Source organism: Oncorhynchus tshawytscha, linkage group LG20 (assembly GCF_018296145.1).
Source record: "Oncorhynchus tshawytscha isolate Ot180627B linkage group LG20, Otsh_v2.0, whole genome shotgun sequence".
NCBI classification, from domain to species: domain Eukaryota; kingdom Metazoa; phylum Chordata; class Actinopteri; order Salmoniformes; family Salmonidae; genus Oncorhynchus; species Oncorhynchus tshawytscha.
The window spans coordinates 18,121,738-18,265,916 of record NC_056448.1 but is presented as its reverse complement, the minus strand read 5'-3'; the positions used below and the strand labels follow the sequence as shown (position 1 = coordinate 18,265,916).

Genomic DNA, 144,179 nt, shown 5'->3' with positions numbered 1-144,179 from the left:
TTTATATCCAATCTTCCCCTCTAATCAGGGTCTGATTTAGACTTGGGACACCAGATGGGTGCAATTATCAGGTCGTAAAGAAAACCAGCAGGCTCTGGACCTCGTAGGGTAAGATTTGAATACCCCTGATATATTAAAATATATATATATATACATATATATATATATATATATAGATAGATAGATAGATAGATAGATAGATAGATATAGATAGATAGATAGATAGATAGATAGATAGATAGATAGATAGATAGATAGATAGATAGATAGATAGATAGATAGGTAGTTGAAGTCGGAGGTTTACATACACTTAGGTTGAAGCCATTAAAACTAGTTTTTCAACCACTCGACAAATTTCTTGTTAGCAAACTATACAGTGGGACAAAAAACGTATTTAGTCAGCCACCAATTGTGCAAGTTCTCCTACTTAAAAAGATGAGAGAGGCCTGTAATTTTCATCATAGGTACACTTCAACTATGACAGACAAAATAAGAAAAAAAATCCAGAAAATCACATTGTAGGATTTTTAATGAATTTATTTGCAAATTATGGTGTAAAATAAGTATTTGGTCACCTACAAACAAGCAAGATTTCTGGCTCTCACAGACCTGTAACTTCTTCTTTAAGAGGTTCCTCTGTCCTCCACTCGTTACCTGTATTAATTGCACCTGTTTGAACTTGTTATCAGTATAAAAGACACCTGTCCACAACCTCAAACAGTCACACTCCAAACTGTACTATGCCCAAGACCAAAGAGCTGTCAAAGGACACCAAAAAGAAAATTGTAGACCTGCACCAGGCTGGGAAGACTGAATCTGCAATAGGTAAGCAGCTTGGTTTGAAGAAATCAACTGTGGGAGCAATTATTAGGAAATGGAAGACATACAAGACCACTGATAATCTCCCTCGATCTGGGGCTCCACGCAAGATCTCACCTCGTGGGGTCAAAATGATCACAAGAACGGTGAGCAAAAATCCCAGAAACACACGGGGGGATCTAGTGAATGACCTGCAGAGAGCTGGGACCAAAGTAACAAAGCCTACCATCAGCAAGGGCATTGAAGATGAAACGTGGCTGGGTCTTACAACATGACAATGATCTAGACATACAGACAGACAGACAGACAGACAGACAGACAGACAGACAGACAGACAGACAGACAGACAGACAGACAGACAGACAGACAGACAGACAGACAGACATATAAACTCAGCAAAAAAAGAAACGGCCCTTTCTCAAGACCCTGTCTTTCAAAGATCATTTGTAAAAATCCAAATAACTTTAGATCTTCATTGTAAAGTGTTTAAACACTGTTTCCCATGCTTGTTCAATGAACCATAAACACTGCATGAATATGCACCCGTGGAACGGTCGTTAAGACACTAACAGCTTACAGACAGGAGGCAATTAAGGTCTCAGTTATGAAAACTTAGGACACTAGAAGCCTTTCTACGGACTCTGAAAAACACCAAAAGAAAGATACCCAGGGTCCCTGCTCATCTGCATGAATGTGCCTTAGGCATGCTACAAGGAGGCATGAGTACTGCAGATGTGATCAGGGCAATAAATTGCAAAGTCCGTACAGGCAGGTCCTCACCGGCAACAACGTCGCCTATGGGCACAAACCCACCGTCGCTGGACCAGACAGGACTGGCAAAAAGTGCTCTTCACTGACGAGTAAGGGTTTTGTCTCACCAGGGGTGATGGTCGGATTTGCGTTTATCGTCGAAGGAATGAGCATTACACCAAGGCCTGTACTCTGGAGCGGGATCGATTTGGAGGTGGAGGGTCCGTTATGGTCTGGGGCGGTGTGTCACAGCATCATCGGACTGAGCTTGTTGTCATTGCAGGCAATCTCAACGCTGTGCGTTACAGAGAAGACATCCTCCTCCCTCATGTGGTACCCTTCCTGCAGGCTCATTCTGACATGACCCTCCAGCATGACAATGCCACCAGCCATACAGCTCGTTCTGTCTGTGATTTCCTGCAAGACAGGAATGTCAGTGTTCTGCCATGGCCAGCGAAAAGCCCGGATCTCAATCCCATTGAGCATGTCTGGGACCTGTTGGATCGGAGGGTGAGGGCAAGGGCCATTCCCCCTAGAAATGTCCGGGAACTTGCAGGTGCCTTGGTGGAAGAGTGGGGTAACATCTCACAGCAAGAACTGGCAAATCTGATGCAGTCCACGAGGAGATGCACTGCCGTACTTAATGCAGCTGGTGGCCACACCAGATACTGATTGTTACCTTTGATTTTGACACCCCCTTCATTCAGGGACACATTATTCATTTCTGTTAGTCACATGTCTGTGGAACTTGTTCAGTTTATGTCTCAGTTGTTGAATCTTATGTTCATACAAATATTTATACATGTTAAGTTTGCTGAAAATAATTTATGTAACGGTTTTAAAATCACCATCATATATCCGGCAACACAGTTCTGAAAGACGTGCATCTTTGTAGTGACTTTGTGTGTTGATACCCCACCCAAAGCCTAATTAACAGCTTCACCATGAGCAGAGGGATATTCAGTGTCAGTTTTTGTTTTTACCAATCAGTGCCATTCTTTGTGAGGCATTGGAAAACTTCCCTGGTCTTTGTGGTTGAATCTGTTTGAAATTCCCTACATGACTGAGGAACCGTACAGATAATTGTATGTGTGGGGTACAGAGATGAGGTAGTCATTCATAAAAATCATGTTAACCCCTATTATTGCACACACAGTGAGTCCATGCAACTTATTATGTGATTTGTTAAGCAAATGTTTACTCCTGAACTTATTTAGGCTTGCCATAAATTGGGTTGAATACTTGACACAACTTTTAATTTTTTATTAATTTGTCTAAAAACAAAATTCTACTTTGACATTATGGTGTATTAGGTGTCGATTAATGATAAAATCTCAATGTAATAACTTTCATATTCAGGCTGTCAGAAAACAAAAATGTGGGTGGGAATACTTTTTGAAGGCAATATATGTGACCTTGAGCATGGACTGAAATATCCATGGTGACTGAGTTAGATAAGATTTTTGGAGCTGTGTTTCGTGTAGCTTTTCCATTGGTTATGGTTATGTGCACAGCCAGATAAGCTACCCAACTGATAGTTTATTGATAACTGATACACTTCTCCTCAATTGATCTTTCCATTGTGGACAATAAAGGGAAAGATCACTGCTCAACGTAAAAGGTAAACTTCCCAATTTTTCAACTTCATATTCATCTCCAGCACCACCCCAACATCATGTGAAAACAGACCATTTCTATGGTAAATTTTTGAAAGATAAGTGTTTCCAATGACAACCAATTAGTAGGCAATGCCTACTCACAATTGGTCAAAAATCACATGATGCACACCGCTGATGTCATTGGAAACACAGTTGAAGTCAGAAGTTTACATACACCGTAGCCAAATACATTTCAACTCAGTTTTTCAAATCCCTGTCTTAGGTCAGTTAGGACTTGTTTTACTGTGGATATAGATACTTTTGTGCCTGTTTCCTCTAGCATCTTCACAAGATCCTTTGCTGTTGTTCTGGGATTGATTTGCACTTTTCGCACCAAAGTACGTTCATCTCTAGGAGACAGAACGCGTCTCCTTCCTGAGCGGTATGACGGCTGCGTGGTCCCATGGTGTTAATACTTGTGTATTATTGTTTGTACAGATGAACGTGGTACCTGCAGGCATTTGGAAATTGCTCCCAAGGATAAACCAGACTTGTGGAGGTCTACAATGTTTTTTTCTGAGGTCTTGGCTGATTTCTTTTGATTTTCCCATGATGAGTTTGAAGGTAGGCCTGAAATACATACACAGGTACAACTCCAATTGACTCAAATTATGTCAATTAGCCTATCAGAAGCTTCTAAAGCCATGACATCATTATCTGGAATTTCAAACTGTTTAAAGGCACAGTCAACTTAGTGTATGTAAACTTCTGACCCACTGGAATTATGATACAGTGAATTATAAGTGAAATAATCTGTCTGTAAACAATTGTTGGAAAAATTATGATTTATTTATTTATTTATTTATTTATTTTACCTTTATTTAACCAGGTAGGCAAGTTGAGAACAAGTTCTCATTTACAATTGCGACCTGGCCAAGATAAAGCAAAGCAGTTCGACAGATACAACGACACAGAGTTACACATGGAGTAAAACAAACATACAGTCAATAATACAGTATAAACAAGTCTATATACAATGTGAGCAAATGAGGTGAGAAGGGAGGTAAAGGCAAAAAGGAGACTTGTTTTTAGAGAGGTGGATTTTTAAAAGTAGAAGTTCAAATTGTTTGGGTACAGACCTGGATGGGGCAATCAGTTCATCTTGTCTGAAAATGTTGTAGTTTGGAATACGGTGTCTTCCCTAAGCCAGGAATGGTGGCAAAGTAAATACAATATAGCAAGTAAAACACTGGAATGGTAGTTTTGCAATGGAAGAATGTGCAAAGTAGAAATAAAAATAATGGGGTGCAAAGGAGCAAAATAAATAAATAAATTAAAATTAAATACAGTTGGGAAAGAGGTAGTTGTTTGGGCTAAATTATAGGTGGGCTATGTACAGGTGCAGTAATCTGTGAGCTGCTCTGACAGTTGGTGCTTAAAGCTAGTGAGGGAGATAAATGTTTCCAGTTTCAGAGATTTTTGTAGTTCGTTCCAGTCATTGGCAGCAGAGAACTGGAAGGAGAGGCGGCCAAAGAAAGAATTGGTTTTGGGGGTGACTAGAGAGATATACCTGCTGGAGCGTGTGCTACAGGTGAAAATCTATCGCCTGAAGCTAACTAGCTTCTGAACTAGCTTCTGATTAGCTTCTGGATTAGCTTCTGGCTAGTTTCAGGCTAGCTTCTTGGAGTTTCTGGCCAGCTTCTTGGAGGATTACAGATTTGAGGTAAATAATACTTTTTTATAAATATAAATTGGTGAGGCGGGTTGCAGGAGAGTGTTTTGAAGATGAGTTGATGGAAAATAAAAATAAAATGTATGTGAAAAAAGTTGTAAATATATATATATATATACAGGACACGACAAGACGAGGACAAAAGACGTCTGAACTGCTATGCCACCTTGGAGATGATAACTCTATAGGCTTTGGAAAATTGGTTGTATAATTCGAACTTTGGTTAATACGATATATATGTGCAGACGCATTACTGGGGAGTTAGGTAGAAGCCTGTGTTCCATGATGCACTCCTGTTTACACGCAAATTAAGTTGTATTTATCATGCATGAGGGTTTAAGTTAACCCCGATGCCTCCACCACATCGTGCTCTAATACCCAACTGTTGAACTTTTGGGGACAGTTTTTCCAGCGGACCAGCACCCATTTTCTACCCTTTTCTCTCTTTTGATCTAGAATCACCTCCATGTGAAAGACTTTGTCTTTACCCAACTGTACTTTCTGTAATTCCTTCTCATATGTACAGCGGCGCCGACAGAGATGGCCGCCTCGCTTCGCGTTCCTAGGAAACTATGCAGCTTTTTGTTTTTTTACGTGTTATTTCTTACACTAGTACCCCAGGTCATCTTAGGTTTCATTACATACAGCCGAGAAGAACTACTGAATATAAGATCAGCGTCAACTCACCATCAGTACGACCAAGAATATGTTTTTCGCGATGCGGATCCTGTGTTCTGCCTTACAACCAGTGCCACGGAATGGTTCCCATGCAGCGACCCAAAAAACGACTCAGAAAAAGAGGAAACGAAGCGGTCTTCTGGTCAGACTCCGGAGACGGGCACAGCACCACTCCCTAGCATTCTTCTTGCCAATGTCCAGTCTCTTGACAACAAGGTTGATGAAATCCGAGCAAGGGTAGCATTCCAGAGGGACATGACTGTAACGTTCTCTGCTTCACGGAAACATGGCTAACTGGAGAGACGCAATCCGAAGCGGTGCAGCCAGCGGGTTTCTCCACGCATCGCGCCGACAGAAACGAACATCTTACTGGTAAGAAGAGGGGCGGGGCGTATGCCTTATGGCCAACGTGACATGGTGTGATGAAAGAAACATACAGGAACTCAAAGTCCTTCTGTTCACCTGATTTAGAATTCCTCACAATCAAATGTAGACCGCATTATCTACCAAGAGAATTCTCTTCGATTATAATCACAGCCGTATATATCCCCCCAAGCAGACACATCGATGGCTCTGAACGAACTTTATTTAACTCTCTGCAAACTGGAAACGATTTATCCGGAGGCTGCATTCATTGTAGCTGGGGATTTTAACAAGGCTAATCTGAAAACAAGACTCCCTAAATTTTATCAGAATATCGATTGCGCAACCAGGGGTGGAAAGACCCTGGATCATTGTTACTCTAACTTCCGCAACGCATATAAGGCCCTGCCCCGTCCCCCTTTCGGAAAAGCTGACCACGACTCCATTTTGTTGATCCCTGCCTACAGACAGAAACTAAAACAAGAAGCTGAGGTCTGTCCAACGCTGGTCCGACCAAGCTGACTCCACACTCCAAGACTGCTTCCATCACGTGGACTGGGAGATGTTTCGTATTGCGTCAGACAACAACATTGACGAATACGCTGATTCGGTGTGCGAGTTCATTAGAACGTGCGTTGAAGATGTCGTTCCCATAGCAACGATTAAAACATTCCCTAACCAGAAACCGTGGATTGATGGCAGCATTCGTGTGGAACTGAAGGCGCGAACCACTGCTTTTAATCAGGGCAAGGTGTCTGGTAACATGACTGAATACAAACAGTGCAGCTATTCCCTCCGCAAGGCTATCAAACAAGCTAAGCGCCAGTACAGAGACAAAGTAGAATCTCAATTCAACGGCTCAGACACAAGAGGCATGTGGCAGGGTCTACAGTCAATCACGGACTACAGGAAGAAACCCAGCCCAGTCACGGACCAGGATGTCTTGCTCCCAGGCAGACTAAATAACTTTTTACCCGCTTTGAGGACAATACAGTGCCACTGACACGGCCTGCAACGAAAACATGCGGTCTCTCCTTCACTGCAGCCGAAGTGAGTAAGACATTTAAACGTGTTAACCCTCGCAAGGCTGCAGGCCCAGACGGCATCCCCAGCCGCGCCCTCAGAGCATGCGCAGACCAGCTGGCCGGTGTGTTTACGGACATATTCAACCAATCCCTATACCAGTCTGCTGTTCCCACATGTTTCAAGAGGGCCACCATTGTTCCTGTTCCCAAGAAAGCTAAGGTAACTGAGCTAAACGACTACCGCCCCGTAGCACTCACATCCATCATCATGAAGTGCTTTGAGAGACTAGTCAAGGACCATATCACCTCCACCCTACCTGACACCCTTGACCCACTCAATTTGCTTACCGCCCAAATAGGTCCACAGACGATGCAATCTCAACCACACTGCACACTGCCCTAACCCATCTGGACAAGAGGAATACCTATGTGAGAATGCTGTTCATCGACTACAGCTCGGCATTCAACACCATAGTACCCTCCAAGCTCGTCATCAAAGCTCGAGACCCTGGGTCTCGACCCCGCCCTGTGCAACTGGGTACTGGACTTCCTGACGGGCCGCCCCCAGGTGGTGAGGGTAGGCAACAACATCTCCTCCCCGCTGATCCTCAACACTGGGGCCCCACAAGGGTGCGTTCTGAGCCCTCTCCTGTACTCCCTGTTCACCCACGACTGCGTGGCCACGCACGCCTCCAACTCAATCATCAAGTTTGCGGACGACACAACAGTGGTAGGCTTGATTACCAACAACGACGAGACGGCCTACAGGGAGGAGGTGAGGGCCCTCGGAGTGTGGTGTCAGGAAAATAACCTCACACTCAACGTCAACAAAACTAAGGAGATGATTGTGGACTTCAGGAAACAGCAGAGGGAACACCCCCATCCATCCACATCGATGGAACAGTAGTGGAGAGGGTAGCAAGTTTTAAGTTCCTCGGCATACACATCACAGACAAACTGAATTGGTCCACTCACACAGACAGCATCGTGAGGAAGGCGCAGCAGCGCCTCTTCAACCTCAGGAGGCTGAAGAAATTCGGCTTGTCACCAAAAGCACTCACAAACTTCTACAGATGCACAATCGAGAGCATCCTGGCGGGCTGTATCACCGCCTGGTATGGCAACTGCACCGCCCTCAACCGTAAGGCTCTCCAGAGGGTAGTGAGGTCTGCACAACGCATCACCGGGGGCAAACTACCTGCCCTCCAGGACACCTACACCACCCGATGCTACAGGAAGGCCATAAAGATCATCAAGGACATCAACCACCCGAGCCACTGCCTGTTCACCCCGCTGTCATCCAGAAGGCGAGGTCAGTACAGGTGCATCAAAGCTGGGACTGAGAGACTGAAAAACAGCTTCTATCTCAAGGCCATCAGACTGTTAAACAGCCACCACTAACATTGAGTGGCTACTGCCAACACACTGTCAATGACACTGACTCTACTCCAGCCACTTTAATCATGGGAAATGATGTAAATATATCACTAGCCACTTTAAACAATGCTACCTTATATAATGTTACTTACCCCACATTATTCATCTCATATGCATACGTAGATACTGTACTCTATATCATCGACTGCATCCTTATGTAATACATGTATCACTAGCCACTTTAACTATGCCACTTGGTTTACATACTCATCTCATATGTATATACTGTACTCGATATCATCTACTGTATCTTGCCTATGCTGCTCTGTACCATCACTCATTCATATATCCTTATGTACATATTCTTTATCCCCTTACACTGTGTATAAGACAGTAGTTTTCTTTTTTTGGAATTGTTAGTTAGATTACTTGTTCGTTATTACTGCATTGTCGGAACTAGAAGCACAAGCATTTCGCTACACTCGCATTAACATCTGCTAACCATGTGTATGTGACAAATAAAATTTGATTTGATTTGATAAAAAGATCCCTCTATAAGCTCCCCGTCATAATCTTTTAACTTGTAGACAGGGGGTATGCGCGGTAGACATTCGGTAATTGTGAACACCTCAGCGCTGTAACCGTGCTCATATTTTTTGTTGAAAACACCCCTCAACTTGGATATACTACCAAGTCACCCACCAAGTCCCCCACTACTTTTTCTTACGGCAAAGAGGGAACAAACCATACAGATTTTTCAAGACTTGAAAATAGTTTTCAGAAGAGACCTTGGAGGGCTTCATCCGTATACTCTTATGGTAGCTGCTGTTGTACCCCTTTACTAAATCTTGAACTATATCGATATATCGATATATCTATGCGTGTTGTGAGCTGTAAAATATCACCACATCCGCTCCTTCAGAGTTCTGTTAAAGTGTTCAACAACTGAAGCTTTCCAATCTGGGCCTGTAGCAATATGTACTATATCGTGCTTCCTCATGAGTTTCTGAAAAGTATTATTTAAAAAAGTATTTTCCGCCATCCGTCTTGCACTTTCTTGGGGACTCCTCCTTCCTTCAAGATAGAGTCAAAGGCACGGGTCACCTCTGCCCCGCTCTTATTTTTTAAGACCCTTACAAATGTTATTTTAGAGAAAATATCTATAACCGTTAGCATGTAGCGATCTCCATCATATTTATCTGCAAGGGCCTGCATGTCACATAGATCCGCCTGAAATTGGGACAAGGGATGAGTAGGAAAAAACTCTATTTCTTGGAAATTGTTTCTGTAGAGTATAGGCATCCTGCTCTGCTAATCACTCATTCACTTGAGCAGCGCTTAACTGGCTACCTGTTTCTTCGGCTATAGCTCTCTGTAAACGCTCCTTACCCCCATAAGACCCAGGGTTAGAGGGGGTATAATAAATGGTTTTCAACATCTGCTCTGCCATCCTTCTTGCCTCTCTGAGGTACGATAACGTTAATGAGCCACTTTCAAATAACGACATTTCATTTTAATTTTTGCAAACATTAAGTATTACGTATACAGACAATTTAGGATTCGTTGCAGGATACTTGTCCCCGTTTTCTCAACGATCCAGGCATGTAACACCTTGTATATTTGGTTTAGATTTACAGGCTTGTGTCGCTGAATTTTTAAAACACACACATCTGCTAATTAAGTATATAAACAACAAATATGATACATGTTACAATTAAACGGTGTTTCAAACAAATAAAGTAAAATGTTAGACAAAGTTGTTTCTAGTTCTTCAGAATCATCCACAAGACGGGATACCAGTTGTGTCCATTGTAGACTCTCGCCCGTATATCATACATGATTCGCTCCATTTTTAGCACACGCTCTACATTAGCCCAGGTATTGTGTGTTGTGTAGAACGATACCTTGTTCACTTTATTTTCAATAATTTGATGCATAACATTTGTAAGTTCTCTCAAAAGAAAAAAATGTATTTATTCTCTCTAACATCGTATGCATATAGCTACCCATTGCTTTACATCTAAATTACAAATACGTATTGTCACTCGGTCTCTTGGGGTTTATTGAGCCAGAAAGTCACCACATCAGCCACCACAGCTTCCCTGTATTTGTTGTCGTCCACCAGGGTGTGTCGGATTTCTTTTTCTTTCTTTTTTTACATTTTCTTTTTGCATTTTCCAATTAAGAACATTCAAAACAAAAGTGAAAAGATATTAGACAATGATAGGACAAGGTGACAGTAACAGACGAGCGTAACAAAATATATATATATATATATATATATATATATATATAATTATATATACAAACATACAATAAGAAAAAAATAATAACGAGACATTGGATCACCTGCCGTAGGCTACATATTATACATTGTGAGGATTATATACAGATTCAATCAATGAGATGTGATGGGAGATTCTCCATATAGTCAATAAAAGGTTGCCAAATTCTGTAAAATGTCTTTAACTTATTCCTCAAGCAGTAAGTGATTTTCTCCAAAGGGATACAACTATTAACTTCTGATAGCCACATTACAACTGGCAGGGAGGAATCCCATTTCCATTTCAAGGCAATACATTTCTTGGCAATCGCTAGCAATATTTCTGTTAGCTTTATAGTATGGCTTTGCCTAAGATTGGTGTTAGTAAAGTTACCCAGTAGACAGACCTCCGGGTCTAAAGGGAATGCAACCCCGTGAATTGAGGATATGGTATCGCATACCCCCTGCCAGAAACCGTGTAGTTTTGAACACTGCCAAGTGGAATGGAGGAATGTTCCTTCATCTGAGCCACATCTAAAACATAGGGAGGAGATATCTGGGTTGAACTTGTGCAGTCTAGATGGGGTGATATAGAGCTGATGGAGGAAATTAAACTGGATCAGTCTGTATCTGGAGTTCAATGTGGATGTAACACCATCCCTGCATAGGTCACTCCATAGATCTTCATCAAGATCAATACCCAGATCTTTTTCCCATCTAAGTCGGGGTTTATCTAGCCCAGGCAGTGTTAGTCCTGACATAAGAGCATTGTAAACACGGGAAATGGTCTTGAACAGTGGTTGGTCTGCGTGGCAGAGTTGTTCAATAGGTGACATCTTAGGTAGGATTCCATTGTCCCTTGAGAGTCACCCTAATAAAGTTTCGTAGTTGTAGGTAGCTAAAGAAGTCCCTGTTAGGCAAGTGGTATTTCTGTTTCAGCTGATCAAAAGACATAAGAACTCCCTCCTCGTAACAATGTTCCAGAAGAGTGATCCCCTTATCAGACCATGGTCTAAAGTTACTATTCTGGAAAAACATAGGGATCAATCTATTGTTCCATAAAGGGATTTTAGGGGAAAGGAATCCCTCTCGTCCGAACAGCTCATGCAGTTTGCACCATGCCAGGACAGAATGTATGATTAAAGGGTTGTCTGTGATGGTTTTTATAGATTTTCTGTCCCATTTGTAAAACAATTCTGCCCCAGTGTCATCATTTACCTCAAGCTTTTCAATGTTCAACCATGAGGGAGAGGGACCATTGTCAAACCTCTTGAGCCAGAAACCTAGACTGTGCAGCCCAGTAGTACATTCTAAACTTGGGGAGGTTTAAGCCCCCTTGACTGTAATCAAGGGTCAGTTTATCCAGGCCAACCCTAGGGGTTTTGCCGTGCCAGATAAACCGTCTGGTCAGCTTGTCGAGAGAGAAAAAAAATGCTGCGGCAACAGGGATAGGGAGAGATTGAAACAGATATAGAAATCTGGGCAGGACATTCATTTGAATGACATTGATTCTACCCAGTAGAGTGAGAGGTAAGTCCATCCATTTACAAAGGTCAACCTCCACCTTTTGCAACAAACTGGTCATATTGAGTTTATAGAGGTTGTTCAGATTACCATCCACCATTATGCCCAAATATGTGAAGCCCATAGGCGACCATCTAAAAGGAAACTTGTGCTTGATGGTATGATGGTCAAAGACAGACAACGGTAAGATTTCGCTTTTATCAAAATTGACCTTATATCCAGAGAAAGAACTATAACACTGTAATAGGATCTGCAAGTGAGAGAGGGAGTATTCTGGGTTTGTTAGAAATAAGATAAGGTCGTCCGCATAGAGTGATAATTTATGGGTATGGGGGCCCACCTCAAAGCCATGTATGTCAGGGCACATTCTAATAACCTCAGCCAACGGTTCGATGGCGAGGGCAAAGAGGTGGGGGCTAATTGGGCAACCTTGTCTGTTCCCCCTATAAAGAGGGAAAGAGGAGGAAGTAATCCCATTGGTAGCAATCCTAGCTTTAGGATATTTGTAGAGTGATTTTATCAAATTTACAAACACGGTACCTAAACCGAACTTTTCCAAGATGAGAAAGAGGTATGGCCATTCAACCCTATCAAAGGCCTTTTCAGCGTTGAGGAAGACTGCGACACTAGGTATTTTGTTTTTGTTAGCAAGGTGAATTATATCAAAGAACCTTCTGAGATTATTTGAGGACAATCTATTGATTATGAAGCCAGTCTGATCTGGGTTGACCGACAGGGGAAGACATGACTCCAGTCTCTTAGATAGCATCTTGGTGACCAGTTTACAATCTGTGTTAAGGAGAGAGATTGGTCTATAGGAGGCGCACTTTAGCAGGTTTTCCCCTTTCTTGCGGATTACAGTAATCACTGCTTAAGAGAAGGACTCTGGAAAGCATTGGTCTTCTCTGGCTTTTTTAAGTACCTCCATAAGGTAGGGTACCAACAGCTCCCTAAATTCTTTATAGAACTCTGGATGGAAGCCATCCTCCCCAGGAGATTTATTAGAAGGTAAGGATTTAATGGCCTCCAACAATTCAGAAACTGAGAAGTGTTCACTCAGGTGCTCGCTGTCTTCCCCTGACAGGCATGGGAGGTTGAGAGAGGAGAGAAAGGAGTCGATCTCTGATAGATCATCGCTTGATTCATAGTATTTAGTATTTCTTAAAAGTATTATCGAAAGATATCTCATTAGTAAGAGTTTCTATGACATTAAATTGTCCTCTTACTTTCCTCTGCTTTCAGTTGCCATGCCAATACTTTGTGAGCTTTCTCTCAAAGCTCGTAATAACGCTGTTTTGATTTAGTGATGGCCCTCTCAGCTTGATATGTGTTCAGAATATTATATTTAAGTTTTTTATTTACCAAAAGCCTGTATAGATCTTTAGTCGGGCCTCTTTGGTAGGTTCTCTAGCTCGGAGATTTCAGATTCAAGGGCACTCAGTTCCGCACCGTGTTTTCTCTTCAGCCCTTTAGTATAGGAAATAATCTGTCCCCTCAGATAGGCCTTCAATGTGTCCCAAAGAATGAAGCTGTCAGGAGCAGAGGGTTTGTTTGTCAAAGTAAAAATATTGATCTGCTCTTTGATGAATGCACAAAATTCAGGTTGCTTTAGGAGTGTAGAATTTAGTCTCCATCTGTATGCTCCATTTACCTTGGTAGGAATGGAGATTGATAATACCAGAGGAGAATGGTCACTAAGCAATCTGTGGAGATACTCGACATCTAACACTATGAAACAGTTGTGTCGAAAGTAAAAAGTTATCTATGCGTGTGTGTCTTGTGTGGGTGTGAATAAAAAGAGTAGTCCCTATCCTGTGGGTGCAACTGTCTCCAGATGTCTAGTAAATTGAGATCTTTCATGAATGACATGGTGAGCTTGCCGGCTTTGGTAAGAAGTGAGGGTTTATCAGAAGACCTATCAAGAACTGTATCTAAGCAAAAATGAAAATCTCCTCCAACCAGTAGCCATCCTGGTGGTGCTTGAGCGACCTGAAGGAAGACATTCTGAATAAACATATGGTCATCGGAGTTAGGAGCATAAATATTCAATAGGGTCCAAGACTCTGAAAACATATGACCCTGCACCAAAACAAAAATGCCAGAGGGATCAGAGATGGTGTTGTTGACGCAGAAGGGGATGTGTCTACTTATCAAAATTGCAGTTCCTCTTGCTTTGGAGTTAAAAGAGTATGCAAAAACTTGTCCTACCCATTCCCTCTTCAATTTATTGTGTTCACTGGCTGTAAGATGTGTTTCTTGTAAAAACACAATGTCAGCCTTTAATTTCTTAAGGTATGTATAGACTCTTTTCCTTTCAATCGGGCTGTTAAGGCCTTTTACGTTGAATGTGACATTTTAGTGGATTAAGCATAGGTTGGGTTTCAAATATGTAACTGAATAGAAATCTATCATATGCAGATAATTAGGAAATGTTTCAACTTTGGTTTGAGCACAAAAGTGACCTGTGTGCCTCTTTAGGAAGGAAACAATAAAACATAGAAAGAAGGAAGAAAAAAATAATAAAAATCCCGCCCACCCCGATTGTCAGACTAAAAGAACAATCCCAACAACCAAACATGAATACACTTGTAGAGATACGTTGCTGCTCGCTTTCCATCTTGATCTTACTAGCTAAGCCTTGGCGTAAACTAAAACCTGCGAGCTCTCTAAGTTGAAAACAAACGTTGTGAATAGATATTTATGGCTGAATATTTACTGCCCACGGTAAGGGCTGCTTGAGTCTCTTTTCGAAAGATTAACATAAATGAGGGGGAAAGCAGTGGGCCTAAGCCCACTTATTGCTTCGCCCAGTAGATATGGACTAAACCAAAATATACTCTCCTGTAAATGTAATAGAACTCACCCCGGAAAGATACGGTTAGTTGAAAATGTAAAAATAAATTATAGTGACCGGGAGGATACCAGCAGTTCAGACCGGATAAGAGAAAAACAAACAAACTGCATTTTATCCCCCCAGAGAGACCGTCCTGGCTCAGACGTTGCTCAGTTCTTTGAGAAAAGTGTGCACTTCTCCCGGTGTGTTGAAGAGATGGCTTTGACCTTTGTACTGAACTTTCATCCGCACAGGGTGGATGAGGTAGCCGGTGATGTTCTTCTCCTTCAGTGCTTTGGCGGCAGGTCTGAACTGCTTGCGACATCTGGCGAGATCTGCGCTCATATCTGGGAAAGGCTGACCCTCTTTCCATCGATGGTGATGTCCCCTTTGGCTCTTGCGAGTTGCAGTATCTTCTCTCTGTCTTGGAAACGGAGGGACCTGATCAGGACGGCCCGTGGGTGCTCATCTGGCCGGGGTTTCGGCGCTGATGTTCTGTGGGCGCGTTCGATTTCCATCGGCTTGGTGAAGTTGATTATGCCTAGGACCTCCGGGATCCATCGAGTGAAGAAACGGACTGGGTCACGGCCCTCGCTGTCCTCTTTCAATCCCACCACACGGATATTACTACGTCTACTCTGGTTCTCCATCTGATCTACCTTGTTTTTGAGGTAGGCATTGTCCTTTTGCAGTTGTATCAAGACCTGGTCATGTCTAGCGATGGTATCTTCAACTGTGCTAATGCGCAACTCTGCCTCAGTCGTTCTCAAAAGGAGATCATTCATGGAGGATTTCAGGTCGTCAATGGAAGAATGGAGTTCAGCCGATTTATCAATTTTCATAGAAAGACCTCTGTTACCATCCTGAATTTCCCGGAGGAGAGTAGCCAGCATGTCGGCAGGCTCGCAAGAGGCTGCTGAGGGCAACAGTCTGGAACTGTCGTCTGAGTTATGAGGGCTAATGCTAATCTTGATAGCTGTCGCGTAATCGTTATCTTGGGAATCAACAACGTTTTGGTCATCCTTCTTGCCTCTCGGTCGGAGGTCCATGGCTCTTTGGGAAGGTAAGTACTTAACAATTTATCAGCCGATGTTAGAATATTGTTTCAACGTTGATATTTAGGTAAAAATAGAATAACTTTGAAGAGCTCGGTTTGTCAAAGTCTGCTCAGCTCCGCGGCATGTGTCGGATTTCTTTGAGTATAAACCTGCAGGACCACAGTCTTTCCACCAGCTCCTTAAAATGGTTGAATAAGTAGTATCTTGGGGGCTCGTATAGAGACGGATGACGGCGCTGGCTGGGGTGATTGATCTCACAACCAATGCATTTTTCTCTTATATACTCTCCAATCACCACGTCTAAAAGTGTGGCTACAGAGGCCTTGATGGTGTCCACAAAAATAGTACTGACCACCCCATCAAACACATCCTCAGGCTGTGTACATGTAGGAGGTGTTGGGTGTCTTGCCTGGGGGGAGTAGAATGTTGGGCTGCTCTGATCTAGAACTCCACGCATCCACATGGAAGTCCATTCTTTCTTTGTATTTTCAACCTGTGAAATACTCTTCCTGAGGAGTCAGGGGTACCTTCCCAACGGGTCTCGTAGCCCGTGAACACGCTATACCCCTTTGTGATAACTCTCCCCCCCAGTTCAACCAGGTCCCTACACATCAATCATCATGACAACTTCAAAGGAATAGATGCAATATAGATATAAAATAACACACCCTCTAACACATGACAACAGGAACAGGATGTACTTATATGGCCATAACCACGTGACACCTTCCCGCAAAGATGTCCTGGCCATTAATCTTGGGGTGATGGGGTTCCAAAATGCAATCCTATCACATGCAATTTGACCAAATATACAGTACCTTCAGAAAGTATTCACACCCCTTGCTTTTTTCCACAATTTGTTGTGTTACAAAGTGGGATAAAAATGGATTTGTCGTCAACGATCTACACAAAATACTATTTCATGTCAAGGTGGAAGAGAAATTCTAACATTTGTTTTAAAAAAATGCATTAAAAATAAAAACACTAATGTATCTTGATTACATAAGTATTCAACCCCCTGAGTCAATCCATGTTAGAATCACCTTTCACAGCAATTACAGCTGTGAGTCTTTCTGGGTAAGTCTCTAAGAGCTTTGCACACCTGGATTGTACAATATTTGCACTTTTATTTTTTTTTATTCAGTCAAGCTCTGTCAAGTTGGTTGTTGATCATTGCAAGACAGCCATTTTTAAGTCTTGCCATATATTTTCAAGACTATTTAAGTCAACTGTAACGAGGCCACTCAGGAACATTCAATATCGTATTGGTAAGCAACTCCAGTGTATATTTGTCCTTATTATTGTTCTGCTGAAATACTTATTGACTCAAGACATTTTAGCTTTCCATTTGTAAATGAATTTCACTTTGACATTATGGGGTAGTGCGTGCAGGGCTGTGGTGGTCACAAAATGGTCAGCTGGTGATTGTCAAGCAAATAACTGTTGGTCTAAAGGTAATTGACCGTTAATGAACAAAAAACACATTTAGCATCTCCTGGCTTCCTACAAGCCACTGATGCAGACCTTTGGAAGATCTACATTTAAAAAAGTATAATAAATCAATGTAATATAGCCTACATCTTCACAATAAATCCATGATTTATTTTAGACAGATCTAAAGAAGCATGATATGAAGAAAATGTAGTCTATTTCAGAAGAAAATAATAGCATACTCGAAGTCACCCTTATGTTAGGTCCTTATGTTAAGCTATGCCAAATGGCGGTGGGCTACATTAGTTCATTTAGCAGACAAGATTAGCTTATAATTCCGAGGCATTACTTTATAGTATGAAGAATATAATTGAACAAAAATATAAATATTTTGTCCAAACGATGAGGGAGAGCCCACATGCGGCTATTCTGTGTTGAGTGGTTAACAAAGAAATAGGTACTCGAATATGCTTAATTTAGAGTTATTACTATAACTTTAGTTCTTCAAATGTTGGGCTATATGTTTTGATTTTTAATACATTGTAAAGCTGCATAATGAGACTGATGATTTGAAAAAAAGTCACTTGAAAAGGTATGAGCTCTGCTTTGTTTTTGCACAGGCTGTATACATTCCAATAGTCTCTCATTCACAATTTGACAAGCACTTGATAATGCCTTAAATTTCACGGCAGCATTTATGGCTTTTGCGGCCTGGAGTGCTGCGTTGTGCCCTTCTCCCTGAGTGCTGCACAACGCGAAGCGCCTCTCACTCACATGGCTCTCCGTCACATGATCGGGTCTTTCTCGCAGGCTATAAGTGAAGACAGACACATCGGGGATGCAACTGCGTGCATCCTTATCCAATTCCGAGGTACATATTGAAGATACTACAAAAACTGTCCAAATTCACTTTATCAGCCAACAAGATGAGTAGGCCTAACGAACAGCAAAAACACTAGCCTATGTCAATCTACTATTCCCCCATAGTCCAAAAGTCGACCTATTCTATTCTGTGCAATAAATAAATATTTCAAACATAGTTGTGGGGTGCAATAAATGGCAAATTAATACAACCACAAGCATAAAAATAAAATATATTTAAGCAATGACTGAAAATGTTCATAAACTATTAGGCTATTTCTTCACATTATAAGCGCAGCAATGTGCACATGGCAGTAGGCTATAAGTGCGAATATTCCATTCGTGGGAAAACAACCTATCAAAAGGGACTGCAAATGCAATTATGGTTTTATTATAAAAGGTGCATTTTTATGGTGATAATTATCTTCCCCAAACTTGAAATTCACACGCTGCTTCTGTATGCCAGTTAGGCTCTAAACCTTTGTAAAGCTGATTAATGTGCTTAATTTTAAGAAGTTATTTGGCCACTTTAGTTGTGATACAAACCTGATCAAAACATATAGGCCTATTTATTTATTCATTTTATTTTACCTTTATTTAACTAGGCAAGTCAGTTAAGAACAAATTCTTATTTTCAATGACGGCCTAGGAACAGTGGGTTAACTGCCTGTTCAGGGGCAGAACAACAGATTTGTACCTTGTCAGCTCGGGGGTTTGAACTTGCAACCTTCCGGTTACTAGTCCAACGCTCTAAACACTAGGCTACCCTGCCGCCCCTATGGGCTAGGCTACATGAGGAGTGTGACTATGATTAGAAAAAGTCGCAACAAAAACGTAGTTTCTTATGCTGGGCATCATTCACAAGTGATAGGCTAATATTGTCTCCCATCAGAGTATTCTTGAATAAATCTCGTCTTTACATATACTAAATAATATATGTGTGTAACGTGTTTTGATTTAGAATGGTATCATTCACCGGTCTCGAAACAGGGGCAGCAGAAAAAAATACATGTAATCTATGCACTTAAATAGCGAATGGAGGACGCTTTTCCTGTGGTTCATTTTCATGCACTTTTTCATTCACAGCACTGGCAATGAATATATCAGAAGTTAACACTTCAACACCAGATACAGTGCATTTGGAAAGTTTTCCGACCCCTTTACTTTTTTCCACATTTTGTTAAGAGTACAGCCTTGCTCTAAAATTAAATAAAAAAATCTACACACAATACCCCATAATGACAAAGCGAAAACAGGTTGTTAGTAACAGTTTTATCCCAGTCTATGAAATTCTCCTGCACTTCAACCCACACTCAAAAACACCTGTTTTAAATAACTATTCCCCATGGACTGGTTTCTGACCAACTCCCTGATTTGATTCCAGGCCAGGTTGGCCATAGGAGTGCTACATCGGTGTTACAGAGAGAGGTCTTACCTGGCCTCTTGGCGCAGATGACCTGTTTGATCATGGAGGACATGATATCTCGGAGTTCATCAGAGGTGTGGGACAGACACCAGCCGTCACACTCCTCCTCCTGGCCATCGTTCCTAAAAAACATGTTTCTTATGCTGAGCCAGGAGCAAGGAGCCAGAAGCATTAGACAAACAGACAACAAAATGCAGAGATCTTTTCCACTTCTACTCTATGGGCAATTCCAAACAAAGGCCCAAAGATATTTCTGATGTTTTGGATCTTTCCATAGAAAGTTTATTTGGGGGAAGGATGTTAGGCATATCTTTGAAGTCTGTATCCACAATGATTATTGAGAAATAATTGACCAAAGTTGGGAAATGCATGACATTTTGGCCTTTGACCCATGAACAAAAATATAAACGCAACATGTAAAGTGTTGGCCACATGTTCATGAGCTGAAATAAAAGATCCCAGAAATGTTCCATACCCACAAAATGCTTATTACTCTCAAATTGTGGCCACTAATGTGTTTACATCCCTGTTAGTGAGTATTTCTCCTTTGCCAAGATAATCCATCCAGCTGAGAGGTGTGGCATACAAGAAGCTGATTAAACAGCCTGATCATTACACTGGTGCACCTTGTGCTGGGGACAATAAAAGGCCACTCAAATGCGCAGTTGTCACAACACAATGCCTCAAGTTTGAGGGAGCTTACAATTTTCACGCTGACTGCAGGAATGTCCACCAGAGCTGTTGCCAGAGAATTGAATTTTCAGAATTTGGCAGCATGTCCAACCGGCCTCAAAACCGCAGACCACGTGTAACCATGCTAGCCCAGGTTTCTTCAGCTGCGGAATCGTCTGAGACCAGCTACCCGGACAGCTGATGAAACTGAGGAGTATTTCTGTCTGTAATAAAGCCCTTGTATGGGGAAAAACGCATTCTGAGTGGCTGGGCCTATGCCTTCCCAGGCCCACTCATGGCTGTACCTCTGCCCAGTCATGTGAAATCCATAGATTAGAGCCTATTGAATGTATTTAAATTGACTGATATCCTTATATGAACTGTACCTCAGTAAAACCATTGAAATTGTTGCATGTTGCATTTATATTTTTGTTCACTAGACATAGCCATTATTGGTGTCATTTGAAACATTTTCTTAACATCAAAAATGTTAAGGTGTCTTAAGATGAATGCATTAACTGTAAGTCACTCTGGATAAGAGCTGCTAAATTACTAAAATGTAAATAAATATCTTTGGCCAATCTCTTATGGAATCACCCTTATTCCATGTTGGATCCTACCTCTGCACGTCCAAATCACAGAGCTGATAGAACATCTGCCTGTGGGGGGGGGGCAGGGTCCCATCTCGAAATATGTACGACGACTCCTGGACAAACAGGAGACAGGGTAGACGGCAGTTAGCATGTGAGGTTTTATTACTGTGTCATTATTCTTACAAGTACAGTGTAACATTTAGAGCGTGTTAGTAAGTTGTGGGGAAGTCTTTGGTCTAATACCTTGAGCTGGTACCTGGTTATATTAGCGTTATGTCCCCTCGGGTGGCTAAATCAGTAATATTAGCAGCCTGGGGAACTGTACAAGAAAGAGGGACATTAGCGAGGCAATCATCACTAAGACACACACAGTCTCACACACACACACTTGCTTTGTTGAGTGTGATTGGCAGGGTATAGTTGAACGTGCTCCTCTTGGCCTTCAATGGCATGTAATTTATAGTATATCCTAAAGAAAGTCACAGGGAGGAAACAGATAGGGTCTCAAAAAACAAAGCATGAGAACTGTATTAACAAAGACTGTGGGATTAAATTATATAGAGTCCCTTAAGATTAGTTTGAACCAAACCTCCACCCTGCCCCCACTCCTCACTGTGCTTGGTACTGCAGCGGATCCTGAAGTCCAGCACCTGGTGTTTCTTGGCCTCTGTTGTCTTGCGAAGGTCGTAGCCAAACCTCACCCAGAGGCTCCTCCAGGGGCCTGTCACCTTAGGGGAAACACACGTCAGGTTTGGATGGAATTTGAGTTTATTATGAGGAATTTGCTTTCATTTCATATCCTATTGACTAAATAAGTCACTTTTTGTTTCTCTTCACTTTCTTCTTCTCCCCATCAACCACTTCACAAGAGTTTCAATTTAAGTGAATTCTGGAATTGAACAGGACATGGCATGTAAATTGAGAGATGTCGGGGACCCAATTTGTTTTGGCCAGAATTTCTGCCGGCACCGCCCCGAATCTCATGACACAACCTTAAGTCAAAACCAGTATGTTTCAATTTTAACATCAACAAATAACCTTCAATTCATTCAAATGTAATTTCTTTAATCAAAAGTGAGAGAAGTAATAAATACATTTACTCAAATTGTCTTTTTCAAATGATCTAAAAAAAAAAGTTTGTATAGTCCCATACTCTTAATTATTATCCAACTTGTTGTTTACATGGTGACACCATTGCAATTCCCAATAACCCCGACTTTGAATACCACTGGCGGTCTACATCTCCTCAGCATGTAGTAGGACACGATAGGGAGCAGCAGCTTCAGTTTATCAGGGTGGATGTCCAGGTTGGCCTTGACCGAGTTCCGGGACCAGATGGGCCGGCTCTCAAACATCTACACAGTGTGGTTTGGGAAAAGATAACACAGAGGGGACATCAAATAACACTTTATATGTGTACATTTTCCATGGGCATATACTGTAGGAACATCATCTGTATATAGAGATGTAAAAGAGTATAGGCTAAATCATAGAGATAAAATACAAACTAGCCTATGGGCTCAAGTAAAGGCTTCGGTCTTGAAATAGCATTAGGAGAAAAAAGAAAGGCTCAAACTGAAAACAAAGTTATGTTCCTTTGCATCTGTGATTAACGCATCAGTGTTAAACCTTTTAAGGATCGTACCCTTTTTGTAAATTTTCGACATAAAATGACATACACAAATCTAACTGACTGTAGCTCAGGGCCTGAAGCAAGGATATGCATATTCTTGATATAATTTGAAAGGAAACACTTTGAAGTTTGTGGAAATGTGAACTTAATGTAGGAGAATATGACACATTATTTTCTTTTACCAGATCTACAAACAACAAAAACATGTGTTTTCTATTTTTTGGGTTTGTTCCATTATCTTTGAAATGCAAGAGAAAGGCCATACTTTCAGATTGGAATCTATGTGTAATTTAGATTTTGGCCACCAGATAGCAGCAGTGTGTGTGAAAAGTTTCAGACTGATCCAGGAAATAATTATATTACTGCACGATATTTTGTATCAAGTCTGCCAGGAGTTTGCCCAAATGTGCTGAATTGGTCAATTGATACATTTCGAAGTACATAACTATAGAGAACATACAGAAATGCTATGATAATTTTTTTTTAAAGTAGGTTTACACACTCCCAGGAATGTCACACATGATCGATCATTAGCTTATACACTAACTGTCATACATCTAGATGGCCGGGAGGGGTGGGTATGGAGCCATAGACAGCAGAGGAGTCAAACTGTAGAGCCCAGTTCCTACATTTGAACATAAAAATTTACTTGACAAAACAAACCTACACTAGAATTTATCTCTGGGACCCTCAGGATGACAATTCAGAGCAAGATTACTGAATGTAAGTACATTATTTACCTTCAGAGGTGAATGTATGCAGACTTCACATCGGCTTGTAAAAAAAGTAACAGAGTAACAACCTCAGAAGCCCAATGCAAAGTATATTGACCTTATTAATTTGTTCCTTTGCCTTTATGTTACTGGGGTGAACACACACCCTCTTCCAGTTGAACTTAACAGCCTCCAGGGGCTCCGTGGGGACATTCTTGTCGTCAAAGTTGAGGAAGATGGCGTTGTGAGGCCGACGGGCTCGACTCAAACCAATCAGATTATTCCTGGATACTGTCGGGGGACAATAGCCTTCTCTGCACGGGAGACAAGTTCATAATGATTTAGCTAAAACTCATCAATACAGACAGATATTTGCATGGCACCCCTATGGTTTGACCAATGGCCATATCTATGAGCACCTGCATCTTTATAACAGGCTTCCTGTCTTGCTCCTGTTGTTGAACACGTCGTTGTGTAACGTTATTGGGGGGGAATTCTAATGCATTAATGCTGACACACTACATAACATGTTGGTGTCCTTTGGCATATTTGTTTCTGAGCTTAACACATTACCTGTGATGAGGGTGAAACTGTGTGTAGTGTTGCTCACACGCCTGCCCCAGTGCCCCTGCTTACTTGTGTTGGATTTCAGGTTGGTAACTGTAGTCCACAGCACTGTCCAGGCGAGAGAAGATGTGTGGAGGAATGAAGAGGGGCACAGGCTGCTCAAAGAACTCATTATTCTCTGGTTTACGCAAGAGTATCTTATTGTAGAGGGATGTATGCGAGCCGTCCTTTGCTGAATGCACCGCAAGATACTGGAAGTCAGCCATCCCTGCAACAATAAACAATGTACAACATACATCAACAAATACACAATGAAGAGTTATAACAGCACAGATCAAAGTAGGGAGGCAATGGAAAGGAATCATACAGTGATATAATGGGGTCAAGTGTTTGTGTTTAGGAAGTTGAACTTTTAAATTTGTATGTTGTCCCAATGACATCCAGGATGTCCATGTTGATTGGAGATTCCTTGGGGTTGCCGTTGCGCAAAATCATTTCCACGTGCAGCAGCAGGTTGGTGGATTGGAAACGATTTCCAAAGACAGTGGCAGAACCGGGTCCTTGGAACGAAAGCGAAAGCGCAGCTCCAACCGCCTGCTGGGGTCAGCATAGGTCTGTAGAGAAACATTTCATTTTTAGTTCATCATAGTCAGCAGAACAATACAAATGGTGGTGGTGAGAATGGGAACAACAACATATCATGTGAGCAGGTTTGCATAGCTGCACTAGCACCTCAGTTAGTACAGTAAACGAATACGGTGTGAATTATAACATAGCCAATCAGGACTAGCTAGCTATACAGCCATTAACATTGCAAGCTGAGTAACAGCTATCAAGTGATTGACTAGTCGCGCATGCGTTGATTGTCGTGTGTAGGTTGCTCACCCCTTGTATACCCCCAATAGTTTCCAACATATTGTCCACATTGGAGATAATCCCTGGATATTCCACACAAACGAGTCTATTGTCCTCTGATAAGGAAAGAGTCGCCGAGCTCCCAGGCACCCCACCCACAGTGGTAAGCTTCATCGCTGGCGCGTGCCGGTTATCGCTTTCATTGTTAAATTCAAATCGTCCTGCCCCGATGCTGCCATCTCACCTTTGGAGAAATAAGTTTCACCTTTTGAGCTGAGTATGTTATTTGAATGCCCTCATGCTGGCTAATTAGCAACACAATTCACAGATAGAATTGTGGTTTTCTGGTTTGTATACAATTCAAACATTTCTACCAATTAACTCCTACGGGTGGAAACAATTGGACGTGTTTAAAGTTCCAACCAAATATTGAGAATTGTTAGACAATTGGAGCTGTAGGCCTATCAGTATGTTTGATGTCAGACCATAGTTTATTTTGTTAAAATACAACCCCAGGGGTAATCGAAAAATTGTGTTAAATTTCGTGCTAGAACTCAACCTCGACTAGACCTAAAGTGTGTAAAGCAATTTTAAGCCAAAAGGGGCCAGTAGAGAGCCAGACTAGCTTCACGGATAAACCACATTGAACAATGAGCCCGATATGTAACCGGATGTATAAATGTTAAGCATACGGTTGGCGTTTCCACTCACTGTCAAATATGCTGACGAGAGGAAGTCCAGTTGCCGGGAGTGGGAATAGATGAACCATATGGATTTTTGCCGACATTCTGCTAATTCTCTAATCTGTGAAACATTTTATCTCCGTAGACATTTTTGTTACCAAAACTAGAATCAGTTAAAAAACAGAGTGCACTGCGTTTGGTAGACTTTACACTTTGCCATTCAAATTTTTTTTGTGCATTGTTTAGAAAGAGTGCAAGGGTAAATTCAATTATTGCACATAGTGTATGAATTGTAATACATAATTTATCATACGAATTACAATTTGTAACATATCATACAAAGTGGATGAAGGATTAATACATACTATAAAAATGTAGTGGTCTGATTTACGTACAGAATAATACGAAATGCTCTGAGACCACGTTGTCTGTGACATCCAAGGTTCTAAAATGGTATAGTCCTCAGATTTCCCTTTGATTTATTAGTTTTAAAAAAACAGACTAGGGGAGTATTGGTGTAGTGGTGCCAGGAGAAGTGGGTATACTATAATTTTGTCCAAAATTTCCCAATCAACCTGCCTGGTGAAGGAAAGGCGCCCTGTTTGAAAGATTTTGTGAGAAACATTGACATGCACTCTGGATTACCTAAAATTATAAATCCAATAAGTGGTCTTTCACAGTCAAGCCAATCCAAGCTGTACTGTGCAAGTAGGCTAACAGCAGGCCTACTATTGAAACCGATGAATGAGGCTGTCAACAGAGTCAGAAAATCACAGGTTTCAGATTTTTTCAAAATGTTCAGGTTTTTGCTCTCAAAGTCACACTTTTTTATATAAAACAACCAAATTGGATGTTCTAAGTCCATAACAATGCTTAAAATGCATTACGAGCTCTGTGAAAAATCTAAGAAATGTATATTTTTAAATGCAGTTCAAATCAAAATGTATTTGTTGCATGCTTTGTAAACAACATGTGTAGACTAACAGTGAAATGCTTACTTACAGGCCCTTCCCAAAAATACAGAGAGAGAAAAAAATGTATAATAGGAAAATAATAACCCAAGGAATAAATGCACAATGAGTAACGATAACTTCGCTGTATACACAGGGTACCAGGACCGAGTCGATGTGCAGGGGTACGAGGTAATTGAGGTAGATATGTACATATAGTAGGGATAAAGTGACTAGGCAACAGGATAGATAATAAACAGTAACAGCAGCATACAGTGCCTTCGGTAAGTATTCAGACCCCTTGACTGTTTCAAAATGTTGTTACTTTACAGCCTTAATCTAAAATGGATTAAATGTAATGTTTTTCCTCATCAATCTACACACAATACCCCATAATGACAAAGTGAAAACAGGTATTAGAATTCTTCCCAAATTTACTAAAAATAAAAAACAGAAATACCTTATTAACATAAGTATTCAGACCCTTTGATATGAGACTCGAAATTAAGCTCTTGTTTCCATTGATCATCCTTGAGATGTTTCTATAACTTGATTGGAGTCCACCTGTGGTAAATTCAATTGATTGGACATGATTTGGAAAGGCACACACCTGTCTATATAAGGTCCCACAGTTGACAGTGCATGTCAGAGCATAAACTAAGCCATAAGGTCGAAGGAATTGTCCGTAGAGCTCTGACACAGGATTGTGTCAAGGCACAGATCTGGGGAAGGGTACCAAAACATTTATGCGGCATTGAAGGTCCCCAAGAACACAGTGGCCTCCACTCTTAAATGGAAGAAGTTTGGAACCACCAAGACTCTTCCTAGAGCTGGCTGCATGCCCAAACTTAGCAATCGGGGGAGAAGGGCCTTGGTCAGAGAGGTGACCAAGAACCCAATGGTCACTCTGACAGAGCTCCAGAGTTCCTCTGTGGAGATGGTTGTCCTTCTAGAAGGTTCTCCCATCGCTGCAGCACTCCACCAATCAGGCCTTTATGGTAGAGTGGCCAGACGGAAGCCACTCCTCAGTAAAAGGTACATGACAGCCCGCTTGGAGTTTGCCAAAAGGCACCTAATGGACTCTCAGACCATGAGAAACAAGATTCTCTGGTCTGATGAAACCAAGATTTAACTCTTTGGCCTGAATGCCAATGGTCATGTCTGGAGAACCTGGCACCATCCCTACTGTAAATCATGTTGGTGGCAGCATCATGCTGTGGGGATGTTTTTCAGTGGCAGGGACTTGGAGACTAGTCGGGATTGAGGGAAAGATGAACTGAGCAAAGTAGAGAGATCCTTGCTGAAAACCTGCTCCAGAGTACTCAGGACTTCAGACTGGGGCGAAGGTTCACCTTCTAACAGGACAACAACCCTAAGCACACAGCCAAGACAACACAGGAGTGGCTTTGGGACAAGTCCTTGAGTGGCCCAGCCTGAGCTCGGACTTGTACCCGATCTAACATCTCTGGAGAGACCTGAAAATAGCTGTGCAGCAAAGCTCTCCATCCATCCTGACAGAGCTTGAGAGGATCTGCAGAGAAGAATGGGAGAAACTCTAAATATAGGTGTGCCAAGCTTTAACCTTTATTTATCTAGGCAAGCCAGTTAAGAACAAATTCTTATTTTACAATGATGGCCTACCCCAGCCAAACCCTCCCCTAGCCCGGACGACGCTGGGCCAATTGTGCTTCGGCCTATGGGACTGAGCAAATGTGATATTTCAGTTGTTTATTTTTAATACATTTGATACAAAAAATCACAAACTATTTTTGCTTTGTCATTATACGGTATTGTGTGTAGATTGATGAAGGGAAAAAAACAATTGAATACATTTTAGAATAAATCCTTAACATAACAAAATGTGGAAAAAGTCAAGGGGTCTGACTACTTTTCGAATGCACTGTATAGTGTGCATAGCTGGGCCAGAAAGTTTACAAATAGGCCGATAATTATTTAGGTCACAAGGGTCACCACCTTTGTGGAGTGGATACCTTCCAAACGTTGGGGATAGTACCAGATATAATCATCAGGTTAAAATATGGGTTAAAGATTCAGCAATCAGGGGGGCAGAGAGCCGCAGCAAAAATGGATCAAGCATATCAGCCACAGTGTATTATTCTACATTTATTTCACACCAATCTTAATTAAGGCGTCTAGCACATCAGAGATAGTGAATTGAGAGAAATGAAAATAAAGTTTCACTAGAAGTTGATGGGTTAACCGTTGAGTCCGCTAGAGGCTGGCAGAGGGAAGAGCTGTCGATTGACTGACCAGGGTCAACTACACCACCGTTTCTCTCAAATAAAAAGACTTGCAGAGGTAAAATTATTATTAAAAGTGTCACTTATCCCATTCTTGTGATGCCAGAGTCAGACAGGACTTGCTTAGGCAGGGAAGAAGCAGAATTTAGTGATAGACATTTCTGTTTACATTTTAAATTCCCACTTCTGTGCCTTTAGGGCATTATATAAGCTAATATGGTGTGACTCAAGATAAACAGTATATGTTTTCCATCGGCTTCTTGTTTTTATGTAGCCTTGATGATGGCTGGTGTCCCTCGGATAGGCAGTCTTTTGTTTTGACCTCCTGTTTCAGTTGAACCACTTTTATATTCATTCCAACTCAGTCAAAGTGTATGTTACAAATAACTACATTTCCCACCATCCCTGAAATGGAGAGGATATTGGTGTGACAGCTGTTTGAATAAGAATCCTAGTGCCATGCTTTTCTAAAGGAGAGTCAGATAAGACGTTTGTGCTTCCTGCGTCGGGCCATATTATGAAGTTCTGTGCTTTGTGGGAGATGATGAGGCAGCGGAATAGGGTATACTGGGAGTGACAATCTGTCGTGTGGTGTGGTGGAGCTGGGGTGTCACACACAGTGGGATCTAGAAACTCTCTGTCTCTGGGTGCGTGCTGCCGAGCCCTGTGTCTCACAGATTATGCCTGTGTTGGGTGCTATCTCTGTCAAGGGACAGTTCACTCCTCCCTGTCTTGCCTCTGGTGTTTTCCGACTGTTACAGTGTGGGGCAGCCATGATAGTCTTATCACACACCCACCACGCCCGGCTTGCCCTTCAATGCCTGCTGCATGGCCCCAGATTTCACCCTCTCTCTTTCCACCTCTTTCTCGCTCTCTTTTGAATTTTCACTCTCTTTCTTGTTGATCCGGCTCAGTCATTCTCCCTCCCTTTTCATATTTTCTCTCTCTCCCTCTCTCCTTGTCTCTCTTTCAATGCATCATGTACAGTCAGAAACCCATGTCTTGCAGCTGATTGTGTGGCGGTTGGAGAGACAACGCCATATTTGGATGACAAAGTGCCTACGTGCTGTGGCTATGATGGCTGCTGTCACTATTTTCATTCTGATCCACCACACTCTTCCCCTGCTAACTGTCAATCAACTGGTATCACCACCCTGTCACTCTTATACATGATCAGAGACCTACTTCCTGTGTCCAGGCAAAATTAAGAAAGCTGCTGACAGCTGTCAGTTTCACTTCTCCTTTAGTTCACTGGTCTAATAGCATTGAGATTCAAGGCAAAACATGTAAAGGCCAAACTAAAGGAAGATATGAATGTAATATTAGTAAAGTAGACAACATCCAGCTTCAAGCCTCGTCAATGTTTTTCCTCTTCAGCCTTCCTAGCTGGGTCTTGGAGAAGAGCATGGCTTTACCTCCAATTGGATGCTTTACACAAACAAATAATCCACTCCCTGGATTTAAATACTGATTGTCCTTTATCTTGTCTTCTTCGGTAATCTGTGTGTGTTAGGCTCGGCCTGGTCACACCACTCCCTCTCTATGTCTCCAGCTCTATTTCTTACCATCCAGCTCCTGCCTCTGATGACGTAAACATGGATGAAAGGCACTTTCCTTTAGCTGATTGAGAGTGGGGAAGTTCATATTGTTTGAGACGTAACTTTTTTTTAAAAATGATGGCGTCAATTCATACTTTCTATGGGCTTGTTTATGTCAAGCATTGCTAACTGTATATGATATTAAGATATGGCTGCACATGGATGTAATGGCTTCCATTGATTGAGACCTAGTAAATACTCAGTGTCTGCTAACTTAAGTGTCCTCAGTGGAGGGTTCCCATGAAATAGACCAGCCCATGGGAGACATCCGCTCTTCAGTATGTCTCCCCTAACATTTAGCCTCCGGTTGAAACACACTTTACCAGAGCACAGACCAGGGATATTTTGCATACTCATTTGCAAGTCAAATTCAACTCTGTGCCCCATCTTCTGGCCTCTCTATCTACGTGTCTGTGCGCGTGTGTGTGTGTGTGTGTGTGTGTGTGTGTGTGTGTGTGTGTGTGTGTGTGTGTGTGTGTGTGTGTGTGTGTGTGTGAGCGAGCTTGAGTTTGGTGTGGTTAGGTTTGAGACTGTGTGCAGATGATTGTTTTCCTGCATTACATGTTCTTGGCTGGGTAGAACAGATTTAGAGTTTTTGTTTTCTTTATTTCTGTTAATGTGTTGAGTCGGTTTCTGTTATCTGATTCCTCCATAAGCTCGCTGGCAAGGCAGCGGACATGGGCCTTTAGACTAAATAGTGCTGCACGATTGCTTTGTTGATTTCACCTTTTGTTTCATTATCTGATAGTTTTAACATACATTTTACTTTTTATTATCCTTTTTTATTTTCTGTGGATGCATCAAGTTCAAATGAGGGATAAAATAATTTGTCTTGATTTAGTTTAAGATTTTTGTTGAGCTGGAAGTGTTTAAACATTTTCAGATTTTAGCTTAACTTTGAGTGGACAGTTTAACATTGAAGTTCAAGAGAAACTTCTAGTTTAGTACTTTGCAAGATTAGGATACCACGGTGCCTTAGGTCACAGGAGATGCAAATAAAGAGCGGGAGGCAACAGACAGAGAGAGAATCCCAGTCAAAGGTACCTGGGAAAGAAAAGGAGATAATAATAGAACCATCAAATACTGAATATATAATTACTATTGAGAAGTTACTATATTGTGTTGTTTTAAAACCCTGCATTTTGTTGTACTGAATGATAAAAAGCACACATTCACACGCCTGTATGTGAATGTTAAAAAGGGAAGTGCATCTCAGGTGCGTGTGTGGACCTAGTCCCCAAATATCCCCCTTTTTTACCCCCAGGCTACGGTCTGGGTCACGCCCCTCCTCTGCAGGACACATGTCCTGTTTGTTTAGGCCCGCCTATCCTGCTCCTATCTCTGCCATTGGCTACCTGTGGAGGATTTTGATTTGCTCTGTATCCTCACACCAGGATGCAGCCCTAACTGTTCCTCCTGAGCACAACGGACCCCGTTGCCTAGGTAATATAAATACTCATTTGCATGGCACCACAGATTTGTTTACCAACTGTACCCGACAGTGGACAGGCTGCCTGTTTCATTCCGCACCAAGACACTGATTTCTGTGACAACTCATCAACATAAACTCATACTGCTGTTGTGACCATGTCCATGTGTATGTGTGTTGTATTTCTTACCTTCAGTAAGTATTCTTCATCACCTGAAATATCTTTCTTGGTCATTCTTCTGTGTATGGTTGTGTGGTGGTTAAACTCAGGTTTAAATTAGTTTTTGAGGCATAGCGACCTGAAAACTCTTATAATGGGATAGAGCAGTGGGACTTGAATACATATTAGTAATACTTGGTCAGCTACTTCTATAGTATAAGACATATTTAACTAAGCAATGATCTGATTTGCCTGTAACAGCTTAAATGGCCTAACTGGATCTGCTGTTTGAGGAAGGTGGTGTCCTCATGAGAAGTGCAATGTGTTTGTCAAAGCAAACCCGTCAGAATGGATGGGTGTGGTACGGTATGGGTAGAGGGTGTTTGAGTACTCTATCCTCTGTCTGTCTGTTGTTATACAGTATATCCCAAATCACAACACAGAGGGAATACACTTCTTTGCACTTGAAGACCAACTGTGTGACTGACTAGAGATTCAAATGAATGTGCAGACCTTTGCTTATGGGTGTGAAGAACATGCATCATACATGAGGAAGGCCTACACAGTTTGTACATTAGTGACTGAGATTTTGGAAGAATTGGGGGGGGTTGATCAATAATGAGGAAAAACAAATTAATTTCCTCCCTCTCCTCTCTTTAGTGAGCATGGTGGCATGCATGGGAAGTCCATTACTTTGGCTGTGTGACATTTGAGAACCTGGTGGACTTGAGATTTGCATGTTGTTCCAGGTATAGATTTGAATGAAGCCTTACTCTATCTCTCACTGGTCATACTAGAGATTTCTGCCCCAGGCAACATGAGCTCAGCCTTGCAAAGGACTGCTACAGAGCCAGTTGGAAGACTGTCTACATGCAACCTGCCCTATGGCAAAACGGTTACACATAAAGACTAGGTTTACAGATGTAGGATCTTAATTTGATCCAGTTTGCTATACAGCAGGAAACTAATTCTGCAGCAACAGGAAATGTGAATTCAACTGTCTATTATAATAAATGGCAATTTTTTGTAGAGGCTGATGATACATTTTTCATTAGGGCAAATCAACTGACACTTATAAGTGGAAATTACAAACTTTAGAATCTTTTTTAAACCCTGAATACACTACAGGTTATAATTTCTTGCTATGCAGGGAAATTCTCAGCAACAAAAGAGTGATCAAATTAAGATCCTACATCTGTACCATGAGCCATCTCATCTTACTAAGCTAACACAATGCGTGTTTTTTACCGTTTGCCAGTTTTTTTCTTCTTCAGAATGTTTGTCTATTTGTCACATGAGATTGAATGTGTGATTGTTAACTCACGCTCCGCCCATATTTTTCTTTTCTCCACAGCTCATAATGATGACAAGGTTTATAATAACATCTCACAGTTTATTTGGAGAGCATTTGTTCATTCATACCATTGCTTCATTTTATTTGACATAAGATTAATATATAAATATGAATGGCACACATACTGTTTGTGAACACATAATGCTTTTTCTTAAATACATTCTGCAACAAAATCACGAGACCTATCTCTTCACAATTGACTTCAAAGGCCTCTGTGATAAGTCTACAACCTCATAATGCACCCAAAGGATGCATATCAGTTGAATTCCATTTTATTCCAAAGGACTGTTCCTCTAGTCTGGCTGACACCAGCTTTCAAAGTCCTTTTCCTCATTGTGTAGTCACATGGGTCGTGTCAGTCAGGCTACTGTTTCTCCTTAAGTGATAGCAAATACTTAAGTACCTTCATAATTTGCGTTGTCTTATTTCTACTGGTTAGCTGCCAGCTCTGATTTACTTAAAAATGCATTTTCACAAGAAGGATAATATTCAGTACTATACAATTCTTGTGTCCGTAGGGGCCATTTTTGTATCATGATGCCCACCACGAAGGGACATCAAGTTTGGTCTTTCTTTTTCTTTCTTTGCTATATTGCTTTGCTAAGGGCATAAGGCACGTTTTGCTCCTCCTCTTCTCCATCCATTGTTTTCAACCGCTTCACTTCAGGCCATGTTGGCTCTCATGGTGTCTGCGGAGGTCCACCTTGCGTTGGAAGCCCTTGGCACAGATCTCACAGCCGAAGGGCTTGAAGCCTGTGTGTTTACGACTGTGTGTGATGAGGTTAGAGCTCTGGCTGAACGCCTTGCCACACACCTGGCATTTGTGGGGCTTCTCACCTAAATAGTTACATACAAAAACATGTTTAAACTGTGGCATCAAATCAATCATAATCAAATATCACAGTTCCATTTTGTATTGATGCCCCTACATGTGAGCGATATTTTGCATTCCCCATCTAGTATTAAAACAGATCACATGAGAACACATGATCACATGATAACGCATGAGGTACAGTATATAAACTCAGCAAAAAAATGTCCCTTTTTTAGGACCCTTTCAAAGATAATTTGTAAAAATCCAAATAACTTCACAGATCTTCATTTTAAAGGGTTTAAACACTGTTTCCCATGCTTATTCAATGAACCATAAACAATTAATGAATATGCACCTGTGGAACGGTCGTTAAGACACTAACTTCCTACAGATGGTATGCAGTTACGGTCACAGTTATGAAAACTTAGGACACTACTAAAAGAGGCCTTTCTACTGACTCTGAAAAACACCAAAAGAAAGATGCCCAGGGTTTCTGCTCATCTGCGTGAACGTGTCGTAGGCATGCTGCAAGGAGCCAAGAGGACTGCAGATGTGGCCAGGGCAATAAATTGCAATATCCGTACTGTGAGACGCCTACGACAGCGCTACAGGGAGACAGGACGGACAGCTGATTGTCCTCGCAGTGGCAGCAGACCACGTGTAACAACACATGCACGGGATCGGTACATCCGAACATCACACCTGTGGGACAGGTACAGGATGGCAACAACAACTGCCCGAGTTACACCAGGAACGCAAATCCCTCCCTCCATCAGTGCTCAGACTGTCCGCAATAGGCTGAGAGAGGCTGGACTGAGGGCTTGTAGGCCTGTTGTAAGGCAGGTCCTCACCAGACATCACCGGCAACAACGTCACCTATGTGCACAAACCTACTGTTGCTGGACCAGACAGGACTGGCAAAAAGTGCCCTTCACTGACGAGTCAGGGTTTTGTCTCACCAGGGGTGATGGTCGGATTCACATTTATCGTCGAAGGAATGAGCGTTACACCGAGGCCTGTACTCTGGAGCGGGATCGATTTGGAGGTGGAGGGTCCGTCATGGTCTGGGGCGGTATGTCACAGCATCATCGGACTGAGCTTGTTGTCATTGCAGGCAATCTCAACGCTGTGCGTTACAGGGAAGACATCCTCTTCCCTCATGTGTTACCCTTCTTGCAGGCTCATCTTGACATGACCCTCCAGCATGACAATACCACCAGCCATACTGCTCGTTCTGTGTGTGATTTCTTGCAAGGCAGGAATGTCAGTGTTCTGCCATGGCAAGCGAAGAGCCTGGATCTCAATCCCATTGAGCACGTCTGGGACCTGTTGGATCAGATGGTGAGGGCTATGGCCATTCCCCCCAGAAATGTCCGGGAACTTGCAGGTGCCTTGGTGGAAGAGTGGGTAAGGAGGAGGAATTGCACTGCAGTACTTAATGCAGCTGTTGGCCACACCAGATACTGACTGTTACTTTTGATTTTGACCCCCCCCTTTGTTCAGGGACACATTATTCGATTTCTGTTAGTCACATGTCTGTGGAACTTGTTCAGTTTATGTCTCAGTTGTTGAATCTTGTTATGTTCATACAAATATTTACACATGTTAAGTTTGCTGAAAACAAATGCAGTTGACAGTGAGAGGACGTTTCTTTTTTTGCTGAGTGTTTGTGCTGTAGAGCTGAAGTCAGTATCAATGACTGGGAGGAAAGAATCGTGCCATTGTTCAGATTTGTCGAACATTCATTTGAGACATATTCTGCCTGCACAGAGTTCCTTTCACAGAGGCCTCGGCAAAGTAGGATAACCAGATATGCAAATCAGATGGACATTTGTTTAAGTTTCTTTTTTTGATTTATCAGTAGTTATTACTCTTGGAAACAATTCATGTTACAGCACCTAGAAAGCAGAGAACTATAGAGTGAGCCAATTGCTAAAGTTGTCTTTTATTTTTCTGAGAAATTACAATACACTCATAAGTAATTGGATCCCTAACTTTGGTGCTATGTGGATGCTCTTCTCTCCTCACCTGTGTGGATGTAGGTGTGTTTCTTCATGTCTGACTTCTGGTGGAATCTCTTTCCACAGTACTGACAGGGGTAGGGCCTGGTGTCTGAGTGGATGAGTAGATGGGTGGAGAGGGTGGAGGAGCGCTTGAATGTCTTCCCACACATCTTGCATTCAAAACTTCTTTCCTTTGTTTAAAGAAACAGGTACAGATGTAGGATCTTAATTTGAGCCAGTTTGTTACAGCAGGAAAATAATCCTGCAGCAACAGGAAATTTGAATTATTATGTGGATCATTTGTAATGGATATTTGTTGTAGGGGTTGATACATTTTCATTATTGCAAATCAAGTTTGACATTTTTAAGTGGAAATTACAGACTTTAGATACCTTTCTTTTTTAAACCCATTTTCCTCCCCAATTTCATGATATCCAATTGGCAGTTACAGTCTTGTCCCATCGCTGCAACTCCCATACGGACTCGGGAGAGGCGAAGGTCGAGAGCCATGCGTGCTTCAAAACATGACCCTGCCAAGCCGCACTGCTCGCTTAACCCGGAACCCAGCGGCACCAGTGTGTAGCAGGAAACACCGTACAATGGGCGACCGTGTTAGCGCTCATGCGCCCGGCCCGCCACAGGAGTCGCTAGAGCTCGATTGGACAAGGACATCCCAGCCGGCCAAACCCTCCCCTAACCCAGAAGATGCTGGGCTAATTGTGCGCCGCCTCATATGTCTCGCGGTTGCGGTCCGCTGCAATACAGCCTTGGATCGAACCTTGGTCTGTAGTGACGCCTCAAGCACGTCGATGCAGTGCCTTAGACTGCTGCGCCACTCGGGAGGCTAGATGCCTTTTTAAACCTTGAATACACTGCAGGTTTGCATTTCCTGCTGTGCAACAAGAGTGATTTTATCACATTTCAAATATTATAATTCTCATGAAAGTACCTTGGGCTATTTTTCCATGGAAGTACACAAAGAACTTAGGCAATTTGGGCACTGTGCCAGATTCAACATATCTGTTTGTCCTTCTTGTTTCCTTAACCATCTCCAACAGTGCATTGTGGGTACCTGTGAGTGGACATTCATGTGTTGCTCCAGACTGACGCCGTGGCCAAAGGTTTTCCTGCAGATGTTGCAGCCAAATGGTCTGGTCCCGCTGTGGGAGCGTCTGACATGAACCTCAAGACCATGAGGGGTTGAGAACACCTGCCGTGGCAGAGGAGGACAGGGGAGTTATCAAACTGCTAGTCACAATGTTGATGTCAATTTAAAGACTGATGCATTTGAAAGACTACATGTGATGTTTTGAATAGGGATATGTGACCACATACACAACTTTCCCTCTGGTGGCTTTGCGAAATCTCTGTGTGCTGTGTGTTGTGGCAGTTTAATTTTGTATAGGCCCATTAGCTATTGTCAGTCTCACAGCGTAAAGAGAAAGCTGTGACTCCACTCCTGCATATGTACCTTGTCACAGGTGATGCAGTGATAAGTGTCAGAGGTGAGGGAGTAGTGTGTGCTGCAGTCTAGAGGTTGCTGTGGCTCAGGGCTGTGGCTGACTTGAGCCCCGTACAGGCTGCTGGCGTGCTGCAGGAGGTAGGGGGGGGGGCCCATCTGACGGAGGTCATAGGACGCAGGTAAAGAGTCCCAGGCATAGGAGGGTTTGTAGAAGGGAGGGAACTCTGCCATGTGAGCCTCTGAGGTTAAACGGAGTAAGATGATTGAGTCAATGAACACTTCCTCTGAAAAACCTTCTAAATAATATGTTGTCCCATTTAGGACCAATATGGTCCTACTCTTTTCTATTCTATTCCCAACACTTTTTGGGGGGGGACATCATGTCATCCCTTCACAACATCCCAGCCCAGTTGGAGGGTCTCCCACCTGATAAGTAGTATGGTCGTGGAGCAGGGGCAACCGGCTGTCCTGTTGGCTTAAGGTAAGAGGGGACTGGGCGTTCAGGCTCCTGCTCATGTTTGATATAACAATAGGGGTCTGGTTCAGGAAGGGAGGGCTGACCCACTGACTGAGGCCTGACTGGAGACTCTGGACTCTGTGGTTCAGAAGAGATCACACCTGTCAAGTCACAATTGCAAATAGGATTAATTGAGTGTCAACATAAAGTCCAAATATTTTGTCTGTAAATGAGTACATACATGTACAGTGTAGATTGAAGGCTTAGAATCCTTCAGAATAATGTCTCTTTTGTATAAACCCACCCTAACCACTTAATTTCAATAACTCCAGGAATGCACTGACAAATCCAAGCATCAAAAACAGTCCAAGCATATTGCTTTTGAGATACTTTTTCTAGTCCACTAGGTGTTGCATCTGTCCTCAAATGTAATGAATTTTCTATGATGTTTAACGTAACATTATAAAAGTCCCACTGTATGCTGCAACGCATCATTATGGATTCACTTTTCTCAACTCAAATATTTATACATTATTATTTATTTTTAGCAATAGCTTTCATTTAATCAGATAATAAAAAAATAATAGTCTATGATGGTCAGGGGAGTGAAAAAATAACCAGGAAATCTAAACATGGCATTGTCACTGTGTCAATTGATTAATTATAAACTACAATTGATGAAATAACTGGCAAATCATTATACACGTTTCGTTATACAATTGTGAAAGTCTTGATGTGTCGCCATGATAATCTTGACATTCTTACTTGTAAATTCAGGTTCCCTCGGTTCGACTTCGTCTTCATGAGAGCGGTGCACATTGTAAGATGCGCACCTCTTGTTTTTCACCAAAAAGGATCGTGGCATGACAACGCTGTTGAAAAAAAATATTACGATAAATGCTTATAGACAACTTAAAATGTTTTAGGCTAGGCCTAACATTTTATAATATACAGTTTATTAGTCTGTGAACTTTCAAGATTTTTAATTTGGCTGGTATAACATATTTGATGGAGCGTTTCTGAGCGAGGGAAACACATGTAATTACCATTACATAATTCTTAGACACATTGTGTCATATGTGTTAATTCAGTTAAGGTAGGTTGTTTAACTGTATGTTATAACACATGTTTTAAATGTAAATATTTGAAACATAAAATAGCCAAATACTTTCACACTTGTCCAGTCATTAATTTCCATAATATGCTGTGAAGTCCAATGATCTATCAGTAGGTCTTTTTCAGTTTTCGTTTTAACTATGTATGTATCTTGAAATATAATGCTGTAAAATACAGAACTTAAAAAAGTTTCGTTCCAAAAGCATATGATAGGCTAATTACGTTTAAAGCATCACTGACTTGGATACGCTAATTGTAAAATGCATTAATTCCATTATAGCCTACATGAATCCATTTTCATTCTTCGAATTATCAATATTTCTAAGAATAGTCTACAGGGAATATTCGTTATAATATTATGCACCTGCTGTAGCCTACTTACCGTTTGTTTATAAGAAGTAGGGAGGATAGTGCTCTTATTAAATAGGCTAGGTTAATTATTTCCCCAGTCTTAAAACATCATCCAATCTGTCGAAGAATAAATATTTCCTAAAATCCTTTCGCAAAAGTCCGAATCCAAACCACTGTAAGACATCACACTTGCTGCTCTCTTCCTTTTGCTCCCCTCCCTGATTTTCAATCAGATAATGTTGTGCAGGAATCTGACTGTGGTTTCAACCAATGAGAGAGCCAACTCGCAGGTGGAAATTTGCGTAGAAAAACATTGGCCCTGGACACAGTCCCTCGAACTGTTACAAACGATTTCAAGTTTCAAACAGTTCACAAATAAATTGAAATAATGTTAGAACATCATGTCTTCCTCATGATTGTATTTTGTTTGGCCACATATAGGGCTAATGGTTTTCAAATTGGAATGAAAAAATGTAATTTGACCAATTAGTGACAGAATATTTTACTAACTTTAACATGGATTAGAGAAACAAAAATAAACAAAATCCAAATGTTTCACTCCTTAGCCTACAATTTGCAATATTTGATTTACAGGATTTACAGTAGTAGTTTCATTCTCACTGTTGTGTAAATGAAATTGCCAATACATCTTGGGTGGCTAAGATTTAAATAAGCAAAACTGGGCCCCAGCACCTCCATAGATACACACACCAAACCAGTCTCCTGCGATTATTCATGTTTACACAGTCTTGTTTGCACTGTACTGTATTTTGTGTATAGCTGTTCATCAGTTAGCCTACCGACATAGATTTGTTTCTATCCAAACTGTCATAACTTTTGTCAGTTGGTCTACTCTATCCAAACTGTCATAAAGAAGGCTATTTCTCTTGAGGGCAGGGATACTCTTAACGAAAATACTATTTTGAAAAATATATATAATACAATGAAGTATAGATATATAAATATATATAGTGTTACAATAACAGTATGTATAAAGCAATTAACGTCACTTTTGTAAGCTACACTAATTATATCTTGCCAAGACAAGAATTCATTTTCAGTGCATGAACTCACGATGTCATGAAGTGCAGAGGCATACTTGCGACATCATGTGGCTGTTTTACGTCAATATATTATTCTCATACGGGCGTCTCGACTACTGGAGAGCAGGGGTATTCAACCTGGGGCCTGCGGAGATACTGCAAGGGGTCCCCTAAAATATTAATATTATTTTAAATATATTGTATAAAAGTAAAAAATATTTTCAATGTTTTTCTGAATATCACTAGCAACAACAGAATAAACGCATTGTGAATTAGATACATGTTGTATAACATGAGAATATCTTCTCTCTAATGATGTCAGCTTTATTTCTCAACTCCTAATATTGAGCAAATTAAACTCATTGCAGCCAATTACACTCATTGGAGTATCTGCTTTCTTAACTTGGACATATTTTTGCCAACACATGGCTAACCTTTGTTTAACCAGCTTAATAGAAAATATTGTTGGAGTTACCTTTCTAGCTAATAGGATATGTTAGAGTTTATACTTCCTATTCCAATTATGTTGGGAGCAGGGGCGTAGTGCGAAATTCATTGGTGGGTGGGCCTGCAGATATGTGGGTGCCCACACCTTTGCCGTGGGGCAAAGTGACAAATGTACAGTTGTATAGCTCATCTCATGCTATTTGTTACAGGGAACGCAACACCCTGCTACAACTCAACTCCCCATGGAGCGAAAGAGGTATGGGATTGTAGGTGCGAGTAAGGATGACAAAAGGCAGAGGATTTACCGTTTATTCCTTCACCCGGTAAATTTGGGGAAAAGGGGCTGGATGGAACCAAAGCAAAGAAAGTAAATGTCAAAGCCCCCTCTCCTACCTTACCTGCCTACCCACTACTTATCTAACCTACCCTCTCCTACCTTACCTGCCTACCCACTACTTATCTAACCTACCCTCTCCTACCTTACCTGCCTACCCACTACTTATCTAACCTACCCTCTCCTACCTTACCTGCCTACCCACTACTTATCTAACCTACCCTCTCCTACCTTACCTGCCTACCCACTACTTATCTAACCTACCCTCTCCTACCTTACCTGCCTACCCACTACTTACCTAACTTTTAGCACCACCTGGTGCGCCAACCAAAATACAGGGGGTAGTCCGCCCAGGTCTTACCTAGTGTGCATAAACAGACTCAATACTACGGGTTATGTATGCCCGCAGGCTTCTTGACTAAGCACTCCCTAGGTGCCTTACCCATCCCCCCTGGGAACAAATGAAACAGAATAATACAAACAATGTCAATTATCCCCAACAAAATGCATCCTATTGACACACAGGACATACTAATCAGCTCTATCTCAGCAACAACCAACATAGGACATACCAAATCCCCTCTGTATCTGAGAAACACCCACCACAGGATATAACCCCCCAGCTCTATCCGCTCTCTCCTAACAAAGGAACACTGGCTTTTCTAGCTTCTGAAGGAGTCTGTAATTACAGACAGCTGTATACTTTGACGATAGGGCGGGGTCAGCTCCAATTAGCATTGGGGCCAACCAATCAGCTGCTTGGAGGAATTTCAGGAAGCCATCCTGAAACACATACATACAAACAAAACCACAACACAGAAACTGGGAACGTAACACACCCACCACAATACATGCAAACATACAGTTTGCAATAACATAACACATCCCCAGTTACTAAACCCGTGATAGAGCGTCGGCAACCACATTCGCTGAGCCCTTAACTTACTTTATCTGTACATTGTATCCTTGTACAATCAGAGCCCACCGCATAAGGCGGCGGTTCTGATTGTGCATTTGCTTCAAAAACACCAAAGGATTATGGTCTGTGAAGACCAGTATAGGCAAGGCACTTGAGCCCACATATACGTCAAAGAACTGTAAGGCTAGCAATAAAGCCAGCATCTCTTGTTCAATGGTGGAGTACCTTGACTGACACGAGTTGAACTTACAGGAGAAGAAACTGACGGGCCGATCCACTCCCTCTTCATCTTCCTGCAAGAGAACCGCACCCACCCCCACTATGCTAGCGTCTACCTCCAATTTAAAAGGTTTGTCAAAGTTGGGGGCGGCAAGCACTGGGGCACTACAAAGTAGCTTTTTAGCGGACTCAAAAGCACAGTTACAGTCCTGGGACCACTTAAATGGTACCTTGGGACTAAGCAGAGACGTAAGGGGAACTACTACCGTCAAGAAGTTCTTACCGAAAGTACGATAGTACCCTACCGTCCCCATGAATCTGTGCAAAAGGAATCTGTGCAACTGGCGGCGAGTCGTGGGAGCTGGAAAAGCAACAATTGCTTCCATTTGCCAGTTACTGGGTGCACTTGACCTCGTCCCACTTGTTTCCCTAAGTAAGTCACTGTAGCCTTCCCAAACTCACACTTGGCCACACTTTTCAAAGTGGCGAGATGATCAGACCAAGTAGACGAATGAATTATCACATTGTCAAGGTAAGCAGTACAATTTGGCACATTCAAGAACACAATGTTAACTCGGCGCTGAAAAGTAGCAGGTGCATTACACATTCCAAAGGGCATCACAGTGTATTGTAAGAAGTTATCAGGCGTAACGAAAGCCGAGATGTCAGAAGCTCGAGAGGTCAGACACCTGCCAATAACCTTTTAGCAAATCTAACTTACCAACGTAAGCAGCAGAGTCAATTCTATCAGTGCAGTCATCTAAGCGAGGTAGAGGAAAATAATCAGACTTTGTAACTGCATTTACACGACGATAGTCCGTACATAAGCGGGACGTACCGTCAGGCTTAGGAACGAGAATACACGAGGAACTCCAGGAGCTGTTACTGGGTTTTGCCATGTAATTCTATACTAAATAAGCTACCTCACTTTTCATTACCTCCCTTTTCTTAGTGTTAACCCGCTACGGATGCTGGCGTATAGGAGCAGCGTTCCCCACATCCACGTCATGTTCCAAGATGGCCTTGCGACTTGGAACGTCCTGAAACACATTGAGAACTATTTATCAATAGGATAAGATCATTAGTTTGATCGTTATCCAAATGATCCATTTGAGAGGTTAACTTTTTCAGCATCGCCGAATTACATAAGCGTTCACACTGCTGTAACGTATGGCGTAACTCCAACCTGTCCTACTTATCATCCTCCTCTAGGTCCCATCCAGGCTTCAGCACCACCGCAGCCACACTGGAGATGGCGGGCTGGGCCAGCTTACCTGAGCAGCTGTCTGGAGTATCACGCACATATGCTTTCAGCATGTTAACATGACACACACGGAAAGAACGCCTATGATCGGGGGTCTTTATCACATAATTGGTGTCACCGAGTTTCTTTTCCACAAGATACGGCCCAGAAAAACGTGCCGACAGAGATGAGCCAGGGATTGGCAACAAAACTAAAACGTGATAATTTGGAATTTTTGTCTGCCTTGTCATGACCACTATTTCCAGTGGATTCCTAGGCATAATGCATCAAACTAACGGAGGTATTTGGATATAAAAAATATTTATCGCTGCTTTATCCGGGGTTACAGCACCCTGGCCTCCCTGTCTGCACTCACCTCAAACACCTGGTTTGTTTTAGTACACCACTGCTCCTATCCTGGTTCATCCTGTGTTTTACTTGCTATATTGTATTTACTTCGCCAGCATGGCCTTTTTTTTGCCTTTACCCCACTTATCTCACCTCACTTGCTCACATTGTATATAGACTTATTTTTCTACTGTATTATTGACTGTATGTTTGTTTTACTCCATGTGTAATTCTGTGTTGTTGTATGTGTCGAACTGCTTTGCTTTATCTTGGCCAGTTCGCAATTGTAAATGAGAACTGGTTCTCAACTTGCCTACCTGGTTAAATAAAAAAATCCTGACCCTTCCCATCAGTTTGTGGTGGAGGCCGATGCTTCGGATGTCGGAGTGGGGGCTGTTCTGTTCTGCCCAGGAATGGAGGGACTGGCTAGGAGGGGCGGAACATCCGTTCATTGTGTGGACCAATCACAAAAACCTAGAGTATCTCCGCTCCACCAAGTGCCTCAACTCCAGGCAAGCGAGATGGGCCCTGCTGTTTACCCAGTTCAACTTTTCCGTCTCATTCCGACCGGGGTCCAAGAACGTCAAGCCGGATGCCCTGTCTTGCCGCTATAACCCCACGGTTACCACCCCGGAGCCTGAGACCATCCTTCCCACCTCGTGCCTGGCGACGGCACTCAGCTGGGGTATAGGGAAACGTGTCCGGGAGGCACAGCGGTCCCAGCCAAACCCTGGGGGGTCCGAGATAACCAGATGTTTGTACCTGACGCTGTTGGCACCGCGGTCCTGGAGTGGGCCATTCCTCCCTGGTCCCATATATCCCTGGATTTCGTCATGGGTCTCCCCCATTTAAGGGTAACACTGACATCCTGACTGTGGTCGACTGGTTTTCCAAAGCCACCCACTTCATTCCTCTCCCCAAACTAACCTCGGCCAAGGAGATGGCCCAGCTCATGGTGCTGCAGGTCCTGCGGATCCACAGACTCCCGGCGGACATGGTCTCCGACTGGGGTCCACAGTTCTCATCCCAGTTCTGGAAGGCGTGCTGCACGCTCATTGGGTCATTGGCTAGCCTGTGCTCCAGATTCCACCTCCAGGCCAGCGGCCAGTCGGAGAAAGCCAACCAGGACTTAGAGACGACTCTTCGCTGCCTAGTCTCCGCCAACACCCTTCCTTGCTCTGCCACGGGTCTCTCGCCCTCCGAGTGTTCCTTAGGATTTCAGCCTCCGCTCTTCCCCGAGCAAGAGGAGCAGGTCAGCAATCCCTCTGCCCAGATGTTCATCCCCGCTGTTGTCGTAAGTGGAAGAGAGCCCGGTCTGTTGAAGACCACTTCCAGGTATTGGCGACAAGCGGTTCCCCACCAGACCCCTGAGCCACGCTATCGGCTCGGGCAGAGGGTACGGCTCTCCACCTGGGACCTGCCCCTCCAGGTGGAGTCCCGGAAATGTTCCTCCCGTTTCATAGGCCCATTCCCCATCTCTGGACTTATTAGCCCCACTGCTGTTCGTCTTTTGTTACCCCGTACCCTCCGTATTCATCCTACTTTCTATGTGTCTAGGATTAAGCTTGTGTCTCACAGCCCTTTTGTCTTCTGTTTCCAGGCCCATCCCTCCTCCCTGTGTCATCGATGGCCATCCGGCATACACGGTGAGATGCCTCCTGAGTGTTCGACCATGGGGCAGGGCTTTCCAGTTGGCTGTCGAAACGTTGGTATTACATTTTTGCATCAGCTCCTGGAGTGTGCGGCTCTCTCTTATTTTCAAGTTTCTACTCCGCTAGCCAGCACCTCGTCTTAATAGGTGTGAGTTTCTTTTTCTTCTAGAGCAGGGCTTTCCAGTACCTGGTTGACTGGGAGGGTTATGGCCCGGAAGAGAGGTGCTGGGTCCCCGCTAGAGACATCCTGGACCCAGCCCTCATCACCGAATTCCACCGCCAGCACCCTGGTCAACCAGGTATGCGCCCAGGTAGAACGCCAGGCGTACCTGGGGAGGGGGGTAATTTCACACCCTGATCTGTTTCAGCTGTCTTGGATTGTCTCCACCCCACTCCAAGTGACGCCCATCTTCCACATTATCTCCTATGTATTTATGCCTGTGTTCTCTGTTTGTTGCCAGTTCATCTTGTTTGTCAAGTCAACCAGCGTTTTTATGTCTCAGCTCCTGCTTTTCCCTTTCTTTTTCTCGCCCTTCTGGTTTTGACCCTTGCCTGTCCTGACTCTGAGCCTGAATGCCTGACAACTCTGCCTGCCCCTGAACATGAGCCTGCCTGCCGACCTATACCTTTGCCCCACCTCTGGATTATTAACCTGTGCCTACCCTGAACCTGAGCCTGCCTGCGCTCCAGTACCGTTGCCCCATATCTGGTTTACTCACCCCTGTCTGCCTTGATCTGTCTATTGCCTGCTCCTGTTGGATTATTAAACCATTGTTAATTCGACGTTGTCTGCATCTGGGTCTTACCTTCATACCTGATAGATTTGTGTGTATTGTTGTGAATTGTTAGATACTACTGCACTGTTGGAGCTAGGAACACAAGCATTTCGCTACACCTGCAATAACATCTGTTAAATATGTGTATGTGACCAATAACATTTTATTTGGATTTAATATAGATGTTACCATTTTAGTAATCAACTTTGCTAGCTAGTAAAAGTAACTTTTTGTTTTGTCTTTCTGATGGGTGGAGCGGAAAGCCAGTGACAGCACTGGGGTCTGCAGCTGCCATTTTCCGGTGGTTAAGAGAAATGGCCTTGTACTTACCAGAAAGAGTACAGTAGCTCATCCACCATGGCAGAAGAGGAAGAACCAGAACATTGATTGGGAAACAAGAACAAACAATGAGGCATGAGGATTGGGTGTTGAGGGACCACTTGTCACATTGTCCAAGGTGGGTTTGTGTTATGATAAACAATGCATTTTCTGTGCAGGTAAAGATGTAGATATGGCATTGAAAAAGACCCATCACTTGTTCACTTGTTTTTAACAATGTCAGGTACATGCAGGGATGACTGGGGCCTTCAGCAAGTAAGACACGGGGTAAGAAATAATTTGTGACTCGTTTCAGGAAGCTAGACTTATATCACACGTCACCACTTTACAGGAGAGGCATTTTAACGGAAACATTTATTTTGTGTCAGCGTGGTTTTTTTTGGCAGGAATGCATTCTGGAACATGTGAACTTTCATGTGCCTTAATAACAAACGTGTATGCCATCTGTAAATACGAATGATATTGTTAAATTATGAGCCTAGTTAGTTTAGCCACGGAAAAAGACAGGAATCTTCCCGCTAGCCATGATTGGCATGTCACACGCTTCTGTCTATAATAAGCTGCTCAGCATGTGTAGGTAATCCTTTCTAACGCGGATAAAAATAAAAAAAACATCACCACTTTCTTGAGGATCGAGTTTTGAAATCAGTGGAATGCCCGGTGGAAGCAGAGTATGATAGCTAAGGAGGTAGTCAAAAAGAGAACACAGAAGGGTGTTGTATAAAACGCCTGTCTCCGGATACCATCTTCAAACTAAGGGCAACCATGGCATCCGTGATAGAGGGGGAGAAGCGTTCATTCATGTACAGTTACTTGCGAAAATATTCACCCCCCTCCCTTGGCATTTTTCCTATTTTGTTGCCTTACAACCTGGAATTAAAATAGATTTTTTGGGGGTTTGTATCATTTGATTTACACAACATGCCAGCCACTTTGAAGATGCAAAATATTTTTATTGTGAAACATACAAAAAGTAAGACAAAAAAATTGTAAGATTCCTTGCACCGTAGGGACACTTTACCTTCACCACTGCTGTGGTGCTGCTCCGGTGAGGCACCCAGGATCCCAGACCCTATGACCCAAAGCCCTGACTCCTGCACATACTTCCCTGTAGCCATTTTGAATACCTTGATGCCCTCCTCTTCGTTATCTGTGCCCCACTTTACAGACAACACCCCATCCAACGACTGTGATCTGAGGAACCTTTTAAGCAGTGAACGAGTAACGCGCTTGCCCCTAACCACTCCTCCATAATTGGTGCTGTCAACCTCCCTCTCCTCATGGTGTGCCAGTTGGGTTTGGTACGCTGTCCAACTTGTGCCTACCCTATCGCCTCCTGCTGCTCCACTGACAGCGCCATGCCAGCCAGGATGCCTGTATGCCCCAGATGCCCTTGTTTTTTAACAATGTCCGATACCCTCCCTGTCATCCCTGTCTGTATCGGTTGTTCTGGCTCAGGTTCAAGGAGACTTGCCATTCCACTGAACCTGCCACAGAGAAGGTGCTTTAGCCACTGAAGATCCTCCTCTGTTGGCTCTCAGGACAGAGGGTTGAAGTCTTCGGCTGGGTACAGGTACTCCACTGACTGCACCTGGTTGGGCACGGCTGGCTTCCTCCACTCACATTCCACATCCGTATGGCCGAAATTGTGAACTGCCAAAATAGGCTGCATGGCTACACTTATGAGCTCCACGGAGGCATTTCCATGTGGTAGAGAGAATCCCCTGGTTACCTAAAAAGACCTGCCAAGAGGAAGGATGTTAAGTGACACATCTTTCAATTCATGACTCTGAACACCTTGAAATGCATTGTTGAAAGAAATGCTATATTGATGACTGACATTACTGCTATAGAGGACACGTGCAGTTTTTCAATAAACTTAATTGATAACTTGGGATTTTATCACTTGACATATCATATAGTGGGAAGGATCCTATAAATCAAAGCTGTGTGAATGGATTTACCAGTCCAAATAAATAAATACTGTGCTTTTGAAGATTTCTCTCTGGTCATGAAACTACAATACAGACTAGATGTCTAAACAAAGTCAATTCTGAATGTCATTAGATTTTTAGATTCATTCTCATCAATGACAACATTCTAGAACTGTTATCACTCAAGTCTGGTATTCGGGGTAATCTGGTTATTGATTATATAATTGATCTCTTGTAGAATGTTGACAGCTGTATAGAACGCTTTGTATTGCTAAGATGCTCAAACTTAACTTAATAGCTACACTCACCGACACAGAAAAACGTTATCCCTCACGATGGCCCTGATCAAACTGGTAAATTGCCACTAAACTATAGCTGTACTTATCCAGAATCCAAGACTTATAGTGGTCTTCTCCCCTTTTTAAAGCTCTTATGCTCCTCCTTTAAAAAAATTCCGGAAGGTCTGAAATAGACACCAAAGTCGACATACTTTACAAACAATTACCTAGGCTAAGTAATCCCAAATTATTTTTTGATCTGTTACTCTGCTAACTAGCTAGCTATTGTGTAGTTAGTGACTATCTAAGACAGAGAAAGGAGATGGAAGATGTTCAACACTTTATTCACTTCATTTCAACACAGCACATGGATTCATTATGTATTCGGCACAGCTCTCTGATCGCACTGGTGAACGGTAGCTGACAGTGCTGGCTAGAGATGACATGCAGGAGCATCCTGCAGAAATGTGTGGTCTTGCAGAGGTCTTCTCTGTTGCTAATTAGCATTTAACATTTTTTAGTGTAAATTGGGGCTAATATATTAATAAAACTCACCTTGTCTGAGAGAGAATAACACTGTTATCATGACATCACACCAAGGTAAGCCTACACCAAACACATACTTAATTTGAAGTGTCGTAAAATTCACTATGTGAAAAATGAATGGTGGAAAGATGATTGGAACCATTTCCGTGTTTGACCGCTAGGTTTTATGGGTATTATGACATGTCCACTGTGGAGCTCTTATAGAGCTGTTCTGATCTCTGAACCTCTTCTAAACAGATTTAGTGTCACCAGTGAATTGTGCGATGATGATGTGATATGTTTATTTATATACACTCAAATTTAGGCAAATTGTAAATTATTTTATTCAAACTTTTTAGTTTTGGTTTGGGTAGCAACACGCATCACATACGGAAGCACATGCCTCCCAGGCAGTAGTTTGGTTAGACCCGATTCAGTGATTTAAGATTCCACATAACTATGATTGCATTTAGATCTCATGATATACAGTGGGGCAAAAAAGTATTTAGCCAGCCACCAATTGTGCAAGTTCTCCCACTTAAAAAGATGAGAGAGGCCTGTAATTTTCATCATAGGTACACTTCAACTATAACAGACAAAATGAAAAAAAAAATCCAGAAAATCACATTGTAGGATTTTTTATGAATTCATTTGCAAATTATGGTGGAAAATAAGTATTTGGTCACCTACAAACAAGCAAGATTTCTGGTTCTCACAGACCTGTAACGTCTTCTTTAAGAGGCTCCTCTGTCCTCCACTCGTTACCTGTATTAATGGCACCTGTTTGAACTTGTTATCAGTATAAAAGGACCTGTCCACAACCTCAAACAGTCACACTCCAAACTTCACTATGGCATAGGCCAAAGAGCTGTCAAAGAACACCAGAAACAATATTGTAGACCTGCACCAGGCTGGGAAGACTGAATTGGCAATGGGTAATATGAGGTGATGGTAGCGGATAAATGGCACAACAATGGGCCTCGGGATCTTGTCACGTTATCTCTGTGGATTCAAATTGCCATAGAAAGAAATGTAATTGGGTTTTCTAGCTTATTCCTGCTCATACCATAACCCAAATGGCAGCATGGGGCACTCTGTTCACAATGTTGACATCAGCAAACCATTCGCCTACACGATGCCATACACTTGGTCTGTGGTTGTGAGGCCGGTTGGAAGTACTGCCAAATTCACTGAAACGGTGTGGCTTATAGTAGAGAAATGAACATTCACTTATCTGGCAACAGCTCTGGTGGACCTTCCTACAGTCTACATGCCAATTGCACACTCTGTCAAAACTTGAGACATCTGGGGCATTGTGTTGTGTGACAAAAACTGAACATTTTATAGTAGCCTTTTATTGTCCCCAGCACAAGGTGCATGTGTGTAATGATGATGCTGTTTAATCAGCTCCTTGATATGCCACACCTGTCAGGTGGATGGATTATCTTGGCAAATGATAAATGCTCACGAACAGGGAAGTAAACAAATTTGTACACAACATTTTGAAGAAATAAGCTTTTTATGCATATGGAACATTTTATTTATTTAAGCTCATGAAACACTTTGCATGTTGTGTGCGAGGCGGCCATCTCCATCTCTGACGGCGCCGGAAGTAATCCCATCCCATTTTGTTGATCCCTGCCTACAGACAGAAACTAAAACAAGAAGCTCCCACGCTGAGGTCTGTCCAACGCTGGTCCGACCAAGCTGACTCCACACTCCAAGACTGCTTCCATCACGTGGACTGGGAGATGTTTCGTATTGCGTCAGACAACAACATTGACGAATACGCTGATACGGTGTGCGAGTTCATTAGAACGTGCGTTGAAGATGTCGTTCCCATAGCAACGATTAAAACATTCCCTAACCAGAAACCGTGGATTGATGGCAGCATTCGTGTGAAACTGAAGGCACGAACCACTGCTTTTAATCAGGGCAAGGTGTCTGGTAACATGACTGAATACAAACAGTGCAGCTATTCCCTCCGCAAGGCTATCAAACAAGCTAAGCGCCAGTACAGAGACAAAGTAGAATCTCAATTCAACGGCTCAGACACGAGGTATGTGGCAGGGTCTACAGTCAATCACGGACTACAGGAAGAAACCCAGCCCAGTCACGGACCAGGATGTCTTGCTCCCAGGCAGACTAAATAACTTTTTGCCCGCTTTGAGGACAATACAGTGCCACTGACACGGCCTGCAACGGAAACATGCGGTCTCTCCTTCACTGCAGCCGAAGTGAGTAAGACATTTAAACGTGTTAACCCTCGCAAGGCTGCAGGCCCAGACGGCATCCCCAGCCGCGCCCTCAGAGCATGCGCAGACCAGCTGGCCGGTGTGTTTACGGACATATTCAATCAATCCCTATACCAGTCTGCTGTTCCCACATGCTTCAAGAGGGCCACCATTGTTCCTGTTCCCAAGAAAGCTAAGGTAACTGAGCTAAACGACTACCGCCCCGTAGCACTCACATCCGTCATCATGAAGTGCTTTGAGAGACTAGTCAAGGACCATATCACCTCCACCCTACCTGACACCCTTGACCCACTCCAATTTGCTTACCGCCCAAATAGGTCCACAGACGATGCAATCTCAACCACACTGCACACTGCCCAAACCCATCTGGACAGGAGGAATACCTATGTGAGAATGCTGTTCATCGACTACAGCTCGGCATTCAACACCATAGTACCCTCCAAGCTCGTCATCAAGCTCGAGACCCTGGGTCTCGACCCCGCCCTGTGCAACTGGGTACTGGACTTCCTGACGGGCCGCCCCCAGGTGGTGAGGGTAGGCAACAACATCTCCTCCCCGCTGATCCTCAACACTGGGGCCCCACAAGGGTGCGTTCTGAGCCCTCTCCTGTACTCCCTGTTCACCCACGACTGCGCGGCCATGCACGCCTCCAACTCAATCATCAAGTTTGCGGACGACACAACAGTGGTAGGCTTGATTACCAACAACGACGAGACGGCCTACAGGGAGGAGGTGAGGGCCCTCGGAGTGTGGTGTCAGGAAAATAACCTCACACTCAACGTCAACAAAACTAAGGAGATGATTGTGGACTTCAGGAAACAGCAGAGGGAACACCCCCCCCCATCCACATCGATGGAACAGTAGTGGAGAGGGTAGCAAGTTTTAAGTTCCTCGGCATACACATCACAGACAAACTGAATTGGTCCACTCACACAGACAGCATCGTGAGGAAGGCGCAGCAGCGCCTCTTCAACCTCAGGAGGCTAAAGAAATTTGGCTTGTCACCAAAAGCACTCACAAACTTCTACAGATGCACAATCGAGAGCATCCTGGCGGGCTGTATCACCGCCTGGTATGGCAACTGCACCGCCCTCAACCGTAAGGCTCTCCAGAGGGTAGTGAGGTCTGCACAACGCATCACCGGGGGCAAACTACCTGCCCTCCAGGACACCTACACCACCCGATGCTACAGGAAGGCCATAAAGATCATCAAGGACATCAACCACCCGAGCCACTGTCTGTTCACCCCGCTGCCATCCAGAAGGCGAGGTCAGTACAGGTGCATCAAAGCTGGGACCGAGAGACTGAAAAACAGCTTCTATCTCAAGGCCATCAGACTGTTAAACAGCCACCACTAACATTGAGTGGCTACTGCCAACACACTGTCAATGACACTGACTCTACTCCAGCCACTTTAATCATGGGAATTGATGGGAAATGATGTAAATATATCACTAGCCACTTTAAACAATGCTACCTTATATAATGTTACTTACCCTACATTGTTAATCTCATATGCATACGTTGATACTGTACTCTATATCATCGACTGCATCCTTATGTAATACATGTATCACTAGCCACTTTAACTATGCCACTTGGTTTACATACTTATCTCATATGTATATACTGTACTCGATATCATCTACTGTATCTTGCCTATGCTGCTCTGTACCATCACTCATTCATATATCCTTATGTACATATTCTTTATCCCCTTACACTGTGTATGACAGTAGTTTTTTTAAAAATTGTTAGTTAGATTACTTGCTCGTTATTACTGCATTGTCGGAACTAGAAGCACAAGCATTTCGCTACACTCGCATTAACATCTGCTAACCATGTGTATGTGACAAATAAAATTTGATTTGATTTTGATATTTTTGTTCAGTGTAAATAGAACAGCAAACAACTATTTTTGTGTCATACCCAAGGTATATTGTCTGACATACCACTGCTTTCAGCCAATCAGCATCCAGGACCCAAACTACATGGTTTATAATCGCTTTTATCCCAGGTTGGAGACTCAATTATAGAACAGTTTCAAATATGTAGTCAGAAAATTGATTAATAGTAGTTGTTCTCTATGATTTAATAGAGAACAACTGCTAATTTATCTATGTTATGGACTAGAACTATTTTTACTGTACCATTTAGAAAGTAAGTACTGGCAGCTACCTTTTGGACTGCTTGGATGTGTGAACTGTTAACACACCAACCACCGTGATTGAACTGAGATTGATGAGTCTTTCTGTCTGCGCACGTCTCGGTCAAATAAATTATCAACATTTTATTTGGATGGGCAAGGAGGTACGGTAGGGCGGGCCAGGCACCCTAAAGCCCGCTCTTAACTCCGACACTGGAGGCATGTGCTTCCAGGGATGATGCATGATACTACCAAACTGAAACCAAAAGAGTTTGAATTAAGTCAATACAATTTGCCTCACTTTTTGAATGAAGTTACTGAGTATAAACAACACATCATCATCCCACAATTCACTGCTGTCAATTATAAATTAGTCCTGTCAAGCTTATTCCCCGTGATACCATAATGTGCAGTGCATTAATTTTGCATTAACACACACTAATTCTACAGTGCGGATGGATTGATAATTTTCGTTTGTAGGATTGGTTGACCGCTGTTGGCTATTGAGTGTAAAAAAAAATATTTGCTTGCATTTGAGTCTGCTTTATTGCTCTGTGTATAGACTATTGAATTGGTTACAGAGCAGTAGATAAAGTGAACTCATAGGTTTAAGAGGCTTGATGACTAGTAGCCTACAATTCTGAGTTAGTTGCAGGATGGTTTGACTGACACAATGTCTGAAGAATGTTGGAAGGAAGGATTGTGAGATTAGGCCTTCATCAAGAGATATAGGCCCAGCCTACATGATGTCTTATGTGCCTTTTATTTCTATTGCCATGCTCAGTTAGGACATGTCCTGAGAGCACCAATTATCCTGGGTGGTTGATTGTAAAGGTGACCAAGTCCCAAGGGGAAGTGTACGCTATCACAGTATATTACTGCTTAATGCAGGGTTCTACTTAATTGAAGCATAGGGTAATTGTGGATGTGTAACCTTATTTTTTAAATTAAGATTCCATGCTTAAACCAGAATTATTGATTGGTTAATAATGGTATGGTCCTATTGATTGAGTGTTCCAGCTATGCTATTAACCCCAGGTCATTCCCTTTCTGATGAGACAGGGGTAACGTTGCCACACTCAGGGTATGTTTCAGGCATGATTGTAGCCTGTTTGATTTATTGACTGGTGAACTTGTTTTTTAGTTTATCTTGAGTGTACTTTCATAGTCCTGTTTGTTGTTTTTGTTTTAAGTGTGTAGTTTGTCGCCTTTAATTCTTCACTAATAAAAGCCTTCACATTGGGCATTTCACTGGATCCATCCATTTGTATGCCTCCACTGAAACCTCCACCGCCTAGAGCGCCTCTGTCACAGAGTCAATGTTTTTATTGACAATATCTTGATCATCTCGGGATATTTTCTGGTCCCAGAAGAGGGCAGTGCAAGCATATTGAATGGTTTGATTTGGTTTATCAAGGGGCATTTTGGGGCAGCAGCGCCTTATGTGCAAGCCAATAATGTACTATTGGGTTTTGGTATCTTCTGTATTATTTTAAGCTTCTTTTTAAATATACAAATTCATAAACAATATTAACAACATTATGCTGCCATTGTTTGTTCACTAATACATGTAGCCCTTGCCTACTGTGCACTTTTCATGACAACATTTAGTTAATCAAATGTAATGTCCATAGAAAGCTACTAATAGGCTAGAAAGAAGGGAGGCATGGTTTTATAGGGAGGCAACATCTGATGGAACAGTTCAACAATGCCTCCCATAAAACCATGTCTCCCCTCCAGCAAAACCTGGGATCTCCTACATTGGACTTATGTTCACAAATCTGTATCTAAACTAATAGCTGTGGTCAAGGAAATCATATTGATAACTTATTTACCACTCAAAGCAGTTTAAGAGATGCTTGGTTTGTATAATGTAATGACACCATCAGCTAACATTTAGAAAATATTTCTGTGTTGCACATTTCAATTTGTGAGCACAAGAATCGGCTATGATTCATTGATTGGATATGGATATGTTTTTAAAAAGAAAGTTTGCCCTGCCCACTATTATTATGGTCTTTCCGGCATCCTTGGGATAGCACCATACCCTAACCATAACTTTAACCATTTTACATTTCTACTTCAATGGGAGTCGGAACTAGGAAACTCGTACATTTCCGAATTGCTAACTGCTTGTAATTATACACGTGTGGCGTTCAATCAGTTATCAAGTCTGGAATTTCCGAGTTTCGACTAGCTAGTGAACCCGGCATTACAGAGGGGATTCTTTTAATCTAGCCCGGGAGTGTTTTGCAACGGGTGAACGTTGATTGTATTTATTTTGAAACCGGGCTGCCTCCCGGGCGTGAACCAGGTGCCCCGTTCAAATCCCATGGCGAAATTGACTCAAATAAAAGTGGCGTAGTTAAGAACCTGGAGTAGCCTAATTAGTAGGATTCTGTGTTTTCACATGCATGTGATTGCTTTTTATAAAAACGCGTTATCTGCCTTCCTAACGAAAATTAAGTTGAAAATTTAAAGATGTATTTTATGGAAAAGAGATGTTTCAGGACGATGCCGCATGCTGCCTTTTTGACGGAGATATGCAGATTAGGCTACTGTTAGATTTGAGATCGGTGCTCCTCCTTCACCGCTTTGCCTGTACACGTCACGGGCCATTGAACGGGGCCACGAAGGATTGGGTTTTGATGTTGTATATGGAATAATGGGGGCATATTGTATAAAAATACTTCTTCGTTTTTAGAATATTGGTTCCGAAATAATATCCTATTGGTGAGCCAACTTGTAAATGCAGAGGGTATTTTACTTCATTATAAGGCATTCTTATCACTTTACAAGATCCTTGCAACACCTGAAGATTTTGCAATTGTTTTAGATACCATTCCCTCAGGTGCAACCCTGTTGACTCATCAGTCGGAAAAATTTGTTTTTCTTTAAGTCCATTCAACAACAATCGAGATATACAAGCCTTGTTTCAACAGGGTGTTGTATCTATCTATACCATATGTTATGCCTTATTGGAATGGTTTTATTGATAATATATGTTGGGAAAAGGTGTGGATGTTGCCACACACATACCTACTTTTTTAAACAACTGAAGGAGGTTTCCTTTAAAATTATTCATAAATATTATCCTGCCAACCACTAAAAACACATAAATTGAAATTGTACCTTTTGTAATGACCACACAGAAACAGTTGCATCTTTTTTTAGCATTGTATTAATGTAAGGAATCTGTGGCATGACATCAGTAGATTTATAATTTAATACATTTATGAAGATTTTACACTATTATGGAGAGATGTACTGATTGTTTCAATTTATTTATATCATAAGTAGGTGGCAGAGTAGCCTAGTGGTTAGAGCGTTGGACTAGTAACCGGAAGGTTGCAAGTTCAAACCCCTGAGCTGACAAGCTACAAATGTCGTTCTGCCCCTGAACAGGCAGTTAAGTTAACCCAGAACCCTAGGCCGTCATTGAAAATAAGAATTTGTACTTAACTGACTTGCCTAGTTAAATAAAAAGGTAAAATTATATAGTAAAGAATCTTATGTAATTCATTTCATTATTCTTTTGGCCAAATTTCATATTCACTTATGTACATTTAGAAACAAAACACCAAATTTTGTTATCTTGCAAAAATAAATTGAACTATATTTTAAGACAATTAAATACTCTGCCAACAAAAATCTGTTAGAATTATAAATGTGTGTATGTCCCTTAAGGTCCTTGTGTATTGGGATATTGTACCCCCTAGCAGATGTCCTTTGCATATTCTTTATACATACGTGTGTTCCCCATGTAGTTTTTGTATTGATTTGTTGTTAATAAAAAAATAAAAGGATTGGGAACTATTTGAAAATGGGAAGATTTTTAAATGACACTGTGTTTTAGCATAATCGAATCCGGCCATTGTTAGAAAGTTGCCATTATATTCAGCGCATGCGCTCACTACCTGACTCATGCCCGTCACGCGAAAACCGCAGTACAGATAAATTCATCCCTCCACCTATGAGAAAAACAATGCCAAGTTTCTCGTGGATTGAGGACATGAGTGCGGTTCACTGAAATATGATTGAAGCAGAATGGAAGTATTTAAATGAGCCTAGCTGTAGCATTATTTAGGTAAATAGACTAGTCAGTGTCTGAATGGCTCGCTAATAAGGGATTACTTTGCGTGCGAGTCAGCGGAGGTTGATTAAAGAGGGATGGGCTGTGATGTGTCCAAGATGGCGGCGCCCTGTGGAGTGTAGAGACTCTAACAGGTAAACAGGTCCATTTTATTGATATATAGAAATATATACTGGTGAATTTCAAACGGGGAAAAATCGTGTTCGTGTAAGGTGTGTGCATTATTAGGAATTTCTGATGCTCTTTCATGACTGTCGAATATCTATTTTTTTTCTATAGGTAGTTGTCGGTAATGACTTGTTTTTCTGAATGACAGCTACCGTTAGCTATATGACGTATTATATTTCTACAGACACTGACAATAATGGTTTGAGTCATCGCTACTTTCATGAACATGCATATGTTGAAATCGTTTTCAGCTTACGAATAATAATTCCTGTAAAACAATCGGCTAAAACAACAAAAACCCTGGCCATTGTTCCCCTGAGTTGTTTACGACATTCAGTGGTCATTCCAGATAGCTGGCGACACAGCCAGCTAGCTAGCATTTGACTGTCATAGTGAGCTTAGTTACAGTGAATGATGTTACTAACCATTTTGTATTCAGCTGCAACTTCTTGAAATGTTGCAGCTGCTTTCTGCGTCACCTCCTGAGCAAATATTGAGGCGTAACGTAGCTACATCTCACGTCAAGCTAGCTGGCTAGCTAGCTAGGCTAAAGCTAACCCTAACCCATTCATAGACGCTAGCTAACTACCTTCAGCGCCCATTGAAGATACTTTAAGAGCCCGATGTTCGTTCTGAACGTCAAAACGCATTGAATTGGTACAGTTTTGGAAACATAAGGAACCTATTCTTCATCATCAGCTATACTTTTTTTTTTATCTCGTAACTGTGCTAATTGGCTATCTGCGTCTTCGAACACCTGTGTGTTAACGAGGACGGATGCCGACTTGTCCCTGAAAAATACTGTGTTAAAACGGTGTACGGCACAGTGGTTTGCTGAGGGGAGGATTGCTCATATTAGTGGCTGGAATGGAATTGTATCAACCAAATGGAAACCATGTTAATGTATTGCATACCGTTCCATTATTCCGGCCATTACTATGAGCCCGTATTCCCCAATTAAGGTGTCGCCAACCTTGGCTGTACAGTAAGTGTATATTTTGTATTTGTGAAATTATTTTTATGTGATATGGAAGTAGAGTGCTTTGTTTTTAGGACAGTACCGCAATTGACAGTCGATTCACGTTTAGCTGTCAGCCAATTCACCTCTAAACAGAACATGTAAGGTCCTTGGACTATAAAGAGTAATGTTAGGCTCCTTTAGTCCATTATTAGGCTAAAGCTACTGCAATCCTAATTTTACTAAACATCTTCTGTTGTTACCATACCACAATTCTGACTTCGATACCAGGTTTAGCACTAGGATACTTGATACCACAGCAAAAAAAAGAAGGCATATTAGCCGAAGTCACACAATATTAGTTCAATATCATTACATTCTATTTTTTTTTATTTCAACATTTCAGAGGCATGTATGCGTTAATGAATCAATTCAACAACCCATTTGACTTTAGTAAAAACAATAACTACACAACACCCAATGGTAATAATTTATTTGAATGGTAAATCTTTCAAGTAGTGTGTGCATGTATTGAGTTATTGAGCTTGTTTGGGCTTATTTCATGGGGCTACAGATGTTAATCTGTTTCCCTTCCCTTTGGGTCTTTTATTGTACTGATCAACAACCTTTGCATAGATTTATATAAAAGTGTATGCTGTCTCTTTAACCAGTAATGACGTCATTCACGAGGTAAGAGGGGGTGGCCCATCTGAGACCTATTCTCTTTTCACTCTCTCTCTCACACACACACACACAGTCTTCTACAGCTAAACTTGTGGGGGGACACACTTCCGTCTCATTTAAAATCCTATTTTCCCTAACCATAAACCTAAGCCGTACTCTTACTCTAGCTCCTAAACCTAAAACTATCCCTAGCTCCTAACCCCAAAACCTAACCCTAATTCTAACCCTTTAGAAATAGCATTTGACCTTGTGGGGACACACAAAATGTCCCCAGTTGATACAATTTTAGTTTGTTTACTTTTCTTGTGAGGACTTCTGGTCCCCACAAGAATAGTTAAACACGTCCACACACGCAGCAATCATATTGCATACTCCTCTCTTCTCGCCTCCTTAAAACCCATTGGAGGAGGTCAGAGGAGAGGGACCTCTGACTTTCTCAAACAATGGGTTTTGAGGAGGGGAGAGGAGTTGAATGCAATTGAGATTCTCTGTCAGTTCGCTGAGACAATAGATCATCTTTGGAAGAGACGTGAGCGAGCAACTGCAAATTAATATGGTTTTGGTGGCATTTTGTGTTATGGTATCACAAAGTACTAGGATGGTGAATAGATTTTTTTTTTTTAGCTTCAGCTGTGAGCTAGCAAGGAAAGTTACCAGTAGCTTCCAGCTTTGTAGGCTGGATTCTTGCATTGTAAAGTGACATTCTAGTACCAAACAGTTTTTCATGTTCTAGTATTGAAAAAGTACCGAAATGTCAGCATACTGTGCAATACTAACTACAGTAGATGACCATACTATAGCTTATTAACTGTAAATAAAAAGGCTTAGCTAGCTACCATAACATAATCATTATTTATTTTCTTTGTGTATTTGGGATTGACAGTGCCTTCAGAAATTATTCATAACCCTTGACTTATTCCACATTTTGTTGTTACAGCCTCAATTTCAAAATGGATAAATACATTTTTTTTCACCCATCTACTCACAAAATACCCTATAATGAAAAAATGAAAACATTTTAATAGAAATTCTAGTGAATTTATTGAAAGAAATGTAATTTACATAAGTATTAACACCACTGAGTCAATACTTTGTAGAAGCACCTTTGGTGCCTGGCTTGTGCAATATTTTCCCATTATTCTTGAGAAAATTCTTCTAACTCTGTCAAATCGATTGTTGCCCATTGCTAGACAACCATTTTCAGGTCTTGCCATAGATTTAAGTAGATTTAAGTCAAAACTGTAACTCGACCACTCAGGAACATTCACTGCCTTTTTGGTAAGCAACTCTGGTGTAGATTCGACCTTGTTTTAAGTTATTTTTCTGCTGTAAGGGGAATTAATCTCCCAGTGTCTGGTGCAAAGCAGGCTGAACCATTGTTTTTGCTTGTGCTTAGCACCATTACGTGTCTATTTTTTTATCCTGAAAACTCCTCTGTCCTTAATGATTACAAGCATACCCATAACATGATGCAGCCACTGCTGTGCTTGAAAATATGGAGAGTGGTACGGTAATGTGTGTCATTGGATTTGCCCCAAACATAATACTTTGTATTCAGGACAAAAAGGGAATTGCTTTGCCAGATTTTTTTTTACAGTATTACTTTAGTGCCTTGTTGCAAACAGGATGCATGTTTTGGAATCATTTTATTCTATGTAGGCTTTCTTTTCACTCTGTCAATTAGGTTAGTATTGTGGAGTAACTACAATGTTGATTCATGCTCAGTTTTCTCCAATCAAATTTGTTATTTGTCACATGCGCCAAATACAATGCCAGCTGATGAACAGTGACTCACAGTGCTGGATTTTATTTGTTAATTTGTTTTCCATTTGTTTCAGTTGACATCACTGTACTCATGCCTTATGCCACCACAGCTGTCCTTTGACACAGACACACACCGTCTCACGACGGTCTAAACCCAGCTCACGTTCCCTATTAGTGGGTGAACCATTCAACGCTTGGTGAATTCTGCTTCACAATGATCGGAAGAGCCGACATCGAAGGATCAAAAACAGACCTTACAGTGAAATGCCTACAAGCCCTTAACCAACAATGCAGTTTTACAAAAAAAATAAGTGTTAAGTAAAAAAAATAACAGTAGCAAATAATTAAAGAGCAGCAGTAAATAACAATAGCGAGGCTATATACAGGGGGTACCGGTACAGTGTCAATATGGGGGGGCACTGGTTAGTCGAGGGGGGATGAGGCAATGCAAATAGTCTGGGTAGCCATTTGATTAGATGTTCAAGAGTCTTATGGCTTGGGGGTAGAAACTGTCTAGAAGCCTCTTGGACCTAGACTTGGTGCTCCGGTACCGTTTGCCATGCGGTAGACTGAGAGAACAGTCTATGACTAGGGTGGCTGGAGTCTTTGACAATTTTTAGGGCCTTCCTCTGAAACTGCCTGGTTTTGAGGTGCTGGATGGCAGGAAGCGTGGCCCCAGTGATGTACAGGGCCGTATGCACTACCCTCTGTAGTGCATTGCGGTCGGAGGCCGAACAGTTGCCATACCAGGCAGTGATGCAACCAGTTGCTCTTGATGGTGCAACTGTAGAACCTTTTGAGGATCTGAGGACACATGCCAAATCTTTTCAGTCCCCTGAGGGGGAATATGTTGTCGTGCCATCTTCACGACTGTCTTGGTGTGCTTGGACCATGTTAGTTTGTTGGTGATGTGGACACCAAGGAACTTGATGCTCTCAACCTGCTCCACTACAGCCCTGTTGATGAGAATGGGGGTGTGCTAGGACCTCCTTTTCCTGTAGTCCACAATAATCTCCTTTGTCTTTATCATGTTGATGGTGGGGTTGTTGTCCTGGCACCACACAGCCAAGTCTCTGACCTCATCCCTATCGGCTGTCTCGTCGGTGATCAGGGTTGTCATCTGCAAATTTAATGATGGTGTTGGAGTCGTGCCTGACCATTCAGTCATGAGTGAACAGGGAGTACAGGAGGGGATTGATCACGCACCCCTGCGGTGCCCCCGTTTGAGGATCAGTGTGGCGGATGTGTTACTTTCACATCCATTATTAAACTAACTGTAAATCCTTGAGCTGTTTTCTTCCTCTCTAGCAACTGAGTTATGAAGAACGCCTGTATCGTTGTAGTGACTAAGTGTATTTATACACCATCCAAAGTGTAATTGGGGATATACCTGAAAGGGATATTCATTGTCTGTTTTTATTTTACCCATCTACCAATAGGTGCCCTTCGTTGCGAGGCATTAGAAAACCTCCCTGGTCTTTGTGGTTGAATCTGTTTGAAATTCACTGCCTTACATTTAATTGTAAAGGTCCCTCAGGCATGTGTGGGGTACAGAGATGAGGTAGTTAAAAAATCATGTTAAACACTATTGCACCGAGTGAGCCCATGCAACTTGTGACAATTTTACTCCTGAACTTATTTAGGCTTGCCATAACATAGAAGTTGAATACTTATTGACTCAAGACATTACAGCTTTTTTTATTTTTATGAAAAAACATTATTCCACTTTGACATTATGTGCTATGCAGTGTACGCCAGTGACAACATAACTCAGTTTAAACTATTTTAAATTCAGTCTTTAACAAGAAAATGTGGAAAAAGCCAATTGGGTGTAAATAATTTCAGAAAGCACTGCAGCTAGCTACTCTGAAATAAGTTGATACAAATTGTAGTAGGCTAGATAGGGTCTCCCTTTGCGCAAGTAGTCTATTGCACTAATTAGCCTAGCTAACTCATCCTCCCTCCCTCAGATTGTGGAGAGCACAACTAGGAAATGAGAGAATTATTATAAAATTCTAGTCCAGTTGAGTCCATAGAACTTACCCAATGCTGCTTCAAATGAATTGAGCTAACTATAATGCTTCAGTGGTGCCTCTTGCACTGTAGTGACACCTCTTGCCTAAGGCACTGCATCTCGGTGCAAGACGCATCACTACAGTCCCTGATTTGAATCCAGGCTGTATCACATCCGTCCGTGATTGGGAGAATTCTATGGCACATTATTTAAGTGCCAACCACTGGTACCATTAATGCTAATTTGACCACCAGAGGCCTTTTTTGAGAAGCATTTGATAGCGTTCAATAGTGGCTGTACTAGAGAATTTAAAACCTTTTTTTGTAAGAACATAGTATATAGAACTGATTTTAAGAAATTTTGCTTAATATTATGGTGTTCTATTCGAAGAAAAAAAACCTTGGTTTCTGTTAGGATGGAATGGAAAATATGGTGCTGTACAACAAGTTGGTCGAGAGTAGGCTACGGTACTGGGCTATTTAGCTAAAGAATCCCTGTGTCATACCTGCAGCAACGCATTTTGCACTGTGATGCGGTGACTTAGACAGCTGCGCCACTGGGGAGGCCCCATCCACAAAGTATCAAAATACAGAGGTGTTGGTAAAGGTATATTGTCCTGCTAATGGGCCATAATAATATTAATATTTTAATACTGTACATGGTGTCCAGGTCAGGATAACCAAAACATGTATTTATTAAATACTATCAGAAAGATTGTTGGTACTTATTTTGATCCAAAGCTATGAATGAGTCACTCAGCTTGATGTAATTTCCAGCTATATGACTGTGCCATCAACTTGATAAGATATTATGATATTTTGGAGGTTCATTTGTTTTGTTTTTTTAATTTAAAGTGAGTGATCGTAATTTGAATGAAGGGCCAAATAATATATTTCTGTTTTTAGAGGGAGAAACGCTGGGCCAATTGTGCGCCGCCCTATGGGACTCCCAATCACGGTCGGCTGTGATGCGTAATACTTTTTGTTCTATTATTTGTTTAGGCTTTTCTGGTGGATTACACTGAAATTGCAACAAATCATGGCCGGTTGTGATACAGCCAACCTAAGAAATACATTTGACGATATAATTCTCCCCCTACCCTCCTCCTAGGCATGTTTATTGTCCAGCTACCTGCTAATAGCCATAATGGCGCTGTACAACATGACCGTGTGTTTGAAATAGTATTTTTCAGTAAGCAACCATTTGTTTACCTTCAATAGACAACTTTGTTCCAATATTTCTGTAATTCAGTGATATTTATTCCCATAGTAATTCGTTATGGATCCGTAACTAAATAAACATTGACATTTTGAAAGTATTTTTTTTATCAGTATTTTGTTAAAACTTCTCTGGGATATGTGGGACGCTAGCGTCCCACCTGGCCAAAAGCCAGTGAGGAAACTATGCTATTATCTGAGGATAGCACAATAGTAAACAAAGAAGCATATTTAAACTCTGCAGGCACGACACAAAACGCAGAAGAAAAAAATATATATATATAGCCTTACCTTTGACGAGCTTCTTTTGTTGGCACTCCAATATGTCCCATGAACATCACAAATGGTCCTTTTTGTTTGATTAATTCCGTCGATATATCCAAAATGTTCATTTATTTGGCGCGTTTAATCCAGAAAAAACACAGCTTCCAACTTGCGCAACGTGACTACAAAATATCTCAAGTTACCTGTAACTTTGCCAAAACATTTCAAACTACTTTTGTAATACAACTTTAGGTATTTTTTTAACGTAAATAATCGATCAAATTGAAGACGGGATGATCTGTGTTAAATATAGGAGGAAAACAAACTGTAGCTAGCTTTCTGGTCACGTGCCTCTAACAGTACACTTCAAGTTGCCCTCGTTCTGGATGGCCGTACTTCTTCATTACACAAAGGAAAAACCTCAACCAATTTCTAAAGACTGTTGACATCCAGTGGAAGTGGTAGGAACTGCAAGAAGGTCCCTTAGAAATCTGGACCCCCTCCCTCCTCCCTTCCCCACGGGCTAGGTCTGTCTTCTGTGCGCTGCTCATCGGCACATCCCATGTCCCCTGTCCTCATGCCTTGAACCTTGCTCGCTTTAAGTGGATACAGCTCGAGAACTGCAAGGCAATCCTGCTGTGCGCCGCTCAGGAGTCATGACCAATATACAGTTGAAGTCAGAAGTTTACATACACCTTAGCCAAGTACATTTAAACACAGTTTTTCACAATTCCTGACATTTAATCCTAGTAAAAATTCCCTGTTTTAGGTCAGTTACGATCACCACTTATTTTAAGAATGTGAAATGTCAGAATAATAGTAGAGTGATTTATTTCAGCTTTTATTTTTTTCAACATATTCCCAGCGGGTCAGAAGTTTACAAACTCAACTAGTCTTTGGTAGCATCGCCTTTAAATTGTTTAACTTGGGTTAAGTTTCGTTTAGCCTTCCACAAGCTTCCCACAATAAGTTGGGTGAATGTTGGCCCATTCCTCGTGATAGAGCTGGTGTAACTGAGTCAGGTTTGTATGCCTCCTTGCTCGCACACGGTTTTTCAGTTCTGCCAACACATTTTCTATGGGCTTGAGGTCAGGGCTTTGTGATGGCCGCTCCAATAGCTTGACTTTTGTTGTCCTTAAGCCATTTTGCCACAACTTAGGAAGTACGCTTGGGGTCATTGTCCATTTGGAAGACCCATTTGGGACCAAAGAATTTGTTTAATTTGTCTGGGAGCAAGGTGTCGATGTCCGACGGGGCTGGTTTTCTTTTTGTAATGTGATTGACTGTAGACCCTGCCGCATACGTCTCATGTTTGAGCTGCTGAATTGTGACTCTGCTTTGTGACACTGCTTGTTTGATTGCCTTACGGAGGGAATAGCTACACTGTTCATTCGGTCATGTTTCCAGTCGCCTTGCCATGATTAAAAGCGGTGGTTTGCGTTTTGCGTGAATGCTGCCATCAACCTACGGTTTCTGGTTAGGGCAGGTTTTAATAGTCACAGTTGGTACAACACCGATGCACTTGCTAATAAACTCTCTTACCGAGTCAGCGTATACGTCAATGTTATTGTCTGAGGTTACCCGGAACATATCCCAGTCCACGTGATCGAAGCAATCTTGAAGCGTGGAATCCAATTGGTCAGACCAGCGTTGGATAGACCTGAGCACGGGTGTTTCTTGTTTTTAGTTTCTGTCTATAGGCTGGTAGCAACAAAATGTAGTTATGGTCAGATTTGCCGAAGGGAGGGCTTTGTGTGCATCGCGGAATTTTGAGTAGCAATGGTCCACAATTCTACCAGCTCATGTCACGCATTTGATATGCTGATAGAATTTAGGAAGCCTTGTTCTCAGATTAGCTTTGTTAAAATCCCCAGCTACAATAAATGCAGCCTCAGGATATATGGTTTCCAGTTTACATAGAGTCCAGTGAAGTTCTTTAGGGCCGTCAAAGGTGTCTGCTTGGGGGGGGGGATATACATGGCTGTGACGAATCAAAGAGAATTCTCTTGGTAGATAATGCGGCCGGCATTTGATTGTAAGGAATTCTAGGTCAGGTGAACAAAAGGACTTGAGTTCCTGTATGTTATGATTACACCATGAGTCGTTAATCACAAGGCATTCACCCCCGCCCTTCCTTTTACCAGAGAGATGTTTCTTTCTGTTGGCGCAATGCATGAAGAAACCGGGTGGCTGTACTGACTCTGACAACATATCCCTAGTGAGCCATGTTTCTGTGAAACAGAGAATGTTACAATCTCTGTCTCTTTGGAAGGCAACTTGTGCTCTAATTTCGTCCACCTTGTTGTCTAGAGATTGGACATTGGCGAGTAATATGTTCGTTAAAAACGGTGGATGGTGTGCTCGCCTTCTAAGTCTGACCAGTATGCCGCTCCGTCTGCCTCTCCTGCGGCGACCGCGCTGTTTTGGGTCGGCCTCAGGGACAAGGTCCCATGTCCAGGGTGGAGGTCCGAACAAAGGATCTGCTTCGGGGAAAGTCGTATTCCTGGTCGTAATTTTGGTAAATTGATGTCGCTTTTAAATCCAATGGTTCTTCCCGGCTGTATGTAATAGCACTTGAGATTTTCTGGGCTAACAATGTAAGAAATAATACATAAGAAACTATGCATTCATTTTTTTTTTTTTAAGGACCTGAAGCGAGGTGACCATCTCTGTCGCCGCCATCACATATATATTTTTTTATGTAGCTATTTTGTATTGTCATTTATTTGTTTAGTCTATTTAAACGCCACTTTAAATGTGTACTGCAACATTTCCCCACGGTGACAGTGAAGTACTTAGTGCTACAGAGTTCAGACGCTAGCTCGGTAGCTAGCTCAAGCTGGCAAATGTTAGCTACTAGCCATGCTAGCATGTAATTGCATTTCAGACCAAATGTTTGTGGTGAGTTACAATCCACCAATCACGAGGACGTGTGATGTTCCCCATCTGCTCCTTGTGTACGTGTGGCCATGCAGCATGCTCTTCACAGACCTTATGGTTGTGTTGTCTAGTGGGGACCCGTTAGGTCCGGCTATGATGGCTTTTTGCCATGGGCTCACAACGGAGAAAATCATACCTGCTTGCTTTAAATGTGTAGTACCTTGTCTGTTCTCCTTTTTTGTTTTGTCTGCTTTTTGACATGTTCTCTGTGAAGTAGGCTATGGGAGTTTTGTAATTTTTTTTCCACCTTGGACATCTGGAATCTATCTATTTTGGATTTCCCTTACTCTTTCAGCCCGGTGGGGTGCCCACCCCCCTGCAGTGGTAGCTAAATCAACCTGCGCTCCTTTAACCTCTCTGGGATATGTGGGACGGTAACATCCCACCTCGCCAACAGCCAGTGAAAGTGAAGGGCGCCAAATTCAAAACAACAAATATCTCATAATTAAAATTCCTCAAGCACACAAGTATTTTACACCATTTTAAAGATAAAATTCTTGTTTATCCAGCCGCAGTGTCTGATTTCAAAAAGGCTTTACAGCGAAAGCACCACAAACGATTGTTAGGTCACCACCAAGTCACAGAAAAACACAGCCATTTTTCCAGCCAAAGAGAGGAGTCAAAATAAAGCACAAATAGAGAAAATGAATCATTAACCTTTGATCTTCATCAGATGACACTCGTAGGACTTCATGTTACACAGTACATGTATATTTTGTTCGCTAAAGTGCATATTTATATCATCTCATTTTACATTGGCGCATTACATTCAGTAGTTATAAAACATGCGGTGACTGTGCAGAGAGCCACATCAATTTACAGAAATACTCATAAATCTTGATGAAAATACAAGTGTTATACTTCTCCTTAATGCAACCGCTGTCAGATTTCACGTTAAGGAAAAAGCAAACCATGCAATTTGAGTACAGCGTTCAGACAACAAAGCAGCCAAAAAGATATCCGCCATATTGTGTAGTCAACATTAGTCAGAAATAGCATTATAAATATTCACTTACCTTTGATCTTCATCAGAATGCACTCCCAGGAATCCCCAGTTCCACAAATGTTTGATTTGTTTGATAAAGTTCATCGTTTATGTCCAAATAACTTATTTTGTTAGGGCGTTTGTTAAACAAATCCAAATGTGCGTTCAGGTCCAGCCGAACGTTGGACAAAAAGTTATTACAGGTTGTAGAAACTTGTCAAACTAAGTATAGAACCAATCTTTAGGATGTTTATATCATAAATCTTCAATGTTCCAACCGGAGAATTCCATTGTCTGTAGAAAAGCAATGGAACGAGTGCTAACTCTCTTGTGACCACGCCCCACGAGCCTGTGGCACTCTGCCAGACACCTGGCTCATTCCCCTCTCATTCGCCCCCACTTCATAGTAGAAGCCTGAAACAAAGTTCTAAAGACTGTTGACATCTAGTGGAAGCCTTAGGAAGTGCAATATGACCCCATTTACATTGGAATGGCAAAGAGTTGAGAAACTACAAACCTCAGATTTCCCACTTCCTGGTTGGATTTTTCTCAGGTTTTACCTGCCATTTGTGTTCTGTTATACTCACAGACATCATTCAAACAGTTTTAGAAACTTCAGAGTGTTTTCTATCCAATACTACTAATATGCATGTATTCGCATCTGGGACAGAGTAGCAGGCAGTTTACTCTGGGCACCTTATTCATCCAAGTTACTCAATACTGTCCCCCTGTCACCAAGAAGTTAAACGTTTTGCCATGGGATAGGCCCCAGCCATTAATCTGTAAGTCTCTCTTCTCTCTTTGCTTTTAATCTGCGGTTATGTTTTTGTTGTGTTCTAGCTGGTCTCCTGTAGTTGGGCACTAGATTGCTGACCATAACTGTGGTGGTTGGCTAGGCTAAGATGCTGGCTAAGATAACTGCATGTAGATAACACTCTTTGATAACTGGTATGATGGAGTTATGCATTTCCAAAACACTGGTTTACTTTAATGTAGCTGTAAGCTAGGGGTTGATAGCGACAGTCTGACTCATGCACTGCTAACATATCGTTAGTTGGCTAGCAACTTTGCAAGTTGTAACAATACAATCAGAATTTAATTTATTGAAACCAGTAGTCATGAGTGAAGTTATTTCTATTGGAGTTTATATTATAGGGAATAAGCTTCTGACATTTTCCGACATGACTTTGGCGTTCAGATCAGTTTTATGTAGTAACTTGAAAAATAGAGAACTTGAAAAATCCATATGTTACATGTGGTTGTTTGTGCTACCTACCCTTTAACAGCTTCTACACAGCTAAATGTAATTTCCGGTGTTTATATGGAAGTTCATGGGGCTACAAAAAGGCTCTTCCGGAGTGTCCCGGAGCCACTGCTGCTGCTTGAAGTCACTGAGGGTTGTTCCTGTTTGTGCCACTGATTGTGGCCCTGGTCCTGCAAGACGTTAAACATTGAAAACACTCAAATTTAATTCAACACACCCAGCCTAAGACTAAGGAGCTAATTGACCCCTTGGAGACTAGTGGGGGAGTGCCTCAGAACAGTGATGTCTAACAGTTGTGGCTGCCTGTCAACCTTCTCAGCAGGTGCACACACTGACTCAGGAGAGTAGCCTAGTTACAGGATGGAGGGTAAGACATAGGCTTAATGTAATAATGTCACTGGAGTGGGAATACGAGTTAATAATAATGCTTGCCGTTTTGTCCAAAATATTGAGACCAGGGGTGTGGCCCGATTTGAGAATAAAGCTTCAATGAACGTAGTATGCACTACTGATTTTTAGGTTCTTTCTGCTCTGGTTGGTTGTGTTGTGGCTTGCCTTCATTAGACTGTGTAGGCTAGATGTTGAGGGGAGAGCGGTGTTAAGACCTCCCCTGGGGATAATTACCTGTCTATTATGATTATTTATGGCCTCTTTTCCTTTGAAAGGTTGAGTCACTGGGAGGAGAAGTTCTGTGATAACACTCACAGAATATTATGGCAAACCGTTGTGATAGATGGTGGGTGCAGATATCATAGAGATTATTAATATTATGTTTGTGTCTGTTCCAGTGGGCCAAATGTGGTCAGAGCAAATTTCTTTGAATTTGTCACTGCTTTAGAACTAGTGTGGTAGATTTCACATGGCGTTATCAAAACTACCATTGGTAACTACCGGTTTCCTTATTTCTTTCCCTTTGCACAGGAACTGCATTGTGACAAGCCTAATAATACCAATATGTATGTAGCTAGTCTAAAAGCCATTTAGAACATTGCTCATGTCCTACATTTTGTCAGTACACTATGACTTTTTAGATTAGGCTATGTGAGGGTCATAATCATGTGGTATTGGGCTGCAATTGATGCTTTTCTAGAATGTTTTATCTAATAGCCTACATACACTACATGGCCAAGAGGATGTGGACACCCCTTCAAATAAGTGGATTTGGCTATTTCAGCCATACCCGTTGCTGACAGGTGTATAAAATTGAGCACACAGTCATGCAATCTCCATAGTTAGACATTGGCAGTACAATGGCCTAACTGAAGAGCTCAGTGACTTTCAACGCATCACTGTCATAGGATGCCACCCAACAAGTCAGTCAAATTTCTGCCCAGCTAGAGCTGCGCCAGTCAACTGTAAGTGCTGTTGTTATGAAATGGAAATGTCTACGAGCAATAGTGGCTCAGACGCGAATTGTAGGCCACACAAGCTCACAGAACGGGACGCTGAAGCGCGTATCGGTGTAAAAATCTTCAGTCCTCGGTTGCAACACATACTAATGAGTTCCATACTGCCTCTGGAAGCAACGTCGGCACAAGGACTGTTCGTTGGATGCTACATGAAATGGGTTTCCATAGCTGAGCAGCCGCACACAAACTTAAGATCTCCATGTGCAATGCCAAGTGTCGGCTGGAGTGGTGTAAAGCTTGCCGCTATTGGAAATGCATTCTCTGGAGTGATGAATCACACTTCACCAACTGGCAGTCCAACAGACAAATCTGGGTTTGGTGGATGCCAGGAGAACGCTACCTGCCAGAATTCATAGTGCCAATTAAAGTTTGGTGGAGGTGGAATAATGGTCTGGGGCTGTTTTTCATAGTACGGTCTAGGCCCCTTAGTTCCAGTGAAGGTACTAGAGGTTGACCGTTTCTGATTTTTCAACGCCGATACCGATTATTGGAGATTTAAATAAAATAAAAATTATTTGTAATACTGACAATTACAACAATACTGACTGAACACTTATTTTAACTTAATGTAATACATCAAGAAAATCAATTTAGCCTCAAATAAATAATGAAACATGTTCAATTTGGTTTAAATAATGCAAAAACAAAGTGTTGGAGAAGAAAGTAAAAGTGCAATATGTGCCATGTAAGAAAGCTAACGTTTCAGTTCCTTGCTCAGAACATGAGAACATATGAAAGCTGGTGGTTCCTTTTAACATGAGTCTTCAATATTCCCAGGTAAGAAGTTTTAGGTTTGCAGTTATTATAGGACTATTTCCCTCTATACCATTTGTATTTCATTAACCTTTGACTATTGGATGTTCTTATAGGCACTTCAGTATTGCCAGTGTAACAGTATAGCTTCCATCCCTCTTCTCGCTCCTACCTGGGCTCGAACCAGGAACACATCGACAACAGCCACTCTCGACGCAGCGTTACCCATGCAGAGCAAGGGAAACAACCACTCCAAGGCTCAGAGCGAGTGACGTTTGAAACGCTATTAGCGCGCGCTAACTAGCTAGCCATTTCACTTCGGTGACACCAGCCTCATCTCGGGAGTTGATAGGCTTGAAGTCATAAACAGCGCAATGCTTGACGAACAACGAAGAGCTGATGGTAAAACGCAAAGAAAGTGCTGTTTGAATGAATGTTTACGCGCCTGCTTCTGCCTACCACCACTCAGTCAGATGCTTGTATGCTCAGTCAGATTATATGCAATGCAGGACACGCTAGATAATATCTAGTAATATCATCAACCATGTGTAGTTAACTAGTGATTTATGATTGATTGATTTTATAAGAAGTTTAATGCTAGCTAGCAACTTACCTTGGCTTACTGCAATCGCGTAACAAGCAGTCTCCTTGTGGAGTGCAACGAGAGAGGCAGGTCGTTATAGCGTTGGACTAGTTAACTGTAAGGTTGCAAGATTGGATCCCCCGAGCTGACAAGGTGAAAATCTGTCGTTCTGCCTCTAAACGAGACGGTTAACCCACTGTTCCTAGGCCATCATTGAAAATAAGAATGTGTTCTTAATTGACTTGCCTAGTTAAATAAAGATTAAATAAAGGTGTAAAAATATATAATTTTTAAATCGGTGCCCTAAAATACTGATTTCTGATAGGTATGAAAACTTGAAACCAGCCCTAAATAATCGGCCATTCCGATTAATCGGTCGACCTCTAGAAGGGACATCTTAACGCTACAGCATACAATGACGTGCTAGAAAATTCTGTGCTTCTAACTTTGTGGCAACAGTTTGGGGAAGGCCCTTTACTCTTTCAGCATGACAATGCCCCTGTGCACAAAGCGAGGTCCATACAAAAATGGTTTGTCGAGATCGGTGTGAAAGAACTTGACTTGCCTGCACAGAGCCTTGACCTTAACCCCATCAAACACCTTTGGGATGAGTTGGAACGTCGTCTACGAGCCAGGCCTTATCGCTCAACATCAGTGCCGATCTTGCTAATGTGCTTGTGGTTGAATAGAAGCAAGTCCCTGCAGCAATGTTCCAACATCTAGTAGAAAGCCTTCCCAGAAGAGTGGAGGCTGTTTTAGCAGCAAAGGGAGGACCAACTCCATAGTAATGCCCATGATTTTGGAATGAGATGTTTGACTAGCAGCTGTCCACATACACTACATGACCAAAAGTATCACTGAAGTTCTCTAACTTGTCCTGAGTCAGGTTTGACCCTTTACTGTCCTGTTGCTTGCCCTGTCCTGTAGTGGTGCCTGGAGACTGTATTGGCCGGAGGCCCAGGGAGCCCTCCAGGCAGGACGCTGTGAGAGAGACGACTGGGACACCCCCTGCCCTCCAGGCCTTGACGGAGACTGTCTGCCACCACCTCACCCTCCGCTGTCAACATGGCCAGAGAGCAGCCCAACGTTGGGGACCTCCTCCCTCTCCTGGAGTCCTCTGACATACGCCAACTGGAGGAGATCAAAGGCCTTATCAATGAGCACCTCAGCACTGGTGAGAACTCTGCTTTTAATATGGTGTTTTTGGACTTGAACAGTCATCCTTTTATCCTGTACTCTGTAATAGAGGGCTATGGCAAATGCTATTTTGCAGCCATATTGTGGGCCTTAATGTGGATGTTGGAACTATGTTCATTCTCCTCTCTGTGCAGAGCGAGGGTCAATGCTGCTGAATGGATTGGTGGACTACTTCTTGGAGACTAACTCGGCCCAGGCCATGCATATCCTCTCGTCAGTCAGAGAGCCACATGATAAGGTGAGACCTGCCTTACACCCCCATCCCCTTAATGTACTCCCATTTTCCATCTGTTGTTAATTAAATAACTAACTCTCCATAATTGATCAAAACAAATCATTAAACATTAAGTAACAACGAATAGAATGAGTCTTAAAGCCCAATGCTGTTTCTAATTTGCCCACCACAGCACCTGCTGGACAAGATGAACGAGTGTATGACCAAACAGGCCTGCCGGCTGCCCACCCTCACTCTGCTTGGCCACGTAGTCCGCAAGCAGCCGTCCTGGATCCATAAGATCGCCCGCTACCCGCTGCTGCTCTCGCTTCTCAAATGCCTCAAGGTATAAAAATAAATTAAAAATACTGAATGTTTTATTGTAGGTAGGAGGGAAAGATATAGCCACAGAGGTCTCTTTTTAATAGATGTTTTTTGTTCTAGGAATACAAAGGAGCACAGGCGTATTATATCAAGTGTCTTGGACCTCTTTAATTTGTATCATGTTAAATGTTTCTCTTTCCTTGGTGTCCAGACGGATTCAGACGTTGTGGTCCTCATAACTGGAGTCCTGGTGTTGATCACTCTGCTACCCATGATCCCCCAGGCTGGCAAACAACACCTGTATGAGTTCTTTGACATCTTTGGACGCCTGGCTTCCTGGAACCTGAAGAACCCAGGTAATCAAAAAAAGACTGAGGAGCTGTTTTATGAAGTCTTAGCCAGGGGCAGTACTAAGCTATATGGAATTGTTTTAAGAAGATCATACCAGGGATAATTTTGCTGTTTGATTTGAAAGTTATTTGATATAGTTTTTGACCTGACTGCTATTGGACCATACAAACTCATTGAATAACAGATTCACTATATGGAACAACAGATAGTCCCCCCCCCAAAAAAAAAGATTGAAAGGAAGTTTGTTCTGAAGTGTCTATCCTATATCTGAGCGATATAAGACCGATCGGGGAACATTTTTTGTATTTAACACCTTATATTTTTCACTAAACGGTCACCATATATACTGTACTTCCATAAATGTTTTCAACTGGTTCCCGGGGGACCTTCAGACAAGTCATATTTCCATAAAGGGGTCATAAAAGTTTGTAGGTCAAACTGTTCGGAGGCTACCGACGATTTTGTGAGGACTGATTTTCGGGATGTCTCAGAGCGGTGTATGTCAGACTATCTCTGACACCTTTCACCGCAGATGCAGAAATGTTACATTGACAGATGTCGTGGTTTGAGACGCCTCCAATGCCAAAAAAACAACACCTCTAGCTTAAAGCGGTGGATTTTTGTATTATGTGAATTAATTCTCTCACTATGAGAATATTGGAAATGGTAGAGTGTTGGGGTTTCATTCCTTACGTCCTTCCTTGTCAATCATTGGTGAAATTAGCATTATGACATTATCTTTTAATTAAATCTTTCAAAACCTTTATCAATGCAATTGCAGACAGAAGTTGACAAACAGGAACATAGCACAAATGTTGCCGAGTAAGTTCTGCATCCAACAAAAGGTCTCCAGTGGTTTTATTAAACCCTGAGTCACACCCTGGTGATGTCACTGCCTATATCATCTACTCCTGGGACCAAAACCATGCCTAGAAAGCTGTATAAACAGGGCCTTTACTGTTTGCTAAACACTTAGCAGTAAATGTCCCCTTCCCCCAAAGTTAATTTATTGTGGAATGTTTACCTAGTCTTATCTCCTTCACACTCCCGTGCAGAGTTCTGTCTAAGGGCCTCTTTATAATGAGGCAGAAAAAGAAAGAGAGAGAACTAAAACACAAATGTAGAACGATACTAAACTTCTACAATGAATATATCTATTGTTAATCAGTAGTCTAAAACCCTATAAATGTAAGGAGGGAGGGGTCTTTTAACCCCTCCCCTTCTATTAATAAAACATAAGCATAATACATTTTTTCTAATACATCAAACATTTTGGTACAACCCTTTTCATGACCCCTAGGTGAACCTGACAAGAGCCAGGTGTGGTTTTGGATGGACTGTTTTTGTTCACGTTGCTGACCCTGACCTGACATCATGTTCTCTCCTGTTCTTCTTGCCTACACCAGGCCACGTCTCCGAGGTATACCTCATCCACCTGCACGCCAGCGTCTACTCGCTCTTCCACCGCCTCTACGGCATGTACCCCTGCAACTTTGTGTCCTACCTGCGCTCCCACTACAGCATGAAGGAGAACATGGACACCTTTGAGGAAGTGGTGAAGGTGACAGATCACAGCTGTTTCAATTGATCAATCTTCAATTTATTATTTTGATTTGTCTTCAGGCAGAGATTCTACCCGTAGAAATATAATACAAATGTGTATCTAAATGGTTCTGTAATTATTTTTTGTTCTTTCCCATTTTCTTTGCAGCCAATGCTGGAACACGTCCGTATACACCCGGAACTAGTGACTGGAACTAAGGACCATGAGCTTGATCCCACCAGGTCAGTCAATCACAGCTCTCAAGCTTCACTCTTGTTTATATACCATTTTTTTTGTCAACCAAATCAAGAGATTATTTGCTGTATGAACAAATGAGAAATTATGATTACATTGTTTTCTCAATTGGATTGACGGTTCTGTCCCTCTGCAGATGGAAGAGATTTGAGATCCATGACATCGTCATTGAATGCGCCAAAGTGTCTCTGGATCCCAAGGAAGCGTCGTGTGAGGAGGGCTATGCGACCATGCCCGAGAACCTCTACCCCCAGATGCAGCTTTGTTCACAAGACTCAGCCTCTAGCCCCTACACAGACTTCCACAGCAGCTTCGGTGAGATCACCCTCGCCCCTACCTCTCACCTCCCTTTGGTGGATAGGAATGACATACATTTGTTTGGTGTTCTCACTGAGTATTGTTCATGTTCATAATTTGTTTCAATTTTTATTCACTTAGTCGTGTGAATTCTAACTATCAGTCATCTGAAAACATTTGTTTCTAGCGTTGTTTGGCTGCCGGACGGCATAGTTGGTTTAAGACCATAGGAGATTATGGTCTTGTTGATAAGTGGAGAATGAATGGAGATTTATTTAACACATCAATGTAAGAGTGAGTCAGACTGTTTCTCTTCTCCCCACAGGAAGCTCCTCTTTGACCCCCTTCTCTACCCCACGCCAGCCCCAACCACCACCCCTGTCCCTGCCCCCTCTGTCAGGGACTCAGTCCTCCTATCGCAGCCCCCAGACCTCCAGACGTCAGGTAACACACACACACACACACAGCATTTCTGTTGCACATATTTTCACGGCACTGACCCATAGCAAATGTGTCCAGATTACTTCCTAGATAGAAAGTGTTTGTTGGAGGCCAGTGTCAGCCAGACTGAGCAGTCGCTGATTGCTGCTTCTTCTCTATGCATTTCTTGTTGTTTTGCAGAGGGTGTTAACACTTGATATATTGGCTGTGTCAGATGTTCTTAGTCAATCGCTTGTCCCTGAACCCACTGGCCTCCCCCTCTCCCCTCCGAGCCTATGAATCGCCCCCTTGTTTTTGGAGAGGGAGTGCTTTAGCATGGAGAGCTGAGGGAGGAGAGGCTTTGAGTCATCAGAGTGGGCAAGACTGGCGGGCGGTGGTGTCAGGCCTTAGAAAACAGAAAACATGCCCTTACGCCCCCGTCCTGCCATCCCAATATGGTCTGTCACATGGGCTGGTTGCCCTGGTGACGCTGTCTGTCCCTCTCTATTTGTGTGCGGCCCACGCAGGGGGTCCTGGTGTTGTTCAGCACTGAGTCTGTCTGGCTGAGGATTTGTCTGTAGAAACCTGAAATCCTGTAAAAAATAATGTAGCCTAATTTCCAGTTACAATTAATAGTATACCACATCATCAACAATTTGTGGAATTAATTCTTAAAGCCCTGTGCAGTCAAAAACATGATTTTTTTGCGTTTTTATGAGGTTGGAATAATACTGTGAATTTCAATTTTGATAATGCCATTTTAGTGTAAGAACTGTTTGAAAAGACCACCTGAAATGTCAGCCTGTTTTGGTGGGATGGAGTTTTGGCCTGCCTGGTGGCATCACCAAATTAGTTAAACAGACCAATAGAAAGAGTTCTAAACCTCTATGCCAATAACAGCTAGTTTTCAGTTTTCACTCAGACCACTTTGACAGTCCTAGTAAAATTCTTGCATGAGAAAATGCTCTTTGCTAAGAAGCTATTGGGACTGTTATTTTTTACAATTTTAATTGAAAGTAATCCCAGTAAGGTGCTTAATTGTTACCCAGACATGATTTGATATTGGGATAAAAATGGCTGCATTGGAACTTTAACTGGTAACATTGTGAATGTCTTCCTTCAGAACTCTAGCTGTGAACTCAACTCTACCTGTGGGGGAAAAGAACTGTGGAGCCCCTCCTCCCAGTGTGGAATGGCCACACCCCCTTCCTCCAGGGGCATGTCACCTAACCCAGAGCTCTCCCATAGTGCCTCTTACCTCTCAGGCCACCGTGTCCACAGCACATCAGGTGAAAAGGGATAATTAATCTATACAACATACTGAACAAAAATATAAACGCAATAATTTTGACTATTTTAGAGTTACAATTCATATAAGGAAATCAGTCAATTGAAATAAATTCATTAGGCTCTAATCTAATGGGTTTTTGACTGGGCAAGGGCACAGCTGTGGGTGGGCTTGGGAGGGAATAGGCCCAGCCAATAAAAATGAGTTTTTCCCCACAAAAGGGTTTTATTACAGACAGAAATACTCAGTTTCATCTGCTGTCCGAGTGACTGGTCTGACGATCCCGCAGGTGAAGAAGCCAGTTGTGGAGGTCCTGAGCTGGCGTGGTTACATGTGGTCTACAGTTGTGGGGCTTGTCTAAAATTACGTTGGAGGCAGCTTATGGTAGAGAAATGAACCTTCAATTCTCTGGCAACAGCTCTGGTGTACATTCCTACAGTCAGCATGCCAATTGGACATCTGTGGCATTGTCTTGTGACACAACTTCACATTTTAAAGTAGCCGTTTATTGCCCCCAGCACAAGGTGCACCTGTGTAATGATCATACTGTTTAATCAGCTTCTTGATATGCCACACCTTTCAGGTGGATGGATTACCTTGGCAAAGGAGAAATCCTCACTAACAAGAATGTAACCGAATTTTTGCACAACATTTGAGAGAAATAAGCTTTTTGTGCGTTTGGAAAATTTCTGGGATCTTCAATTTCAGCTCATGAAACATGGGACCAACATGTTATGTTTTTGTTCAGTATAGATTTCATAAACAATATGGACTTTTATGATATAACCAACATGCTTTAGAAACCTTTAAAATATGTTAAGCACTATTTGTCTTCAACATCAGATTGTAAACAGAACTTTTTGCACTCCTTACATAGCTTCATGTGTGTCTGCACCATAGAAATAGAATGGTGTCGGAAAGCCATTGTCTTTACACTATACCACTCAGAGGGGGTTATGTGGTGTAGAAGTGTGTCCCCCAAACTACGTCCAGATGTGGCTTGGGGAAGTCAGATTGGAAACCAGATCTTTACACTGTAAAAATATGGTGGTGTTTAACTGTGGGTTGTCTGTGTAATCTTTTTTTAACAAATTGGTCTTTTGACAAATCAGATCAGCTCTTTTGCCAATTGGGCATAAGTCAGAATTGGACTGCCTGTGTATATGTAGCATATGTGTCATGAAACCGGTTTCAAACCGGTGTAGTGTAAAAAGGCCTATTACAATATCTTGTGTTTTTAATATGGATATGATAAACAATATTTATTCATAACGATCATGCTTTAGAAACTGATCCCTACATGTATTGGTGAGGTTTTGCCATGTGATTAATCTTACATGACATTTCCGTTGGTATTTGTTCCTAATGGCTGTTTTCTGTAAGCAGGAGGGAAAGGAACACCTGCCTCAAGTACTCCTGCCACCACCTCCCCGCCCCTCACCCTCTCTGATGAGTTCCCCACCATCCCCCTGACATCCAACACCGCAAGTCCACCACGGAAGGTAGAGTATGACATCCATGCCCACGATGAGCATTATTGGCCTTTGTAGTGTAGTAAGAAGAGAACTTGGTTAAATAAAGGTTGAATACAAATGACAAACTGTTCACTTTCAGCATGGATGCCCTGTAGACGCATCCAAACCTAGCCTGGTGAGGCAAGAACCAATCCGAGATCCTGAGAAGGGTGGAGAGGTCATCAACAACAGAGGTCAGTCATCATCAAAAATGTAGACTTGGATATTACATTTGTATGCTTTGTATCAAGTCGTTGGTTCTTAACCTTTGTCGGTCCATGTTCTCTGGTGGAAGATTGTTTTATGTAAAACTGTATGTTTATTGGCTGTCTTCTGTTTACTAGATGCAAGTGGTGGTGGGACCATTTCCATGACGCTGACAGAACTTTCAGTCTTTATGCAGGAGCAGGAGCTGGAGCTTCAGCTGAGGACAGAGAAGGAGAGGGAAGAGGGTGAGTACACTGTCTGAGAATAGGAGTGTGCTGGTCTAAATGAGACTGACATAAAATGTCAGTTGAATGAGAGTGAACCATATACATTTCATAGCAATGGTCTTAATGCACCAATGACTCAAAAGCCTGTTTCACTACAAGCATCCTTATGTCCCCTGTTTTACCTCTCCAAAAACACACCAGCTGCCATCACAGAGGAGCTCCTGGAGATCACGGAGGACAAGCGAGACTTTGCTGCCCTGAGGGGCTTTGACACCCCGTTCTACCGCACCACTGAGACCCTGACAGGTACCCAGGAGAAGGCCCTGCCCAACCACCCACTGGGTGTCCTCATGCTGCCCCGGGACCCCCACCATGCGGTGTCCACCCCAGACAAGGCACTGGAGAATGCCCAGGGCGCTAATGGTGGTGGGGACAATAGTAGGGGCTCGGCCCTAGAGCAGTCCTGGTCTTTCCAACCCATGTGTCCCTTCAGCCCCATCGAACACCCACTCCACCGGAGCCCCTCTGCCCCGGAGTACGAGATGGCCAAGTTCGGTGGCCTGTTCTCCCCCAGCCCCTCCATCAAGAACCACTCCCTGCCCTATGAGGCCCTGTTTGATCTGGCTCTGCCCCGGGCCGCATCCCTCTTCGTGGGGAGGAGGACATCAGAGGCCCTGGGCAGGGCTGCTCTCGAGAGGCTGTGCCAGCGGCAGGAGGGGCTGGAGGACAGGGAGGAGGAGGGTCAGGGGAGAGTGTCGGCTTCCCCCCTGGAGGTGCTGGATCGTCTCGTTCAGCAGGGAAGCGACGCCCACGACAAGGTGCTCAACAGGTGAGGGGTCCAGCTTTTAGTATCTGTGTGAGGTCACAACTGTCTGACCAACTTTATGCTTATCAGTCTCCATCAAAACCATCTGATTATGGGTCGTCTTAGTACCTCGTCCAAGAACGTGGCTGTCAGTGTGCCGTAAGTGTTGAAGGCAAAGGAAAGCCAGAGTATGTGATGTGAGCTCACTGTGTAGAACTGGGCTGGGTCCTTTCCACTCCATTGCCCTGGCCCACGGGTAAAACTCAGTTGAACAACTACAGGCACTGTCTGCCCCCCCCACACACACACACACACACACACGCACTGTCCTCGCTCCTAAGCCAATAATACAACAACAGAAGGGACCAGTGTCAGCAGAGTTGGAGCTCTGCACAGAACAATCTGGCTCTGCTCATTTCATCCCCTGCCGCCCCCACCTCTTTAGTATCTTCCCCAAAGCTCAATAGCAGGCCATACCCTGCTTGAGGGATATAATTGACTGGGACAGAGGTCCCGTACACAGAAAGGTGTGTCTCCAAGCCCAGATGGATCCAGAAGACTGGGATCAACCATTCAGATTTTTCTATGGGGGTGTCTGAGTCTGATATACTGTCCCAATGCTGACTCTGTTGAACTGACCCAGTTTTTTAAATAGTCATGACTCTCCCGCTCTCTCTTACAGATTACCTTTGCCAAGCAAGTCAGCTGACTGGACGCATTTTGGAGGTAAACAACCACCACCAGAGTACAGCAGCAGCACTGTACTTTCAGCTAGTGCAACAGTGGAACACTAATAACTTTCAGGACATTTAGGCCTCATGATGTGTTTACCCTACATCAGGCATAAACTGAGGCTATTTGACAGTGTTCTCCCACTCATAAGTGCCTTTTGGAGGTAGAATTAGTGATGCACCGATATGACATTTTTGGTCGATACTGATCTAATATTTTCCTAACCAAAAAAAGCGATACCGATATTTTACATTTTAGCAGCATTTTAAGCATTCTAGTACAGTTAAATAGTTAACACACACATGGACGCAGCAGTCTAAGACACTGCATCTCAGTGTAAGAGGTGTCACTACAGTCCCTGGTTCGAATCCAGGCTGTATCACATCGGGCTGTGATTGGGAGTCTCATAGGGTGGTGCACAATTGGCCCAGCGTTGTCCGGGCTAGGCCGTCATTGTAAATAAAAATGTATTCTTAACTGACTTGCCTAGTTAAATTAAAGGTTACAGACACCACACTGACCAAAAAGTTATTTTGTTGGTATTTACGTATTACCAGTAAAACATCATCAAAACCTTTTTCTTTCACTTACTTGCTGTGCTGTTTCGTTGTTAAGTCGTTTCATTCTCAACCAGGATTTCTCTTACTATGGAACGCCGTTTGGGTCTTTTGAGTGTCAATAACACTATTTGACGTGTCAAATAAGCTTGTTGACCAATCAGGACCTGAATATGACTGCACGTCACAATTTAACTCGTTCATTAATTCGATGTAGTTATTACACATTGATTACACTATCACTCGTATGTCACAACGATTCATCGATACGTATGCTGTGATGCCGGTAATGTTGTCTCGCGAACCTACAGTGCTGGTCATTAAAAAATAGAAAGCTAGCTAGCTCATGGATGCAAACAATGTTCTTCCCCAAAAACATGGCAAAAAGACATCTTTCAGTAGCTATAGTTAGCTAGCTAACTATATAGCTCAGTGTCATCTAAAATAAACCCTAATTTATAAGACCGTTCTTATTTGATTAATGGTGGGCGAACTCATCTATGTGACGCTAGCAACAATAGTGGACTTTGCAGTTAGCCTTAAATAAGTGTGACAGTGATGCAAATTTATACAAATAGTAGAATTATGATATAATTGAATAGATCATGCTACACGAGTTTGGAATGTTATATAAAATCAACAAAAGACAATTTGTTCATTTGACATCTGTTGAAATCATACTTAAGTATGCCCCCAATGCAATTCTAATTTTACTGTACAGACTTACCTATGGATGGGGATCAATAACATTGGGTATCAGTCTACTCAATGACGCCCAGAGAACATTAGCGTTGTAGGTCTTATTGCGGGACTCTGAAACCATTGTGAATTGAGCCACATTTATTGTCAACCAATGTGTGCTGAACACTGATAACTCTGAGGAGGACATTGGGAAAAAATATCTTGGGTGTTGAGTAGACTGATACCCCATTTGATCCCAATCCTTAGGTAAAGCTGTACAGTGCAATATGAATGTCACTACACACAATAGGCTGACTGGAGACGTGATTTCACAGTCACAGTCCCGCGATAAGAGCTACAACGCAAATTTTTTACATTTTTCACAGTTGTGTTACCGAGTAGACACCCATTTCATTGCTACACATTCCAATCTTGTTTAACATTATCTAGTCTAAATATGGCATGTTTCCACCAATTGTAACCTTCTGCAGCACTTTCAAAGAGGTACTTTTATTTTTAAGGCAAACCCCAAATTCCACTAGTGCCTAATCCATATTGTGGCTAGCTGCACAACACAATTTGTACCGGTCAAGCCTCACTAGCCAGATGAAGCTAGCTGGCTGCTTATAACGTTAGCTTTGGGAAGCGGGGTTAAGTAGCTGGCTAGCTATTTATTTTCATGAACTGAAGTTCAATTTCAATAGGCGAACAGCAAGTGACAACCTAGCTAACACTTACTCACAAGGATTCCTAAATCGTTGCTAATAATTAAAATGACTGCAGTTTCTACTGGGCATTGTTTTCAGGCAGGCTGTATTGGTGCTAGCTAGGTACCAAGCTAAAGATAGCTACCCCAGAAGTTGCGGTCAAACAAATAATGCTTTATTACCAACACTGTATTGCAAACACATAGTTTGTGGCCGGTGTTGCAGACTTTTTGTACAGCTTTGACAGTGCTACTTATAGTAGGGGTGGCACCTGGCTTGCACGTGCAAATTCAGCCCACACAACATTCTATGATAAAACTGTAATTTGACATGTCAAATTAAAAGCTTATTTAATGCCTCAAATAGTGTTATTTGACCAATCTTTTTTTGATACGCAAAGACCCAAACGGCGTTCCATAGTGTGTATGTCATGAAGCTAATAGCAGTGACGCTATTACTGTATAACTCCAGTAGGGCAACGTGTACTGGTGCCCAACCAGTCGGCGAAAGCCAACATCACCCACGACAGAGAACGGTTGATTGTCAAGGGCCACGAATTCCTTTATCTTGGCTTTAATGGATTTTGAGTTGTCTGAATGAAATGTTCTTACTCTTTCAAATGACTGCTCGACTTGTTGACTGCTCAATCCACACAGCAGACATTGTGGGCACCTGTAGCTTTGACATCGGCTTTGCACATCGGTGTTAAACTAGACATCGGGCCGATACCAATGTTGGCATTTTTAGCTAATATCGTCTGATTCCGATATCATGTATTCCTAGGTAGAATAGTATTAAAACGGTACGGAAGCTGTTGAGAGAATCCTAGCTGCTATGTGACGTCTTCCCTGGACGGGAACAAAAGTCTCTGTCTTAACCATCTCCTGCTGCTGATCACTGTATAACAGCCTTGTGTATGGGCCAAACCTCCCTCTGCCTGCCAAGTTAGAGCATTGGAATTGAATAAGTTTATATAAGTCATGTATTTTTGATTGTGTGTGTGAAACCAACTCCACAAAGAGCTTGTGGTTAACTTATGTAAGTTCCCTCATGACTCTGAGATGCCTTTTGTGTAAAGTTCTCAGATTTTATCTGCCGGTTTTATTTTATATACACCTACTCAGTTCCCTTTTTTTCTTTGTTAGTGTGACTACATACAGTGAACTAGTCATACCACTTTCATACATAACTAAAGGATTATGAATAATCAATGTTCAAGATATTACTTTATGTAGGTGTTGTGTATGTGGGCCTGATGAAATTAGAGCTAATGAACCATAGAAACAAAGCTATATCTAAGTTTTGAACAGTACTACTGTTTGAGCCCAGAATAGCATTAGGAGAGAAATACAATCAATCCATCATAAACTTCACATCTACCCAGTGAAAAAAAACACAACTTGTACAATGTGGAGTTAACAGTTAACTCCCGCAAACAATATGCTCAAAGTTCCTTGTTGACATTGCATGAGAAGAACCAAATTAATTCAGTATTGTCATTTTATGACTGTCATCATTTTCCTGGTTGTTGTTAATCTGCTTTGTGCCTGTCTCCCCCCAGGCTCGGCTCCGCTGGACGAGCTGCACACGTTGCGTAGCCAGCTGCTCCTGCTGCACAGCCAGCTGCTGTACGAACGCTACAAGCGAGAGCAGCACGCCGTCCGCAACCGACGCCTACTGCGACGCGTCATCAACGCCACCGCACTGGAGGAACAGAACAACGCCATGGTAATAAATGCACCAGATCCTCTCCTCCTGGATTTGTCCTGTAGCTTCTCAGAACTAGTCTGAATTGGTTGGGAGGTAGTGGTGTTGGAATCGTGGCTTTCTAAGACGGTTATCTTTGAAAGTATCACAAAGTAGATGTTTTGATAAGTATCACAAAACAGGAGCCTGCTCTTGATCCATTTCACTCACCGACTTTGTTGCTTGTAGTGGCTCAGTAGAGTAGGTTTTCCTCTGTTGCATATGGTGAAAAAAAGTTTCCCAAATGAACTGTTTTATTAAATCCTATGCCGTTGTAGATTTCGTTAAACGGTGAGCGGTCTGTCATCCTCTCTCACTGTATCTGCCTGCAGAAGGACCAGCTGAATCTCCAGAGTGTGGACATCGTGTCTCTGAAGGAGAGTCTGCAGGTGGAGCAGCAGCGCTGCAGACAGCTGTGGGACGACCGAGAGACCGTGGTCACCAGACTACACAGCCAGGTCCGCCAGCTCCAACAGGGCCGGGACGACTACTACACCAAGAACCAGGAACTACAGGTATGCGCATGACTACATTTACACACATGCATGCGCGCGCACACACACACACACACACACACACACACACACAAACGCGTAGAATAATGTATATCAAATCTTCCATACACTGTATTGTACCCCCTCTGATGATCCTTTCCAGAGTCAGTTGAATGAGTATCAGAAGAAGATGAATGAGCTGGAGGCAGATCTGCAGAGGTCCAACAACAAGGTGTGTCACACGGGGCACCTTCTCAACCAGATGACTACCAAGGTGAGGCACCTCATCTAGTTCTACTTGCTCTGCTGCTGTAAAATCAATCAACATGGATAAACTGCTTGCCACTTGTAGTAAATCAGATGCTGTATGTGCAAAGATAAAAGGACTAAGAACATAGTGTATCCATAAATAAACCAAACCGAGGGCTTTGTGGGGTTTGTCTCCATTCTGATTGGTTGTCCCATGTGTCCTTCAGCTGAGCACCAGTGAGCGCAGCCAGCAGCAGATGAGCTTCCTGAACAAGCAGCTGCTGCTCCTGGGGGAGGCCCACAAGCTGGCTGAACAGCGGCAGCAGCACACAGGCTCAGACAATGCCATGGTAAGGGCCACTGAGAACATATAGGAGGAACTTAGGGTGAAAAGAGGAACAGAATCAGTACTACTGCATGGGTAAAAGCTGTATTAATAAAAGTTGCTATCGATGTCTCCGCCATGACAGAACACCTGTCTTCCATATTGTGTTCCATTGCATTCTGGTAAAAGTTGTCAGGGACGTATGTATTTGGAGAGGAACAACAACCTATAGAGCCCCACAGTGGATGTGTCATAGTATGTGTGGTAATAAAACCTAGCAGTCAAACAGGGAAATGGTTCCAATAGTTTTTCCACCTTTAATTTAAATCCGTTGGATTTTTGATAACCGTGTATATCTCTCTAAGACAAGATGACTTATATATATATATATATATATGGCTGTATTTACTCTCGGGTTTGAAAATGCTCTTTAGCGTCAAAGTAGACATCATGCAAGACTACAAATCCCTACAAGCTCCTGCATGTCATCTTTAGCTGACACCTTTGCTAAACAGGTATTGTGTAATTTTAAAACCTACCCAAGACAGTTCACAGAATTGTACATTTTATAGAAATGTTGCCAATTTATTCATTACTACATTTACTTAACATTAGATAGTTAACACAGAGATTCTTACCTTTGCCTCGATTTGGCAGTCTCATCCAGACATGGCATTTGTAGTTCTGTATGATGGCCACATTAGCAGCTAATTAGCATTAAAACATTTTTGGGGGAGTGTAAATGCAGGCAAATATATTGACATAAGTCACCTTGTCGGAGAGAGATTTACACGGTTATCAAAACGCCACGCCAGGGTAAGCCTACATGAAACACAGCCCTTATTTTAAGTGTTTATAAAATCCGCTACGGAAAAATGAATGGTGGACAATTGGAACTATTTCCCCTTTTGACCGCTAGGTTTTATGGGTACTATGACTCTATGCACACCAGATGATACCTCTCATGGAGGCCACTGGCCAAACCCTGGCCAGACTAGTTTAACAGTTCCCACACCAACACCCTCTCTTTTTCACTGTAGGAGGCCCAGATGGTGCAGGTGTCCTGGGGGAAGGAGGTGGAGCGGCTGAGGCAGAGCCTGCTGCAGCAGGGCCAGAAGCTGGAGGCGGCGCAGCAGAGGGTGGGCGAGCTGGAGACTCAGCTCACCAAGAAGGAACACCTCATCGTGGAGCAGAAGAAGTTTCTGGAGGACGTCAAGGGCCGGGCCAAGTATGAGAATTCCGGGTTTAGAGGTGGAAAAGGCCTCTAGACTTATTTAGAAGCTCCTTTAGAATGGTGATTTAGGTTCATTGTGTTGTTTTAAGGTGTCGACCTTTGGATTAACGCAGTTGGTTTGTGGGTTTTTATGCACAACTGTGTGTTTGCACAGCAGCTAGCTCTGTTTTTGTCTCAAGTGTGTAATATGATCATGTCCATCTGTCTCTGTTCAGGGGAGAGCTGCAGGCGTCAGACAGCAGGTACCAGGCCCAGAGGAGAGTGACCCAGCTCCTGCAGACGGAGCTGCTGCAGCTTTACAGTAGACTGGAAATGGAGGGTCATGCCACCCTGACCACACCCTCCGCAGGGGGCAGCAGTACCGATCCTGGCCCTCCTATAGACTCTAGGTGAGATGGCAGTCGAACTGTTGACGTTTATGGAATGCACATGCAGAATGGTGTATGTGCCATTAGAAGCTAAATGTATATTTAAGCAATAAGGCCCAAGGAGGTGTGGTATGTGGCCAATATACCACGACTAAGGGCTGTTTTGCATGCCGCAAGTGCCTGGATACAGCCCTTAGCCTTGGTATATTGGTCATATACCTCAAACCCTGAGGTGCCTTATTGCTATTATAAACTGGTTACCAATGTAATTAGAGCAGTATACATTTCTGATATGCCACCAGTATTCAGGGCTTGAACCACCCAGTTTATAATTGAAAGTAATCCTCTTCCATGTTTTCCTCCCTTGTCTCCATGGTAATGGCAGTATCATGGAGCCAGATGGACCCGTCACATCAGGAACCAATGAGTGGTCAGATAACGGCAGACCACCTCAGTCCCCACGACGCAACGGCAGCACTTTATCTCCAGGGCAACCTATGGCGAACAACCCCCCTAAGAAGCCCCCTGTCAACTCGGTCAACGGCACCCAGGAAGTCCCCAAGCCTCTCCTTGTGGAGCCTTCCTGTACCCATGCCCCCCACTGCCACCCGACGCCACCCCCTCACTGTTGGCTCCTACCCCAGCGCCAAGAGCTTCCTGGGAATGCGGGCGCGAGAGCTGTTTCGGAACAAGAGCGAGAGCCAGTGTGACGAGGAGCTGCCACCCCCCCGCCTGGCCGGCCTTTCACAGGGCCTGAAGACTGAGCTGTGTGTGGAGCCCTCATTTCCCCCACTGGGGAATTCTCTGACGTGTCCTGTCTCTAACCCTGTCCTTAACCTTACCTTTTCCCCTGCCCTTGCCTCTATACTGGGTACCCCTCTCACTGTGCCCGTGAAGGAGCACCTGCCTGAAACCAAGCAGAGAGCTACCAAGCAGGAGAGTACCAGACGGAAGATGGGAGGAGCAAGGGGAGGGGGAGTGGTGGCGGCCAGTTCAGCACGACCTAGACAGCAACTAAGGATCATGGACTACAACGAAACGCATCACAAGCACAGTTAAAATACAAGAACTGAGAGAGGATGGAGAGGAGAGTAGAACGAGTGGTTGGCCGGAGCAAGAGCTCCTAACAGTAAGAGGTTTGAGACTAAGCTCTTTTTTAAATTCAGTGTTATTTATCCCATTCCCTCAAGTGGACAACAGGATTTGAACCAATGATTTGATTTACTCCCTTATCAAATGTAAAGATGGGAAGGAAGGTTTAAATAAGGATGTAATGTTACAATATACCAGCAGAGACCACTATCTTTATCTGCTTAGATTTCACTTATACATTTGGGAGTTTTTCAAACTATTTCATATAGAGACATCATATTTCCAAATCCGTTACTTGACGTTATAAAAAACCACATCAAAACAAATTAGTCTTGTAGGGTGTGTCAGAAAGGATGTTTCTGAAAGCCCGGTTTTGGTTAACTAATGTCCCTCTTGAGCACCTGTACTGATGTTGTGTGAGGAGGGGGGTGGGGTGATCCTCAAGGCTTGGAGAGTAGATGTACCAAGCATGGGATTGTTGTCTGTAATTCCAACTCCTCTGCTGTTCTTGGGGAGGAATCAGGGATTTTGACTGTTGCTACAGTATAGTTTATATACAATGCAAGAGGATTGCTTTTCCATGCTAATTTCATTAGGCCTGCATTCCTGACAGAAATGTCCTTTAGTATGTGGGTCGTTCCACCATGCCAAAAAAACATTGGATTTCACCTCATTTTAAGATTATGTCATAAAGAGCACATGTTAAATTAAAGAGATAAAATAATTACTATAGTAAGTGCCAAATAAAGTAAAAGGGTTGACTATTTCATCTTAAATCAGCCATAAATCCCCTTGTGACAGGAGGAATGGAAGCTTGTTGTGTGCAACAGAGTAGTAATTGAATACAAGCTTCACATTTGTACTTTTTGTTAAAACATTTCTAGCCTGTCTAAGGGTGACAGGGTTGATGTGTTGTGCTTGACCCACTCAATTTTCCACCACAAAAAAAACCTGAAAATGACAGAAAAGAGTAGAACCAATTCAACTGCTTTTACACTGTATTGACTTAAATGTTCAATGTTTCTATTGAAAAAAAAGAAAAGTTTCATATTAAAACGAGAGTTCAGTTCACGTAACAGGGTTGACCTTAAAATGCAGGACAGATGTAAATTAATCACCAATCACATTAAATACACTGCTCAAAAAAATTAAGGGAACACTAACATAACACATCCTAGATCTGAATGAATGAAATATTCTTATTAAATACTTTTTTCTTTACATAGTTGAGTGTGCTGACAACAAAATCACACAAATTATCAATGGAAATCAAATTTATCAACCCATGGAGGTCTGGATTTGGAGTCGCACTCAAAATTCAAGTGGAAAACCACACTACAGACTGATCCAACTATGATGTAATGTCCTTAAAACAAGTCAAAAGGCTCAGTAGTGTGTGTGTGTGTGTGTGTGTGTGTGTGTGTGTGGCCTCCACGTGCCTGTATGACCTCCCTACAACGCCTGGGCATGTTCCTGATGAGGTGGCGGATGGTCTCCTGAGGGATCTCCTCCCAGACCTAGACTAAAGCAGCATTTTAAAAAAACTAACCGCCAGCATTTAAAAGTGACCAAAACATCAGCCAGGAAGCATAGGAACTGAGAAGTGGTCTGTGGTCACCACCTGCAGAACCACTCCTTTATTGGGGGTGTCTTGCAAATTGCCTATAATTTCCACCTGTTGTCTATTCCATTTGCACAACAGCATGTGAAATTTATTGTCAATCAGTGTTGCTTCCTAAGTGGACAGTTTGATTTCACAGAAGTGTGATTGACTTGGAGTTACATTGTGTTTAAGTGTTCCCTTTATTTTTTTGAGCAGTGTAAATAATGATCTTCAGAAATGACTTTGTCAAAGCAACAAAATAACTAGGGCTTTACAATGGTGAAAATTTGGAGAAATGTTGGGATTTAGTGGATTAAAATCTTCCTAGAAGTCACAAGGTGCACGGAGGGACATGTCAAAATGCTGAAAAGACTTTATTCATATAAAAAATGGGATTTATTGAATTCTCCATTTGGTCTATAATAAAGGGCACTTCATTTAATATAACAGGCTTTTGAAATTCAATATCGGTGCAAAAGAATGTCTACTTAAAATATCAAAGGGCACCCTTTGCAGAACAACCCATGTGTTGAAGACAGACAGACTGAGTTTGTTTGTTTGCCGAGTTTGTTTGTATGCAAGTATATGCTGTTTAAGTCCAGTTGCAATAAGAAAAATGTGCAACATTTAGAAATGCTTTTTTATAAGTAGTTTTTTTTAAACAGTTTATTATTTCATGATCACTCCCATCCCCAAGTTGTCCTAGCCTTGCAAGGGGCTTTGCAACCTGTAAGGAGAAGGATTTTGGTGATATATTCCATTTCCATTCCTGTTAGTGTTGATGAACGTTACTGAAACTTTCAAACATTTATTATCAAACTGGAATATTGATATTACAACAGCATTTTGTTAAACAGAGTTCAAAAATACCTGCAAGGTTCTGCAACTTATGTTGCTCACGATATCCACATCTTGAATTTAGGTCACACTCATGCTATGTTCGTTTCAGCAAATCATTTGCAAAACATCTCACTGTATAAAGCAGTGTATTCTGTTCAAGTTCACTTACAGAAAGACACTTTGAACGTGCCAAACATTTTAATCAGATACTAAATACAACCATTTCAGAATGACACGTTCACCTCAAGTGTTTCTATTCTAGTTGATACGTTATGTATCTGGGCAGGGCTGGGTAGGTTCCTTTCTAAATGTAAGCCGCTACTCGTCACCTGTTGAAAATTGTAATCAGTAATGTAATTTTTGGATAACTCCGTAATCTGATTACTTTCACCATAAGAAGAAGACAAAAAGGATCCATTGAACACATTTGTGTCATAGTGGTCTCTGACTTGTGGTCAGATTTGCTCCAGAGGAACAAACTTTAAATTGCGCCTTTTTTCAATGCTGAATTGAATGTCGTTGAGAAACAGAAAGATGTTAATGTTTTTACACAACATCCTTTTTAAGGTAATCCACAAAGTAATCAAGTTTTTTTTTAAAGTATCTGTAATCTGATTACAACATTTTTGCCGGTAACGTAACTGATTACAGTTAATTTTAAAAAGTCACTCCCCAACCCTGTGTCTCAGTATCCCTCGAATGCTGCATAAAAGGTTTACATGTGTCATCTGTTTTCTGAGAACAGAACAAAAACAGAAGTCTCTGCCAATTGATTCTTATTGGTCCTACTGACCTTTGGCAGTCAGATTTGCCTCTATTATAATAATATTATTTTTTTTCAGTAAAAAGTGGAAAATTTTACTTTGATGTGGACATTGAAAGTTGGGTCCTTCCATGTGTTGAAATGGTCATAAATCCTGTTGTCCACTGAACTTCAGCTGTCATTCCCTCTGCCTTGCTATCTAAAGCATGTTCAACAATCCACTTTAATGCCAACAGTATAGTAGTAGGAACTACAACAAACCAAGATGGATGGTACAATCAAGCGTGAACTGAATGGAAAGCTTGAGTTGGGACTCCTTTTGGAGTTGGAGATTTTGAAAAAAGGCAAAAAACAAAGTTATTTAAAGCAGTTGCTTGTGTTTTAACTGTGAATAATAAAATAAAATCATCTTCAATGTTTTGCACTACAGATCCTCTTAATGTTTTTCTTTTTCATTAAATGTTCTATAATCATAAAACTAAGGGACAGATTGCAATTTACTGGGGGGAGGGTCGTTTTTTTTAATGTATTGGGCACAGGAGTTTTTTTTTTTTTTCCTTGTTTACAATCGCTCTTTTGTAGGGTTTACCATATTTCTCCCATCCTAGCCACATTTTTGAATCTGCTTACATGCGCCTCCCCTATATCAAGGTGTTTTGGTACTTCCCTTATGCACTATGCTTTACCATGTGCTAACTTTTTTTACCACAGTAAAGGTCAATATAGTCTACTAGTCCATCCTGCCCTCTTTACACCATTCATAGTGGCAATTGTGGTTGGTGGATTGTTTGTCCATATCTGCAATAGGCTGCCTAGCAGTCATACTACACAACATTCAAAACTGCATAATTTTTAAAATATTAATCGACAAGAACCAATAGGAATAACTGCTAGGCAGCGGAGAGGCCAGGTTCACCATTGTGCATGAAAGAACAGTGAAGACAGACGCACAGCTCAAATCTAGACTAGCCTACAGTACCACAATGCAATGAAGAATTGCATTATTGCTTTCAAGTGAGTACAACATTCTATCCTACTCTAGGCTCCAGTGAAAATGTCATTTGAATAACGGCGCAAAGGCCCTGTGATTTGAATATTTCATTCAATTTGGAACAGTCGTTGGTCTACTCACAACATGTTTATAAGGACTAGAAAGGCACAGTAGCAGACCAGTGACTATTTTTTACTTCTGATACCGAATGTTCTGTCTTGCAGATCACTCTCCCAAGTCGTCCAAAAATAATGTGGCCACATATGCTCCCGGCAGGCCCAGTTAATCAGGAAAGCTTAACACCTGCTCTGCCTCCTCTCCAATCAAAGCGGCTATTCGTAACGCTTCATCAGCCTACATATTTAACACTTCACTTTAATGTATTACCTTTTTTATATGTGGCAAAAACTCAACCAATCACAATGTTTGAATCCGATAAGGCTACTTCAAAAGTCTCCTGTAGCCATGAACCTGTTCATCCAAAATGTAATTCCGGCGTCCTCAAAATGGCTTGACATTAACCAGGTTTCAATCAAACCTTTATGTAACCTACATGTCTGATAAATGTCACATCTTGGGAAAGCATGCAGTTTATTAGGCTACAGATGAAATAAGTTATGAACGTCACAGGGTGGCGAAAGTGCACAGTGATAATGTTGATTCTCCTTTCAATAAATATCAAGGGTCTTATTCTGGTGACATGATGATCAATGCTTGGCTGCCAATTGACATAGTCTCGCACTTTTGTCTTATTTTGTAAATAATTGAATGTAGTAGGCTATACATGTACTACAGTGCATTCAGAAAGTATTCAGACCCTTTGACTTTATAGCATACGTTACATACTTATTCTAAAATGTATTAAATAGTATTTCTCAATCTACACACACTACCCCATTATGACAAAGCAAAAGAGTTGTAGACATTTTGGCAAATGTATAATTTTTAAAAATTACATTTACATAAGTATTCAGACCCTTTACTCAGTGCTTTGTTGAAGCACATTTTGGCAGCAATTACAGCCTCACGTCTTGGGTATGACGCTACAAGCTTGGCACACCTGTATTTGGGGAGTTTCTCCCATTTTCCGCAGATCCTCTTAAGCTCTGTAAGGTTGGATGGGGAGCGTCGCTGCACAGCTATTTTCAGGTCTCTCCAGAGATGTTCGATCGGATTCAAGTCCGGGCTCTGGCTGGGCCGTTTCAAGGACATTCAAAGACTTGTCCCGAAGCCACTCCTGCATTGTCTTGGTTGTGTGTTTAGGGTCTTTGTCCTGTTGGAAGGTGAACCTTCACCCCAGTCTGAGGTCCTGAGCGCTCTGGAGCAGGTTTTCATCAAGAATATCTCCTGTACTCCATCCATCTTTGCCTCAATCCTGACTAGTCTCCCAGTCCCTGCTGCTGAAAAAACATCCCCACAGCATGATTCTGCCACCACCATGCTTCACCATAGGGATGGTGCCAGATTTCCTCCAGACGTGATGCTTGGCATTCAGGCCAAAGAGTTCGATCTTTATTTCATCAGACCAGAGAATCTTGTTTCTCATGGTCTGAGAGTCTTTTGGTGCCTTTTGGCAAACTCCATGTCATGTGCCTTTTACTGAGGAGTGGCTAACGTCTGGCTACTACCATAAAGGCCTGATTGATGGAGTGCTGCAGAGATGGTTGTCCGTCTTGAAGGTTCTCCCATCTCCACAGAGGAACTCTAGAGCTCTTTCAGAGTGACCATCGGGTTCTTGGTCACCTCCCTGACCAAGGCCCCTCTCCCTCGACTGCTCTGTTTGGGCCGGCGGCCAGCTCTAGGAAGAGCCTGGTGGTTCCACACTTCTTCCATTTAAGAATGATATAGGCCACTGTGTTCTTGGGGACCTTCAATGCTGCAGACATTTTTGGTACCCTTCCCCAGATCTGTGTCTTGACACAATCCTGTCTCGGACCTCTACGGCCGATTTCTTGGCTAGATTTTTGCTCTGACATGCACTGTCAACTGTGGGACCTTTTATATGGACAGATGTGTGCCTTTTCAAATTATGTCCAATAAATTGAATTTACCACAAGTTTTAGAAGCATCTCACCTGTTTTTGCTTTGTCATTATGGGGTATGGTGTGTTTGCTAAGGTTGATTAAAAAAACGTATCATATTAGAATAAGGCTGTAACGTAATAAAGTGGAGAAAGTCAAGGGGTTTGAATACTTTCTGAAGGCACTATCTTTACAAAAATATTTATCATACAGTGGACAGCTAAGCCTATAGGCCTATTCATGCAATGCCCTGATACATTTAGAGCTCAAATCTCTGACAGCTGAACCGGACAACTACTGTTTTAGGAACGTAGCCTAAAAACAATTTTAAAAATGTCTGGTCAATTTTAAATCTTCCCAGACATGTTGTCCGGCACTAAATGTTCCTAAAGGAAACCCTGAAATGTGCATATTGTTTTAATGCAGATTTTAGAATATTCGCATTAAAATCTTTTGCCCATTGGTTGGAAACCTATTGACACCCTAAAGATTCTGGCAAGTGTGCTAGTCCAGTGTCACCTTGATTTATGCATGCACATCATTGTTCACCAGCAGCCCCAAACATCTAAAGAATAAGCTACAGACTAGGGTTGAATATTTTCCTGGTATTTTACAAATGTTCCATCCCGAGAATAATCACTTTTCTCCCGGGTATCCCGGTATTTCCTACCCGACCAACAAACCTACTTTTGTTTTTGCCTTAAGTAACCATCTGTTTTATGTAACTTTACCAAACGTAACATATCATACTAAATGGAGTGTCTCGGATTTACGAAATGCTCTGAGACCAGGTTGGGCTACCGCACATTATTCATGACAGAAAAACATAATAGCCCATAGATTTAGCTCTGATTAAAAAAGGTGAAAGCCAGATGGAGATGTGTAAATTAGATGCATTCAGTCCTGGAAATGGAAATACTTTTGTATATTTACTGTATGTGGACACCCCTTCAAATTAATGGATTCGGATATTTCAGCCACACCCATTGCTGACTGGTGTATAAAATCGAGCACACAGCCATGCAATCCCCATAGACAAACATTGGCAGTAGAATTGCCTTACTGAAGAGTAGAGTGACTTTCGATGTGGCACCGTAATAGAATGCTACCTTTCCAACAAGCTAGTAAGTCACATTTCTGCCCTGCAAGAGCTGCCCCCAGTCAACTGTATGTTCTGTTATTGCCAAGTGGAAACATCTAGGAGCAACAACGGCTCAGCTGCAAAGCGGTAGGCCACATAAACTCACAGAATGGGACCACCGAATGCTGATGCGCATAAAAATGGTCTGTCCCTGGTTGCAAGACTCACAACCTAGTTCCCAATGTCAGCACAAGAACTGTTCATCGGGAGCTTCATGAAATGTGTTTCCATGGCTGAGTAGCCGCACACAAGCCTAAGATCTCCATGCAAAATGCAAAGCGTCAGCTGGAGTGGTGTAAAGCTTGTCACCATTGGACTCTGGAGCAGTGGAAATGCATTTTCTGGAGTGATAAATCACACTTCACCATCTGGCAGTCCGATGGACGAATCTGGGTTGGCGGATGCCAGGAGAATGCCTGCCCAGATGCATAGTGCCAACTGTAAATTTTGCTGGAGGAGGAATAATGGTCTGGGGCTGTTTTTCATGGTTTGGGCTAGGCCCCTTAGTTCCAGTGAAGGGAAATCTTAACACTACAGCATACAATGACATTCTAGACTATTCTGTGCTTCCAACTTTGTTGCAACAGTTTGGGGCAGGCCCTTTCCTGATTCAGCATGACAATGCCCCTGTGCACAAAGTGAGGTCCATACAGAAATGTTTTTTTTTTTAGATCAGTGTGGAAGAATGTGACTGACTGGCCTGCACAGAGCCCTGACCTCAACCTCATCGAACGTCTTTGGCATGAATTGGTACGCCAACATTGAGCCGGACCTAGTCGTCCAACATCAGTGGCCGACCTCACTAATGCTCTTGTGGCTAAATGGAAGCAAGTCCCCGCAGCAATGTTCCAACATCTAATGGAAAGCCTTCCCAGAAGATTTGAGGATGTTATAGCAGTAAAAGGGGGACCAACACCATATTAATAACCATGATTTTGGAATGAGATGTTCGACCAGCGCGTGTCCACATACTGTTGGTCATGTAGTGTAAGCCTCCGACTTTATTGTGAAATCCCAGTTATTTCTGTATGTATTTATTTTTACTGACAAATACAATGAATAATTCCAGACTTTGCAGAGGCATTTTGATGAATGGAAAGAGACATCTGTTACAAAAGTTCAATGACATTCTGAGATTTCAAGACAAGCCTTCAATACGGAGTTAGCCTACAAGGTAGGGAGGGATGTGTTTTCTGTTTGTCAAGATGAACTTATTTTGGTGTTGAAAACGCAAACCATGTCGGTATGTTTTGTGTATTGGTGGTGTGATGCATTGGCACAGAAACCTGTTGGTAGAAAATGTGTTGTATATATTTTAGATAATTATAAATATAGCATCAAAATGTTGAAAATCAGATTTCACCTTAGCTGATCATTGTTGGCATCCGGCTCTAATCATCAATGAATGAAACAGGCAGGGAGAGTGAGCTCCTCTGTGGTGGCTGGCAACCCTCAACCGTCTGGCCCGTACCCCTACGTGGCATCAACTGTTCCACAAAAGCAAAGTGTATATCCATGTTTATAAACACAGGGTCGCTATAGTTGTTATTTGTGGTCGTAAACATTATTTGGAGTTAAGTCTATGAGTGGGGAGAGTGTTCAATTTATTTTACAGTACAAGGGGAGGGTCATGTGAAAATATTTATGTTGGACCAGCCCCCCACCCCCAGTAAATATAGATATGTCCCTAACTTCAACCAAGGGTAAAAGTGACCACTAAACCTCATTCTCTATCTTATTCCCCACTAGAGAGCACTGTTGTTCCAAACACTTAGCCTTTTCCTGCAGTGGTTCAATCAACAGGTAAGCCAGGCTGGTAGATGTGATGTATAGTTGATGATTGGAGCTAACAAGTCCTTAGACAATTATTGCCAAGTTCAAAATACTGTCAGTGGTAGCTACAGGATATATTTAAAATGTTTGATTCTGTTATTTAGCTGTTGCATTATTCCTGGTCTAATCTATGGTGATGGTTAGTGGTACAAAAAGACAGCAAAGAACGTAATAGCCATGTATCAAACTAGCTCAATTGTATAGCACTTCAACCTAAATAGTTTAATGGCTGCCTATTTTCAACCTATTATCTATTTCTACATTTCTCTCCTTCCTATTACCCAAAACTTGTTTTTTATTTTGTACATTTCTAGTCCATATTTTAACATATTGGGCAAAGAGATTAACTGAATGGTGACAGTTGTTGTATGCAGATGTTCAGCTGTGTGTGTGTCGTCGACAAAGCTCAGTTTTATGGGTTAATGCTACGGTCCTATGTGTATATCGTTTCGGGAAAGGAAAGGAATCATTGTGGGTATAACTGAGCAAGTACAATTCGTTTATCAAACGTGTGCCTATGTATTTCATGAGTGAATATAAAAAAAATGGTATGATTAATTTACCAGTACTCGGCGGGGTCAGGCAAATTGATGCAGGATAATTGGGCACAGAGGGAATCCTTGGCAATTTGTGATTTCAGACTGTACTCAAGAAATTAGATGTCAGTGCAAATGTGAAATTGCTCCTCAATGTTCTCAAAGATTTCATGAAAATTTAAATATAAATCTTAAGTATTTCCAGCAAAGGGATTTTTCTCTTTTTGCCAACTTGAAATGAGCCCTGTACAAATGATCTGAATGAGGAAAAGGGTTGCAGAGAAATAAACAGCAGGCTATGCAAAGTAAAGATTGGGCTCCAAGGAGAATGTCTATCTCTTGGCAACAGTAAAGTCCTGTGGTTTCATTCCTTTTAAGAGAATTATTTGGAAATGATTTCATAATTTTCAGAAATATACACCTGTAATGCAGTGTACTGTATTTCTGTGACTTTGCTACATTTCCTATAACACACAGTTGATTTTCAAACCTTAATTTTACACAAAATTGCAGATCTTTCTTAAAAGGTTCAAACACAGGTGCTTGAGCAACAGAAAACATTGATGTATAAAATTGCAGGCAGACAATGAATCTTTAAATAACGGGACGACATCTCTCTTTTTACAGCAACTATCTCATGCATTATATTCACATTTTCAAATGAACTGGTGAGTCTGTTAGATTCGTGTGGCCAGTGAAGTTTACAACTTAGCAATACTTAAATTCCTCCTTTTCCTAATGATATCATAATGGCATATTTAATGACCAGGAAAGATGATTTGAAGCAGTCCAGGAGAAGGGTTTCCTTAAGTAAGACTGTTTGAAAAGTCTACAGGCACTTGACAAAGTCCTATCCTTATTATAGTAATGAGTTTGAGATGGTTCATTCCCTCAATTGCACTGGACATCAAACTCCGTTGTACTAATTTGAGCTTTTTTCTTAAATGATTGAAATAATCTACATTCATAGAATGTCATTGAAAGACAGAACATACAGTAAGTATCATGATTAGAGCCGGATCAGAATTTCTAGGGACATTTTGAAGATAAGGAATTTATGCAGGATCAAGTTAAAATCATGAATGTTTTAAGTCTCCCTCCAAAAGTCTAGTTATATTTAAATGTTTGTGTTTATTCCACATGGACAGACACGGGAAGAAAAATGCTAAACAAGACCATTTTTGGTAAGCATACTACATCCTGACACTGTGGAAAACGGCTTCATTTGTCCTCATTAAAAGCTTAAAAGGCCATGAATAAATAATCTTTAAAGAGGATACTTTCTTTTTTTTATTTTAAGCGAGGCCTTATGCAAAACACACTACAATAGACTAAATAAATATGCACTATAAAGTATTTTTTTATTACACATGCCTTTCCTCCACTATCACATTTAGACAGCTGACATGCACCTCTGCATCAGACTCTACATTGGTTGCTGTTTTTGGTGGAAAAAAATGGACCTCTGAGAGGAGAGTTAATGCAATTAAATGAGGGTGGTGAGGCTCTCCCACTTTCTCTCTCTCTCTCGAATCAGTAAGCAAAGCAGATTCAAAACTTAAAAAAGGAGAGAAGAAAAGAGAAGAGGAGCATGCACAGGCCAATCCCTATGGTTTAATTATTTTAATTATCTTTCTTCTTTCAGCTTTCCTAAAAAAAAAAGAGGCCATTAAAGGATGCCCGTTTGGGTTAATGTGATTAAAAAAACAAGATGGAGGGGAAGATGAAAGGCTGCAGATGTCAGAGCTAATCAGGGGAGTTAAAACTGCTATTTGTGAACTGGGACGGTTGTTAAAGTGGGTAGAAAGTGTTTTTTTCCTTCACTTCAAAACACCTATTTCCTCATTCTCTGTTAAAACTTCAGTCAAACAGAGAAGCTCTCTTCACTCTCCCCACAGCACACTGCCAATGTATTGACTGACACAGTGCTTGATATTCTGGTGTGCTCTAGAACACTGAGTCTTGGCAGGAGGGACATGGAAATATTGAGTTTTTCCCATAATGATACTGAGTTTTCATATTTTTTAAAGCAATTATATGGGCAAGTGAGTAATATTAGCTTAGCAATTAGCATCACTGAAATATATTATTTTTATGACAGCAGCATTGTCAAATGGAGTGTACACCCCTTCATTCAAGTTCTCTCCAACTAATGAGTCATTTTTCCAGGCTGTAATGTTGCCTCTGCAGCCAAGTTACATGTTTGGTTCAAGCCCACTACCAAGTTTTGTAGACATACTGTTCATCTAGTAATCAGAACATAAACATCTAGTCAAATGAACTATTTGCTGTTATGCTGCATAATATTATGTCTTACTAAAGATATTCTGTTTTGAGAGCTTGACATTTGTTATTGCCAGAGTGAACACAAAACCAGCACAGGTGTTGAGCCACAGCACGGAGAGGAAAAAAACCCAAAGATCTACTTTCAAACTAAATCAAGCATAAGGAATGTCCTGTGTGTGTGTGTGTAGAGAGATGGATGGGAGCCCATGTAATATTAAAACGCCGTGTCTGGCAATGCCAACAGTGCCACTCCTTTCCACGGCTCCCGCCCTCCCTGCTTCCCGGCCATCGGCTCTTCCCTCAAGGTGACACTTCAAAGCAGGCACACAGACATGGCAGGCCTTGCTGCCGGCATGGAGCCAGCCCCCACCCTTCGCCTTACTCCCTCCTGCCCCCCTCTATCCCCTCCTCTCCTCAAAGACGCAGCGCGTACCCCCGCTGGGCCAGGTCAGCGCCAAGATCCACACCGATTGCCACTCGGGAGCCGCTGTCAAAAACTACCCACAACCTTAATTAATAACAGTCCATTCCTATTGCAAACACTTGGAATCTAGCTGCATTTTATGGGGGATGGTTTGTGGGATGGATACAAACCATAAGAATTTTGATGATTGGATTCTATAGAGTATGCATTATTCTCAGTGTTTCCATGGCCTACAGTATTTTACATGACTGTGCCTTTAGTTGTTCTCTTTGGGGTGTCCTCTGGATGATTGGAACATATTGGGTAGCAGCATCTAAGATTGAATAAAAGAATAAGGACTGCCCTCCTAGGCTTCTCTGTCTGACACAAGGAACTTCAGATTGTCATTGCACACACACACACACACACACACACACACACACGCACACATACGCACACACTCACTCACCACTTTCTGCATCAGCTGGGCTTGGGCCTATAATCACCTCTCAAACCTGGAGGGAGAATTTTATGGAGCACACCATGATCGATATTTGACGATCCGTCCTCCCACATCAACCCCAAATAAAAGGAGAGAGCAGGAGACAAGGCAGTGGAGGGAGGTCGCGGGGAGGTCTGCCGCGGCCTGTTTGATGTTTGTGGAAGTGCTCATCAGTGTGTAGAGTGGGCCTCACCTCTGCTGTGAAGGAAACAGCAGGTCACTCCTGTCTCACCCCGCGCAGTGCACGGCTGATTGTCTCACTGTTGGGGCGTGTGGATTGGTTTTTCCACGACGAGAAGACATGCATCCTTACGGCAAGCTGGGCTCCAGTTTTAATAGGGCCTGGGCTCCAGCACCTTGGTTCTTGCTCAGACCTGCAGGTTGATGAGGGGGAGCTCGTACAGTTTTGGCTGCCTCCCTCCTCGTTGCCTGGAATCTGTATTTTCATTCACTGCATGTGGCGCAGCTACCTAGAAATTCTTATTTCATTTTACCTTTTTTTAGGCTCCATTGAAAGGCTGAATGGAAATGGCGCTCATGTGAATCAATAGTCATAGTTAATAGTGTTATGACCTATAGAGGTTGGCCATGAGAACATGTACGGTAGTTAGGGATGTTGGACATTTAGACACCTTATGTTTAATTGGGTTGTAATACGTGTGGCAATATCAGCTCAGCTAATGGAGAACCTCCACCTGATAAGGACTCGATGTCCCAATTCCACAGCCATTCAGCCTATCAGGCTGCATTCTCGGCTCGTCCACTAGCTAGTGCACTGCAAACAAACTGGGGAGACTGTAGTAGGCCCAAATCATTGCAATTAGTACACTTACTGCACAGCTAGGGCTGGCATGACAGAGACAGATGCACCCCTGCGCTGCAGTGTCTTTTATACTAGGTTCATTTTAGCCAGCCTGAACACTAAGGAAACTATTGACTTAATTAGCTTTTGGCATGGTCTGTTTGGAATGTATGCTGTGTTATAAGAAATAGTATACAGTATTTACAGTATCATTTCACACATGTTCTCTGTCATTATCTCACGTTAGGCGGCCTAACAAATCAGCCATGGCTTTTTAATAAACAGAGCTTTACCCACAGACATCCATCCATCATTGGCACCCATGTTGAACAAGAGACCTAAAGCACAGCCATTGATTCATTGGGCTCAGCCCATATCCGAGGGAATGAGGGGAGGCCGTAGATTTATGATCAAGTGTGGTGACAAAGGGAGGAAGAGAGCATGCATATGTTAATCCTCTGGCTGAACGTTGATCAAAGGCTGGAACAAGCCTGGCCCTGCTGATTGCCTCGGGGCAAATGATGCTCCTCTCCTGCACTGGGATGGAGTGGAGGCAGACGAGGAGTAAACAGAATCAATACATGACGTTTGGGGCCGCAGCACGGGTGAAGGTCAAAGGGGGAGGACGGCGGAGGCATGTGGCGAGGGCTGGAGACCCAGGGTAAGTTGACGGCCAATTTAAGGGAAGCTTCAACTTATGGAAGAGTTGGAGCTTTATTGGTCAGTTCATTGAGAAAAAATATATACAGTACCAGTCAAAAGTTTGGACAAACCTACTCATTCAAGGGTTTTTCTATTTATTATTTTCTACATGGTAGAATGATAGTGAAGACATCAAAACTATGAAATAACACATATGGAATAATGTAGTAACCATGAGTGTTAAACAAAATCAAAATGATTTTTCAAAGTAGCCACCCTTTGTCTTGATGACCTCTTCTTATTGGTGTCCTTTAGTAGTGGCTTCTTTGCAGCAATTCGACCACAAAGGCCTGATTCATGCAGTCTCCTCTGAACAGTTGATGTTGAGATGTGTCTGTTACTTGAACTCTGAAGCACTTGGGCAGCAATTTCTGAGGCTAACTCTAACAAACTTATCCTCTGCAGCAGAGGTAACTCTGGCTCTTCCTTTCCTGTGGCAGTCCTCATATCGCTTGGGTGACTGCACTTTTAAAGTGACTGCACTTTAAAAAAATTTGTCTGTGCCTTTTTGACATATTATGGACTTGGTCTTTTAAAGCTTTGCACAAACCACTTGATCTAATGCAGCACTCCATCACTCTCCTTCTTGGTCAAATAGCCCTTTCACAGCCTGAAGGTGTGTTTTGGGTCATTGTACTGTTGAAAAACAAATGATTGATCTGGTTAAGTCTGCCTTGAATTTATAAATAAATCACAGACAATGTCACAAGCAAAGCACCCCACACCTCCTCCTCCATGCTTCACAGTGGGAACCACACATGCAGATCATCCTTCTGAACCAAAAAAATCGAACATTTGGACTCATCAGACCAAAGGACAGATTTCCACCGGTCTAATGTCCATTGGTCCTGTTTCTTGGCCCAAGCAAACCTCTTCTTATTGGTGTCCTTTAGTAGTGGCTTCTTTGCAGCAATTCGACCACAAAGGCCTGATTCATGCAGTCTCCTCTGAACAGTTGATGTTGAGATGTGTCTGTTACTTGAACTCTGAAGCACTTGGGCAGCAATTTCTGAGGCTAACTCTAACAAACTTATCCTCTGCATCAGAGGTAACTCTGGCTCTTCCTTTCCTGTGGCAGTCCTCTTGGTGGTTTTTGTGACTGGCATTGACTGACCGTGTCTTAAAGTAATGATGGACTGAGGCCATATTATGGACTTGGTCTTTTACCAAGTAGGGCTATTCTGTATACCACCCCTACCTGGTCACAACACAACTGATTGGCTCAAATGCAATAAGAAGGAAAGAAATTTAACAAGGCACGCCTGTTAATTGAAATGCATTCCAAGAATCTAAAATGTATTTTGATTTGTATAACACTTTTTAGGTTACTGCATGATTCCATATGTGATATTTCATAGTTTTGATGTCTTCACTATTATTCGACAATGTAGTAAATAGTAAAAATATAGAAAAACCCTTGAATGAATAGGTGTGTCCAAACTTTTGACTGGTACTGTAGCTATAACGACACAGGATGAGACCCAGATACAGACACGAGGCAGATGGTTCGAGTCTCAGAGATGTATTATATACAAGGGGTAGACAAATGGCAGGACAGGGACAGGGAGAGATCAGTAATCCTAATAAGAGTCAGGCAGGCGTAGAATGGCAGGCAGGCTCGGGGTCAGGGCAGGCAAAACAGGTCGGAACCGGGAAGACTAGAACACAAACTAGAGAGAAGGAAAACCACGCTGGGACGACTTGACAAGACAAACTAGCAACAGACAGATATAAATACACAGGTATAATGGGGAAATAGGAGACACCTGGTGGTGGGTGGAGACAAACACAAGACAGGTGACAGATCAAGTTGTGACAATAACCTCATTATTGTTATTTTATTGTTGCTCTTAAATTTGTTTGACTTTAGTTTATTTTTCTTAAAACTGCATTGTTGGTTAAGGGCTAGAAAGTAAGCATTTCACTGTGGTATTCAGCACATATGACAAATAACATTTGATTTGGCAAACACTGTATGGGGCCCATTTATTCATGGTCTGTTTTTTGTTGCATTCTTCGGTGGACTGACCTTAAGTATTCCCTCCAGACTACTACCTCTGGTCTCCTGGTAAGGAAGGTTTTGTAGTCCACCCCCCAATGTTGTACCTGAAACCACAGTAAAGGCGTGATGGATATAAGATCTGTCAGTAGCACTCGTCTGTCGTCAAGAATAATCATCACCCGTCTGGTGTCTAACTCTCTCTGTTTAGAGAATTAGCTGTCATTTAATTTTACCCATGTTGCTTTTTCTGGTTACATAATGAAATCAGGGCATCGTTCTCACAGAGTTAAATAATTAAGACAAAGACAATTTACCCCTAAGCTTGGCATCTTTGACTTTTTCTACTTTTGAAGAAGATTGCTTTGTTTTTACTGATTTTGTTTAGTCTGGTAATGATGCTATCGCCTCAGGATATGAACTTGATAGGAGGTATCCTTTTATTTCATTTTAAATTGTTTATCTACATAACGACATGGAGCTCCCACAGAATGATTCTCTGATGTCTCTTTGTACCTGGCAATCACAACAGGAAACTCTCAGCGCAATGGCTACATCCTCCCTGTTCTCACCCTATCAGAGCAGAGGTCAGTCTGTCAGACCCCACCTCTCCTCCCTTTCTTATCACACACGGAGGGAGAGACACATTGAAGGAGAGATGGACACACCATTGATTGTTTGGCTTTTTGTCATTATCACATTAAATCAACCTTACAGTACTTACGGAATCTAAGAGATGTTCAGCTCAGAGAATTGACTGATTGAGTAAAGGCATGAAACTTCAGACAGACATGAGTAGTGAGGAGAATTTACAATAGCCTACATTGCATTAAATGTAACTGACTAGCCCTCCTTTCTGACAAGCAGCCTAGTCATTAGTTAATCCCCAAGATGTTGTCAGAAACCTGCTATTTATTGTGGCGCTGCTTGCCGCTAGCCCCTACAGCTGGCCTCTGGTTATTTCATGTACATTTTTCCAAATGAAGTGAATGGGAAATAGAAACAGCCTCTGACTAATTGTGAGTGCTAAAAAATGCATGGGGTGATGGATTGACTTGCTTTGCGCTTGCTACCTCCGTGGTGCGAAAGTTATCTCTCATTATCCACACTGTGATAATGTGCTGTAGCCCCTTCCCCAGCTACTGTATACTGTATGTTGCTGTATCTAATAAAGGTTGCTGCCCACAATACACTGGCACTTGTGCACCATTTGTGCTGGTTTGTTATTGAGGAGAAAGAAAGTAAGGGACTAATTCTCTCTCTCTCTCTCTGGGGTTTGATGCTTGTCTTGATAGTTAAGAATCACTGCATATGAAGTATGAATGTTTTATTCATGGTTCATGGTGAAATGTAATATGTATACAAATGTGTACGCATAAAGCCTCCTACTGTATGTCAAGCTTTCCTAATTATACCACCTCTGAAACAATGTTTTTTGACAGACAACCACCATGCTTTCCACCATGACTTTACTAATGAGCATTGTGCTCTGTCCTCTTGTTGGTATGTTACCTCATCTGTGCAAATGCTAGACCTCTGTCCTCCTCCTATCCCTCTCCTCTGTGTCAGAAGAACAAGCCCTTATTTATTCTGTCATGGAAAACAGCTGTTCGGAGTCAGGGCTCCATTGTGTGGCAAAATAAATGGTAATGAGGACAACACAACGGCTGTCTCTGCGTGCACCGCGGAGGGCCACAACTCCACCAGACAAGTACCGAAAACAAAACGTACGGAAACAGGCGAGGAGGATGAAGGACGGTGTTGTGGCATAGCTGAATGTGCTATGTGATTTCATCCAGCTCTCTGCTGCAGTAGGAGTCTGTGGAGGAGCGATGGAGGGGTGGAGGGAAGAGAAGGGAAGGGGGGATATTTGGCTGGTCTCTCTGGCTCGGACCTTTGGGGAAAGGTCAGTCAAGCAGGTTTGCCCTTCATGCCCATTGAGCAGCCTGACCAGGTCTTCCCAAACTTTCAGGATTAGATACAGTAACCTACTTTCCTCTGTAAACAAGTGAGTTCAGAGCCTAAGCACTCCCATCATGAGTCCAGAAATGGTAGCCACAAAATATAAAATGAATCACGTAGCATGATTTAGTTCGGATTTAGGCTACAAAAGTGGTGTACATGTTGGGAACTCCAGACCAGTCTTGTGGTTATTTTTGAGCAGCGTTGGGTAGGTTACTTTCTAAATGTGATTGGTTACAGTTACTAGTTACCTGTCCACAATTGTAATCAGTAACGTAATTTTTGGTATCCCAAACTCATTAATGTAATTTGATTACTTTCCGTTAGTTTTGGATTACTTTCCCCTTATGAAGACGACAAAAAGAATCCATCAATCTCATTTGTTTTTTTATCATAGTGATCTCTGACTCATGGTCAGACTCGCTCTGGTAGAGTAAACTTAGACTGTATACTGTATGTGTGTCATAATGTATTTTTTACTTGCAAACATCATTTCTGAATTTAAAAGTAATCCAATAAGTGATCATCTAGTTTTTCAAAAGTATCTGTAATCTGACTACAATATTTTTGCTGATAACATAATTGATTATCAGTTACTCCCAACCCTGCTGTTGAGAATAATACCCCCCTACGAGGGGTCGGCTCCTGCTCATCCCAGTAAGAGCTTTTCTCTGTCCTGGCCCCCAAATGGTGAAACAAGTTTCCCCCTAACGTCCGACAGCGGCTTTATTGAGAAAAATGTTTTACTTAGGTGAGAGTGGGGAAAGTCGTGCCGAAGGGTTAGTTGAGCCACCCACCCCTTGTTTCTAGGGAACCATATTTTTTTTCTAGGAAATCATGAGCTCCCAAGTGGCACAGCAGTCTAAGGCACTGTATCTCAGTGCTAAATCAAATCAAATCAAATCAAATCAAATTTCATTTGTCACATACACATGGTTAGCAGATGTTAATGCGAGTGTAGCGAAATGCTTGTGCTAGAGGTGTCACTACAGACCCTGGTTTGATTCCAGGCTGTATCACAACCAGCTGTGATTGGGAGTCCCACAGGGCGGCGCTCAATTGGCCCATTGTCGTCCGGGTTAGGGTTTGACCAGGGTAAGCCTTCATTGTAAATAAGAATTTGTTCTTAACTGACCTGCCTAGTAAAATAAAATAAAATAAATATCATAGGAAGAGGTAGTCATTTCATGGAGTCTGTGAAGCAAGAAACTTAATGGAAAAAGTGGTAAGCAATTTAGGTCCAAAAAACTGATTTTCACAAAGTCAAATTAATTCATAGTATAGGTTTCATGATAGTTGTATCTAAAACAAAAGCAGATAGTTTTAAGACATCCGTTGTGGTCTCTATCAGCTACAATATGAGGTCCTGAACCTAGCTTGAAAGTGCATCCTTGTAGCTGTGTTGGTTAATAAATTCAAAATGGTTGCTTTTGGGTAAATTGTGCAATTTGTCCAGGGGCAAGTTGAGCCAAGGGCTCAACATGCCCCATACAAATGATGATACATTTTGTCCGTTTTATGCATAATCTGCATAGTATTTTTGCAATTTGTCAAGCATTTAAACTCAAGATTGTGCATTTTTATTATTACAGAGCAGACATCATCATGCCCTGTGTATACAAATAGAAGCAGGGGTCTAGACCACCTTGAGATTCTTGACAGAGCAGCCAAGGAAGTGAGAGAAAGGAAAGTCCATTTGAGCAGCAGCAAGGGATGAACAATTTGACCGAATGACACTGAATAGGTGCATTGATTCAACATTTAAAAAAAAAAGAGCTATGAAGAGCAATGTGCAAAAGAGCTATGAAACTTAACCCTAACCCCTAGCCTAGCTAAGATTAGCCACCTAGGTAACATTAGCCACAACAAAGTTGAATTCGTAACATATCATACGTATTACAAATTTGTAACATATTGTTGGGGAGACCAGGGTTGGTTGTCTCAGTAATTATTACTCAAAATCCAGCATCATAATCTAGCATCATAATCAGAGTTAGGGGGTGGTTGGGGATGGTTGTCACATTGATGTTGGGGTTGCTTGTCACAATCTGTCAACCCTCCCCATTGTAACAATGTACCCAGTAAGCTAAATTATGTTGATGTTGAAAAGATGTCTATGTTTCACAAGTTTGGACAGCACAGTACAGCACAGCACAGTACAGTCCAGTAGAGTTTAATTCAGCAGAGTACAGTGCAGTGCAGTGCCCCTGGACAAATAGTATAGTATATTCAAATAAAGTACAGTAGAGCAAAGTAGAGTATGGTACAGTTGAGTTTAATTCAGTAGAGTACAGTATATTCAAGTACAGTAGAGCAAAGTAGAGTACAGTATAGTATAGTCGAGTTGAGTTTAATTCAGTAGAATACAGTAGGATACAATACAGTACATTATACTGTATTCTATACTACTGTGCTGTACACTGTACTGTACTGAGATATACGTTACTTTACTTTACTGCAGTACTGTACACTGCAGTGGTCTACTGTATACTATGCTGTCCAAATGTGTAAAAAATAGACGTCTCTGATTGGTTCAGCTTTGGTTCAGTCCGAACCTGCTTGTCAAATCTGTGAGTCATACGACTCCAACTGAGAGTGAACAACATTCACGCACTCACGCACGCACTCACGCACTCACGCACTCACGCACGCACTCACGCACTCACACACTCACGCACACACACGCACTCACGCACACACACACCAGTTCCTCTTTGAAAAAGCCTTTCTTGTTCAAAAATAACATTTGTTAACACAAATGTTTACAGCTTTACTTTTTCCACTTTCACTTTTATTTTCATCCAAATATCAGATGGTTACTGTTGTTTGTTTTAGAATTCATATAACGATTTGAGTGGAGTAAGAACTACAATGTCAAAGCAAATATTCAACAGCTATATGTAGAATTTTTTTTAAAGTGCTTTTTGAATTATGTTCGATAGAATTACTGTTCAATAATTGAAGGCTTTACATTTTCTAATACTTAGTAAATTGCTTCAATTGTTGCTGAAAAACAAATATCAGACACTGTGACAACCAACCCCATACTGTGAGACAATCATTCCCAGGATGGGGCTGGTTGTCACAAGTGGACAGAGTGTGTTTAATGGCTTTTACCTCCATGTTGGTAGAAGATATGAGGATAAAATGGGTCCTCATTTCAATCCAAGACCTTATTTTTTCTCCTAATATTGAAACTAGTTTTATAAGATATACTGGTGCGGAGAAATACATGAATTAGTCGAAAGTGTGACCACCAACCCCGGTCTCCTCTACAAATTGCAATTCGTAACATATCATACGAATTACAATTTGTAACAAGCATATGAAACGTAACAAATCATACTAAATGGAGGAAGACAGATTTACATTTACATCCCTGAGTCCAGGTTAAATTGGCACATCAAAAGGTGGCTCAACTTACCCTGTCCCTATGCTCAATTTACTCCATTCCTGGGATAAGCTATATTTTCAAAACTTTTATGTTTACATGAATTATGATTATTTCCAGGGACACACTTCCTGAAATATATTTAGATATCTTTTTTAGAAAGAATACTATATTTCCTTGATTTAGTGATGCTGAATGTAAAAAATGTCTCAACATACCTTCTATGACTGTGATCTGTGGTTGTCCCACCTAGCTACCATAAGATGAATGCACTAACTGTAAGTCGCTATGGATGAGAGAGTCTGCTAAATGATTCAAATGTCATGTAAAAATGAGATGTGACCATTTCAGAAGGGAGTGTTGATGCATTTGCCTGCATTTATTGTAAGTGACATTTTAATGTTGTAGGCCCATGCTGTGTCTCGTGTAAAGATGCAACATGTTTCACCTGGTGTTAACACTAGTGGAATCGTTGACGTCAACCACTACTTTTAACAGAGCTCTTTGATGACTCATTGACAGCGGGGAAATGCCAGTGTTGCACAGGGCAGATCATAGTGAACTCACTCTCAGCTCTGGGGCTGCCAACAAGGACAGACAGTGATGATGAAACAGTCCTGGTGTTAATGGATGTGAGAGCCACTCTGACCCTCTTCAAAGAGGAGTATCTTTGTCTCCATTAAAGGGTGGCCTTTCTGTGTGCCGGTGGATCAGTGTTGGCTCTGTGCCACAGGGAATGCTGAGACAAAGGCCCTGAGTACGTCTATCTCTGCTCCGCCACCTCTATGTCCCCAGTCTCCCCACAGCCCAGCTCTGTGACAGGATCCCCACCACCTCTATGTCCCCACAGCGCAGCTCCGTGACAGGATCCCCACCACCTCTGTGTCCCCACAGCGCAGCTCCGCGACAGGACCCCTACCCTCAGGGAGCGCCCACAGAGGACAAGGCTTTTGTAATAAAAAAAAACACACAGATAATGATTAGTGCCGGGGTGACTAATTACCTAATTGTACTGTCAAAGAGGGTAGAGGGACGGGGGCCTTGCTGGAGGGCCGGGAGGGGTGTGTGTGACAGGACTGGGGGGTCCCCCCCTCTCCTTTCTCTCTCTCTCTCTAGAATTGGCTAGAGGTGGGTGGGTGGTGACACAGTCTCTCTCTCTCTCCCTGCGGCCTTTCCCCAACCTGCTGTTCAGGTCCCAATGACATCTGCTCTGCACTCGGCGTGTCTTCCCCCCCTCCCTCCCCCTTCGGAGGCCGGTGTCCCGCACTCACCTCCCTGTGCAGATGTTGCAGTCCCTGGGTCCTGACCGCATGGCGCGGAGAGCGTCAGGCCTGTTTGATGTGTGATGAAACGGAATGGAGCGAGCCGCTCAGGGGCTCAGGGAGATGTGTTGGGTGTGTGTGTGTGTGTGTGTGTGTGTGGGGGGGATCGGTTGGGAACAGTGCGGTATGGACTGGGGTACAGGGAGATGTAGAGAGGATAGTAAAACTGTCTCATTACAATACCAATCCGACCCCAGGCTTAGGGCTCAGGGCTGGGATCCTGGGTCCCCCTGGAGAAGAGGAGAGAGAGGTGAGGAGGAGAGGAGCTGGCCACCACTCTACTCTCTCTGTCCATCTCTCACTGTCTGTCTCTCCACAGTCATTTCTCTTCCATCTCTCTCCACTCTTTCTCCATTCTCTACAACTCTTCTATCGCTGCGTACAGTATCTCCACTGGTTCCCCATGCAGCATGTTAATGATTGTTGAGGAAGCAAGCAAGGAAAATAATGATGTTAATGATGATGATTACCATTTAGCGCGGGCAGTGCCGTTGCACACTAAAAAGTTGGATATAGGAGGAAGTGGGTAAAGCGTTAGCAGGGGATCAGGTGAAACGATGGATAGGTAGGTTAGCAGTTAAAGATCAAAGTGAAAAACAAAGGCAGATTTCAAACGGCCCGGAGAGCTTGGCAACAACCCGCAGCTCCTCTGATAATACTTAGATCTATAAATGTTTCCTTTTTTTATTTATTTATTTCCTTATTTATTTTTAAAATTATTCATCGCCATAATAATTTGGGCCTAACAAGCACTTGAGGGAGACGGTTTCCTTTTGCATCTTTCTCCCCCATTTCTCTATTTCCCACTCCATGTTGCAGGGAGCTTGGGGATTTGGGGGCACTATTAGAGAGAATTTCTTTTATTTGCTGCTAATGAATGATATGCATGCTATTTTCTTTTTTCTTGTGAAGTTTGTGGGGGTAACTGCAAAGGATTTGGGGCAGGAGCTAGAGAATTAGACTCTTTTTCAAGGTTTTGTTTAACCCTCTTCTTGCCTTTCCTGCGAGTGCTCAATGTTGTATATCATCACTTTATTTTATTACTTTATATTCTTTATTTTGACGTGGGTAATATGTTACAGTTTGTCATTATTTTATCTTCATGTTTTTCGATATTATTATTGGAGTTGTAAATAATTCTGAGATATTAAACACACGGGTCTTCAAGAGGAGGACATTATTTGTCACTATATACTACATCACTATATACTGCATCACTATATACTACATCACTATATACTACATCACTATATACTACATCACTATATACTACATCACTATATGCTACATCACTATATACTACATCACTATATACTACATCACTATATACTACATCACTATATACTACATCACTATATACTACATCACTATATACTACATCACTATATACTACATCACTATATGCTACATCACTATATGCTACATCTATATACTACATCACTATATACTACATCACTATATACTACATCACTATATACTACATCACTATATACTACATCACTATATACTACATCACTATATGCTACATCACTATATACTACATCACTATATACTACATCACTATATACTACATCACTATATACTACATCACTATATACTACATCACTATATACTACATCACTATATACTACATTGGAGGTATTTGATTATAGTCTAATGCGATAAATAAGCCATTTGAAGTGACTTGTTAAATAATTGATCTATTTAATTGCTTCCAATTATCTGTACCAGTGTGTAGCAGCCCTAACCAAGCAATACTACCCTACATGCATAGTATCATTCTATAGTGTGATTAGTATGATTATAGTATCATTCTATAGGGTGATTAGTATGATTATAGTATCATTCTATAGTGTGATTAGTATGATTATAGTATCATTCTATAGTGTGATTAGTATGATTATAGTATCATTCTGTAGTGTGATTAGTATGATTATAGTATCATTCTATAGTGTGATTAGTATGATTATAGTATCATTCTATAGTGTGATTAGTATGATTATAGTATCATTCTATAGTGTGATTAGTATGATTATAGTATCATTCTATAGTGTGATTAGTATGATTATAGTATCATTCTGTAGTGTGATTAGTATGATTATAGTATCATTCTATAGTGTGATTAGTATGATTATAGTATCATTCTATAGTGTGATTAGTATGATTATAGTATCATTCTGTAGTGTGATTAGTATGATTATAGTATCATTCTATAGTACATTGAGTGGTCTTAGTCTTACTAATGTTTGAGACATTTAGCCTGACTCTCAATAGACACTCTGCTCTGGAGGAGATAAAATCACAATAATCTCTCACATGGTCATCCCCTGTGTCTACTGTGTCTCTCTCATTACTACCAACAAAAACCACAGCTATAGCAACAACACACACACACACCACCACATAAGGTGCGGTGGACGCATGCAGCAGCAGCAAATTCCAAATGTTAAAACAGCAACAGACATCAGTGGTTGGACGTAAACATGGCCCCGTAATGACCTCCCAGCTGAATAGAGAGTGCTGCTCCCGTGGTGTCCCTCCACTGTGATATGTGTGGATCTGGACCCCGGGCCCTAACTTTGAAGTTTCCTCCCTGCCATCTCTGTGTAAATAGGGTGCTTTAGTGAGAGAGTGAGAGCTGGAGAGGCAGCATTGTCTCCCTTTGGAACACTCTGCAGGAGAGCTGTGTAATGAATGTTTGAGCAGCGTTGATAAAGCTGCATTTTCCCCCTGCTGAGAGTCATACCAGAGGCTCCACACACAGACCCAGGGCTCGGTCAGGAGGAGAAAGCTGGGTCTGCCCGCCCTGATCTGCACCTCCTAGGGTTGTAGGGGTGGAGAGGTTAGAGGGCAGCAGTGTACAAGTCCAAAACTGACATGGTAGTGGACTTCAGAAATGTGTGTGTGTGTGTGTGTGTGTGTGTGTGTGTGTGTGTGTGTGTGTGTGTGTGTGTGTGTAAATACACGACTATTGGGCTGACCACACACATAAATGCTATACTTTAAACTTGCAATCAAGTTAGGAGGTAGACACAAATTCATTTTTTATTCATGTCGATAAATAACCATAAATTATTTGATATGAATTTATTAATATGAACACTAAACTTCAAAGTCCTCTCCATGTTGCATGAGAAAACATTACACGTTTAATCTTGCAGGGAGAGTGTAAACACATGCCTAAAATGTGAATTAAAACATACTAGAGCTCAAGGCATGTCATTTTGTTACATAAAAATATTGCACTTGTTTACTTGGGAACAATATACAAATATATAAGAATTATGTTAGTGCCAAAAGTGTGATTGTACATACTGTCTCTCAGTTCTTTCTATTTTGATGTCTTCCATTGAAAATGAATGTCGTCAAATCACACTGTCTTTGTTTGTACACACCACAGCTTGTTGCTCCCCATACCATAACATCTGTGTGGCGGAGGAGGGAGGGGGTTGATGGCAGCCCTCATGGGGCGGGCCCCTCTGCCTCCCTCAAGTCTGTCAGCCCACCTGACTGCTGCTGTGGCAGGCCTGCCCAAGGCAAGACCACAGGCTAGGAGAGGAGGGCCTCCTGTGGGCCTCCAACAGGCCCTGGCAGCCTCCCCAAGCCCATTAGAGCACCCCCTACCCCTACACCTCCCTGACACCCCCTTCCTCCAGCCCTCTGCCCCGGGATGCCACCGCTCAATCCCACTCCGCACCAGAATAACTCTATTGTTTCCAGTGAGCATATTATCCCGTTAGGAGGGTTTGGGGGGCATAGTCCTCAGGCAGTGTGGTTTGAGATGGGTTCCTGGGTGGCTCTTCTTGGTGTAAAGAGTATTTTTAGGGAACAAATCCCAAGTATGCGGTTTTCCAGTCATTGTGCTAACGTGGTGTGACTGTCACACTTTCCTTATGTGGCACCTGGTTCCCCGCGGTCGCCTGCGAGGCTGGGAGGCATGGAACCTGGTTCTCCCCTCCCCCCCCTCTCTCTGTCCTGGGCAAAGAGGAGAAATCTGGGGATGTTGTTGTATTTTCTCTCACTTCATTTTTCTCTCCCTTTGTTATTCTTTCTGTCATTCGAGGATCAGCTTTAATGAGATGTGCTCGGCACGGGGCTCGGGTAGAATTTTCAAAGGCAAGGTGAGGCGGAAACTATCAGATATGCTGGAAATCATCTGATTCTCCGTCTATTGGAGTCTTATTTTAAAATCTAAATTCAACTACAGGGTGCTGTTGAATCAGAATGGCCCCTGCATGTGAATAAGCCAGGCCCAGAGAACCCTGCTCTGCTCTGGAAGCAGAACTACCAGGAGATCACATCTATCTGCAACCCCAGTTATGGATGCAATTTGTGAACGTGAGGTTCTGAAGCATGCTGCTATAATAGTTTAATTTATAATTAATCATATCTGATTTGCCTGATTGCCGTAAACTTGGGGAATATACATTTGGGGGGGCAGCAGACTTTTTTAAAGCATTAAGTATTTATGATGCTTGATAGACGTATAAACTGCGATTAAACCATCGCCTTGAGTATTGATTATCGCTAATTAAATATGCAGTTTGATAAGGAGGTTAATATCCAACAGCTTCCTCTGGACAGCCCTCCTTTTCACAACTCTCCAATTCATTTTTTTTCTCTGCCTCCTCGTGGCTTTTCTCTGCTTGTGGTTCAGTTTAGCAATTAGCTGTGGAGAGCTTAACGAGACAGTCATTAGTTCTAATTAGGAAGTGGTTAATTGCGATGCATTAAAGGCGAGGACCATCGCGGTGAAAGATGGTTGTTGTCACCCCTAAAGCTGACTGGAAACAGCTGTTAACTTTCCTGAGAGGGTCACGCTCACAACAAATACTCCCCTGGTGCAGCAGAGACACAGAGAGAGAGGGGAAGTACCTGTGATAAAGTGCCACTGCTTTCTGCATTTGTTTCTATAGTGGTTTTCTCTTTCCCTCTTTGTCATGTTAGGGCCTCAGTTTTTTTTTAATGAACTTCTACCTGAAGCTCTCCTGTGGTAGAAACCCTCTCTAGTACAGTCATTGAGCCTCCACAGATGGGAGATGCAGTATCATGAGACTGAAGCTGGAGTCTAGAACATTGGCCATACATCTGCTTAACAGGGGTGGAGGAAAGGTACACATGCAACAGAGACTGAAATCATTCAGTGAGTCTCTCCACGTGGGCTCTGCATCACCTTGTGCTCAGTCTCTAGTGTGCTGTGGTACGGTGGAGCGCGTCAGGCAAGACATTAAAGATGGCAGTTAACAGGGAAACACCGACTTCTCTGGGTAACACAGCCCTAAGAGAATTTGACAAATTGATTTAAAAGGATGAAATAAGTACCCCGACCCACAAACGTTCCCTTCACCTTTTAAAACATATTTATCTCATTGTCTCTCTCCATCTGCCTCTTTGGGAGTGTGCACGTGTTCTGTGTGTTGATGTATTCAGTATTACTCCATGCATTTTTAATGTCGCAACAGCACTTTCATCAACTGCTGCTATCAATCTGTATATTTTTTAGAATTTTTTTGCACTGGCATGTTTGTGTGAGAGTGTGTGTTACTAAATTGCTCTGTCCCACATGTACAAAGTGTGTGTTTCCAAACGGGAGACTGTGGCTGTTCCTTTGTTGCTCTTCGCTGCCCCACATTAGGAATCAGCATTTATTCCCCAGGCATCCCACGGTTTCAGAGGCCCCACTAATTGGCTGTAATCTCCTTTAAAACTTGAAAGCATGCTAGCCTCCAGTCTCACAGTTTACAAGCAATTAATGTGTGGAACACCAATGTCGCTGGTCGCACCTGTTGTCTCGCTATTCCTGGACTTCCTTGTGATCTGATCCCTGCCCATTTCAGGGGCGGTCGACTCTTTCAACGTCATGGAGCTAGTGTAAACAGACAGTCAGTGGGGGCTGGTGGGGGAGAAGTTAGGCGGAGGGATTTGGTCGGAATCTTCAAGTGTCCGTGGGGACTTGGGCTTTTGGAACAGAGGGACTCTTCCTAGGCGCTGATGAAATAATAATGCACACAGAGTTTGGCGGGGCTGAAATTTGCACATGGAAATCGTCTCCCTTCGCGCTCCTTGCGTCTAATGTGCCGCCGATGACAATCCCTGCCTCTCACAGTTTATATGCAAATGACTTCCCTCTCTGCTTCTCCTCCTCAGAGATTCATCAGCCAAAAGAGATAGAAGAGAAATAGAGATACATTGGAAGAGACAGAAGAGAAGGGCTTTTTGTTGTGTTTTGTTTTTGTTTGTCTTGTTTATTTTTAAAAGGATATTTAAGAGATGATAATATATTTAAATTTTTCCCTTTGTTTTTCCTGAAAGGAGATGAAAATATGCAGATTCTCTCTAGATTTTTAGAAATGCGAGACTTTTTCTTTGTGTTTAATTGGAACATATCGCTGGACAAAAACCCCCAAACAGATCTGTTGTGTAAAGTAACTGTTAAATAATGATAATATTATTTTAGGCTACAAACAAGTCTCATCACCACTGTTGTTTTGTCTTTCTTCCTCTTCTGTCCACTTGTACTTTGTCTCACCCTCTCTGGTCTCTACAGTCTTTCTTCTCCTTCCTCTGTCCCTCCATCCACCGCCATCAGCCTCCCACTAGGCCTTCCTGTAGAGTTCTAAAGCCTACTCTCCTCAGTCACAGCTAGTTAGTTAAAGCAAACACGGATGGGCCCCCGAGAGACCGCGGGGCGGAGGAGAGTGCCAACCACGACCATTCTCAGGGCATCCCAAGCAGCACTCCCTTGAGCAACTTTTATTAATTTACTAAACATCCCAGAGCGATGGGCTGGTGTGGAACCACATTTGCCTCCTCCACTCCGACACCAACCACCAGCCACCAGCCACCCCCAACCTTCAACCACCAGCCAGCAGCCACCAACCACCAGCCACCAGCCACCACCAACCTTCAACCACCAGCCAGCAGCCAGCAGCCACCAACCACCAGCCAGCCCAGCCACCAGCCACCAGCCACCAACCACCAGCCACCAGCCACCAGCCATCAGCCACCAGCCACCACCAACCTTCAACCACCAGCCACCAGCCACCAGCCACCAACAACCTTCAACCACCAGCCAGCAGCCACCAACCACCAGCCACCAACCACCAGCCACCAACTTCAACCACCAGCCACCAGCCACCACCAACCTTCAACCACCAGCCACCAGCCACCAACCACCAGCCACCAGCCACCAGCCATCAGCCACCAGCCATCAGCCCAGCCCAGCCACCAGCCACCAGCCACCAACCACCAGCCACCAACCACCAGCCACCAGCCACCAACCACCTTCCACCAGCCACCAACCACCAGCCACCAACCAACAGCCAGCAGCCACCAACCACCAGCCAGTAGCCACCAATACTAGCCACCAGCTACCAGCCACCAGCCCACCTCAGGCCTAATGAGAGATGCTGGTCGCAGACACACTGATGGAGACAACAATGACACCCAAGGATACAAACTGATACACACTCACGCATACTGTCTTTCTTTGTCTCAAAAAACACACACGCACACACACACGCATGCACACACAGACACGCATACACACACACACACACACACACACACACACACACACACACACACACACACACACACACACACACATTAGATGTAGCCTACAATTTAAAATTTGACATAATCTCTGAATTATTACACTCCTTTCTCACATACATCCACATTTACTGAGCAAGTAGACCATTGTACATTCGGTGAAACAAACTCACTTATATCTCGAAAACCTCTGACCATATTCATTATAATTCTGTGGGCATTATGCACCAGGGGTCCGACAGAGACCACGTAGCATTATGAAAATAATAATGATCTCACTTACGGGGATGTTTTCTTTTGCCCTGGCTGCTTTTGGTGGGTGGCAGTGGGAGTCATTAAGGAGGTAACACACCTCTCAGCTGATAAAATTAGCAGGAGCAGAGGACCGTGGGAGTGTGAGGATACAGCATGCTAACAACCAGCACATCAGCACACACACCTGCACAGGGGAGATGCAGCCAGGCCCCTGTCAAACACTGGAGGTGCCCATTCACCCTATAATATGTGTGTGTGTGTGTGTGTGTGTGTGTGTGTGTGTGTGTGTGTGTGTGTGTGTGTGTGTGTGTGTGTGTGTGTGTGTGTGTGTGTGTGTGTGTGTGTGTGTGTGTGTGTGTGTGTGTGTGTGTGTGTGTGTGTGTGTGTGTTGCCATCTACATTTATTTTTTTGGCGTTCTGTGGCCCTCTGACAATATCTCTTCTTCTCGCCTTCCCCATTTCTCTGTTTTTTCTTTGTCTTTCTCCCATTCCTCTTTCTCTATTTCTCACTGTATCACTCCATATATTCATGAATTCCTGTTTGTGATGAAAACTTATGCATGAAAACAGAGGGTGGAAAAAACAGAGTGAATGTTGACGGAGGTTTGTCTCGTCTGGCGCCGCGCTGCACAGAGTGGCAGAGGCAGGGTGGTCCTGAGGGACATGCCAATGCGGGAGACCCTGATTCCATCTCTCTCTCCATATCCTTTCCCCCTCCCTCCCTCCCTCCCTCCCTCCCTCCCTCCCTCCTCCCTCCCTCCCTCCCTCCCTCCCTCCCTCCCTCCCTCCCTCCCTCCCTCCCTCCCTCCCTCCCTCCCTCCCTCCCTCCCTCCCTCTCTTTCTTTCTTTCTTTCTTTCTTTCCACCCACCGACCCACCCGTCCTTCCTCCCCCATCTTTCTCTAACTCTCTCATTCCCCCACCTTATCCCCCTTTCTCCTCTCTCTCCTCTCTCCCTCACAGTGTCAAAGCAAGTTACAGGCAGAAGAGCACTCCTTCTTAAATAATTCACAAGTTGATTAATAAACTCACAAGGGTATAATTAGACAGGGGAAAGACAGTGGCTAGTGTAACCAGTACAGTGCTTAGGGGAATTGGAGAGGGAGCGGGGTTACTGAGGAAATGGAGAATATCAACCGGTAGCGTGGTATAAAACCGTGGTGGTGTTGGAAGGACTAGGGAGGGGGGCTGGGTGGGGCACCTTTCTGAGGCTAGGCAGTGTGTGAAGCAGCCTCTCCAGGAGCATGGAGCCATGGCTTGTTTGATGTGGAAATTGGACAGTTTGAATCCGTCTCCTTTAATTTTTCACAACTTACAGGGCCCCCTGGGTAATCCACCACTACTCTTATAGGAAATAAATGATTTTTTTTGTCCTCTCATCTTCTCATCTTTTTTCTATTAGATGTATTATCTCCATCCTTTTCAGATATTCTCCTCACTGTACCTGCTCTGTCTACTCTCACCGAGCAGAGTAGCAGTTTCACCCCCATTCGTGTCATGCAGCCATCAGCATAAAAATGCACTTACATTGCCTCTGAGGCATCTTTTGTATTCTGAAAGGGATGTGCTTCCACTGCTAGACCCGTCTTCAAAACAAACAAACAAACAAACAAACAAACAAGCAGAACAATGAAACTACAGATCTCACTTTTCAGCCCAGACATCATTTTGGTTGCTGCTGATCTCTGTCTGCTTCACTTTCACTGTTAAAACTAAATAAAAAAGAATCTACTGAAATACATCCAGACAGATACACAGAAACAGTGTCTTTCCTGGGGTTTTCTCCCCTTCTGCAAAGTCACTTCTGACTAACTTATGATACTCATATCGGGGCACATGTTGTTCTTCCTCCCTGTTCTCTCCTTCTTTGGTGTTTCATTGTCAATTTCTCAGATTGCTTCTGCAGACAAAACAGACAACCCTCTCTAGTGTGTGTTTTCAGAGTTAGGATTGTGGTATCCAAACAGGCCTGATACGTCCATCCAGCTCTGGGCTCTGATGTGCTGCGTGTCTGCCTGCATGTCGTCTTGTCAGCTCTAATTTATCCCTCTCTGTTCTATTTTTCTCTCGTCTGTCTCCTCCAGATGTTGCGCCCGGCGTCAAAATGGATCTCTAGATTCTCCACCGACGAAAAATGGGGAACGCAACACATTCCTCTGTTTGTACAAGCTGATAGATACACTTTGAAATTCAATTCCGTTTTCTTTCATGCCACAAGCCACGCGGGTGGAGATGAGCCCAATTTGCTGAGATCCTGTCTGATGCCACAGACGCTATCTTTCTTTTCCAGGTTATTTTCTTCATGCGTGTGGACTCATTGGACTTGATCGTCAAAAAAATATTGCTTTACTCATTTGCTCGTTAATCCAGTACTCTGCCTGTCTGAGTCTACTGCCGTTGATTATTATGCATTCATCACCAATTATGTACAATGTAATTGGCCCTTTCTTTGTTGTCAACCTCCAGCAATACTAATGATGTTCTGGCACCAAAAAGCCCCATTCCTTGTTGTTCTCCTGCCCCGCCACCAGGAGGTGCTAATGAGAGCAGCAGCCCCTGTATGTGTTGATTTATTTATCTGTGTCTGGATTAAAGCTTGTATACCTGATAAAGGGGATGTCAGAACAACTTTGACAGCCACAGAGGCGGCAGAGTGTGCACGATTTGGTCGCCGTGCCGGCAGATACAAGGAGTGTCGCTGGGATCTTTCAAGTCTTGACAGAGAAGAGCCTCTGAACATTCCCTTAATCTTGCCTTCCCTCAGAGAAGCAACGCCAGGCAGGTTTATGAGTGTGTTCAGTTCTCTATTTGACGTGTTCTCTTAATGACACAAACCATTCAGCGACCACGCATGATAGCATTTCATCTAGCATAATGTGTGGTGGCTGCTTTCTTCAAACGCCCCCGTGCCTCTCTCTGCATAAGCCAGCTGGAGATAGCAGCAGACACATACAAGGCTTTTTCTATTGGCACACTGGGATATTGTGTGTTGTGTACGCTGTTGGATTGTGCCTCATTGTTTTTGTGAGCCTACTAAAAGCAAATACAAGGAAAATGTTGTGTCAGATTTTATGGAAAACAGATCAGTGGAGATGTGCTTTGTACCTGGATAGCTGTCTGAGCCTGTTCTGGCCTGTAATAGACATTGACAACATGTACGTACTTATCATCATGACAGTGTTAATAGGGAGCCCTGAACCATTAACCATCATTACCATGCTAATACTTCAACACTAACTGTATAGTCCTACCTCTCCCACTGTATACCTGGAGGATATATGAACCTGTTAGTGAGGGATATAGTATTGATGCCCTTCTCGTTGGTTATTCTCTACCATATCTCTCTCTCCTCAACATTGATGCTCTCTCATCCCATCACATCGTTTTCCCTTACTCTATCATTCTCTGTGGTTGAGAATGGAACAGGGGCTGCTGAAGCTGTGTAGAGTAGGGGTAGTTGAGATGTAGTGCTGCTGAGGCTGCTGGTGCTGAGAAGACTTGGTGGAGGTGTAGAGCTGCTGGGCAGGAGAGGGCGCTGGGGTTAATTACTCCATTACTGGGTGGCTCAGGCAGTAGCTGTTTAAACAGGCCCTAGTCAGCAGGGGATTAGGCCTCATTACTCCAGCTAAAGCTAGGCCTGCGACCCTTCCCCACCGCCTAGCCACCGCCTCTTACCATGGGTTTGTTAGGCGTGCCAGAGAATATTCATACAGAAGAGGTAGAGAGAGAGGGGGGTGTCGAGAGGGAACGGAGGAAGAGGACAAAGAGCAGTAAAACAGAGCATCTTGGGGGGTTCTTAACTCGTGTGGATCTGTTGCATCATCACCTGAGCTGCGGCAGGGCTACAATTATCCTCCAAAAACCCTGCCGTAGCGAGATTAGCATCTCCGACTCCGATTACCACCCCCCCACCTGTCTTCCTCAGGTGTCTGATGGCACTATGTGATAATGATGGTGCTCTCATTTGCAGAAAGGACAGTGAGTTGAAATGGGGTCGAGGCTGTCAATGAGCAGGACACGCTGGAACGGTACAGAGCTTATACCTGTCAGTTTACTGGGTTGTCTGTGTATCAGTTACTCTCAGTTTAAATTCCCAGGAGGCACAAGGGCAAGTGCTTTAACTTTTCATTATTTCATCCTCTTAACATTTTGTCCCGAGTCGCCTTAAATGAACGTGGATGGGTATGCCAATATAATTTGACTTGGTTGTCAAAGGTGGTTGTCTGACTATCACAGGAAATACCAAAACCCCCTGAAATGGAAATATAACACAGGTGTGTATGAAATGTATTTGATTTGTTCATCTAACTAAAGACAGAGACTATCCTCATTCAGAGGACTTTAATAACAATAGAATAAAGTTGTATTAGTAGGTATCAAAAGCCCTAACAAACAGCCAAAACATGTATTTTCTCCAATTATAAAAAAGAGCTGTGTGTAGGAGAACTAATGCAAGGGTTTGGAAAAACATATTTGTTGTAAAGGCCTAAGATGTGGCCTACTGAACTGCATGATCAAGTTTCAAGTCAATTCCTCTTTCTGTTCCTAGAACTCAACTAAAGATAACATTTAATTTTGACAGAAAGACACACGCACACACACACACACACACACACACACACACACACACACACACACACACACACACACACACACACACACACACACACACACACACACACACACACACACACACACACACACACACACACACACACACACACACACACACACACACACACACACTAACACACACACACACTAACACACACACACACTAACACACACACAGGTCTCCGTAGAGGCTGTCAAACACTGTCGATAAAAATCCAATTTGATATGAGGGAAAACGCTTGATTTATGGGAGACGTTGGCTCTCCAAACTATGTGATTTTAGCTCAAATCCTGAACAGAGCTTCCATTATATAATTGAGGGCAGAAATCAATAGAAGCAGCTGGATGTGGCTGGCAGTGAGCTGCTGTGAGCACAGGCGCATCCATATTGAGAGTTTTGGCTGTTCGATCTGTTTCTAGGATAGGCTCAGCTTCACTACCCTAATCACACACTACGCGGGTCGATGCCAGGACTTAGCCATTGGCACTCACCATTAGCATATGTTAAACATGACTCTCCCTCTCCCCTCCCTGTTTCAAAAGCTACACCTGAGATCCTTGGCCATTTAAAGCCCAAAAACAGGGATTATTTTAAACATAGCCCGAGGTGAGGGTGAAATTCACCGCTCCAGTGACCTGGATGTGAGGGATGTGCTGGTCTGACGGCAGAGGCGAGAGGGACACACAGGATATTTATGGTATTGATTTTTAAAAGTAGAAACAGGGAGATTTAGAGGGGCTTGACTCTTAAAATTCCCAAGGAGCCACACTAACACACAGTCTTTTCTCTGAGAGGTAGGAGGGAGGTTTGTGGACCTTCAGCTGCAAAGCTGTGCTATGTTATGGAATGATGTGCCTCAATGTGTATCAGAGGAATCATTATACCAGGGTCAAGATAGACGCCTGGTCAGCTTAGCCTCTGCTAGCTAGGTGGATGTGAAGTAAGTGTAAGATGTGGAAGTGGAGGTGAGAACTGAATGGATGTCTTGAGTCCGCATGCTTCCCAGCCGAAAAAGTTTGGAAAAGTTTGTGCTTATATTATGGCGACATTTTGTGACGTTCTTTTTCTTGTTTTGGGTAAGGTTTTTTTCAGTTGTTTGGGCACACAATTTTTTTTTTTAGGCAACCCGAAGTCCTTCGCCGAAGTCTACACCCCTTCGTCGTTGATTGGTAAACAGTAGTGATTTGTCAGTAGTCTTTGTTGTCATTCAATGAGAGACGACTCCTTTTCATGCACTTTATTTCATTGAGAAATACGGCACCAAACATCTTAGATAGACGAAAAATGGCACAATTAAGATTAATGACAGATTTCTTGAGTTATCTTAGATTAACTCTGACTATTTTGAGGAAATGTATACTGGTTACGGCATCTCAAAATGGACAAACAGTACTATTGCTTATTTTTTCTCGGCTTTCAAGCGAGAAGGTGGCTGGCACTCTTAGTGGCCATGGACTTTAATGCATGGAAACTTAAATCAGTTTTACCTCATTTCTATCAGCATGTTAAATGTGCAGCCGGAGGAAAAAAAAAACTCTCGACCACCTTTACAACAGGACTGTTTTGCTAGCACAGACTGGAATATGTTCCCGGGATTCTTCCGATGGCATTGAGGACTACACCACATCAGTGCATCGATGATGTCGTCCCCACAGTGACTGTACGTACATACCCCAACCAGAAGCCATGGATTACAAGCAACGTTCGCACGTTCGCACTGAGACGAGACTCTAACATAGAAGCTTATAAGAAACAGGACTAAGATCGAATCGTACTACACCTGCTTCGACGCTCGTCGGATGTGGCAGGGCTTGCAAACTATTACAGACAACAAAGGGAAGCACAGCCGAGAGCTTCCCAGTGACACAAGCCTACCAGACGAGCTAAATAACTTATATGCTCGCTTCGAGGCAAGTAACACTGAAACATGCATGAGAGCATCAGCTGTTCTGGACGACTTTGTTATCACACTCTCCGTAGTCGATGTGAGTAAAACTTTTAAACAGGTCAACATTCACAAGGCCGCAGGGCCAGACGGATTACCAGGTAGTGTACTCATAGCATGCGCTGACCAACTGGCAAGTGTCTTCGCTGACATTTTCAACCTCTCCCTGTCTGAATTTGTAATGCTAACATGTTTCACGCAGACCACCATAGTCCCTGTGCCCAAGAACACTAAGGTAACCTGCCTAAATGACTACCGACCTGTAGCACTCATGTTTGCAGCCATGAAATGCTTTGAAAGGCTGGTCATATGATGCAATCTCTATTTCACTCCACACTGCCCTTTTGTACCTGGACAAAGGGAACACCTATGTGAGAGTGCTATTCATTGACTACAGCTCAGCGTTCAACACCATAGTGCCCTCAAAGCTCATCAATAAGCTCAGGACCCTGGGACTAAACACCTCCCTCTGCAACTGAATCCTGGACTTCCTGACGGGCCGCCCCCAGGTGGTAAGGGTAGGTAACAAGACATCAGCCATGCTGATCCTCAACACAGGGGCCCCTCAGGGGTGCGTGGTCAGTTCCCTCCTGTACTCACTGTTCACTCATGACTGTATGGCCAGGCACAACTCCAACACCATCATTAAGTTTGCAGATGACACAAAAGTGGTAGGCCTGATCACCGACGATGATGAGACAGCCAATAGGGAGGAGGTCAGAGACCTGACCGTGTGGTGCAAGGACAACAACCTCTCCATCAACGTGATCAAGACAAAGGAGATGATTGTGGACTACAGGAAAAAAAGAGGATCGAGCACGCCCCCATTTTGATCGACGGGGCTGTAGTGGAGCAGGTTGAGAGCTTCAAGTTCCTTTGGCGTCCACATCACCAATAAACTAACATGGTCCAAGCACACCAAGACAGTCGTGAAGAGGGCACGACAAAACCTATTCCCCTTCAGGAGACTGAAAAGATTTGGCATGGGTCCTCAGATCCTCAAAAGGTTCTACAGCTGCACCATCGAGAGCTTCCTGATGGGTTGCATCACTGCCTGTTATGGGAACTGCTCAGCCTCTGACCGCAAGGCACTACAGAGGGTAGTGCATACGGCACAGTACATCACTGGGGCCAACCTTCCTGCCATCCAGGACCTCTATACCAGGCTGTGTCAGAGAAAGGCCCTAAAAATTGTCTGAGACTCCAGACACCCTAGTCATAAACTGTTCTCTCTGCTACCGCACGGCAAGCGGTCCCTGAGCGCCAAGTCTAGGTCGAAGAGGCTTCTAAACAGCTTCTACCCCCAAGCCATAAGACTCCTGAACATTTAATTAAATGGCTTCACAGACTATTTGCATTGCCCCCTCCTATTTTATGCTGCTGCTACTCTCTGTTATTATCTATGCATAGTCACTTTAATAACTCTACCTACATGTACATATTACCTCAATCACCTCAACTAACTGGTGCCCCCGCACATTGACTCTGTACCATTACCCCCTGTATATAGCCTTGCTATTGTTATTTTGTTGCTGCTCTTTAATTATTAGTTATTTTTATCTCTTTCTTTTGGGGGGGCATTTTCTTAAAACTGCGTGTGTTGGTTAAGGGCTTGTAATTAAGCATTTCACTGTAAGGTTTACTCCTGTTGTATTCGGGGGCATATGACAAATACAATTCGATTTGATTTGAATGTCTTGTGAGTGTGCGAGCACACTTGTTCGGCTAGCCGCCAGCCAAACTGAAGCATGCTTATTAATGCCTTTAGTGTTGTAGAGATGGTGGTTATTGCTCTTTTGGGAGAGCAAGTTGAATCAGCATCTTAGAGCCTATTTTTAAAATCTGATTGTGTAATTCTAATATTCCATTAGTCCAGACTTTAATGTCTATGGTCCAGACAGTCATTTTATTTCAAAGGATTTACCTACTATCCTCTCTGTGGATGTAAGCTTACAAAATATGAAATTGTTGATTGATAGAAAGAGGAACAATCTCTTTAGGTTAGCCATAATGAAACCCTTTTCACCTTCAACCCCTTCTCCCCTGACTACAGGTGGACTATTTGTCCTACCTCCACCTAGCAACACAGTCCCTGCTCCCCAGCTGGTTGGGGGGTGGCAGACACCCACCTGGGTCGATTCCCTGCCATGACTCCTCACCCTCCAGTTACGACTCAAGACTGTGACGCCATATTTAGAGATGATGGGAGATCTCATAGGTGCAGGCGGTGCCATAGTAATTGTCCTTTGGAGTGCCCCAATGATGCCGTTAAGGGCCCTTCAGTGATGAGGCTAATGGAGGGAGACCTCGTTTGCATAACATTATCTTAATTGAGCCCAAGGCCTGGCATGAAAACAAGGCTTTGATAATGTTACTGATGGAACGGGATGTTGATCTGACCGGCGGCAACCATTTACCCGACAGCTACATTAATTAACGGCTATCCCGTTACATGGGCTTTAGGAGGGATGAATAAGTCAACATGGTGACGTGTGTGCCCGTGTGTAGGGCCCTTGTCTAGGTCTGAAATGACACCCTATATAGTGCATTATAGTGACCATAGGGTTCTGGTCAAAAGTAGGACACTATATAGGGAGTAGGAAGACATTTTGAAGGCACCCTAGGTGTTCTAATGGAGAAACCACAGTCCTATAGGAGAGATTTGAGGACAAGGCCTGGCACATAGGGTGGATCCACTTACCCCTCATTCCCTAAAGGAGGAAACCCGGCCTCTGCCAGCACACAAAGCCTCCGCTAATACTTTTAATTGTGAATTAATTAGACTGCTGTATCAATATTTTGGTAAGACCCAACAGCCAGGTCTTAGTTTACATGTGCATGAGCTGTGCTTGTGGACACTGTTTCCATCCAAAGCAGCTTCGATATTCAATTCAGATACTGTCATCAGAGAGTTATAATTTAGAGTACAGAAGTTAGATTTCCTATTTAATTATGACAGCCTCTCTCAGACCAGGCGTGCCTGGGATGACACAAGATGAGTGTGTGTGTGTGTGTGCTTGTGCATGCGCGCGGATCAGGATGTAGCTTAACTGAAGCAGGTCAGCCAGGTAGCTCTTTTGTTATGTAAAGAGGTGCCATGTGATCCTGCAGGATAAAAGAGGAGAGGAAAAGAAACCGTTCAGATAAACTTCCCTCATCAGATAATTAACCATGCCTTTGCTCCAGTTTCCCCTCCTTTGCATAAGTGTCTGATCGACTTTCAAATAGCTGATCAGTCAGAGAGAGATGCTCCTTCCTCTGAGCTATCCTTTGGGGCTCCAGCAGAATTAGAATGTTACAGCAGGGGGTGGCACACATTTAAAACATACTAAACTTATAGATGTCCATATGGAAGCCAACAAGGGGAAATATAAGGACACATTTAGATCAAATACATTATTTATCCCTGTCTACAGTTTTGAGGCCCTTTGGTTCAACATGGCTCAAAATCACGCACGAAAAATGCTAATATTGGTACCAGGACTTGAATAGGATTTGTGCCAAATATGCTAAAATGACAGCATATGGAAACAGTGCCAGGGAAACTAAACCAAAGCATGGATTGCTGTCGTACCTTGTCCATGAACTGCTCACAGAGTAAGAAAAACAGTTTTGTAATTTAGGTGAACTATCCCTTTAAGCTGAATTTGCTGTTTGGGGTTTTAGGCTGGGTTTCTGTATAAGCACTTTGTGACATCTGCTGATGTAAAAAGGGCTTTATAAATACATTTGATTGATTGATGGATGTATGCTTTACATATATTTGTGCCCTTTCCTCCCTGTCAAAACTTCCCCTGCACTTGTCACAATGAGTTTTGTATAGCCCCCCCCCCTCACACTCCCCCCGCTTGCCCCGTGCTCCTTCCGAGCTCCCCTGCTGCCAGTTTTTAACTACACTCCACTCTGGCCTCTGCTCTACTTGTTACAGCCCCAACACGAGTGCAAACAATCAAAGTGTTTGGAAATGTTGAAATATGCATGGCTATCCGTGACAGACAGATAAAGCAGGGCAATTAGCCACGTAATCCTAGAGCATCGTACGGAATCATCAGCCTCAGCTGTCCTCTCTCTCTCTTTCCCTCCTTCCTTTCCTCTACTCTCTTTCTCTCTATTAGTTAAATGTACTCTGTGTGTCGGCTCCCCATCAAATCAAGTAACACTTCCCCTAATTGGCTTATAAATAATACAGTAGGCCCACATTATAATTTCATCAGTGGTAAACATTGCGGGGGCAGTTGGTAAAGAACCTATCCCTCATTAATTTCTTAATTTGGGTAGATGGAACGAAGGGGAAATGAGGGAGAGAAAGGTAGGGATGGGCGAGAGAGAAAGAATGTGAGAGATGGGGAGACCGGGTGAACAGGGGGACTCATATCACCTCAGGCAGAGAAGGAGGGAGTGAGGAAGGGATGGTTGAAAAATCAAGGGGAGGAAGATGCTATTGCTGCTGCTTTTGTTAATAAATGTCAGATATTCAATCCAAGGGTTTTGTCAGTAGCTTTCTTGCGCGATAGGTGATGTGGACCTACCGCCACTTTCCAAAACACACACCACACACTACACTACACACACACCACACTACATACCTCACACACCACACACCATGCACCACACATCTCACACCACACACCTCACACTACACACCTCACACACACACTACACAAACTACCCACACACACACACACACAAACTACCCACACACTACACACCTCACACCACACACTACACACCACACAAACTACCCACACACTACACACCTCACACTGCATACCCACACACCACACTACCTCACACACCATGCACCACACATCTCACACCACACACCTCACACTCACACCACACACCACACACTACACACCACACAAACTACCCACACACTACACACCTCACACCTCCCCACACCTCACACTACACACCTCACCTCACACTACACACCACACAAACTACCCACACACTACACACCTCACACTGCATACCTCACACTACACACCTCACACCACACACACACACTACACACCACACAAACTACCCACACACTACACTCACACCACACAAACTACCCACACACTACACACCACACACCACACACCACACACTACACACCTCACACTGCATACCTCACTCCCCACTCTTGCTCCTTGTTCTTTTTTTTATACCAACTTAATGAATATTTCATAACAAGAAACATAAATATTAATTCTAATGGTATTGCACAGTAGTTATTACTGGTATTTCTTACAAAAAAAGTCAATAAAATACTAATGATAATTTCTGCATAACCAAACCTTGAAATACTCTCATACACTCTCAGCCAAACAGACACTTAAACAAACACAAACACTCATGATTATGTGCACTGCCAGTAAACTATTTCACTTTTTAGTCAGAACAACAGTAAGCCAACGCCTTCTTCATGCATCTCACTTTATCTTCTTCGTTGATTGATTATGTCGAAGAGTTGAACTCTTCAACCTGTGATATAGGCCTACGTGAGAGACACTATACAGTAGACAGCAGCCTCTTTGTATTTACTTCCGGCACTTGCTATACAATTCAGTTTAGTCAAAGAAGAAAGGTGCCTTTAAGTTTCCCTTGTCAGATAAAGCAACGGAAAGCAACCGTTATGATTCTATTAAGCTGTTTAAGGGACTGTTACACATTGTGTGATACGTGGGCTATGAGGTGTATGCATATGACATGTTCTGATCTCTGAAAGACTGATATTAAAGCAAACATTTAAACGAGTCATTTCCATTTGTCTTTTGGCTGAAATGTGGGAATATAAAAGGCACCAAAAAACCCTTCAGCCTTCAAAAGGAGAGGAAAGCGTCCTAGGTACGAGTCTGGATCCAGAGTCAGACACTTGAAGGCAATCTTTCTCAGCTGTAACTCAACGCTGTCACTATTATCGAGAGCTGTCACCTCACGGTGTCATAAGTGATGGAGAGAGACATCCTAAAGAAAAGCGACTGTCGAGATTTACAACTACAACACATGTACTGTGTCTCACACAAAGAAGAAACAAGCTGAAGAAAGCCAGGTATAAGTTAGGCTTCTCTTTTCAACTGACATCTGATTCATCCAGACTGATCCAGTAAACGACTCACTTACCAATGACGGGACAATACAACTCTCCATTCACATCAACTCCATATCATACAAATCCTATTAGTTAGATGGACATTCTGGTCGCTAAGTGGAGCCAACATGAAACCACACACATAACACCCCCTTAGACTTATTTAACTCTGGCTGAGAGTGGCGGGTCCCGTGTTGAGAATGAGCTTAATTAATGTAGCAGCAAAACACAAACCTCCCTGCTCATGCCCTTTCTGCTGCTACTGCTCAGTATTAGTTCCACTTCAGTGGACCCATGCTTAGCAACAAGAACAAGCAGCGTCTCTAATGACGGACGTCCCCCTTCTCTCCACATATCCCCACCACTGGTCTCGGGTCACTGCCCCAACCCCTCTAGGGACAGGAAGAGAAGAGAAAGGAGTCTACCCGTTAAAGGACCTTGTTAACAGCCTGCCTAGAAACAAACCCCACAGACTCACTTCATTAGCAGGGACAAGTTAGAAGATGTGCCTTAGTTTGGAATAGTTTAAAACCTGAGGAGAGAAAAGTATTCTCTCAGGGGTTGGAGTGTGTGAGCAGAACGGCGGAGGGAAGTGACTTCAGAAAAGCGTTCATTCTCCAAAATGTTGTGTTTATTTTTGGGGTCCAAACATTGCAGACAGTCATGTTTATCTCAGAGTTAGGGGACTGTCTGTTTCCTGCATAAACAAACATCATTGTTTAGGGTAATACAATTACTACGGAGGATTCGATTTTTTATGACTACATATTAGAATCTTTAATTCAATGGGAGAAGAAAAAAAAAATTACAAAAAAAATGTACAAAGACAAAAATGTTTATTTACACAACAGAAGGGAAATATAACTCTTGGTTACACATATTTAGGGTCACGGAAAAGTCCAGACGACCCAATGAAATGCGATAAAGGAGACACTGAACTTGTGAAACGGCAATGTGACAAGGACACAAGGTTTCACAGAGCTAGATGAGAGAGGAGTGAGTGCGGTCATCTTTAGGTACTATAGGGATCAGTGTCTCTGGGTTGACAGTCCACTCTGTTAGTTGACATGCAACTGTCAAAGAAGACTTAAGGACAGAAAACTGGCCAGTCCAGGTGAGACATTCTAATGGAAACCATTTGTCCAACGTTGGCCTTCCATTCCAAACTATGACGCGAATGTAAAAAAATAGCTGACTGAAAGTTATCGAAAAGACTCAAAACACAAAAGTGAGAAATCAACATGTAATGTAAAAAAAATACAAACGGAAACATGGATTTGATCCCATAAGGATTTTCCAGTGAAATGAAGCAACTGCTGTGCAAATGGGTGGAGATGGAGATATTTGGGTACTACAAAATGCATCTGTACACATAAGAGTAGATACAGTATATTGTATCATATTCAAACTAGATAAACAAAAGGAATAGCATATTAAATAAAAGTGTGAAAAGGTGCTATGAATGTTTCATGCGATCCAGCCATTGACATGAAGGCTATAAATATTGTATGCATAGAGAAGAATCCCTCTTTGAAGTCTTGTGAGAGCTAAGACAGAGGAAGAAAGGGAGGGGAGACGGTAATTACTGGTGGAAATGCTCTTTGACAGATTATTCTATTAAAGCAGGAGGAGGTTCAACCAAACACCGCTAACCTCTAACAGCACTGGTCTCCACCTATCAATGACAAGAACATTCTCACCTGAAGGCCCACTTCCACTTGACAAACACGCTTACTGGGAGCCAATCACATGATCAAAAAACCTGTATGCTCTGTATAATGCTGCAGAGTTTGCACATTGTCTAATAATATTGAATGGTAATAATTAGCAAAGTGCTAGCTTCAAATGAATAATTAAAAACCTGAAGACATATTGTCAGTGTGGATCGCCAAAATACTTTAGCGTCACACATACTACCGCTATATCGACCACAGACAACCTTAGATCAGACATAATGAGCCACTTTGCAGAAAACAGGCAAATTATCATTATTTCCACAAATGTAAATTCTGAACAGATCTGTCTGTCTAGAAAAAGTGTTGACAATGGGCTGAGGATTCTGGGTAAAACTCTGGCCCTCTCATTAAGTGTTGAGAACCGAGAGCCAGGGCCACTTCCTGACGCAGGGCTAGCTCCAGAGCAGCCTCACCCCTCTGCCTGGCTGGGGCTGTGCGCAGGGATATGCTGGGGATGTAAGGGATGAGAGAGGACACGATAGAGAGCAGTACTGCTACTAGCCCAGTCTCCGAGGTCCAACTCCATCTTTGATCACTGGCCACTGACATCTATGTCTCTGAGACAGGGGGAAGGTGCAAGGCGGGAGCACATCATGAGTGCACATCCTTCCCCATGGAACATTGTTCTCCCCAAAATAAAAAAAGGGTTTATTGTATTTAACAATATCAACTCTAACCCCCCCCTTGATTAGAATTAGTTTCACATCTGCCTGCCGCCCGACTCTGTCCCTCATTACTGTAGAATCTCATTACAATCAGCCCCCAGGGGAGACATGCGTCAGTTTTAAACACACTCTCTATCCCTCGCTCACTGCCTCGCGCTCCCCCCGTCTCTCCGTCTACAGTAGCGGAAGTCCTCATCTAAGAGAATGACAGTCTTTTTTCTCCTACATGCAGCATGGAAATTGTTTTACACTGCCAATTAAAATAACAGATACCGGTACATTTAGATTGTTTTCTCTCAGTCAGATAGGATATGTATTTGGCAAAAAATAGACCAAAATAGGGCTGACACTCCCAAGTCCCCCCTCTGTTTTTACCTAACAGAATAACACACAAAAGTGTTTGGAAATGCAGTCAAGATGAGGAAAATAATACTTATGGGGCTGTGAACTCTGAGAGAAAAGGTTATATCCATCTCCACACACTCCACTTCCTCTTATTAAACCATAGTTATATCAGTGGGGTTTTAAATGTATATTCAAAATCTTTATTTAGAAAATGATACGGTTATGTGCTATAATTCATTTTAAATATATCAATTATGCTTGGCAATAAGTAACAGGTAAAAATAAGGAATAGTGGTGTACGTTGTGAAAATTGTCCATCTAGTCCGAGCAGGCACACAAATGCTGCAGGCAATGTAACCCCGGCTCTCCACTAGCATGTCCTATAGTCCTAGAGGAGAGGAGAGTCGCAGAATGTACAAGGACCCCGCAGTATCCTCTTGATCCAGTCTGGGTCTGCAGTGAGGAGGGTAGGAGGAAAATAAATAAACATCGAGTATTTTATCAGATTCATCTGTTCAATCACAATCATCTGCTCCACTATTTGAGCAGTAAACAGACAACAGCTTGAATACTCAGTAATGTTAAGCTTATTGGAAATCGTTTATGCAGGCAGTCTGTGACAATTAAAGAAAAAACATTGGAGAGAAAAAAAAAAGTACTTTCTTATATATTGTCAATGCTATATAAGGAGATATGCTGATCAGGGTGCAGGATGAGAGAGAGCTGACAGTGAATAACAGCCCTGGGAGAGAGAGAAGAGGGTGGAGTGAGACAGAGGAGGTAGAGAGGTGGACAGTGGCGCTAGCTGCTTACCCTCAGGCACTGGCAGTCTGGCAATGCTATCCTGCAGTAGGCAGCGTCTGTACGTGAGTGTCTGGCACGCCTGGTAGGATAACACACACCTGAAAGAGACGGGCACGCTTCAGACAGGCACTGACACTGAGTGGGAGGGGTATCAATAGTCTAAAGTGGCTTCCTGTGCTCATATTCTTCCCTTCATTTGCAATGACTGGAAAGAACGGAATATGTGAAAGTGAATTCCCAATAGACATCATTATTCAAGACATCCCTAGGACAGGAGTTCCCAAACTTTTTTGGCCCACAACCCCATTTTCATATCAAAACTTTTTCACAACCTCACAATGTATAAAAAAAATATATAAAAAAATAAAGTTATGTAATCAGGACAACGGTAACTTTTTTAATTGGGGCTTTGACAGTCTACTACAAATCAGTCAAAGTATTTCATTCTGAAGGAGGTATGGTTTGAAGTGACTGAAATGCATCAGAAAAAGGTATTGAAAAGTTCAGAATATCACCAGGCAAACATTTTGTATGAAATTCTCCATAGAAAAGAATATCATTGATGATATTTTATGAAAATGATGTCTGCAACATGAAAGCCAACTGACATACGAAGGCAACTGTGGCATAAACATTGGACTAGCATAGCAAAAATTCCAGTATTTACATTACCGGAATCGGGTGACTCGTGGTTATAACGCAAATAAAGTTGATGACACTTTACCTGAGCCACATGTGTCCATTGGAGCAGATAGCCTGTTTGCGGTCTGTGAACGGTAGCACCTCCTTACACAGACTACAGTACTCTGGGAACGTCTGCTTGTTCATCTTCTTCTGGATGTGACCTATCAGGACCTGGGGTACAGACAGCAAGATGTGAGAGGTGCTGAATAATGCACAACAGGGTTGAGCCTAATGCTTAAACACTTGATTATTGCTCAGGCAATGGAATAGGATAATAGAAAAGGTGTAGGGAGCCTAGTCCAACCTTGGCAGCCCTGTCCTCGTATGTAGGGTCACTGGTGAGGAAGTCACAGACCCCCCTGGTGGGGATACTGGTGTTCTCTGTGATCCAGGTGTGAAGGTACACCTCCCCCAGAACCCTCTTCATGTGCTCCCTGGTCAGGTGGGCCTCCACCGCCTCAATCCACGCTATCACCTCTCCCATCTTCTCCTCCAACGCCTGGGATTCTGGGTCCTGTAGCTTCGACACCCCCTCTTCCCCTCCTCCACCCCCCTCCTCATTCCCCACAAACACCTTGGAGTCTTCATGTGTGGGGTGCCAGCGTGCCTCCACGGGGGCCTTCTGCAGGGACTGGTAGAGCACGCGCACCAGGAAGAGTTTTAACCTCCACAGGTAGGGGGAGCCTGTGTTGTGTACCTTCTTGTCCAGCTCCTCCTGCAGCAGAGCAGGAATGCATTTCTCCTTCAGTACCTTCCAGCGCACCAGGTCCAGCAGGTCAGTCTGTTTGAACAGGCTCTGGACCTGGGACTCCAGCAGCTCAGCCGCCGCGTCGTTTGGCGTCTTCAGGGTCACAAACTGGACCTGGTACATCCTGGAGACCAGGTGCTGACCATTGGTCATCCCTGCAGTACTGACCAGGGCCAGGTAGGCCCCGTTCGGGCTTACCGCGATGCCATGCATCCTCTGCCCTGCCATGCCTTCTGGCAGCCCGATCTCCTCCTGCTTAAAGGCCACGGCCATGTCGGTAAAGATGGGCGTGAGCTTCTTGACAGTCCCATCCAGGGAACAGGTGTAGATGGAGCCCCCCTGGCGGCTGGCTGTCATGGAGACGATGGGAGTGGAGTGCAGGCCAGTGACGTGTGAGTTGTGCACGTTGAGGCCCGCCTTGGAGATGAGCAGCAGGCACCAGAAGAGGTAGGAGCCCCTGGCCGCCACCACCAGGCTACAGTTACAGTTCTGTTTGGGGTGGAACAGGGAGATACACTTGATGTTGTGTACAGGGATCTGGTCTGACTCCTGCCAGAGGACCACTGGCTGGCGCAGGGTGAAGTAGCCCTTCACCGCCTTCAGGTTGACAGGCAGGATCTTGACAGGCCCTACCGCACTGCCCACGATCAGTCCGCTCATCTTGCGCCCGCTGTGCTCATACTCCCACCATGCCAGCACACTGGGAGACGACACCCCAGACTGGATGGTGTTACAGGACACCACTGAATCCTTCCCCAGCATGGGCAGGCAGAACTGCCACACCACCAGGTCTCCGTTCTCCATCAGCACGGCCAGCAGCACCGTCCCCACGTCCTTCCACTTGTTGTTGGTCTGGACGTGCTGCGTGGTGCACACACTGGACCACTCCATCCGTACAGGGGTCTGCATGAGGTAGCGTCTCTGAAGCTCAGCCAGGTCCAGGAGGTTAGCCTTGGGGGGCTCCCCACCATGCACTGAGTAGCCTCTACTCTCCAGGCTCTCTCCATACAGCTGGGTCAGGTCAGCCACCACTGTCCACTGTAGACGCTTGGTGCTGCTGTGGACGGTCAGCTTGTGGTCCAGGGTGAGGGAGGCCAGAAGGCTGAGGCCATTGCCGTCACAGCCCAGGGGGGACCAACTGGTGTACATGATGCCCTTATGGACGCCTAAGGTGGGGTTGAACACTCTGTCCAGCAAGGACTGGCTCACTGAAGGGTCGCTGGCGAACTTGTCTTTGGCCCTCAACAGCTCCTCCTCTGGACCCACCTGGACACATAAAAACATGTTTTAAAAAAAAAATACCTTTAAAAGTAGGCATCTGAATGCATTTAGAATACCATACTGAGAAAACTAAAACGACTTTCAGATAATATCTAAATCCCAAAGTAAGTTCATCAACCTAATTTGCTAGCCTAAATAGGTTTTACTTTGGAATAAATGGTTAACTGCTGCTAGCGGTTAGAAACAAATAGGCAGCAGGCATCAGCCAGGTAAAAACAACAACCTCACAACTTTGAGGTGTGGAATGAACGCCAAAGTAAGCAAGTTTGCTAGCTACATGTGTCCCAATATTCACCTTCAATTCACATACTTTGTCCGGCACGGGGATGGAGGTCCGATGCAGCACCAAGTCTTGGTTGTTGCCGTGAACATCGCACAAGACCTCCATCAAAGAAATGCCACTTGCAGTAGAGGCCGAGAGTCGGTGGTCCTCAGACCACGTGAGCGGCTCAAAACCGCTGACCGGACTAGAGAGCTTTATTACCGGATCCCTCTTCACAACTGGACCGAGTTCTGCCCAGGAATCATCCTCTGGTTCGGCTTCGGTAAGTTGTCCTTCCTCTACCCCGTCAGCAACACGAGCTGGGCTGCAAGCAGCCATTTTCCATGTAAAAAATAAAACAACGCGTCACTACGGCGGTGGCGTAGGGACATACCACAATGAAAAACATAATCAAAGGCTCTCGGGTTGAAGTGTATATATCGGGGTTAAGATGACAGGAAGACTGACTGTCTGTGGTTGGCAAAAATAAAAACACAAGCCCGATTACCTCCCAGCTAATTTCAAACGTTCCCACAACCTTTTCCCGTAATAGTCTCATTAGGTCCTTAACTAACTTTTTCATAGGAATGTTCCGGTAAAGGAATGTTTCCAAGAGACCATTTCAATAGACCATCTCCTTAATATCAAATAGAATTTACCCAGAACATGGTTACCATGTTCTCAGAATTTAAGATATTAATGTTCTAGACGCATTTCATAGGAAAGTTGTAAGAACATGTGTCTGTTGCTTAAATTGTGCATGTTCAGCTAATCAGTAATTTATTCAACATGGGATTTGATCTCACAACCTCTTGGTTCAAGGTAATCTGATGTTCATGCTTGCTACACCACCATATCCGTGTAAAGTATACATTAATTGGACTATTCTCTCATCATTGATTTTATTGACTTATTTCAGCAATTTAAAGGCTTTCTGTATATTTGTCTAATGTTGGTGGGCCATATTACGCTGTTTTAATGATAGTCCAGAATCCACATGATCAATAAATATTTTATTGTGTACTTTTAACAGAGCTGATATTTACTTCAGAGTGCTTTCACCATATTGTTTACACCCATCAAGTTGTTTCAGATCTACACAAGTGCCTAGGTGGAGGGGTTAGGATTTATTCTGGAACAGGCCTAACTATACTGGCCCAATAAACTCCCTGGAGTTATCTGATATTGGAATAGTGGTTAGGGCTTTCGTCATTGGTGCTGGAGGCTTGAGTTCGAGACCTGCTAAGTGAATCACCCTACTGTCACATTCTTAGAAATATATGCTAATGTCATTATTTGGCAACAATTACAACACACTTATCTGATCTAATGAAAATGAGTTTCTCATTGAAAGATGGAAATCTGTAGGATTATGCATTGAGAATTAATTATGACCACATTTCCACTACCTCTCTAAAGTTATCAGTATTTATGGATTCTATATAGCTGAGCATCTCTCCATCATCTTCTTGAAATCCACACCACATACTGTCTACATCATTACTTAAAAAGTTCAAGAATGAATGTAGCAACCGCATATTGCCCCTTTAACATATTGTGATTTCTGTGATTTGTCCCTAGTGAATCTGTTGCAATTTTTCAGTTTTTCCACATTAGAACTTGGAGATGGACTCTGTAGTGTATTGTTTTTGGTTTAACTCAAATTATTATTGCTTTAATGGGAAATGTGAGAAAGTAAAGACATGCTTCTGTGAATATGGCAACCATGTTCTGGGTATGTTTCTATCAGAAGCAACACTACCACCTGGGCCAAGTTTTGGCAACAAATAGAAATGCAATGACAAGAGCTCATGTGATTCCTAATCAGAGACACATATTTGTTCTATATGATGTACTGTATGTGGTGTGGGTTTCAAAAAGATGATAGAGTTCCCCTCGGGCTCGTGCGGTTGAGGAGATCTTCGTGGGCTACACTCAGCCTTGTCTCAGGGTAATATGTTGGGGTCTGTTGATATCCCTCTAGTGGTGTGGGGGCTGTGCTTTGGTAACGTGGTTGGGGTTATATCCTGCCTGGTTGGCCCTGTCCGGTGGTATCATCAAACGGGGCCACATTGTCCCCCGACCCACCTCTGTCTCGGTCTCCAGTATCTATGCTGCAATAGTCTATGTGCCGGGGGGCAAGGGTCAGTCTGTTATATCTAGTGTAATTATCCTGTCTTATCTGGTATCCTGTGTGAATTTAAGTATGCTCCCTCTAATTCTCTCTTTCTCCCTCTCTCCCTCCACTCCCGGAGGACCAGAGCCTTAGGATCATGCCTCATGAATACCTGGCCTGATGACTCCTGGCTGTCCCTAATCCACCTGGTCATGCTGCTGCTCCAGTTTCAACTGTTTTGCCTGTGGCTAGGGAACCCTGACCTGTTCACCGGACGTGCTACCTTTTCTTGGACCTGCTGTTTTCGACTGTCACTCTCTCTTTCTCTCTATCACACCTGCTGTCTCAACCTCTGAATGCTTGGCTATGAAAAGCCAACTGACATCTACTCCTGAGGTACTGACCTGTTGCACCCTCTACAACCACTGTGATTATTATTTGACCCTGCTGGTCACCTTTGAACGTTTGAACATCTTGAAGAACAATCTGGCCTTAAATGGCCATGTACTCTTGTAATCTCCACCCGACACAGCCAGAAGAGGACTCCACCTCTCAGAGCCTCTCTCTCTTTAGGTTTCTTCCTAGGTTCCTGTCTTTCTAGGGAGTTTTTCATAGCCACCATGCTTCTACATATGCTTTGCTTGCTGTTTTGGGTTTTAGGCTGGGTTTCTGTATAGCACATTGTGACATCTGCAGATGTAAAAAGGACTTTATAAATACATTTGATTAATTTGAGATTCTAAGCTATCTAGAATTCTACCTATTCCCATCTTTCACTAACTAGGATTCCATCCAATTGGCAACAGATTTTCATGAAAATATTTTAAAACTCCACATGAAGAAAATATGTGATTTTTCCCATCAGTGGTGTGTTTCCACCAGTGGAGGCTGCTGAGGGGAGGACGTCTCAAAATAGTGGCTGGAATGGAGTCAATGGAATGGTATAAACCACATGGAAACCACGTGTTTGATACCGTTCCATTGACTCCATTCCAAACAATATTATGAGCAATCTTCCCCTCAGAAGCCTCCAGTGGTTTCCACCAAACTGAATTGTTGCCGATAAAAATCAGTGCATGAGGACATAGTGCACACAACATGCACTTTTCGTTTACCGAATAACAATCTAATGTTCCATGTATTTCCAACTATACCTATATTTATGTTACAAAATCTGTTGCTTTAAATAGCGAATGTGCCTAATCTGGTTTTGGCCCGTGCGCTCTAGACAACAGCTAGCAGATATAGTGTGAGTAGGCTCTGCGGGTAGGTCACACTACAAGACATGATGGGATTATTATGGATAAAAACGATACTTTTAATTTGTCAAACGGCAATCAAGCATCGATCTTATCATGTCACCATTATAAGACCCTCTGCATTTATTGGAAAGGAGCATCAAGCTCATACCGTGCACTTTCACCACCCTGTGAAGTTCATGATCATTTATTTCATCTGTAGCCTAATAAACTGCATGGTTTCCCAAATTGTAGTGGGTTGACCACACACCAAGTCATGGCGTTATGCCACGTTTACTTCGATATCAAATAAAATAAAATAAAATGTATTTATATAGCCCTTCGTACATCAGCTGATATCTCAAAGTACTGTACAGAAACCCAGCCTAAAACCCCAAATAGCAAGCAATGCAGGTGTTGAAGCACATTGGCTAGGAAAAACTCCCTAGAAAGGCCAAAACCTAGGAAGAAACCTAGAGAGGAACCAGGCTATGAGGGGTGGCCAGTCCTCTTCTGGCTGTGCCAGGTGGAGATTATAACAGAACATGGCCAAGATGTTCAAATGTTCATAAATGACCAGCATGGTCAAATAATAGGTCTGGGACAGGTAGCACATCCGGTGAACAGGTCAGGATTTGCAGGCAGAACAGTTGAAACTGCAGCAACAGCACGGCCAGGTGGACTGGGGACAGCAAGGAGTCATCATGCCAGGTAGTCGTGAGGCATGGTTCTAGGGCTCAGGTCCTCTGAGAAAGAGAAAGAAAGAGAGAAAGAGAGAATTAGAGAGAGCATACTTAAATTCACACAGGACACCGGATAAGACAGGAGAAGTACTCCAGATATATAACAAACTGACCCTAGCCCCCCGACACATAAACTACTGCAGCATAAATACTGGAGGCTGAGACAGGAGCGGTCAGGAGACACTGTGGCCCCATCCAATGATACCCCCGGACAGGGCCAAAC

The 144,179-nt window shown here is 42.8% G+C and overlaps 3 protein-coding genes and 1 pseudogene across 5 annotated transcripts; 1 reads left to right on the top strand and 3 right to left on the bottom strand.

Annotated features, from left to right (window-relative positions):
- Nucleotides 1-19,747: 19,747 nt before the first annotated feature.
- LOC112219732 lies at nt 19,748-24,831 on the bottom strand (annotated as a pseudogene).
- An 8,397-nt stretch (nt 24,832-33,228) lies between these two features.
- On the bottom strand, nt 33,229-39,721 carry LOC112219358 (zinc finger protein Gfi-1b). Of its 2 annotated transcripts, none has more exons than XM_024380535.2 (7): nt 39,441-39,721; nt 38,708-38,814; nt 37,912-38,080; nt 37,495-37,724; nt 37,096-37,233; nt 36,049-36,214; nt 33,229-34,043 (listed from the first exon to the last, which is right to left on the bottom strand). In XM_024380535.2, exons 2-7 carry the CDS (start codon nt 38,759-38,761, stop codon nt 33,865-33,867), a joined length of 936 nt encoding a protein of 311 aa, XP_024236303.1. In that variant the 5' UTR covers nt 38,762-38,814; nt 39,441-39,721; the 3' UTR covers nt 33,229-33,864. The 2 variants fall into 2 exon arrangements, with proteins under 2 accessions (XP_024236303.1, XP_024236302.1); XM_024380534.2 differs by having other exon boundaries at nt 37,912-38,103; nt 39,441-39,712.
- A 6,918-nt stretch (nt 39,722-46,639) lies between these two features.
- tsc1b (TSC complex subunit 1b) lies at nt 46,640-90,847 on the top strand. Its single transcript, XM_042302302.1, is given in 24 exon segments — nt 46,640-46,847; nt 46,953-46,996; nt 73,891-74,137; nt 74,295-74,398; nt 74,568-74,720; nt 74,910-75,054; nt 76,456-76,610; nt 76,761-76,834; nt 76,984-77,162; nt 77,470-77,588; nt 78,688-78,853; nt 80,239-80,354; nt 80,467-80,560; nt 80,711-80,818; nt 81,002-81,629; nt 82,288-82,331; nt 85,844-86,010; nt 86,361-86,543; nt 86,686-86,796; nt 86,999-87,121; nt 88,137-88,324; nt 88,546-88,719; nt 89,084-89,314; nt 89,316-90,847. Coding segments are annotated over 22 exon segments (3,813 nt in total). The 5' UTR covers nt 46,640-46,847; nt 46,953-46,996; nt 73,891-74,028; the 3' UTR covers nt 89,758-90,847.
- A 43,306-nt stretch (nt 90,848-134,153) lies between these two features.
- On the bottom strand, nt 134,154-140,266 carry LOC112219360 (general transcription factor 3C polypeptide 4). 2 transcript variants are annotated; one of them, XM_024380539.2, is made up of 5 exons: nt 139,908-140,266; nt 137,873-139,582; nt 137,609-137,739; nt 136,894-136,982; nt 134,154-136,533 (listed from the first exon to the last, which is right to left on the bottom strand). In XM_024380539.2, exons 1-5 carry the CDS (start codon nt 140,196-140,198, stop codon nt 136,469-136,471), a joined length of 2,286 nt encoding a protein of 761 aa, XP_024236307.1. In that variant the 5' UTR covers nt 140,199-140,266; the 3' UTR covers nt 134,154-136,468. The 2 variants fall into 2 exon arrangements, with proteins under 2 accessions (XP_024236307.1, XP_024236306.1); XM_024380538.2 differs by having other exon boundaries at nt 139,893-140,265.
- Between the last annotated feature and the right edge of the window lie 3,913 nt (nt 140,267-144,179).

Bases quoted from the DNA above. Each gene is read 5' to 3' on its own strand.
- LOC112219358 (XM_024380534.2), bottom strand. From the start codon at position 38,807: ATGCCACGATCCTTTTTGGTGAAAAACAAGAGGTGCGCATCTTACAAT. The intron at 38,104-38,707 runs GTAAGAATGTCA...GTGACTTGACAG, and splicing joins GAGGGAACCTGAATTTACAA to GTGTGATCTCTTCTGAACCA. The intron at 37,725-37,911 runs GTGGGAGACCCT...GTTTAACCTCAG, and splicing joins ACGACCATACTACTTATCAG to AGGCTCACATGGCAGAGTTC.
- LOC112219360 (XM_024380538.2), bottom strand. From the start codon at position 140,198: ATGGCTGCTTGCAGCCCAGCTCGTGTTGCTGACGGGGTAGAGGAAGGA. The intron at 139,583-139,892 runs GTGAATATTGGG...TTATGTGTCCAG, and splicing joins ACAAAGTATGTGAATTGAAG to GTGGGTCCAGAGGAGGAGCT. The intron at 137,740-137,872 runs GTTGGACTAGGC...TCTGTACCCCAG, and splicing joins ACGAGGACAGGGCTGCCAAG to GTCCTGATAGGTCACATCCA.